This window comes from Dendrobates tinctorius, unplaced genomic scaffold (assembly GCF_039654945.1).
Source record: "Dendrobates tinctorius isolate UK_male_01 unplaced genomic scaffold, ASM3965494v1 ptg000026l, whole genome shotgun sequence".
Lineage (NCBI taxonomy): Eukaryota > Metazoa > Chordata > Amphibia > Anura > Dendrobatidae > Dendrobates > Dendrobates tinctorius.
Window position 1 is genome coordinate 8,379,104 of NW_027361694.1, and position 144,179 is coordinate 8,523,282.

At 43.5% G+C, this 144,179-nt stretch overlaps 1 long non-coding RNA gene across 2 annotated transcripts; it reads right to left on the minus strand.

Annotated features, from left to right (window-relative positions):
• Positions 1–14,453: 14,453 nt before the first annotated feature.
• Positions 14,454–66,226, minus strand: LOC141084655 (uncharacterized). Of its 2 annotated transcripts, none has more exons than XR_012231074.1 (3): positions 66,047–66,226; positions 64,347–64,434; positions 14,454–17,309 (listed from the first exon to the last, which is right to left on the minus strand). It is a non-coding gene; the product is annotated as an uncharacterized lncRNA (long non-coding RNA). The 2 variants fall into 2 exon arrangements; XR_012231073.1 differs by having other exon boundaries at positions 64,347–64,437; positions 66,042–66,224.
• Between the last annotated feature and the right edge of the window lie 77,953 nt (positions 66,227–144,179).

The window sequence follows — 144,179 nt, forward strand, 5'->3', positions numbered from 1 at the left end:
CAGTTTTGGGCCCGCTTTTTTTTAACATATTTATTAATGACTTTGTAGGGGGCATATAGAGAAGAATTTCAATACTTGAAGGTGACAATAAACTTTGCAGGGTAATCAATACAGAGTGTGACGTCCGCCTGCGGGTCTGGGCTGCAGCCAGGCAACACCCCGAGAAACACTGATACCCTTTACCCCTATACAGGGATCTGGATTTATAGCAGAGCCCAGGAGGCGCTGTCTGAATAGGAGCAGTGACCAGAGCAGGACGGTCACCAGAAAGGTGTTCCAATACAGGACACAAACGTGGAGATATGCGAGTCTAAACCAGTCGGGCAGCAATGGTACAAAAACGGTAGACAGAAGCAGAGTCAGATTCAGGCCGAGAGTCATAAACCAGGAGAGTAGCAGAGGTACAGAATCGTTAGGCAGAAGCAGAGTCAGATTCAGGCCGAGAGTCATAAACCAGGAGAGTAGCAGAGGTACAGAATCATTAGGCAGAAGCAGAGTCAGATTCAGGCCGAGAGTCATAAACCAGGAGAGTAGCAGAGGTACAGAATCGTTAGGCAGAAGCAGAGTCAGATTCAGGCCGAAAGTCATAAACCAGGAGAGTAGCAGAGGTACAGAATCGTTAGGCAGAAGCAGAGTCAGATTCAGGCCGAAAGTCATAAACCAGGAGAGTCGCAGAGGTACAGAATCGGTAGGCAGAAGGAGAGTCAGAAGTCCAGGCCAAAGTCAGTCAGAAAGCAATTCACACAGTAACACACAGGGGAACCAAGAATATATCTGGCGGCTTGCAAGACCAGTCCCAAGGTATTTCAGGGATCAGGTCACCCCTCATAGGTTCCTGGACTGATGATGTCATCAGTACCGCCCCCAGGACCAGGCCAGATGGAGATGCAGTAACCTCTTGCTGACTGACAGAGGGGTGGAGCCTGCGTCCACCAGATGCCTGCGCAGGTGCCCTTACTCTGTCAGCACCATAACTCCCGGGCGAGCCATGGCGCCTCCTAGTGACCACGACAGGAGCAGCAGACCCAGAATTTAACGGCGACGTGACAGACCGGCGCCTCCTAGAGGCTAAAGCCGGGACAGTAGGCTCTGAGCCTGACGTGACAGAACCACGGCCCTGTCCAGTGGCCGAGGCAGGAACAGCCGTCCCTGAGTCTGACGATAAAATGGCGGTCCGGCGCCTCCTAGAGGCCGCGACCGGAACAGCAGGCCCTAAGTCTGGCGGAAACGTGACAGTACCCCCCCTCCAAGAGGGGCCTCCGGACCCTCAAAACCCGGTTTATCAGGGTGAAGGAGGTGAAACCTTCTAATCAACCCCTTGGCATGAATGTCACTAGCGGGGACCCAGGACCTCTCCTCTGGGCTATAGCCTTTCCAATGAACTAAATATTGCACAGACTTTCTCACTAAACGGGAATCAAGGATGCCCTGGACTTCGTACTCCAAGGCACCCTTGACCAAAACTGGAGGAGGAGGGGACTGGACGGGATGAATTGGGGAGCGGTACACCTTGAGATGGGATTTGTGGAAAACATTAGGAATTTTAAAAGACTGAGGGAGCCTTAAACGAAAGGCTACCGGGTTAATTACTTCTAATATCTCGTAGGGACCAATAAACCTGGGCCCCAGTTTGGCAGATGGCACCTTAAGCTTAATGTTTCTGGTAGACAGCCAAACTTTGTCCCCAACTCCTAGGTGCGGCCCCGTGGACCTCCGTTTATTTGCGGCCAAAGCCTGCCTGACCTGGGACCCTTTCAAGTTTGTGTTCACCTCCGACCAGATTGTCCTTAAGTGACGTATGGAATTTTCTACTCCCGGAAGCTCCGACATCTTGGCCGAAAATGAACTAAAACGTGGGTGCAAACCATGATTGCAGAAGAACGGGGTGGTTTTGATAGATTCCTGGTACTGGTTATTTAGAGCGAACTCAGCTAATGGGAGATGTTCCGCCCAATCAGACTGATGTTCCGAGACATAGCAGCGAAGATATTGCTCTAGAGCCTGGTTGGTACGCTCCGTTTGACCATTGGTCTCATGGTGGTAAGCGGAGGAGAAGGATAATTCAATACCAATACGTTTGCAGAATGCTCTCCAGAATTTGGAAACAAACTGGGTACCTCGGTCGGACACGATATTCTCTGGAGCGCCATGCAGCCTTATTACATGAACAATAAACAACTTACTCAGAGTTTCTGAATTAGGTAATCCAGAGAGGGGAACAAAATGACATTGCTTACTGAACCTGTCCACCACCACCCAGATACATGTCTTCCCCTCTGAGGGTGGTAGGTCAGTAATGAAGTCCATGGAGATGTGGGTCCATGGACTCTCTGGAGCGGGCAAGGACTGGAGCCAGCCGGCAGGCCGATTGTGAGGGGACTTGGCGCGAGCACAGATTTCACAAGCCAGTACATAATCCTTGCAGTCCTTAACTACCGTTGGCCACCAAAAACTCCTAGTCACAAGTCTGGCGGTATTATTGACCCCAGGATGGCCTGCCAGGACGGAGTCGTGCGACTCCTTCAGAACTTGTAGGCGAAACGGCGCTGGAACAAACAATTTCTGGGGGGGCGTCGAGTCAGGGGCTGGTTCTGGGGACCTACGGATCTCCTCCAGAAGGTCCAGAGACACAGCCGACACAACAATACCATTGGCCAGTATTGGAACTGGCTCCGAGTCCTCAGCCTGTGAGGGGCAGAAACTTCGAGAGAGAGCATCAGCCCTCACATTTTTGGTACCAGGACAAAAGGTTATTAAGAAATCAAACCTAGAGAAGAACAAGGCCCACCTCGCTTGTCTAGGATTTAATCTTTTTGCTGACTCCAGGTAAGTCAGATTCTTGTGATCTGTAATCACAGTGATCTTATGTTTGGCGCCTTCGAGGAAGTGGCGCCATTCCTCGAAGGCCCATTTGATCGCCAATAACTCCCGATTACCTATATCGTAATTCTTCTCAGTGGCAGAGAATTTGCGGGAGAAAAAGGCACATGGGCGAAGCTGAGTGAGTGATGCAGTGCCTTGCGACAGCACTGCTCCCACTCCGACCTCAGAGGCGTCCACCTCTACAATAAACGGGCGGTCCAGATCAGGCTGAACCAAAACTGGGTTGGCTACAAAGCACTCTTTTAACGTAGCAAAAGCCTGAATTGCCTCAGGGTTCCAATTGGTCACGTCTGCCCCTTTTCGGGTCAAATCCGTGAGTGGTTTAGCAATTTCGGAGAAACCCCTGATGAATTTTCGGTAATAATTTGCAAACCCTAAAAATCGCTGCAGCGCTTTTAGCGACTTGGGTTGCACCCAAGTTTTAATAGGTTGGATCTTGGCAGGATCCATACGGAAGCCTGTGCTTGAAACCACATATCCTAAAAATTGTACCTCATCCGCAAAAAAAACACATTTCTCCAGTTTAGCAAACAGGGAGTGTTCTCGCAGTCTCTGCAGTACAGAGCGAACGTGCTGAGCATGTGTCACAGGGTCAGCAGAATAAATCAAAATGTCATCTAAATACACGACGACATACACCCCACAAATGTCCCTGAAAATGTCATTTACAAAGTGCTGGAACACGGCAGGTGCGTTACTGAGTCCGAAGGGCATTACCAGGTACTCAAAGTGGCCAAGAGGGGTATTAAAGGCTGTTTTCCACTCATCCCCGTCTCTTATGCGGACTAGATTGTATGCCCCCCGGAGGTCCAGTTTAGTAAACCAACGGGCTCCCATTAGCTGATTAAAAAGATCAGGGATGAGTGGAAGCGGGTACTGGTTCTTTATAGTGATTGCATTCAATTCCCGGTAGTCAATGCAGGGTCTGAGACCACCATCTTTCTTTTCTACAAAGAAGAAGCCAGCTCCAACTGGTGAAATGGACGGTCTAATAAACCCCTTTTTTAAGCTATCAGCTATGTACTCGTTCATAGCCTGACGCTCTGGACCTGAGAGATTAAATATTCTCCCTTTTGGGAGACGGGCATCTGGAATCAGATCTATAGGGCAATCATACTTTCTGTGAGGGGGTAGCTTTTCAGATTTTGCAATAGAAAAGACATCCTCAAAATCTCTGAAGGCAAACGGTATGTGGAGAGGTTTAACTTTAACTTGGTTTACTGTTAGCGACATGCAGTTTTCCTGACAGTGTGAACTCCAGCGTATAACATCGCCTAGGTGCCAGTCGATGACTGGATTATGCTGGCGTAGCCATGGCATCCCCAAAATGACTGCAGCAGACAAATTATCCATCACAAAAAATGACATAACCTCGGTATGCAATGCTCCCACCGACATAGTGATTTTGTCAGTAACAAATTTAACCCCCTCCTGGACAATAGATGTGCCATTAATAGCCGTAGTTTTTATAGGGGCATTAAGTCTTAATAGGGGTACACCGAGACTTTTAGCAACCAAAGAATCCATAAAATTCCCTTCAGATCCACAATCCACATATGCGTTCACACACTGAGATTTCTGACCAAAAGAAAGGGCAATAGGCAATAAAACTTTAGCCGCATCTGCGGGCAATACCTGTGCCCCTGGGCAACCATAGCCAGAGTTGCCCAGAGGCCGATGTCTCAGTAGTATGGATCTCTGATGCTCAGCTCTCTCTCTGAAGGCTCGACTGCAGCATACTGGTGCAGGAAGATGAAAGTGCTCCTTCAGGCTGTGCACTGAACCAGGTGTTTAGGCCAGAAATCAGCTCAGTCAGAAGAAGGGAGAGAAAAAAAAAGTTCAGGGAGACTGCTTTTGTATATGCTGGATATATACACAAGAAGCAGTTTTTTTTTATATGGCCGGATATAATGTGACGTCCGCCTGCGGGTCTGGGCTGCAGCCAGGCAACACCCCGAGAAACACTGATACCCTTTACCCCTATACAGGGATCTGGATTTATAGCAGAGCCCAGGAGGCGCTGTCTGAATAGGAGCAGTGACCAGAGCAGGACGGTCACCAGAAAGGTGTTCCAATACAGGACACAAACGTGGAGATATGCGAGTCTAAACCAGTCGGGCAGCAATGGTACAAAAACGGTAGACAGAAGCAGAGTCAGATTCAGGCCGAGAGTCATAAACCAGGAGAGTAGCAGAGGTACAGAATCGTTAGGCAGAAGCAGAGTCAGATTCAGGCCGAGAGTCATAAACCAGGAGAGTAGCAGAGGTACAGAATCATTAGGCAGAAGCAGAGTCAGATTCAGGCCGAGAGTCATAAACCAGGAGAGTAGCAGAGGTACAGAATCGTTAGGCAGAAGCAGAGTCAGATTCAGGCCGAAAGTCATAAACCAGGAGAGTCGCAGAGGTACAGAATCGTTAGGCAGAAGGAGAGTCATAGAATCATAGAATCGTAGAGTTGGAAGGGACCTCCTGGGCCATCTGGTCCAACCCCCTGCTCAAAGCAGGATTCGCTAAATCATCCCAGTTAGATGTCTGTCCAGCCTCTGTTTGAAGACTTCCATTGAAGGAGAACTCACCACTTCTCGTGGCAGCCTGTTCCACTCATTGATCACTCTAACTGTCAAAAAGTTTTTTCTAATATCTAATCTGTGTCTCCTCCCATTCAGCTTCATCCCATTGCTTCTAGTCTTTCCTTGTGCAAATGAGAATAAAGTTGATCCTTCTACAATGTGACAGCCCTTTAGATATTTGTAGACAGCTATTAAGTCTCCTCTCAGTCTTCTCTTTTGCAAACTAAACATTCCCAAATCCTGCAACCTTTCCTCATAAGACAGGGTTTGCAGACCGGTCACCATTCTGGTCGCTCTTTTCTGAACTTGCTCCAGTTTGTTGATGTCTTTTTTAAAATGTGGTGCCCAAAATTGGACACAATATTCCAGATGAGGTCTGACCAAAGAGGAGTAGAGGGAAATAATTACTTCACGTGATCTAGACTGTATGCTTCTGTTAATACATCCTAGAATTGCATTTGCCTTTTTTGCTGCTGCATCACACTGTTGACTCATATTCAGTCTGTGATCTATTAGTATACCCAAGTCTTTTTCACATGTGCTGTCACTTAGCCCTATTCCTCCCATTCTATATATGCTTTTTTCATTTTTATTGCCCAGATGTAGTACTTTGCATTTCTCCCTGTTAAAAACCATTCTGTTAGTTGCTGCCCACTTCTCCAGTTTATTTAAATCTTTTTGAATCCTCTCTCTCTCTTCTCTAGTATTAGCTATCCCTCCTAGCTTTGTGTCATCAGCAAATTTAATCAGTTTACCCTCAATTCCTTCATCTAAATCGTTGATAAAGATGTTGAACAATACAGGGCCCAGGACAGAGCCCTGTGGTACCCCACTTGAGACATTCTTCCAACTGGATGTGCAGCCATTTACGACCACTCTTTGGGTCCGATCACTAAGCCAGTTATGAATCCACCTAACAGTTGCCTTGTCCATTCCATACTTAGTCATTTTTTCAATAAGGATTGTATGAGAGACTTTGTCAAATGCTTTGCTGAAGTCAAGATATACTATATCTACAGCATTTCCTTGATCCACCCAATCAGTAATACCATCATAGAAGGAAATTAAATTAGTCTGACATGACTTATTAGTTACAAACCCATGCTGACTCTGTTTAATCACTTCATTCTTATCCAGGTATTGACATACATGTTGTTTAATAATTTGTTCAAAGATCTTTCCTGGTATAGAAGTCAGACTCACCGGCCTATAGTTGCCTGGGTCCACCTTCTTCCCCTTTTTGAAGATAGGAACAACATTTGCTCTTCTCCAGTCTTCTGGCACTTCTCCTGTTCTCCAAGAATTTTCAAAGATTATGGAGAGGGGTTCAAAAATTTCTTCTGCTATCTCCTTCAGTACTCTGGGGTGTAATTCATCTGGACCTGGAGACTTGAATACATTTAGGTTAGCTAAGTGTTTCCTCACTATCTTTCTGTTTATAGATATCCTGGATTCTTCTATTCCCTTAATAGGACAGTGAATAACAGTTGATGTTACATTTCCTTTCTGAGATTAAACAGATGCAAAATAGGAATTTAAAAGTTCAGCCTTCTCAACATCCTGTCTTACCATTTCATCATTTTCATCCTGTAAAAATCCTATAGCATCTTTGACTTTTCTTTTACTTTTGACATATCCCCAAAATCCTTTATTATTGCTTTTGACATCTCTTGCAAGCCTCAATTCATTTTCAGCTTTAGATAATCTGATTTGTGCCTTGCAGGTTCTGCAGACAGCATTATATTCTTCTTTAGATATGCCTCCTTCTTTCCATTTTATAAACATTTTTTGCTTCCTTTTTAGCATGTGCTTAAGTTCTGTGTTCATCCATCCTGGTTTCCTTAAATGCTTCCTATTCTTCCCTCTTTTCGGAATTGTTAACAACTGTGCTTTGAGAATTTCATTTTTCAAGATTTCCCATCCTTCCTGGACATTTTTGTCTTTAAGGATATCCAGCCATTGGATCCCTCCAATTCTCTTTCTGAATCCCTTAAAATCTGCCTTTCTGAAATCTAACCTTGACGTCTGAGTCTTCACAGGTCTTCCGCCTCTAGTTATCCAAAATTCTAAAATAGCATGGTCGCTACCTCCTAGGGTCCCAGCCACTTTTACCTCCTCAACCATTTCCTCCCTGTTTATAAGGATTAGATCCAAGGTAGCAGTTCCCCTTGTTTTCTCCTTTACCTTTTGGAAGATAAAGTTGTCAGCAAGAGAGAATAAGAATTTCCTTGACCTGTTAGTTTTGCCTGAGAGAGATTCCCAACAAATGTCTGGATAGTTGAAATCTCCCATGACAACTATGTCATATTTTTTGGAGAACTTGGCCATTTGATGCATAAAGAGTTCATCCATATCTTCAGCTTGCACAGGCGGCCTGTAGTAAATGCCTACAATGGTGTCCTTCCCATTGTTCTGTCCTTGTATTCTTACCCAAACAGTTTCCACAGAACTCCCAGCCTCTGAAGCTTCAATCTCTGTGCAGATATACGCATTTCTAACATACAATGCGACACCCCCTCCTCGTTTATCAAGTCTGTTTCTTGCAAATAAGTTGTATCCTTCTAGTCTTGTATTCCAATCATGTGTATTGTCCCACCAAGTTTCAGTGATTCCAATGACATCATATTTCTTTTCCTGTGTTAGTAGTTCCAATTCTCCTTGTTTGTTGCCCATGCTTTGTGCATTAGTATAGAAACATTTTAGTTTGTGATTGGTTTCTCTTTCTCCAATATTTTTTTTAATTAGATTCTTTCGTCTTTGTTCTTCCTTTCCACTTCTAATAGCAGAGTTCTCAGTAGCATTTGTCAGGTGTATGGCTTTTTCTGGTCTTTTGCTTCCCTTCCCATGTTGTTCTAGTTTAAAGCTCTCCTTACAAGTGTAGCAAGGCGACTTCCAAATACCTGCTTTCCAGTCTTCGTAAGGTGCACCCCATCTCTAGCAAGTAGTCCATCGTATAAGTAGTTCACTCCGTGATCCAGAAATCCAAATCGTTGCTGACGGCACCATCGATGTAGCCAGTTGTTCACCTGCAGAATCTTATTCCACCTCCTTGTTCCATGGCCATCCACTGGGAGGATGGAAGAGAAGACCACCTGCGCTCCCAGTTCTTTCACTTTCTTGCCTAAGTCTTCAAAGTCTCTGCAGATGGTTTCCAGGTCGTTTCTTGCGGTGTCATTTGTCCCCACATGTAGTAGCAGGAATGGGTAGTCATCTGTAGGTCTGAAGAGTCCTGATATCCTGTCAGACACATCTTTAATTTTTGCACCTGGAAGACAGCACATTTCTCTTGAAGTTATATCCGGTCTGCAGATAGCGGCCTCTGTTCCTCTCAACAGGGAATCCCCCATGACCACCACTCTCCGTTTCTTCTTCACAACATTTTTCTTTCTCCATCCAGGAGGACTCTGAAGGCGTACAAGGTTGCTGTTTGTTGGCAAAGTCTTATCCTGATGTATTTCTTCATCGTTTTCCTGCGTGAGAGCCTGGTACTGGTTTCTGAGCAGTATGGGTGCTGACTGCCTCCTGATCCTCCTGCTTCTCTGGGTCACATGTCTCCAATCCTCTGTTTCTTCAGGTGCACTTCGAATTTCTTCTCTTTCTGTAACATGAAGAGATAATTCTGCTCTGTCCAAGAACTCTTCACCTTCCTTAATGATCTTCAACGTAGCTAACCTCTCTTCGAGATTTTGCAACTTTTCCTCCAACAGGGTCACAAGCTTGCATTTGTGGCATGTGAAGTTTGGCTTTTCCACTGGTAAATCTGTGAACATGTAGCAAGAAATGCAGCTCACCAAATGGCTCCTGGCCTCTTCCATCTTGAGATTTCTTAAAAAGATGAAAGATGAGCCAAAATTCGCGCGCCGACAGGCGCGCGGTTTCTCCGATTTCCTCTTTTCAGCTGCAACGGCCAAAACCCAGTGATCGTTGAGCTCGCGGAGACTCTTCACTTATCCCAGAAGGCACTGGGAATATGCAAATGATCTCCTCAAGACTCTTCCCCTGGTTTCTCCGATTTCCTCTTTTCAGCTGCAACGGCCAAAATCCAGTGATCGTTGAGCTCGCGGAGACTCTTCACTTATCCCAGAAGGCACTGGGAATATGCAAATGATCTCCTCAAGACTCTTCCCCTGGTTTCAGAAGTCAGAAGTCCAGGCCAAAGTCAGTCAGAAAGCAATTCACACAGTAACACACAGGGGAACCAAGAATATATCTGGCGGCTTGCAAGACCAGTCCCAAGGTATTTCAGGGATCAGGTCACCCCTCATAGGTTCCTGGACTGATGATGTCATCAGTACCGCCCCCAGGACCAGGCCAGATGGAGATGCAGTAACCTCTTGCTGACTGACAGAGGGGTGGAGCCTGCGTCCACCAGATGCCTGCGCAGGTGCCCTTACTCTGTCAGCACCATAACTCCCAGGCGAGCCATGGCGCCTCCTAGTGACCGCGACAGGAGCAGCAGACCCAGAATTTAACGGCGACGTGACAGACCGTCGCCTCCTAGAGGCTAAAGCCGGGACAGTAGGCTCTGAGCCTGACGTGACAGAACCACGGCCCTGTCCAGTGGCCGAGGCAGGAACAGCCATCCCTGAGTCTGACGATAAAATGGCGGTCCGGCGCCTCCTAGAGGCCGCGACCGGAACAGCAGGCCCTAAGTCTGGCGGAAACGTGACACAGAGGAGGACAATTTTATATTACAGGAGGATTTATGTAAACTAGAAGCTTGGGCTGATAAATGGCAAATGAGCTTTAATAGGGATAAATGTAAGGTCATGCACTTGGGTAGAACGAATAAGATGTATAATTATGTGCTTAATTGTAAAACACTGGGCAAAACTGTCTCTGAAAAAGACCTGGGTGTATGGGTGGAGGACAAACTCACATTTAGTGGCCAGTGTCAGGCAGCTGCTGCAAAGGCAAATAAAATAATGGGATGCATTAAAAGAGGCATAGATGCTCATGAGGAGAACATAATTTTACCTCTATATAAGTCACTAGTGCGACCACACTTAGAATACTGTGTAAAGTTCTGGTCTCCGGTGTATAAGAAAGACATAGCTGAACTGGAGCGGGTGCAGAGAAGAGCGACCAAGGTTATTAGGGAACTAGGGGGTCTGCAATACCAAGACAGGTTATTACACTTGGGGTTATTTAGTTTGGAAAATCGAAGGCTTAGGGGTGATCTTATTACAATGTATAAATATATGCGGGGACAGTACAAAGACCTTTCTAATGATCTTTTTACTCTTAGACCTGTGATGGGGACAAGGGGGCATCCTCTACGTCTGGAGGAAAGAATGTTTAAGGATACTCACAGACGCGGATTCTTTACTGTAAAAGCAGTGAGACTATGGAACTCTCTGCCATATGATGTTGTAATGAGTGATTCCCTACTAAAATTTAAGAAGGGACTGGATGCCTTTCTTGAAAAGTATAATATTACAGGGTATATACACTAGTTTCCTTAATATTGCGTTGATCCAGGGAGCTAGTCTGATTGCCGTATGTGGAGTCGTGAAGGAATTTTTTTCCCCAATGTGAAGCTTACTGTTTGCCACATGGGTTTTTTTTTGCCTTCCTCTGGATCAACATGTTAGGGCAGGTTAGGACAGGATATGGGTTGAACTAGATGGACTTAAAGTCTCCCTTCAACCTTAATAACTATGTCACTATGTTATTCTTATTATTATACAGTGATACCAGATTTATTGTGTTTTTTTGAGTTTATCTGCTGTCACACACTAAAAAATTATTTTTATTGCAAAACCTTTGCCACATTTAGAGATCTATAATTTTTCCATATTTCAGATGACATAGTCATGTGAGGGCTTATGTTTTGTGGGACAAGTTGACGTTTTTATTGGCATCATTTTTAGGCACATGACATTTTTTGATCGCTTTCCATTTCAATTTTTGGGAGGCAAAATGAACAAAATCCAGCAATTCAGAAATTATTTTTATTTTATTTTTTTCATTTTATTCCGCGTGTGGTAAAATTGATAAAGCCGTTTTATTATTCGATACCAATTACATTTTGTTTTATGTTTTGGCACTTTTACACTATAAAAACTATTTTATAGAATAAAGTATTACTTTTGCATAACTTTAGGCCGGTTTCACACGTCAGTGGCTCCGGTATGTGAGGAAACTGTCACTACACTGACGCTGACACACGTAGACACATTAAAATTAATGTGTCTCTGCACATGTCAGCGTGTTTTCACGGACACACGGTCTGTGTGAACAACACGGAGACATGTCAGTGTTCGTGGGAGCGCATGGTCCGTAAAAGTACTGAACACATGCACACGGAGAGCAGGAGAGAACAATGAATGAAAACCTAAAGTGGGGTCCCCCTCAGTTTGTGAACCAACCAAACGAAACTTACAGCTGGGGGCTGCAGCCCTCAGCTGTTAGCTTCATCAAGGTTGCTTCTCAAGAAATGAGGGGTCCCCACGCTGTTTTTTTAATTATTTAAATAAATAATTTTAAAAAACGGCGTGGGGCCCCCCAATTTTTGACAACCAACCTGACTAAAGCTGACAGCTGAAGGCTGATATTCTCAGGTTGGTAAGGGGCCATTGATCTTGGCCCCCCCAGCTTAAAAAAAGAAGCCCCCAGCTGCCCAGAAAAGGTGCATCTATTGGATGGGCCTATTCTGGAGCTTTGCCCCGTTCTTCTCACTTGCCCTGTAGTGGTGGCAAGTGGGGTAATAAGGGGTTAATGCTCTCTTTCTATTGTAAGGTGACATTAAGCCCGGATTAGTAATGGAGAGTTGTCAATAAGACACCTATCCATTACCAAACCTATAGTAATTAAAGAGTTAAATAAACACACACACACAGTAAGAGCAAAGTATTTTAATGAAAGAATACACCACACACATTGTTTAAATCTTTATTACACTCCTAGTTCCATTACACTCCTAGTTCCTACTCTGGTTTCCTCCCACATTCCAAAAGACGTAAATACAGTTAGGGAATTTAGATTGTGAGCCCCATTGGGGACAGTGATGATAATGTGTGCAAACTGTAAAGCGCTGCAGAATATGTTAGCTATTATATATTATATGTTCATATATAAAGATTATTATTATTATTGTATTAGCCTTTGTCATCAATACTGCTGCAAATAAAGGGGACATGTCTCCTTGTGGTTCACACGGTCTGTGTGAAAACGTGGACATCTGAAGATCACCACAGCTTATAAAAGGTACGTGTGGGAATCATGAAAAAAATGGATGCTACACATCCTGGAAACATGTACATGTAAAGGAGCCCTATGATGACAGTGTTGCTAATAACCTATTAGACGCCTGTGCAGCTGCACAGATTGCACTAATAATTCGCCCACCCCTGATGCTATTTGATATACAATTTTAGCAGAATATGTCTATATTTATACTCATAACCTTCTTTGATACCTTAGAGTGAGACTATAATATTTTACCCTTTAGGCTATGTTCCCACAATGAACTTTTCGTGACTTTTTGACTCTATAGAATTTCTGCATCATTTATTCACCTATTATTTAAATTGGCTTACTTGCGTTTTTTCACTGCGCTTTTTCTTTGCGTTTTTTAAAAATGCATTTTTCTAACGTTTTTGATGTTGCATTTTTGTTTCTTTTTGGTGTGTCATGCTTTAAATAAATCTGCTTTGTTTTTTATACTTCCTGGTGCACAGGGCCAGTGTTAGAAGCAGGCAAGCCAGTCATCTGCCCAGGGCCCCCGCTCCCCTAGGGGCCCCCAGCCAGTGGCATGCTGCTAACCATGCAGCTGCTATTGGGCTTGTGAGTAAGGGGTCCTAGTGCCAGCACCACCTCCAAAGATGGAGGAGAAAGCATCAGATTGTGCTCCCTCCTCCATTATTTCCCTCTACCTCTGACGCAGTGGGTGCGCAATAATGTTACTCTATCGCACACCATGCTGTGCCAGAAAGTGGAGCTGCTGTGATGCTATGCAGAGACCAAAGTAGTGGGGGAATGAGGAAAGGTGAGTATTGTATTTTATTATATCAATGAGTGGTGGCCATAACATTACAGGACTGTAGGGTTGCATTGTATTCTATGGGGTGGCTGCATCATGCTCTATGAGTGGGCTGCATTGTACTCTATGGGGTGGCTAAATCAAACTCTATGGGGGGCTGCATGTGCTGTGCCAGGAAGTGGAGCTGCTGAGACACTCTGCAGATACCAAAGCAGTGGGGGAACAAGGAGAAGAGGTGAGTATTGCATTTTTTTATAAATCAGTGAGCACACAGTGGCTATAATACTACAGTACTCTGGGGTTGCATTATATTCTATGGGGTGGCTACATTATACTCTATTAGGGGGCTGCATTATACTCTATGGGGTGGCTGAATTATACTCTATGGAGTGGATGCATTATACTCTATGGGGGGCTGCATGTGCTGTGCCAGGAAGTGTAGCTGCTGAGACATTTTACAAGGACCAAAGCAGTGGGGGAATGAGGAGGAGAGGTGAGTGTTGTATTTTTATACTCTATGATGGGGCTGTATTGTACTCAATGCGGTGGCTGAATTATACTCTATAGGGTGGCTGCATTATACTCTATTGGGGCTGCATTATAATCTATGGGGGGCTGCATTATACTCTATGAGGATGCTGCATTATACTCAGCGAGAGGGCTGCATTGTACTCTATGAGGGGACTGCATTGTATTTTATGAGGGGCTGCATTGTAGTCTATGGGGTCACTGCATTATACTCTACTGGAGGCTGCATTGTACTCTATGGGGTGGCTAAATTATACTCTATGGGGTGGCTGCATTATACTCTATGAGGGGGCTGCATTGAACTCTATGGGGTGGCTAAATTATAATCTATGGGGTGGCTGAATTATAATCTATGGGGTGGCTGCATTATACTCTATGGGGTGGCTGCATTATACTCTATGGGGGGCTGGATTTGCTGTGCCAGGAAGTGGAGCTGCTGAGACACTCTGCAGAAACCAAAGCAGCGGGGGAATGAGGAGGAGAGGTGAGTACTTATTCAACTTTATTTTTTTGCATTTTTTGCTTACAAACTATTATGCAAACAATATGTTTATGCACTTTTTTTCAAAATATTATATTACAAAATTCTCCAAATAACTCAGTTAGGGGAATGGAATACAGCAAAACACTTAGCATGAAGGGGAACATCACACCGTTTGCAAATTCTGGTTGTTTTTTCTTATATAAAGCACACTGTTGTGAACTCATTTTTGGGTTTGCCTCTGGATTCTGGTGAGGGTTATGGAGCTGGCTGTGCTGACAGAGGAGTAGTGAGCTCTCTATCTGGACTCCCTCTGTTGGTGAAGGGAGGTAATGAAGCTGATCAAAATGGCAGAGACCGGCCACCTGAGGAAGAGGACTGCGATTGGACATCAGGAGTTGCTGATTGGATTTAAGGCAGCCGACTCCCTAGTTTCTTGCTGGTGATTTTTCCTGACTGTGGCTCCTGGTTTCCAGTTTGGTTCCTGCCTTCCTAAAGTTAAGTTTTCTCTGCTATTGTTCATATGAGTTTTTGTCTTGTTTACTTAGTTTTTGTGTTCAGCCAGCCCTGGCTGGGACTGGGCTGAATCCCAATTTTGTCTCTGATCAGTTGATCTCTTTTGCTCTGTCTTCAGAATATACCTGAGTGCTGATATAGTGATTTGAAGTCTAGCGTCTTCAGGGCCTTTTTCTATCAGACGTGTTGGACATTTTTTTGGCAGGGTTTTTTGCGTGATTGCAGACAGCAGCTTTTCTTTCCTGTCCTTTCTAGTTAGTGAGGGCCCCATCGTTTGCCTATCTTTCTATCTGTGTCTGTGTTTTCATCTTGTTTCACCGACAATACATGTCGGGGGCTGTCTATTGCTTTGGGGACTGCTCTGAGGCAGTTTAGATTTTCCCTTTCTTTCTTTAGGCTTATTTAGTTCTCCGGCCTTGGCGAGGCATCTAGGACCACCGTAGGCACGCTCCACGGCTACTGCTAGTTGTTGTGGATAGGATCAGGGGTCTGCAATCCGCTAGTTACCAACCTCTCCAGTTTTCTGGGCTTAGCTTGCTTTTTGTTTTTTCCTCCTCGGTGACTCATTCATAACAGCACACCTTCTTTGTGTAGCAATTAGCTCTATCAAGTGATTGCCAGGATCAAATCTGACGTCATCACTAACTCGGCCACCTAATAGTTTACTTCGTTGAGGTCCACATCGCTTTGGGGTTGATTGTGTTCTTTTCCTTAGATAGGCCAATGCAATCCTCCTCCTTACACTTAGCAGTGGCACACTTTCTTCTGGATTTGCCTTTTGATATGCCCTCCTGGTGTTGACAACGGCAATGTCTATCATTTGAGTGAAAAGGGGCCACCACCACTTTTTGGAACGAATTCTGACACGGTACAGGGAGAGTTGTTTGTCCAATAAATCAACTCCCCCCATGTGGGAATTTATATTCCTGAACCATCAGCGGCATTGAGATTAGGACATGTTTTTTCTGTTTATGAGAGTACCTACGAGCTGTTGACAAAGGCTCTATTGTGCTGAAGTTCGTGCCAAACATGACAACCTTATTATCCTTCCATTTCACCACAAGAATGTTATTTGCTTTATCAAACCGGTAATCACAAAATCCTCTTTCCTTTTGTTTTTCAATCTCCATGCTTGGCATAAGAGGACACTGTTTTGTGCGATTTTCTCTCATAGTGCTAGTAGCTTGGATGTTTTTGTTTTTCAGCATCACCAGAGCATCAATACTTGTAAAGAAATTGTCAAAAAATAACTTGTAACTGAATGACTGGGAATTAGGAATTACATTTGTAAGTTGTGAAATTACTCTCAAGCCTAACGGTCCTTCCTCTTTGTCAGACTTAGCACAGTATGGCACAAATTTGTAGAGGTAGCCATTGGAACTGCAAAGACACCAAATTTTGTAGCCGAATTTTATTGTCTTACCTCGCATGTACATTTTTGTAGGGTGTTTGCCATAGTAGCAGACCATCATTTCATCTAAGGAAAGTTCCTGGTGGATTACACCAAATTTCAGGAATTCTTTCCCCAGTACTTCAAAGAATAAACTAACTTTGTACATCTTGTCAGACTTGTCAATTTTAGAATTGTCATTTAGGTGTATATATTTTTTAATTTCCCTAAAATGGTTCTTTGACATTGCTTTGTACACCAATGGAACTCCCACATCTTGAGCTTGTTCCCAGTACATGTCCTCTTGGGGGAGAGAATGATATCCAGACAGTAATAATATGCCTAAGAAAACTTGTAATTCTTCCTCGCTGATGGAAAAGGAGGGTTTATTTTTTTGGTTTGCATATAGCATGCTTTGGGATAAAATAATATCCATAGCATCATGGAAAAAAACTCTTCAAATATTTCAACTTCATTTTTATTTTCTAAAAGGTCACAAATGTTGCTTATTTCGATCGTATCCTGGTCCGCACTGCTTTCATATGTTGGTTGACATTTTTTCCATTTTGGAGTTGCTGCACATTGTAATATTTCTGTTGCATTTTTTTTTCTTGCTCACAACTGGTTTTGAAGTTTGATTCCTTGGTCGTTTTCTGCTACTGGTACTTGAAGTTCCTGCTGAGGTGGAAGGTAAATTTTCAGTTGATGCCACCTCAGGAGCCGCTTCAATTTCTGTTGAAGTGTACAATACCTCCAAAGTTCCTGCTACATCATTCAATTCATGAGCAAGAAGCTCATTTTCCTGAGAATCTTCCTCATCAGTTGCCTCATCAGAGTGGGCACAATCACTACTTCAACATCAGAAACTTCCTCTTCTTGGTCATCTAATTCCTCAAGATAACCTAGTATTTCATCAACAGTAAGTCCTTTTTTATATCGATATGCCATGTTCTTACTGCTGATACAACAAAAACAAAAATTAGTATAGTAACATTTAGAAAACTATAGATAAAAATATATATTATTATTTTAAATATATATATAAATATATTTCACATTTCACTATCCATTCATAAAACAAGCTAAATAAACAATTGTGATGAATAAAAACATAAAATACCAACTTTATATACTGTGATGTGATCGTAAACAATGTCTGACAAGCCAGCAAGTTACAGGGTCTGTTCTCCTGAGTGTCTCCAGTACAGCTGAGATATCAGGTTTCACAAAGCATAGTCAGAAAGGTACTGGGGAAGGGGGGAGGAGGGGTGAGGGATTTCCAGACTCTCTGGTAAGAAGGAAGAAATGAAACTAAAAGACCTCAGCCTGCCATATCAGTTGTAAATGATATAGGGTTATGTTTAAAAACTCATGAATCAAACAAAAATTTCCATGTAAAAAAAACCATCGAAAATAGTGCATTCTGCCAATGTCCCAAAAATGGGCTATCAATTTCACTTGAAAATAACTCTGGCCTTGGTAAATCTACATCAATGCCATTGCATTATAAACCTACCTTCAAGTATAAACAATAGTACTTATAATATCTGTGTGATCACAGAACTGTGATTTTAAATAATAATTTCAGCTTATGATCCTAATTTTGAAAAAACCTCGAAAATAGGTGCTTTGAAAGCTCTCTGGGTGGAAGAATATTCAATTAAAAATGACAATGACATGATTTCCTGCTTTCAAAACATTCATTTTACAAACACAACACAAAAAATTGGACCTAATTATAAAATCTTAGTTGCTAGAAGCAAAAGATTAGACGTCCCAAAAAAAGGACATTGGTAGATAATGGGTAAACTTGTGGATGAATTGAAGAGAAAAATGCAGCATGTAAGCAGCAGTTAGGCTAGTTTCACACTTGCGCCTTTTTGCGCAGCGTATCGAGCGCACAAGAAACGCATGTCAAAAGCACATGCAAGCGCTTGTAAACGCTGTGTTTTTTGTAGCATTATTGTGCACATAACGACAAAAAATCGCAGTGTTTTTATGCGTTTGTAAGTGTTTTTTATGCGTTTGCATTTTTTTATGCGCAATGGCGTCACTTCACAGGAGAAAAAATCCTTGAAAAATTCTTGCAACACACTCCACCAATGGGACAGCAGTGGGCGTCTCTTATGGAAATTCTTTATATAGACCCTGTTTACAGCTGAATTCTTCACATTTGCTTGCATTTGACTTGAGAAACATGGATCTGCGCTGGAAGAGTTTTTACTTTGACTTGGATCTGGACATGGGGATGGCTCAGGCTTATGCAGTTGCTTGCCATGAACAAAGGGAGAGAGAGAGGCAGCGAAGATGGCAGCAGTGGCGTTTGTGGATACATCCCATTATTGAACTCCGGGAGAGCCGTGGAGCGTACCACACCCTCTACAGCGAGCTACAGGCAAACCCGGAGAAATTTACGGATTATACCCGAATGACCCAAGAAACCTTTCACTATTTGCTTGGTTGGATACAAGAAGTCATCCAGAGACAGTACACACAGATCCGGAGTGCGATTACTCCTGAGGAACGGCTCCTGGTCACATTAAGGTACGTAGTTTAGCAAAACCAATGCCTGCAGAATTTTATTGGTTGTGACATGTACTCTTCCAAATCTGGCAGAATTATAGTTCTGCCATGTAGTTAACAAAAGGCCGCGGTAATTTTTTTATGGCATGTATAGAACAAAAGGTTGCAGATATATAATTTTATTTTTTTTACTTTTACATGTGTACAAAAATCCCTAAACACAAATATTAATTTTTGTTTTTTTCTTTGTGTCACAGATTCCTGGCTACTGGAGAGACCCCCTCTTCACTGCACTTCCAGTACCGGATTGGAATCTCCACGTTGTCTGGAATTGTAGCGGACACCTGCCGGGCTTTGTGGAACATTCTTTGTCCAGAATTCATGCCCCTGCCCACCGCTGAAAAGTGGTTGGAAATCGCCGAAAGATTCTGGACTGTCTGCAATTTCCCTAACTGTTTGGGAGCTGTGGATGGGAAACACATCCGGATTATCAAGCCCAAAAGAACTGGATCAGAGTACTACAAGTATAAAAAGTACTTTTCTACTGTACTCATGGCCATTGTGGATGCAGACTGTATGTTTATTGCTGTGGACATTGGGGCATTTGGCTGTGGGAATGTCTCCCAGGCTTTTAAGAACTTGAACATAAGCAGGAGGTTGTATGGCAACAACTTCAATTTCCCCATGCCACGGCCTCTTCCCCACACCGAAGCTCCGCCACAGCCCTTTGTAATGGTTGGTGATGAAGCATTCCAGATGTGCCAAAACCTGCTCAAGCCCTATTCCAGCCGGGACTTGGACCACAACAAAAGTATTTTCAATTACAGGCTGACCAGGGCCAGGAGAACAGTAGAGTGTGCCTTTGGTATACTTGTATCTAGATGGCACATTCTTGGCACAGCTATTAATCTGAAACTGGAAACAGTGGATGAAGTGGTGAAGGCCTGTGTTGTTCTCCATAATTTTGTAATTGCTCGAGAGCACCCGAGCTTAGATCTTGATGATGTTGCTCCTAATCCATTGCCTGAATTTACACAGCACCCTCTCAGGTCATCCGTTGAAGTTGGCCAAATGAGGGACTAATTTGCGGCCTACTTCAACTAAGATGTAGGACGGGTGGAATGGCAAGAGCAAATGTTGTAAAAAATTGTCTTGATGGTATGTTAATAAAAAAAACTGTTTTGATACCTGTTGTTGGTATGTTAATAGAAATAAAAACTGTTTTGATACCTGTACTGAGTGCTTTCTCTGTTTTTACACTCCCAATACCATTGGCAAGTAGTCAGGTGTATCAGTGAATTTATGATGCTGTGTTTTGTGCATCATGAATTCACTAATACTCCTGAGTAGGTAACTATACATACACACACAAGTTGTATTACCTTTATAATCTCTACAGTTTGTGTTGAATATTAATCAGTTTCTTCAACACATGTAATAAGAGTATGTGGTTAATTACAAGGTATATCTATAGTTCCTTGCGTTTTCGATAATAGTTAAATGAGGACGGTACAAAAAATGCAAGGTAACAATAGATATGCCTTGCACTCAACGCCATCCTCTATGCCAGGGTTTCCAAAATCTATTCCAAACGTCCATCAACAGATCATGTTTTAAGGATGTAATTTTTTTCCCTCAGGTGATACTGTTATCACCAGAGTAATGGAATTACTTAAAACATGTTTTGTTTGTTGGCCTTGAAGAATGGAGTTGGGGAACCCTGCTCAATTCAGTGTGTGCAATACACCAGATATCTCCATTACTGATGTTTCTTGTATGGGTATAGGACAAATTCTGACTTGTCTTTTCCACAGCAGTCTCTACATTCTTGTAATATTGCACAGACTGGATCCAGCAGGGTTCCTCAACTCCAGTCCTCAAGGTCCACCAACAGATCATGTTGTAATGAAATCCATAGCTCCGTTGATAACTGCTTCACAAGAGCCAAAATAAAAAAGGATTCCATACAACATGATCTGTTGGTGTCCCTTGAGGACTGGAGTTGGGGAACCCTGCTGGATCCACTCTGTGCAATATTACAAGAATGTAGAGACTGCTGTGGAAAAGACAAGTCATGTAGATTGGTTTCGCTGACAACACATATCTCCAAGACTAACACAAGAAACATGTCTCAGTAATGGAGATATCTGGTGGCAAAAACGCTAAGTGTACGGCGCAGTGTGTGTACGGCGCAGTGTGTGTATTCGGCGATTGACACAGTAACCAATCAAAATATTTTGAAAGCACAATTGCACATTTATTTTTTCACAAAAACTAAAATAAAAAAAAGTTTTATTAGGAATGACAGTTGGGGGAAGATTAGGATACTTTGGGGGTGTGGAGAGACGAGGAACGACTGGAGGTTGAGGAAGGGGTTCTAGGAGAAGGGGCAACGAAAGTACTGGGGGAAGAGAGCTCTGGAATGGACAAGGAGGTAGGTTGAAACACATTAGGAGGAGAGGGTGGATGGACGAACAAAGTTTTTGTTTTTTTCTTTGGCGCAGGAGTATCCTGCCTGGACCGACTTGCAGCGCGTGACCGCTGTACTTTGCTCGACCGCTTGGTGATGGTGGACCGTGGCATTGCCCTGTAAAAGATGGAATGTGGGTCACCAATTTGCTGCTCTGTGGTGGCGGTGGCGATGCTCCTAGAAGTGGCAGTGGCGGTGCTCCTAGTAGGGGACAAAGTTAGGTCGGTGCTCAAAGAAGTGGCGGTGATCCTTGGAGATGTTTTCATGTCAGTGCTCCTAGAAGGAGGCTGCTTGTCTGGGATCTGAACAGAAGTTCTGGCGGGACTACAAGGATGAGGAGTGCTGGCGGTGCTCCTTTGATGAGGAGTGCTGGCGGTGCTCCTTTGCTGAGGAGTGCTGGCGGTGCTCCTTTGATGAGGAGTGCTGGCGGTGCTCCTTTGATGAGGAGTGCTGGCGGTGCTCTTTTGCTGAGGAAAGCTGGCGGTGCTCTTTTGCGGAGGAGTGCTGGCGGTGCTCTTTTGCTGAGGAGTGCTGGTGGTGCTCTTTTGCTGAGGAGTGCTGGCGGTGCTCTTTTGATGTCTGGTGGTGTCGGTGGCCCAAGCAGGTTCTGTGGTGGTTTGGCTCCAAGCTGGTGATGCTGTGGCAGTGGTGGTGCTCCATACAGGAGCAGCGCTTGACATAGTGGTGGTGGCGGAGGAGTGTCCAGCAGCACACAGACTTGGGGTGGTGTAGTGGTGTCCGGCTTCGCTGGGAATGCAGGTGGCCGTGCTGTGGTATGCAGCAGAAGTCGGTAGGGAGGTGTAGCAAGTCAGCGGTGTAACTGTTGGAAATGACACCACTGACTGCTGCACTTACCGATTCTGCTGCATAGCCTGCAAGTAAGCAGTGTTGCAGGCCTGTAACACACTCAGCTGTTGCTCAGGACTAAGGTGTTCGGCCATGCCCTGTTCAATTTTACTGAAAAAATGGTGCGCTGGTCTGTTGAGGTCGGCCTCCAGACGGTCAAGGCGCTGGTCAACAGAGTGGAAGCGGTGTTCCATATGGTTAAAACCATGTTCCATCAGGGAAAAACCGCTTTCCATTCTGGCGGACAGCGCCTTGAGGCTGGCCTGAAAGGCCTCGCTCAAGTGCATGAACTCAGGCATGACAGGCCTGTCCGAGGTCCTCTGCCGCTGGCGGGTGTTGCCCGCATAACCAGTGACAGAGACCTGAGACAGGGGACCAGCTTCCTGGTCACCAGCTGTCTGTGTTGCTGACCTGCAAGATGCTTCCTGGCTGTCGGATGGCTGGGACGGGTCCGAGGTCGATCGATGAAGAACCGCTCCTGGGACAGGTTGCAGGGTGCTGCTCCAAGTGCTGTGGAAAGAAAGGGAAAACATTAGTATCATGCATCAACAAGAAGCATCAGCTGTGGAATAGAAAAGCACATAGTAATAAAAAAAAACAACTTACGCTCTGCTGGCAAGGACCGGTCTCAGGAAAGCCAACTCGTGATGATAGTGGTACTTTCTTCTGCGCCTTGCCACTGAACCACTGCGAACCTGTCCCTCAGCACAAACATCAGTGTTGAAGCGGTCCTTCATCGAGCGCCAACTTGTGCGGATTTTGTTCACTGTTGGGAAAAAAAAATAAAAAACATTAGACAATGTACTGAAGGGAAGATAATTTTCAGCACACACACCTGATAGAATTTTGCAAAGAGTCAATGCTGCAGCACAAAAAAATTCTATACACAATGCAGTCACTGTTGATCCTGATGACACTGTTATGTTTCCTGCTAGAATATATATAGCAGCGAAAACAACAGTATCATCCGGAGCAAGAGTGAAAACAGGATCAAGACAGCATTTGAAAAAGCAATCACTGTTTTCCACAAGGCATTGGTGTGTTTGATGAAACAATATATCTTGCCACAAACACACCAGCACCATCTGGACCATAAATCAATGCAGCTTCAAGACAGCAGTTCTAAACAAAAATCAATCACTGTTTTCCACAAGGCATTGGTGTGTTTGATGCAACAATATATCTTGCCACAAACACACCAGCACCATCAGGACCATAAATCAATGCAGCTTCAAGACATCAGTTCTAAACAAAAAGCAATCACTGTTTTCCACAAGGCATTGGTGTGTTTGATACAAGAATATATCTTGCCACAAACACACCAGCACCATCAGGACCATAAATCAATTCAGCTTCAAGACAGTAGTTCAATACACAAAGCAATCACTGTTTTCCAGAAGGCATCGGTGTGTTTGATGCAAGAATATATCTTGCCACAAACACACCAGCACCATCTGGACCAAAAATCAATGCAGTATCACAGAGCATCTTTATACTTACTGAACGCCCTTTTTGAAGTTGGAGAGACACTGTCCCAGCCATCCATCATCGCTGCGGCCACCTCATTCCAGAGCTGCCGGGTCACCACTGTGTCTTTGTACTGCTGGTCACGGCTGTCCCAAAACGGGATACGCTCCTCAACAAGGTGGATCAGGTGCTCGTTGTCTATGTACACATCTTCATCATCCCGATGTGAAACCTAGAAAAAAAAAATTAGAATGTTTGTAATTTTGGAGAATGAAAAAGATCGAAAAAGAAACAGAGAAGAAGCAAGATAAAAGATGAAAATAAAGACAGAAAAAAAAGGACAGATTATATACTAACATTGCATCTCCTCGCCACGACTTGACTATGCTGCTCCCGCTCAGAATACTCCCACTCAGACTGCTCCCGCTCAGTCCACTCCCGCTCAGACTGCTCCTGCACTTCACCTTCACTGGCCGTGTCCGATGTCTGTAAAGAAAAAAAGAAATTAAAACACATTTCTAGAGGCAGCTAAACTTACCCAAAGGCAGCAACATCTTCACCTCACGATCAGCTTGGGCCAGTTCTTGCCAAGATGGCGAATAGACCGATCCAGAAGAAGACATGCTGAAATTTAAACAAAAAATACATTAGTACATTATAAAATTGTACAGGACACACAGACATTATGTGGCAGAATACTCACATTTTCGCTTGTGAAGCTTGAATCCACAGTTGGAAGGCTGTCTTGTCTTTTCAAGGCTGTCTGTAGAGTATTGGTCTGGCCCTGAAGACACCTTCTTTTATCTAGACTCCTCTCAAACAATGTTGCTTGTTTAGGGGGAGGTTTAGACAAGTGTCTAGACATTGTTTACTCAAATCGCCTGCGCGCACAAAGTGCTGACGTGCGCGCCTCCAAGCACACGTCAGCAACCCCATTGACTATAATGCTATTTTTGGGCGCACACCGTGCGCGCGCGATTTTTTTAATGATGTAGGCGGAACAAAAAATGCAACATGTAGCATACGGCGCATCTGGGAACACACCTGTAAAATGCGCAGCACACACTAAACGCTGATGAGCGCATACAATCGCAAGACCCTGCGACCACCATGTTACAGATAGGGGAACATTGTGCATGCGCCCGATAGCGCACGATGCGCTGCGCGATAAAACGCTAGTCTGAAACCAGCCTAACAGAGCAGAAACAGCATTAAAGGGAATCTGTCACCCATTTTTAGTGATATCATGTAAAGATATCATTCAATTGTGTGTCACAAAAGGATTCTATTAGGACTTTTGATTCCCCCTGACCCCGCACCTTTGATGCATAAATACCTTTTTTATCTCGGTTGAGATGTATGTAAATCACCGCGGTCCGGTCCGACGGGTGGGGCTTATTCGCCTCCCCCCCTCCCTGTCTTGCTCTACGCATTTCTTCATTCTTCTTCCTGCGATCACATAGTGTTTCCGCGCTTGCACATTGAAAAGGCCTCCAGTGCTTGCGCAGTATGCTTTGCCCAATGGTATTTTTCAGCGCGGTCTATGCCCCGGAAGTCTTCTCATGCAGGACACACTTCCTGGCCGCCGGATGCATTGTAAAGCCCTGCTCAGTGCTGAGGAAGCCATACTGCACAAGCGCCAGAGGCCTTTTCAATGCGCAAGCGTGGAAAACTACGGCATCTGTGATATTCACAGATGAAGTTACGTTCAGCAAGCCAAGGAGGAGGGGAGAAGGTGAATAAGCCCCGCCCATCGGACCAGACTGCGGCGATTTACATACATCTCAACCAAGATAAAAAAGGTATTTATGCATCAAAGGTGTGGGGTCAGGGTATTCTGCCTTCAGGCACGCTGACATGATATGAAATCCAGCAGACAGTATAAACCACAGCTCTGTCTTCCAAAATAAGCAGACTGTTCTCTGTAGTCTAACTTGTTTATTTGTGAAGAGTATAGAATATGCACAGTAAAACTACAAGGAATACAAATAACATGCATAAGTATTGGGCAGATGATCACAGCTAACACAATCACAGAAGTGTACATTGAGATGCAAACATTACATAGGAATACATTAGCTTATGATTACATTTACTGAGAACTGGCAACTAAAGGGTTAATGACATCTCTTGGCTGCCAGACAGTAAATAACACCTCTCTAAATCACTGCATTGCAAGAAAGATTAAGCTTACCAGATATGCTTTAGCCGGGTACTGACTCAAGTTGAGAAGTTGCAGGAAAAACAAAGGTTACACAGGAGGACAAAATAACATGCACATCCTATGAGATCCACAGAAGCAAACTGGCCCTTCTTCATCCCAGAATACATTGCTTCCTTCCCACAAAGCACTGCTTTAATCGCATTGTGCATTGCTTCTGTTAAAGTCACAGGCTTTATAATGCTATTGAAGACACTGCTATAAATTCAGCCACCACTAGATGGTGCTCTAATTAACCCAGCAATAATAAAACATTATTTGCCCTATTAAGAGGGCAGAACACAGGGGGAATCAAAAGTCCTAATGGAATCCTTATGTGACACATAATTGAATGATATCTTTACATGACATCAGCTCCATGGGACTGTAGCCAACCTCCCTGGACATGGCCACAAGAGGAAAATTGATAACAAAGCAAAGAGACAGATAATACGACTGGTAACAAAATAGCCCAGAAAAACTTCTAAACAGATTAAAGATGAACTTCAAGCTCAAGGAACATCAGTGTCAGATCGCACCATCAGTTGTTGCATGAGATAAAGTGGAGTTCATGGGAGACGACCAAGGAGGACACCATTGTTGGAAAAAAAAGTAATAAAAAAGGCAATATTTTGGGATCATGCTTTCCCAGAAACACTGATGCCCGCTGGTACGGCTTCAGACCACAAAGCGACACAGTGGTATGCATCAGTGTTTCTGGGGAAGAATGACCCCAAAATATTGCCTTATACTCCCCTGAAGAATCTTTTTCTGAGAGGAAACGCTTGAGGAGTGGTGTTATCCTATGCACAGTACATCACCTATTGAATTGATAAGTCCCCACAGCTACATACCGGGTGAGACTGTTCCATTCATATGTTAATTAATGTACATGCCTGCAATACATTGTTTAGCATGGGTTTCTATGCTGACCTTTTGGGTGAAGTCACTGATATAAATTAGGTACATTGTTAGACCAATATGATTGGGTCCTCTTACGCTGATTGGGCATCTTCATGCTTTATATGGTTTAACAAATAAGCCTTTATGCATGACTACTGTTTTGGTGCAGTTGTATGTCGTATGTTGTAGTTGTAGTACTATTTGATTATACCTTTGTGGTCGCACTAAAAATCTGGTACTGTTGGTGAATTATTGTTGTATGTATTTTTTTTTTTTTAAGTGTTTTAAAAAAATTGATGATTAAAAGTTACATTTTAATTCCATCTTGATAAGAAATTGAATTTTGTGTGGAGAGTATACCCACTGCTATTGCTAAGATCTGCATAAGAACTGTATCCATTCATGGCACAGACGACCCAAAAGCAGTAAGGAAGCTAGCTCCACTTGCAAAGAGTATTAAAATCAACCAGTGTAGTGAAATGATGAAGTGCACTAGCTATCTTAAAGAGAAAATGTCCAGAAAATCCTTTCCGAAAATAAGCACCACTAGATCTGCACAGCCACTGGATCTGATACATACAGATGTTTGTGGTCAAATGAGTGTTCAAACTCCTAGCAAGAAGAGATATTTTCTCACATTTATTGATGACTACACATTTATTGATATACAGTTGCCTACCTGCTTCACAGTAAGGATGAAGTTCCACAGAAACTTGAGAATATCTTGCTGTAGTGTTTAACAAATTTGGAAAAATGCCAAAAGCCCTGCGTGCAGATAATGGAACTGAATATACAAGTGGCAAAGTGCAAAAACATTTTGAAAAAGGATGGAATCATGTTCCAGACTGCCATTTCATACAACTCAGAACAAAATGGCATTGCAGAGAGAAAGAACTGTACTCTGTGAAAGTGGAAGGAGTATGTTGTGTGATGCGAATCTACCTACAACGTATTGGAGAGAAGCCATCATGACAGCTTGCTGTCTTCAAAGCAGACTGCCAGGTAAAGCCACAAATAAAATGCCATATGAGCTATGAAACTGCAAGAAGCCTAACCTGAAGCACCTCAAGATATTTGGAAGCAAAACTTTTGTGTATGTTCCCAAAGAAAAGCGTTCCAAGTGGGAATCACACACAAAGCAAGGAGTCCTGGTGAGCTATAGCGAAACTCAAAAGGCATACAGAATCCTGCACCCAGAGACACAAATTCCATGAAGTTACACCATTTACTCAGCCTAAGAAGCAAGAACAAGAATCTCAAATCACCAAACCCAGATGCTGAAAAGGAAAACACTGAAGTGTGGATTAGCTCTGAAGCCACCAAGGAAGACACAGAAGAACCAAGTAAACCTCTGGTCAGGAGATCAGAAAGGCCAAACAAAGGTATCCCAACTAGATGCCTTTCTTATATGGTCAGAACACTTCCTGACCCAAAGCCACAGTCATGGAAGAGATGCAAAAACTGCATGTCCACGAGAAACAGAAGTGGATAAATGCTGCTATTGAAGAGATGGAGTTCCTTCACCAACTCCAGACATGGAGCTTACTGTGCTACCACAAGGAAAACGACCTATCAGATGTAAGTGGGTCTTCAAAAACAAATATGACTCAGAAGGTAAAGTTTACCAGTTTAAGGCAAGATTGCTCACAAAAGGGTAATCGCAAAAGTATGGTGAAGATTATGATGCTACATTTTCTCCAGTTGCAAACCACATTAAGAACTTTAATGTCCATAGCTGCAGTTCAAGAGATGACAGTGAGAGTGAGACATTTTGACATCAAAACAGCCTTCCTACATGGTGACATTGAAGAAGAGTTGTACTTGAGTCAACCCAAGGGATATATTAAAAAGGGTGAAGAGCACCTTGTTTGTAAAATGCAAAAATCTCTCTATGGACTTAAGCAGTAGGCAAGAGCTTGGAACTCGAAAATGAACAAAGTTTGGATGGATGAAGGTTTAATGGATCTCAAGCTGAGGAAAATGTAGAGAAGTGGATGTATGTTCTCCTATATATAGACAATGTAATCATGTGTCGTCAAGATGAAAAGAAATTGCAAAGCTAGGTGAAATTCTCAACCAGCATTTTGAGACTAAGGCTGGTTTCACATTTGCGTTTTTTAGCGCTGGAAAAAAACGCTAACCTGCGCATGCGTTTTTTCCCCTATATTTAACATGGGTGCGCATACCTGCGCGCTTGTAAGCGCATGTATGCGATTTTCATGCGCTGCGTTTTTTTGGGGTGTGCGATTGGATTTTCCAGACGCATCATGTTGCATTTTTTGGCCCTGCAAAAAAGCGCATGCGCACATATGCGCACGTTTTGCGCTAAAAATGGCCATTATAGCCTATGGATGCGCATATGTGCGCACTGGCATGCTCATGTAAGCGTTTTTTTGCATATGCGTTGTTTTTTTTAACCATGGAATTTAGGGGTTTGGGTTAGAGTTAGGGTTAGTTAAGGGGGTTTAGGGTTAGGGTTAGGGTCAGGGTTGGGTTTTGGGTCAGGGTTAGGGTTAAGTATGGTTTGGTTAAGGGTTAGGGTCAGGGTTAGGGTCAGGATTAGGGTTAAGTATGGTTTTGTTAAGGGTTAGGGTCAGGGTTAGGGTCAGGGTTAGGGTTAGGGTCAGGGTTAGGGTTAAGTATGGTTTTGTTAAGGGTTAGGGTCAGGGTTAGGGTCAGGATTAGGGTTAAGTATGGTTTTGTTAAGGGTTAGGGTCAGGGTTAGGGTTAGGGTTAGGGTCAGGGTTAGGGTTAGGGTTAGGGTCAGGGTTAGGGTTAGGGTCAGGGTTAGGGTTAAGTATGGTTTTGTTAAGGGTTAGGGTCAGGATTAGGGTTAAGTATGGTTTTGTTAAGGGTTAGGGTCAGGGTTAGGGTTAGGGTCAGGGTTAGGGTTAGGGTTAGGGTCAGGGTTAGGGTCAGGGTTAGGGTTAAGTATGGTTTTGTTAAGGATTAGGGTCAGGGTTAGGGTCAGGATTAGGGTTAAGTATGGTTTTGTTAAGGGTTAGGGTCAGGGTTAGGGTTAGGGTCAGGGTTAGGGTTAGGGTTAGGGTTAGGGTCAGGGTTAGGGTTAGGGTTAGGGTTAGTTAGGGTTTAGGGTTTGGGTTAGGGTTAAGTATGATTTGGTTAAGGGTTAGGGTCAGGGTTAGGGTCAGGGTTAGGGTTAGGGTCAGGGTTAGGGTTAGTAAAGTCATGGTTTGGGTAGTGTGAGGGGCCACCTAAAAATGTTGGAAAAAAACGCAAACGCGGTAAAAACGCGCTAAAAACGCATACAAACGCATAAAAACGCTGCGTTTTTTTCATGCATGCTCATAAAAATGCTTGAAAAAAACGCAGCAGTTGTATGCTTATGTATGCGTTTTTTCAATGCGTTTTTTTGCGGGAAAAACGCGCTGCAAAAAAAAGCAAGTGTGAAACTAGCCTAAGGACCTGGAAATGTGACATATTATTTGGGAATCCAAATTCAGAGAGAGGAAGATGGGAGCTTTCTTCTCAACCAAAGTTCAAAAATCTCCACAATACTAAACCAGTTTGAAATGTCAGAAGCCAACGGTGCATCAATACTTATGGATCCATCTTGCTTAAAGTTGGAAGGAGAAGAAAGTTTGCTACCCAGCAATGAGAGTTACAAACAAGCAGTGGGGGCACTTTTGGACATGCTCTGCCGATGTGTAAGCAAGCCATGCCAAAGAGACTGGAATTCAATTAATAGAATTCTTCAATATTTGAGAGAAGGCTAATTCTTAAGATATCTGTATCAGAAGATCTCACTCTCAGAGATTATGTGGATCCAGATTGGTCTGGAGATTTAAGTGATTGGAAATCAACAAGTAGTTACTTGCTCAAGTTAGGAGAAAATTCAATTTCTTGGTCCAGCAGAAAACAAGTGTCAGTAGCATTAACTTCTACAGAAGCAGAAAATATGTCTGCTGCTTATGCAAATCAAGAAGTAATTTGGTTGAAACAACTTTTGGAAGATTTTGGCAAGCCATTATCTCAACCAACAGTTATCTATGAGGACAACCAAGGATACATTAAACTTGCCAGCAGTGAGAAGATTAGTTTATGGACTTAAGGGGGTTTTACACTAAGCGATATCGCTAGCAATATCGCTAAAACGTCACTGGTTTTGTGACGTTATAGTGATATTGCTAGCGATATCGCTATGTGTGATACTTACCAGCGACCGGCTCCCCCGCTGTCCATCGCTGATCGCGCGAGAATGTCCGGCTCCATTTCTCGTCGGGCGCTTCCTGCTGAGACTTCCTGCTGTGAGACGAGCGACGCGTGGAGGCGGGCGGGAGGACGCCAGGATCGCTGTGTGTGAATGGTAAGTATCGTGCGCTGCGTCGCTGCTGAATCGCTGTGAGGTCTTTCTGTATGAAAGCTCACTAGCGATCATTTAGCGATGCACCAGCGATCCTGACCGGGTCGGATCGCTGGTCGGATCGCTGGTGCATCGCTAAATGTAAAAGGGCCTTTAAGCACATTGATGTAAAATATCAACACTTATGTGACTTAGTGAAGCATGGTGTACTCAAGTTTGTTTATTTCGAGTCTGACAAGATGATAGCTGATGGTATGACAAAGCCATTATCAAGAGTCAAGTTTGTGGACTTCACATCCGCAATGGGACTAAGGGCTCATACCCACATGTGAAAAAAAAAAAAAGGTCCAATTTCCGGACCAAAAAAATCAGACGAGTGCCATGTGATTGTCATGCGAGTGCCATGCGACTGTAATGCAATTTCTGTGCGATTTTTACATGGTACATCCGTGTGACATGCATATGCAATCATTATGCAATGCGATTTTAACATGAGCTTTTACATACAGTAGTTCTCTGTATGTAAAAGCTCATATTAAAATTGCATTGTAATACACAACTGCACACATCGTTTTAAAACCAAATTTTCTTCAAAACACACACACATACAGTGCCTTGCAAAAGTATTCGGCCCACTGGAACTTTTCAACCTTTTCTCACATATTATGCTTCAAACATAAAGATACCAAATGTAAATTTTTGGTGAAGAATCAACAACAAGTGGGACACAATTGTGAAGTTGAACAAAATTTATTGGGTATTTTAAATTTTTGTGGAAATTCAAAAACTGAAAAGTGGAACGTGCAATATTATTCGGCCCCTTTACTTTCAGTGCAGCAAACTCACTCCAGAAGTTCATTGTGGATCTCTGAATGATCCAATGTTGTCCTAAATGACTAATGATGATAAATATAATCCACCTGTGTGTAATCAAGTCTCCATATAAATGCATCTGCTCTGTGATAGTCTCAGGGTTCTGTTTGATGCAAAGAGAGCATCATGAAGACCAAGGAATACAACAGGCAGGTCCGTGATACTGTTGTGGAGAAGTTTAAAGATGTATTTGGATACAAAATGATTTTGAAAACTTTAAACATCCCAAGGAGCACTGTGCAAGCAATCATATTGAAATGGAAGGAGTATCATACCACTGCAAATCTACCAAGACCCGGCTGTCCCTCTAAACTTTCATCTCAAACAAGGAGAAGACTGATCAGAGATGCAGCCAAGAGGCCCATGATCACTCTGGATGAACTGCAGAGATCTACAGCTGAGGTGGGACAGTCTGTCCATAGGACAACAATCAGTTGTACACTGCACAAATCTGGCCTTTATGGAAGAGTGGCAAGAAGCAAGCCATTTCTCAAAGATATCCATAAAAAGTGTTGTTTAAAGTTTGCAACAAGCCACCTGGGAGACACACCAAACATGTGGAAGAAGGTGCTCTGGTCAGATGAAACCAAAATCAAACTTTTTGGCAACGATGACAAATGATATGTTTGGTGTAAAGGCAACACTGCTCATCACCCTGAACACACCATCCCCAGTGTCAAACATAGTGGTGGCAGCATCATGGTTTGGGTCTGCTTTTCTTCAGCAGGGACAGGGAAGATGGTTAAAATTGATGGGAAAATGGTTGGAGCCAAATACAGGACCATTCTTGAAGAAAACCTGTTGGAGTCTGCAAAAGACCTGAGACTGGGATGGAGATTTGCCTTCCAACTAGACAATGATCCCAAACCTAAAGCAAAATCTACAATGGAATGGTTCAGAAATAAACATATCCAGGTGTTAGAATGGCCAAGTCAAAGTCCAGACCTGAATCCAATCGAGAATCTGTGGAAAGAGCTGAAAATTGCTGTTCACAAACGATCTCCATTAAACCTCACTGAGCTCAAGCTGTTTGCCAATTAAGAATGGGCAAGAATTTCAGTCTCTCGATGTACAATACTGATAGAGACATACCCCAAGTGACTTGCAGCTGTAATCGCAGCCGAAGGTGGTGCAACAAAGTATTAAGTTAAAGGGGCCGAATAATATTGCACGCCCCACTTTTCAGTTTTTGATTTTCCACAAAAATTTAGAATAACCAATAAGTTTCGTTCAACTTCACAATTGTGTCCCACTTGTTGTTGATTCTTCACCAAAAATTTACATCTGGTGTCTTTATGTTTGCAGCATAATATGTAGGAAAAGGTTGAAAAGTTCCAGTGGGCCAAATACTTTCGCAAGGCACTGTATATATATATATACTGCTCAAAAAAATAAAGGGAACACTTAAACAACAAAATGTAACTCCAAGTCAGTAATACTTCTGTGAAATCAACACTGATTGTGATTCAATTTCTCCTGCTGTTTTGCCAATGGAATAAACAACAGGTATAAATGATAGGAAGGTCACTAACTTCCATGTGTCTGCTCAGTAAGAGTGTCTAGTCTTCCCTTTATTTTTTGCGCAGTATATATATATACACCTTATATACTCGAGTATAAGCCAACCCGAGTATAAGCCGAGACCCCTAATTTTGCCACAAAAACTGGGAAAACTTATTGACTCGAATATAAGCCAAGGGTGGTGCTGCAGAAGGGTTAAGGGTTAAGACACCTAATCATTACCAATCCTATAGTTGTGAAAGGGTTAAAAAACACACATAGCCAGAATAAAGTCTTTTAATGAAATAAAACAATAAACACAGTTTGCCATCTTTATTGTTCTGCTAATCCATGCGACGCCCTTGTTCTCCTGTAATAAAGAATAATAAACCAACAATATACCATACCTGTCCAGCAATCAATCCCACGCCGTAATTCATATCTGGGGGATATACAGTTTACAACCAGGAGCCGTGCTAAATGCGACCGTCCTGGCTGTAAACCACTGATGAATGAATGAGAAGCTGCCGGCGGCAGCATCAGTGACTAACGGTGATGTCACTGATGCTGCGCTGCCTCACAGTCTGACCCGCTGATGGGAGATGGAAAGAATGCTCAGAGGGAATGTACTACAAATATCAAAAAGTCTGATCAGCACCTCCAAACAGAACAAGACAAGTGTGAACAGGCACAAGCTGAGACGACCAAGTGACCAAGTCAATACAGCTAAGAAAAAACAGCTGCACTCTGTAAAGCTATAATATGCAAATATTGATTATATGAAATTGGAACAGCATTATTGCTTTAGAAAATAAGTTAAAAATTAAGGTACTCAGCGCACAAATAGCAGTACACTCCTTCTGATTGAGCACTGCTCCCATCAGCCTAATGCATTTTTTATTAGAGCTGGATCCTACCTGACCTTAAAATTGTAGGCTTTTAGCCCGTGAGAGGCTTATTAGGTTAGGGTCCCAACAAAGGTGTTCAAGGCGTACCAGGCTGTGCGTCCCTGGTTGTTGTGCTCCCATGAATTGGGCAATTTGTGCGTTAAGTACATTCATTTAGAAAAATCGATAGTAACATTTATTTTGTATGTTACTTCTGTATTTTTTTTTAAATAATTTAGCTTTTCTCAGTAGAAGTGACAAACTCTGTTATATTTACATTTTCTTTTCTAAAGAACAAAATGGTTATTTTACTTATTGGTCTTTGGTTAGTCACATGTTTTTATGTTTTTTTATTAGATATGTGTATTAGATGTGTATTAAATGAAATATTATTTCTTTCAATGATAGCTACTGTATATTATTCATGTCTTCCCAAAAATAAGTTAAACTTATTTTATCTTTCTTTTGTACAATATATTTAAGCCAATAACTTGAGCTGTCATGGCAGCACCCCTCACAGTCCAGGCATAACTACAGGGTGCCATTTTGTAGTACTGGGAGTATTTTATTTCAAGACAGAGGCAGCCAAATAAATCTTTGCCACATGGGGTTTTTTTGCCTTCCTCTGGATCAACATGTTAGGGCAGGTTAGTATAGGATATGGGTTGAACTAGATGGACTTAAAGTCTCCCTTCAACCTTAATTACTATGTTACTATGTTACTATGTTACTATGTTGAGAAAAGCCTAACTACCTATACCATCCTAAGTCTATTTGAGCAACATCATTCTTCTGTTACCGTTAAAGAATCCAGAAGTGGTAAATTACCTTTTTAGCCTTCTATAATGAGAGTTTAGCTGTCACTGTCCACACAGCACTTGACTGGCAGTCCAAACTTCAAAAATGCCTCTTACAAAAATAATAATCAACATTGAAACACTAAACACACTGCATATGCTGATATTGCTTTTGTATCTTTGTCATTGTGGAAGGACTTAAATGTTGTGCTGCGGGTCTACAGTTTCAGTCTATTGGTTCTATCTCTTTCAAGTCTTTATAAAAACAACAATAAATGATTTCAGGTTATATTATTCCAAATAGAATCATAGCAGAAAACAGCACTTAGACAAAGTGACATGGCATACAGCTACACAAAAGGGCCCTGCATTCATAGAATCACAGGCGAATTCTAATTCAGCTAGACAATTGTGATATATGGAGCACTTTCAGAATATGAGGGACGTGAATCACTCAGTGTGAGTCAATGGCTGCTTTCTATGTAAAACAGGCGCCATCTGCTGGGTAATACGGAAATCAATAAAAGCAATGGCTCTGCTGCTGCAGAAATTCATTTTGGCATTCACTTACCATATATCATTACAATGGGTGACTATTAGCTCATACTCATCTGCAAGGAAAACAGAGGCGTGCAATTCAATGAAAATTTCGACTGCACTCTTACCAATTTTAATCTATGAGTCCCTGCTCATCTGCAATTTTTTTTCTCAGCTCAGATCGGGCTGAGAAAAAAATTGCAGCATGCTGTGATTGTCCTTGTATCTCGGTGATTGTCCTTGAAAAAACCAACATTTCAGCAGCCACATACAGTAAAATCACAGCGTTACCTGACAACATGGAATAGAATAGATATATATACACATGTGCTTCTCACAACATTAGAATATCATCAAAAAGTTAATTTATTTTAGTTCTTCAATACAAAAAGAGTAAGGCCGGAGTCACACTAGAGAGAAATACAGAGAGTGAGAGGCGTAAAAACCACGCATTGCACACGGACTAATGATTCTCTATGGGGCAGCTCCCATCAGCCGTATATTTCTCGGCCGTATTTTATGGGCCGAGACAATCGCAGCATGCTGCAATTGTCAGCATATTCCGGCCGAAATACGCCAATGCATGTCTATGGGTGCACAAAAAATGCGCATTACACACGGATCAGATGTGTGACTTGCGAGAAATACACACCCGGTGTCCTTTAACAAAAGCCGGCAATTCAGCACACGATACAGTAAAATCACACTGACATGTTTAATAAAGAAACGAAAGAATAGGTATATACACATAGAAAACATATATATATATATACACATGTCATTGAGACACATATATATATATATATATATATATATATATATATATATATATATATATATATAAGTTTCTGCATTTTTTCCCACGCTCATCAGGTCAGCCAAGGGACTCCACGCAGCCTCAGTGACATCACTGGCTGACCTGAGGTGAACTGATGAGTGTGGGAAAAAATGCAGAAACTTTCCCACGCTCGTTATTTCATCTCCGGGCAGCCAGGGAGGCTGCGCAGAGATGAAATAATTCATTCTGGCAGTGGTTTACATGGGGTTGGTCGCATTAGCACCAGTCCCTGTGTAAGCCCCTTCTGATGGATTGCAGTGGGGGATGTGACTGAGCAGTGGAGAGGTAAGGATAGTGTTGCTTTTTTGCTTTATTTTTGTTACAGGTCAATGGTTTATTTTTGGATTACCAGAGCAATAAATCTTGTCAAAAGCTAGGTGTCTTTATTTAATTAAAATAATTTTTAATAATGCCTGTGTGTGTTTTTTAACGGTTTAATAGTCTAGAGTTAATAATGGATAAGTGTCTAATTGACACCTCTCCATTATTAATCGGCTTAATGTCACCTTCCAATTGCAAGGTGACAGTAATCCATTAATATTAACCCATTAGCCACCACTACAGGGCAATGGGAATAGAGAGGATAAGTGCCAGAAAAGACGCATCTTATAGATGCGCCTTTTCTGGGGTGTCTGGGGGCAGATTTTTATAGCCGGGGGGGGGGGCAAAAACAATGGTCTTTCTCAAGGCTATTAAAATCTGCTCTCACCTGCTTTACCTCTCTGGTTACAATTTTGCCGCAAGAGCCCAAACATTTTTTTCCAACGAATTAACCCCTTAATTTAACACCTAGACGTCCCAAATTTTACCCACAAATCATAATTTAATTATTAGTCAGGGGCATATTTAAAAAAGTACATGAAATGAAATGGTTTACTGTATGTAACCATGTGTCATTTCATGTCGGGTTTGGGAATGATTTTACAGAAGCCGGCAATTGATTTTGTGGCTATTCTGCTATGTAGAACTCTATGAAATGTAAATATATACAGTACAGACCAAAAGTTTGGACACACCTTCTCATTCAAAGAGTTTTCTTTATTTTCATGACTATGAAAATTGTAGCTTCACTCTGAAGGCATCAAAACTATGAATTAACACATGTGGAATTATATATTTAACAAAAAAGTGTGAAACAACTGCAAATATGTCTCATATTCTAGGTTCTTCAAAGTAGCCACCTTTTGCTTTGATTACTGCTTTGCACACTCTTGGCATTCTCTTGATCATCTCCCAGGGGAAGCGGGCAGTGAAACGTGCGTTGAAGTGATGTATGCCGGGGCAGTGGCTGATCCTTTGGCTGGTATGTACTGGTGAATTTCACATGCACATTGCACTTTGTACTCATCATTAATTAATCCTACTGGGTTGGTATGCAAAGCATATGCACTTTACTTTGAGTCAGATAACCTAACAGGTCATTATATGCACTTTTGTATGTTGTTATATATTTTTTTGAATTATAATTACAAATAGTTTTACCACCAATATTTTTTGGTATATAATTGTGCATTTTTTAATGAAATTGTGTAATTTATTCACAGAATATTATTTTCACTTTTTGCAGCATATTTTTTTTATATAGCCCTCACCCTTTCATTAGTGCACATATTTCATTTTATTAGCCATTGTGATTTCACCTCTTGTCCTCTGCACACTGCTGTTTTTTTTTTTAATTAATATATAGGTAATTTATTAAATTATTTTTGTAAAATATTTGTCTCATCATTATATTTTTTGTTGTCATTTATGTCCTTTTTTGTGATACAATAAATTTGATATTTTTATCATGAGTTATTGTGAATGTCTTTTGTAAGGGATATATGCTTGTAAATGTTGCCCTTTGGCCTTGTGAAGACGGAACCTGTCCACAACCTCATGGCATCGGCTTTCCCTCGGTACTCGGTCCCCAGCCACTAATATTTCTCCCAGTGTGCCTTACACAAGCACGTGTCCCATAACATCAGCCGTGCCCTGATGAACGCTGTGACTGGGAAGGTTCACTTAACCACGGATACCTTAACAAGGGCTTGTGGCCTGGGATACTACATTTCCCTGATGGCACACTGTGTGAACATTGTGGAACCCAGGACCCAGTTGGACCCTGGGACGAAACACATGCTACCGACACAGAGGATTGCAGGCTCTAGTTCTATCAGGGTTGCACCAACCTTCTACAGAAGTTCCTGTACTTCCTTATCCTCCTCCTCACCCTCCAACTCACAAATGTCAACATCAGTCACAAGCTGGAAGCACAGCAACACTGCCTCAGCCAAGCGGCAACAAGCTGTGCTGAAGCTAATCTGCTTAGGTGACAAACCACACACTGCCGCAGAGTGGTTAAAAGGTCTAATAGACCAGAGTGATCTGTGGGTATCTCTTCTGAACCTATAACCAGGCATGGTCGTGTGTAGGACAATGGCCATAACCTGGAGGTAGCTCTGAAGCTTGGTATTGTCACGTGCCCCATCCTGTGTGAGACGGCCCGCAGGCTGGTAACTAAAACAACAGGACGCAGCACGTGTAAATTTCCTGTGTGACACGGCCCGCAGGCCGGTACTAATACAACAAGACACAGGGGAAAGTGAAACAGTTAACAACGGTGGGCCCTGCAATAGGGAACAGGGGACGTGGAGACCTCCTGCACTCCCCTGAGTCAGTGTCCCTAACGCACTTAACGTTCCCTATACAGGCTCCTCACCTGTCGCCGATCAGGATACCTGTCACCCTAGCACACCCTACACCTATTCCTAACTAGGGAGTTGGGTGGTGCAGGCACTGGTCCCACCGCTGCACTAACACCAACATGAGGAAAAGGGACAAACAGGGAAACACTTAGCTTTGCTCTGATGCACTTGCTCCTGGCTACAGAGACCAACACCTGAGTGCATCTTCCTCCGACTGCGTCCAACACCTGGGTGCAGCTTTACAGCAACAGCATCCAGGACTGAATGCCGCCTTGGAGCAACAGAGTCCAGCACCTGAATGCAACTGTCCAGTAACCGAGTCCAGCACCTGAGTGCAGCTTTCCAGTAACAAAGTCCAGCAAACTGAGTGCAGTTCTACACTATAGCTGCCACTCCACCAAGCTTTGCAAGAATTCTTCACTGACACCATAGCTGCCACTCCACCATGCTTTACACAAACTCCTCGCTGACACCATAGCTACCAATCCAGTACTCTGAATGAGCCGCCCTGGACTCTCCTCCAGCTCCCTCCTTTCTTCACCCAGCATGGTTGGAAAAGCCCAACAATAATAATATCACCAACGTCAGTGAGCACAACTGACACACCTTTATAGAGCAAACACACATGTTAGTGATTCCCGTGCAATTACACTAACCACCACCGGGGGCAAACTAGAACCAAAAACACCAGTGCAATGACCATACTGGCCACCGGGGGCAAAACTATCTCTAAGCACAAAGCTTAGAGAGAGAGAAAAAAAAAGGTTACCAGTGCTTTTATCTGACATGATCCAACATGGATCATGACAGGCATCTCGCACACATACCATGTTTGGACCATGTTTCCAGCTTAGTGGTTCAGGGGTTTCTCAAGATCTGATTGAGCTACTTGTGAAAGTACACCATGTGTGCCCATTTCTGCAAGTCGTCTACAGCTGCCGCTGCCATGGTGGTGCTGCAGCAGCATCTGCAACTTCCAGCTCACCAAGTGGTGTGCCATGTCACCACACATTGGAACTCAATGTTACATATGTTGGCAAGGCTTTGTGAGCAGCAGAAAGCAGTAGTTGAATACCAGCTACACCATGCATGTCAGTATTTCGGTCAGCCTTCTCACATAAGAGCTGATGAGTGGGCATGGATGTCTGATATCTATGCGGTTCTACAAAACTTTGAGGACTCAACCAAGATGGTGAGCAGTGATAATTCCATAATCAGTGTCACCATCCCGCTTCTCTGTCTACTGAAACGCTCACTGTTCACAATTAAAGAGGAAGCTTTGCAGGCAGAGCAACTTGAGATGGAGCAAAAAACTATACTGGGTGATGTTACACAGCCCAGCCTCATCTCATCTTTTCAAAGCGTATTGGGTGGTAATGGGGTGGAGGAGGAGCAAGAGCTGGTTGCCTGCACCACAGATGGTAGCACCCACATCACCTTCATCCCGTCTGTTCAGCATGTATGGCCTGAAGACGAGGAGAAAAGGGAGGACAGGAGGAGGATGAGAAGGAGAACATGGACTGTCGCCCTCTTGGTGGGGACAGGGATGTCTTGGCTGATGGCAGTCTGGCACACATGGCTGAGTTTATCTTCCGCTGCCTTTCTCATAACCTTCACGTTGTATGAATTTGGCAACACTAATTACTGATTGGTCACCCTTCTAGACCCATGCTACAAGAAGAACTTTACATCTCTCCTTCGAGTCGCAGACAGGTCTAATAAAATGTTCCAATACTAGAATGCCCTAGTTGAAGAATTATTTTAAAAAATTCCATCTGATAACGGTGGGCAGAGGTCACAGTTCTTTTGACAACCAAGATGTAGAGACTAGGGAGAAATACACCAGATGCAGCAAAAGCAAGAGAACACTCTCTAAGGTCTGGGAAAGTTTTCTCAGACCTTCCAAGCATCCAGGACCATGATGCGCTGGGTACTCTGACAAGGAGGGAAAAGTTTTGGAAGATGGTGAAGGAAAGCCTTGTTGACCGTACCAGCATCCTCCTTGATTCCTCTTTGACTTACAATTATTGGGAATCCAAGCTAGACACATGGCAAATAGAGGTAAGCGAACCTTTTCAGGTTCGGTTCGATTCGACGAACCCCATTAAATTGAAAGGGAGGCCAAACCAAACATATACGCACTTAAGGTGTGACAAAAAGTTTACCAAACAGATAAAATTACACCATGAAAAGTGGCATCAATTGACCTACAGTATAAATTTGCAAAAGGTACAGCAACAGTCAGTCATGAGCCATTCATAAGGCATCAGGGTCTAAGCCAACATTTACATCTTGGAATTTCAATGAGGGCCTGGTAGTTAAGGGAGCGGTATAAGCCTTCCTATCTGGGAGCCCTGATACCTCATGCAACAGCTCATTTTTTTCCCCCCAGCCACACTCAGATGGCACAAACATCAGCTTCATACAGTATTATTGGTATAAAAATGTAAGGAATGTAGCACAGGTAGTTGACTGATCAATTGACCCACAGTAAAACCTTTTGTAATGGCAAAGAAGCAGTCAGCCATGGACCATGCATGAGGAATCATGGTCTGGGCCAGCAATTGCAACTTTGAATTGAAGTTTCAATGAGGACCTGGTGGTTAAGGGAGCGATGTAAGCCTTTTTAGCTGGGATCCCTACTACCTCATGCAACACCTCCAATTTTTTTTTCCAGCCATACTCACATGGCACACACATCAGTTTCATACAGTACTATTTGTATGAAAATTTAAGGAAAGTAACACAGATAGTAGAGTGAACGTAAGTACTGTAAATGCCTGCCTGTCTGGGAGCCGAACTTACACAGGCAACCCACCAGCTGCAGACCCATCTTGGAGTCTACAAATTTAAAAAAAATATTGTCACACATCACTAAAGTGGCTTCAATTACCACAAGGTGGAAATAGTATAATAGGCCTCTGACACACCTTCTACTACACCTTCTACAACAGGCAACCCGCCAGATGGAGACCCAACTTCGAGTCTCGACATTTACAATTGTTTATAATATCACCAGCAGTAGCCACAGCAGGCACAGAAGCCACAACAAAGGTGTCAGACTGCAATAACGCAAGATCAATGCATGATACTAAAAATGACACCATCACCTAGTCTGCCCAGTCTGCAGTTGGGGGTGCAAAAGTCATTGAAGATCCATGAATAGTGCATTTTAATGAAAGTTAGGTGGTCTACACATTCAGGGGACAGTCGGATGCGCTTACGTGGTGCCCCTGCGGGTCCAGTCGACACAGAGGTACTGCATCTCAGCCAGAGTTGTGGTATCTCACGACAAGGTAAGATGGGGCACCTCACCACACTCTTAACACTGCATTCAACACACACACTAGCTTGCCAGGGCACCTGGGCATACCCTACAGGAGGAGGGCCTCATCCCAGACTGGTTAGGAAAGGGTGTTGGGAGCTAGTGGGGAAGGTAGGTAATGTGTAGGAGCTTAGAAAGTGGAGTAATGTAGAGTAGCCAATGGGAACAGCAAGTGGGCGGAGCTTAGAGAAAGAGTGGGAGATTTGAAAGACAGTTGAGAGAGGCCCCTCAGGGGAAGTGAGAGAGAAGGATGTGCTTGGAGCAGCTCCTGTCAGGAAGTGCTGCTGGATAGATTGGCTGGGAGGAGAAGCTCCCTGGAGGAAAGAAAGGATTTTCTAGAAACCCATGCTGATTGCTATCAGGTGGGAGATGAAAATAGGTCGCAGAAGGGTCTCAGCCCCTAGCCTAGCAAAGTAAACAACGAACTTAACTAGCAAGCTGACAGCTGTGGTTGCTGTATGAGCCATAGCGAATCCCACAGTTATCGTCCTAGAAAGGCAGCCAGATAGGATCAAGGAACCGCTTGAGTGACGAATTCTGACAGCATCCACGGCAGCTGGCCTGGGACACTGACTGTGAAGGTGCTAGAAAGGAAGGAAGGAGAGTAGAAATCAGCACAAGTGAGATGGCCTAGGAAGGAACATATTGAAAGAGAGTGTTGGAGGGGTAAGCTCAGCTTCCTGGGAGTTTACTGGACCCCTGACCTGGAGAACTCAGCATTGAAGCGGGCGTCTGGTGCACCGGACAGTGAGTAAAGCCCATTGAACTACATGTGACTGTGTCCTTCATTTTACTCCTGCACCACTCCTTCACTCCACTACACATCTACTAACTCTACCAAAAACTACATCTATTCTGCCCTAGGACTACAGCCCTACCTGTGGAGGGCTACAACATCACAGCTGCCCCCAACATCCATCCCAGAGAAGCAACACTGCAGCGCTGATCACCTCTGACCAGATTGCCACAGGTGGCGTCACGTATTCAACTATAGACTTCATTCCCATCTCCTTAAATACCTCCACACCACAAACCATTGCCATTGACCGCCTGGGGCCATGGACCGGGTCCCAGCCGCCGTGACACCGTCCCCCATTGAAGTCGACGGGCCCGGCTCCGAGTACCCCGCGGCCCCCGGGGTGCGTCATTTATCCATCAGGACATCACCAGCAGTGCTGAGGACACGTTCTGAGAGAACACTGGATGCCAGCATGACAAAACCTCCAAGGTTCCAAGACTAAGATCCTCAATAATCTGAACCTCCCTCTTCCATCTCCAAGACTTCTTGTGAGCTGCTCCAATTCACTTGAATGTACTATCCAGGACAATTTGATTAATTCTCAGTACCCAAAGTTTTAAGCGTGCCCTAAACATGCACTTCTTCAGACTGACATATCTCCTCATCTCAATAATGAAACTATCTCCATTTTACCTTTCAAAATTTCCTTCTTTCAAATATGGTCCCTCGTGGCATCTCTTTACACCCCCCTCCATGCACTTAATAGCACTGTGTATCTGTACTTATACAGCAACACCAATATCCTCAATCATAAATATTTAAGCCAAAAAAAGCAAGCATAGAGAAAATACTATAAACACAAGGCTTTTTTAGAAAAGCTAAAATAAATTTTTAGCACAATATTTATAAAAACAATAAGAAGAAAGGCATAAATATAAAAAATAAAAATGGGGGAAACAAAAGCAGGAAAGGAAGGTGGATATACCTGCAAATAACCCCTGAACAAAGCTTTACACAGAGAAATGCTGGTCCATGGCTCTGCTGGTATGTTATGTTAAATATTATTGTTCGTTTAAACAATGCTTGGATACTTTTGCTTATCTTGATGTATGCTCTATTTTGGTCTCCCATTTGGATGCGTTATACCATTCAATAAGTCTACCAGGACTTCTTTTATATTGATATGGAGTAAATCTTGTCTCCCATACCTGATATTTTACAGGTTTTATAATAGACTTAGTAGTATCACAATAGTTCTAATATGTTATGAACACATTACTATGGGTATCAATCTATTATTATTAGAGCTTTAAAAATAATCATGAATGATTGACCAATAATATACTGTATCATTGCAGTGCCTCACATGCTATTTATTTAATAATAATAGTAATAATTTTATTTCTATAGCGCCGACATATTCTGCAGCACTTTACATTGTAGAGGGGACTTGTACATACAATAGATATTACAGCAAAACAAAACACATAGATCAAAACAGATACAAAGAGGAATGAGGGCCCTGCTCGCAAGCTTACAATCTATAAGGAAAAGGGGAGACACGAAAGGTAGATGGTAACAATTGCTTTTGTTGTTCGGACCAGCCAAAGTGTAAGAATCGGGTGTTCATATAATGCTGCATGAACCAGTTATCAGCCTACGTATGTAACAATACAGACACAGAGGGCTAATAAATGCATAAAGCATGTAAGAACATGATACGAGGAACCTTGTTATGGTAAAAAATTTTGATTGGGTAACAAAGGGATAGTTAGGTTAATGCATTGAGAAGGCAGACCAGTCTGAACAAATGCATTTTTAGGGCACGCTTAAAACTGTGGGGATTGGGGATTAATCGTATTAACCTGGGTAGTGCATTCGAAAGAATTGGCCCAGCATGTGAAAAGTCTTGGAGACTGGAGTGGGAGGTTCTGATTATTGAAGATGCTAACATAAATGTAACACCCGTGCCCGTACCTCCGCGGGGTCCCCGTCGGGGTCCCCGATCTCTCACTTTGTTCCCCGCCGCTATGCCTCTGATCCCCGCCGCTCTGCCTCTGATCTCTTCCCTGCTCCTGCTTCCTGGCGCACGCCCAGCAGATCCCCAGGTATGATGCTGAGGTCACACGTGCGCTCCCGGTCTATTAAAGAGACAGCGTGCATTTTTCAAAATATGCTGTTAACCAATGGTATCCTTGTGTGTGCTATTTCTGGCCCCTCTGCCATAGTGAGGGCGCCAGAGCAACAAGTGTTTCCTGTTGCTAGTTTCCGGTTTAGTGTTCTGACATGCCTGTGATCTGTTGTTCTTTTCCAGTGTCCTGCCAGTACCCAACTAATACTGTTTGTCTTCTCAGACTATCAGCAGCTTACTACTCCAGCCCCAGGACGATACCAGTGCTGCCTGTGCAAGTTCCATCATGCTCAACCTTCCTCGACGTCAGTAATGTCAGAGCCAGTTCGGTCCCGTCCAGCTGCTTCCAGCCTATCAAGTTCTATGCTACCTGTTATCCCTGTTTGTGCACCTGTTCCGCTGGGCCAGCTTCCATGTGTCCGAGGTCTTACTGGAGGTAGCACCTGTGTCCCTCGGACATTCCACTATGATCCTGTTTGAGGGGGTCTTACTATGGGTGTCTAGGGTTCACATAGTCAGGCCCCCTTCGGAGCCCCCCCAGACAGTGGTCCCGTGGTTCCACAAAAATAGCAATAAACGAACGTGCACTTCAACATCTGTGCCTCTGCTTCTGTTCATTACACTCAGGTCATTAGCAGTACAGAGGGCACAGGTAGAGTAGTAGACTGAGATGAGGTAGGAGATGTTGGGTGTTGTCGAGCCATGGAGTGCTTTGTGGGTGAGGATAATAAGTTTGTACTGGTTCTGGAGTGGATGCTTAACCAGTGTAATGACTGGCACAAGGTAGAGGTATCGGTGTAATGATTGGTGAGGAATATGATCCTGGCTGCAGCATTCAAGACAGATTGGAGAGGGGAGAGTTTGGTAAGAGGGAGATCAATTAGTAGAAGGTTACAATACTCCAGACGAGAATGAATAAGAGAAACAGTAAGTTTTTGAAGAGTCGAAAGTAAGAAAGGGTCGAATTCTAGAAATGTTTTTGAGGTGTAGATAATAAGAGTGAGCCAGTGATCGGATGTAGGGGGGGTGAATGAATGCTGAGGAGTAGTGATGAGAGAGTGTACTCGTTGCTCGGGTTTTCCCGAGCATGCTCGGGTGGTCTCTGAGTATTTTGGTGTGCTCGGAGATTTAGATTTCGTCGTCTCAGCTGCATGATTTGAGACTTAAATAAACAAAAAACCACAGAAAAAACCACCAATGCTACAATACTTAAAAAGTAAGTAACAGGTAAACTCCCATAGCAATTTCAAACACCAAGAAAAAAGGAGCTATAATACCAAAATAAATAGTATCAAAAACATATATTTTTATTATTCAATCTTAAGAGATAAAAAATCCATCACATAGACAAAGATAAAATTGTTGAAAAATTGCGGACAGTACAAACTGAGGCAACGGAACTCTATATATGGACCTGGTAACAGACACCCACTTATATTAGTATATCTCCCAGCCAAGAAAAATATTGGTTACAGCGGTATATCTATCTATTGAGTCTGGTAACCAGTGCACTTTCTTATATAATATCATACACACTGTACTACTAAGTGATGTAAAAAAATTACAGTCAATCAGTCAACAAGTATAAACCAACATAAAACGCCAAGGAGTAAAAAAGTAAAGGGGGTCATACCACTATAAGTCCACCGTGCCGTCAGGTGATGCACTTATAGTGGTATGGCCCCTTTACTTTTTTACTCCTTGGCGTTTTATGTTGATTTATACTTGTTGACTGATTGACTGTAATTTTTTTACATCACTTAGTAGTACAGTGTGTATGATATTATATAAGAAAGTGCACTGGTTACCAGACGCAATAGATAGATATACCACTGTACAAGTGTATAATTGGGTGTCATCAGTAGTGTTGAGCATTCCGATACCGCAAGTATCGGGTATCGGCCGATACTTGCTGTATCGGAATTCCGATACCGACTTCCGATATTTTTTCAATATCGGAAGTCGGCATCGGAATCGGAAGTTCAAAGTTGATTGACAGCCTGACGTCATCATGATGCGCGGTGTGTGCGCATCATGATGCGCCGTCATTTCGGGCCTTCCGGGGGTCTCTGCCGGCCTGCCGGGGGGCTGTGTGGACTGCCCGGGGTCTGTACCGGCCTGCCGGGGGGCTGTGCCGGCCTGCCGGTGGTCTGTGCACCCTGTGGGGGTCTGTACCGGCCTGCCGGGGGGGCTGTGCCGGCCTGCCGGGGGGCTGTGCTGATGTCCGGGGGTCTGTGCAAGCATCGTCCGATGGGACTACAAGTCCCATCTGGCGATGCCTGCTACCATGACAGTGATTGACACATTAGCCAATGATGGGACAGTAGTAGTCCCATCATCCGGCTAATGTGTTAAATGTTAAAAAAAAAAAAATACTACATACATACTACATACATACTACATGCATGCTACATACATACTACATGCTACATACATACTACATAACACATATATACTAAATACATACTACATACATACTACATACATACTACATGCATGCTACATACATACTACATACATACTACATGCATGCTACATACATACTACATGCTACATACATACTACATATATACTACATACATACTACATACATACTACATACATACTACATATATACTACATGCATGCTACATACATACTACATGCTACATACATACTACATATATACTACATACATACTACATACATGCTACATACATGCTACATACATACTGCATGCTACATACATACTACATATATACTACATACATACTACATACATGCTACATACATGCTACATACATACTGCATGCTACATACATACTACATATATACTACATACATACTACATACATGCTACATACATACTGCATGCTACATACATACTACATACATACTACATACATACCACATACATACTACATGCATGCTACATACATACCACATACATACTACATACATACTACATGCATGCTACATACATACTACATGCTACATACATACTACATACATACTACATACATACTACATACATGCTACATACATACCACATACATACTACATACATACTACATGCTACATACATACTACATATATACTACATGCATGCTACATACATACTGCATGCTACATGCATGCTACATACATACTACATACATACTACATGCTACATACATACCACATATATACTACATACATACTACATACAATACATTCATACAATACATACATAGACATACAGTACATATAACATAGAGTAACATACTTACCAATACTTGTCACATTGTTCCCCGAAGCCATTGTCTTTTACGGAATAAATATTAACATAACAAACCACAAAAAAACTCCCCCTCGATCCGAAGCAGTCCACGAGTGTGTCCCACGACGATCTTGGGTAGAGAACTGCAGCATCAGCTGTTGCTGCCGTTCTCTACGGGCTGCAGGAATCCAATGACGGAAGGTAGGTATCCTTCCGCACTGTATTCCTCCGCCACTTAAAAAAAAAAAGTCCCTAGTCTCACTTTATGCCATTGCTGCGTGGGAATTTCCCACACAGCAATGGCATAAAGTGATAAAGTGAGACTAGGGACTTTTTTTTTTTTAAGTGGCGGAGGAATACAGTGCGGAAGGATACCTACCTTCCGTCATTGGATTCCTGCAGCCCGTAGAGAACGGCAGCAACAGCTGATGCTGCAGTTCTCTACCCAAGATCGTCGTGGGACACACTCGTGGACTGCTTCGGATCGTGGGTGAGTATTTTTGTGGTTTGTTATGTTAATATTTATTCCGTAAAAGACAATGGCTTCGGGGAACAATGTGACAAGTATTGGTAAGTATGTTACTCTGTTATATGTACTGTATGTCTATGTATGTATTGTATGAATGTATTGTATGTAGTATGTATGTAGTATATATGTGGTATGTATGTAGCATGTAGTATGTATGTAGTATGTATGTAGCATGCATGTAGCATGCAGTATGTATGTAGCATGCATGTAGTATATATGTAGTATGTATGTAGTATGTATGTAGTATGTATGTGGTATGTATGTAGCATGTAGCATGCATGTAGTATGTAGTATATATGTGGTATGTATGTAGCATGCAGTATGTATGTAGCATGCATGTAGTATATATGTAGTATGTATGTAGCATATATGTAGTATGTATGTAGCATATAGTATATATGTAGTATGCATGTTGCATGCATGTAGTATATATGTAGTATGTATGTTGCATGTAGTATATATGTAGTATGTATGTTGCATGTAGTATATATGTAGTATGAATGTAGCATGTATGTAGTATGTAGTATGAATGTAGCATGTATGTAGTATGCATGTTGTATGTATGTAGCATGTAATTTTTTTTTTTTTTTTTTACATTCAACACATTAGCCGGATGATGGGACTACTACTGTCCCATCATTGGCTAATGTGTCAATCACTGTCATGGTAGCAGGCATCGCCTGATGGGACTTGTAGTCCCATCGGACGATGCCTGCACAGACCCCCGAAGCCTGCACAGCCCCCCGGCAGGCCGGCACAGCCCCCCGGCAGGCCGGCACAGACCACCGGAGCCTGCACAGCCCCTCGGCAGGCCGGCACAGACCACCGGAGCCTGCACAGCCCCCCGGCAGGCCGGCACAGCCCCCCGGCAGGCCGGCACAGCCCACCGGAGCCTGCACAGCCCCCCGGCAGGCCGGCACAGACCACCGGAGCCTGCACAGACCCCCTGGCAGGCCGGCACAGCCCCCCGAAAGGCCCGTACAGACCCCAGAGAGGCTGTACAAGGGGAAAACAGGATTTTTCTTATTCCGATACCGGAAGTCCCATAGACTTGAATGGGACTTCCGGTATCGGAATCGGCGATACCGATACTTTTTTTTAAGATCGGCCGATCCATTCCGATCCGATACTTTGAAGTATCGGACGGTATCGCTCAACTCTAGTCATCAGCATAGAAATGGTACTGGAAACCAAATCTACTGATTGTTTGACCAATAGGGGCAGTATACAAAGAGAGGAGACGGAGGCCTAGAACTAATCCTTGAGGAACCCCAACAGTAAGGGGAAGATGAGAGGAGGAGCCAGCAAAAGATACAGTGAAGGAGCGGTCAGAGAGATAGGAGGAGAACCAGGAGAGAACGGTGTCCTTGAGGCCGATGGAGAGGAGCATAGTGAGGAGGAGCTGATGATCCACAGTGTTGAATGCTGCAGAGAGATCCAAGAGAATTAGCATGGAGTAGTGACCATTCGATTTAGCTGTTAGTAGATCATTAGAGACTTTAGTAAGGGCAGTTTCAGTAGAGTGTAAAGAGTGGAAATCGGATTGTAGAGAGTCGAGAAGAAAGTTATCTGAGAGATAGCAGATAAGACGGGAGTGGACCAGGCATTCCAGGAGTTTAGAGATGAAGGGAAGATTAGAGACAGGTCTATAGTTAGTGGCACAGTTTTGATCGAGGGATAGTCTTTTAAGTAACGGATGTTATGAATCCTGGAGTGGACCCACTGGATCGCGTTACCAACCGATCCCGAGTGAGTTGGCGAGGTGGAACCGACCCCTATACAGGGACCATTAGGGACAGGCCTAGGAGGAAGGTATACTACAATAACTAGTGCCAGAGGGGCGGCTCGAAGATAACGAAAATTGGGGTACTAACCAAGAACCAGACTGAGCAGAGAATTCACAGAGAGTCACGGGGTCCGCGACAAGGCAGAGTTGACACCAAAGGCACGAGATCCTGTGCAGCGCACACTGGAAGCATACAGGGACAGATCAGAGCAGAGCATGCACTGGAAGCATACAGGGACAGAGCAGAGCATGCACTGGAAGTGTACAGGGACAGAGCAGAGCACACACTGGAAGTGTAGAGGGACAGAGCAGAGCCTGAACTGGAAGCGTACAGGGACAGGGCAGAGCAGAGCACATACTAGAAGCATAAAGGGACAGAGCAGAGCAGGGCACGCACTGGAGGCATACAGGGACCTGGGAGAGCACCAGCACAGGGCGACTGCAGGAAATAATAATCAGGCACTGAGGAACAGCCGAAGCCGCCTGATATACCTGACCCCAGGCGCCATGCAAGATCACTTCCGGGTCAAGACTCCTGCAGAAGCTAAGGACCCCCGGAAAGCGCACGGCCGAGGCCTAAGGGTGCACATGCACAAACAACGGGGGACCTGAACAGACTGCAAGGCTGGCGGTACAGTGACAGCGTGGCGCGCCCCGGTCCCAGCAGCCTGTCGAGAGACTGGAGCATGGGGAGCATGGGCGGATATGGTGGTAATAAGTGATGTATGATGGCATGATGCTTAAATGAGGGAAAGATACCGGAAGAGAGAGAGAGGTTGAATGTTTTTGTTAGGTGAGTGGTGACAGCAGATATACCCACCTTCCTTTACTGTATTTGTTTTCCCCATTTTTATTTTTATATTTATATACCTTTCTTCTTATTGTTTTTATAAATATTGTAATGAAAATTTATTTTACCCTTTCTAAAAAGCCTTGTGTTTTAGTGTTTTCTGTACAAAAACAGCGGCGTTATTTGAATACTATGAAGATCTGAGGTTGTGGGTGGTAATAATCACCTAGGCAGGCTAACAATACAACTATTTTTTATTCCATAAGTCCATGGCATTATCACAAATCCAGGTAGATGGTCAAAATACAATGCTCTCAGGCCACAAGATCTCCTCCCTGGGGCCGATAATCCCCGTACCAGGTGATACTCACTGTCTCCCAACTTTGGGATGACCCACAGATTTCGGATCCCCCGCCAGTAGAGTCTATTGTCACAGTCCAAGTCCAGGCTTTTCCAAATGACAAATATTACTACCAATGTACATGTATCCAGGACCAACAAGAAAATTTGTTAAATCCAGACAACAGATCCCTCAACCGTAGCAGGGGGATCCAGCACAACCGACAACCGATCTCCAAAACTCTGAAGGCCATCCTTTCATCCACCGCAGCCTGAATCCTCCCCCCTTGAAGTCACTCTCTCCACTCCCTAAATAGACAAGTGGCTTCTCTCTCCCCTCCCTGGGATCAGCCCCATGAATGGCAGAAGTGTACACAGGATCCTCCTTAAACGCTTGCTTTTAATTCTTAAAAAAAGGAGAATATTCCAGCAGCCCATCACCTGGGATTGCATGTGAGACTCCCTGTGGTGATGGCTCCCCTGGGTCTACAATTCTCATCCACACAGCGGGACTAGTGACTATAAGAGCAATGGAATGATAGAGTTCCTTGATTACTACTCTTGGGTTTGACCTTATGCATACATAAGATTTAGCCTGCTCGTCTTTCTCTACTTACTGTCTCTGAATGGAAACATTAATTCCTAAGGATGAACTAACGAACAAGCAAATCATTAAAAAACACAGCAAGCAAATATCTAATAAAATACAACAATATTGATGCAACCTGTGCTCTTTTGTGTGAATTAGGTAGGTGGATTGTTGCTGCTGTTCTTTTCTTACATTGTTGCTGTTCATTTCTTTCTTACATTTTCATATTTACGTGAAACATAGCACATATTCCTTTTATTCTTGCTCCACCCTTAGAAATAAGAACCACCAACTACAGAATGAAAAATAAAAGGACAATTACTCACAATAAACAGTAAATTCAATGAATACACAAAGATGTAAACATCCCCTGTAAATTTTGTAAGTCACCGAGCCGCAGACATTGTGCGACGTATTCATATTTCAAAAATATTGATGTTTTGATACTTTTAATGAAATCCATTAAATTGTCTTTTTTTAAAAAATAAATAAAAATGAAACCTTTTGCAAATGATTTAATAATGGTTATAATGGCACATTACTGTGCTAAGCAAGCTACATGGTTTCCCTTAGTGAAAAGCAGAGAGAACTATCTCATAATGTACTATTGTTTCCTTTAATTACAATCCAGCAGGATTTAATAGATGCTGTAGAGAGAGCAGTGTAGCATTTAATACAGCTGGAAAGGACAATGAACTTGGCATTTATATTTAGGGAGAATTTGCTTAGTTAGCGGTAGAAGCAAATGATGGACCACTTTGCCCGTTCTGGTATCTGATTCACTGCAGCTTTTCCTGTTAAATGTGTACATTATGATGATAACACTGGTTAAGGCATTCTCAGAATACTTCTTTATGGCTTCAAAATAATTTCTGTGCATTATGTTTTATTTTCTAGTTTTACGTGGTGCCTGGTCTGTTATGCACATTTGCTTCCTAATTTGTACAAGTGCACCACAGGGTTTAATGCCGCCCATGGTGCCAAGCATCCTGTTGGGAACAGTTAACACCTGTCAAAAAATATTTGTTTATTGAAATAGATTGCAAAATAGAATCATAGAATCATAGAATCGTAGAGTTGGAAGGGACCTCCTGGGCCATCTGGTCCAACCCCCTGCTCAAAGCAGGATTCGCTAAATCATCCCAGTTAGATGTCTGTCCAGCCTCTGCTTGAAGACATCCATTGAAGGAGAATTCACCACTTCTCGTGGCAGCTTGTTCCACTCATTGATCACTCTAACTGTTAAAAAGTTTTTCCTAATATCTAATCTGTGTCTCCTCCCATTCAGTTTCATCCCATTGCTTCTAGTCTTTCCTTGTGCAAATGAGAATAAAGTTGATCCTTCTACAATGTGACAGCCCTTTAGATATTTGTAGACAGCTATTAAGTCTCCTCTCAGTCTTCTCTTTTGCAAACTAAACATTCCCAAATCCTGCAACCTTTCCTCATAAGACAGGATTTGCAGACCGGTCACCATTCTGGTCGCTCTTTTCTGAACTTGCTCCAGTTTGTTGATGTCTTTTTTAAAATGTGGTACCCAAAACTGGACACAATATTCCAGATGAGGTCTGACCAAAGAGGAGTAGAGGGAAATAATGACTTCACGTGATCTAGACTGTATGCTTCTGTTAATACATCCTAGAATTGCATTTCCCTTTTTTGCTGCTGCATCACACTGTTGACTCATATTCAGTCTGTGATCTATTAGTATACCCAAGTCTTTTTCACATGTGCTGTTGCTTAGCCCTATTCCTCCCATTCTGTATATGCTTTTTTCATTTTTATTGCCCAGATGTAGTACTTTGCATTTTTCCCTGTTAAAAACCATTCTGTTAGTTGCTGCCCACTTCTCCAGTTTATTTATATCTTTTTGAATCCTCTCTCTCTCTTCTCTAGTATTAGCTATCCCTCCTAGCTTTGTGTCATCAGCAAATTTAATCAGTTTACCCTCAATTCCTTCATCTAAATCGTTGATAAAGATGTTGAACAATACAGGGCCCAGGACAGAGCCCTGTGGTACCCCAAATAATAACTTTCAATTAAGGGCGACTTACCCTTTGCCAATTAAACAACTTCCATTGTTTTCTTAAACTCTGATTTAGATAATGCGCCTACTCTTTTATGGAATTCTGCAATACTAGGAGGGGGTCCTGTATTGATGACTCTCATATTTTGCTTAGAGTGGAGAACAACTACTAAGAATGTCTTTAATCCCTTAGTGACAGAGCCAATTTGGTACTTAATGACCAGGCCAATTTTTACAATTCTGACTATTGTCACTTCATGAGGTTATAGCTCTGGAACGCTTCAACGGATCTCACTGATTCTGAGAATGTTTTTTCATGACATATTGTACTTCATGATAGTGGTAAAATTTCTTCGATTGACTTGCGTTTATTTATGAAAAAAACAGAAATTTTGCAAAAAAATTTGAAAATGTTGCAATTTTCAAACTTTTCATTTTTGTGCCCTTAAATCAGAGAGTCATATCGCACAAAATAGTTAATAAATAACATTTCCCACATGTCCACTTTACATCAGCACAATTTTGGAAACATAATTTTTTGTTAGGACGTTATAAAGGTTAAAAGTTGACCAGCGACTTCTCATTTTTTCAACAAAATTTACAAAGCCATTTCTTAGGGACCACCTCACATTTGAAGTGAGTTTGGGGGGTCAATATAATAGAAAATACCCAAAAGTGATACCATTCTAAAAACTTCACCCCTCAAGGTGCGGAAAACCACATTCAAAAGTTTATTAACCCTTCAGGTGCTCCACGAGAACTTAAGCAATGTGAAGGAAAAAATGAACATTTTACTTTTTTCACAAAAAAATTAATTTGGAACCAAACTTTTTTATTTTCACAAGGGTTTCAGAAGAAAATGGACCACAAAATTTGTAGTACAATTTCTCCTGAGTACGCCGATTCCTCATATGTGGGGGATAGCCACTGTTGAGGCGCATGGCAAGGCTCAGAAGGGAGGGAGCACAGTTTGACTTTTTGAACGCAAAAATGGCTGGAATCTATGGCGGACGCCATGTCGCTTTGGGAGACTCCCTGATGTACCTAAATAGGGGAAACCCCCAATTCTAAATACAACCCTAGTACACAGCCCTAGCCAAAACCCTAACTCCAAAACACCCCTAACCCTAATCCCAACCCTAACCATAACCCTAACCACAACTCTAACCCCAACACCACAACCCTAACCACAAAACAACCCTAACCGCAACACAACCCCAACCCTAGCCCCAACCCTAACCCTAGCCAAACCCTAACCTCAGCTCTCACCCTAGTCCCAACCATAACACTAGCCCAACCCTAAACCCTAGCTCTAACCTCAACCCTAACTCTAGGTTTTTGCAAATTTCACCTTGCAACCATGAGTTGTGTATTTCATTAATTTCATTAATTTAATTGCCTCACATCTCCTATATTAAATGCTAGAGCTAATGATTTTTGCTGGTCATAGAAATGTAAATAACCTAATCTAAATGCTTTTACAAAGAATTCATGAAAATATGTTGAACAATGTCCCCTCGATTTTTTTGTATCTGTTGGATTTTCTCCTCTGGTCCTATGATAGGCCTCACACTCCCATATACAAGGCAACTTACATCCTCCCATTGTGACTGTGAGGGGCAATGTAAGTTGTTGAAATCAATTACATGTATCACCCCCCCACCATCATAGCTACATGAAGCCAATCACAGGTCTCTGCACTGGAAGGGAGCACATCTGGAATATCAGTGGTGACAGACCTGTAGCTGCGAACGTGTTAACACTGATGAGGGATGGGCCTAGGACAAGGGAGCATATAATGTTAATTATTTTTTTAACACCTTACTTTCCCTTTTTTAACATGCTTTATGCTTGGGAAAGACCTCTGAGGATAAAAATTATCTTTTTGGGACACTTACAATTCTTATCAATTTTATTCACATCAAGAAAATCTGCTCAAAACTCATTTATATATGGATTTAATTAATTGTTTAAAACTTAAGTGTCCCTTATAGTGGTACTGCAAGGGAACTAAAGGCATGCTGCCAGTTTTATTCATGGATCAATGTTTCTTAAGCTGTGGAGTAAGGCACACCCCCCCCCAGTTGTTGGTAAGGTGTATCTAAGGCTGGTTTCACATTTGCGTTTTTTTTCGCGGTATTTTAGCGCTAAATAGCGCATGCGTTTTTTTTTCCTATACTTTGCATGGGATGCGCTTATGTGCGCATACACATGCGTTTGTACGCGTTTTTCCGCGCATGCGTTTTTTTGCGGTATGCGCTCGGGCGCACAAAATGCAACCTGTTGCATTTTTTGGGCGTCCGACTTGCCTCAAAAAAACGCATGCGCGCGCAATGCGTTTTTTTACAGCAAGACACCCATTATAAGTCTATGGTGAGCATATGTGCGCATTGGCATGCTTATGTATGCGTTTTTTTGCACATGCGTTTTTTTTTTAACATTAGTTTAGACAATGGAATTTAGGGGTTTGGGTTAGAGTTAGGGTTAGTTAAGGGGGGTTAGAGTTAGGGTTAGGGTCAGGGTCAGGGTTAGGATCAGGGTATGGTTTGGTTAAGGGTTAGGGTTAGGGTCAGGGTCAGGGTTAGGGTTAGGATCAGGGTATGGTTTGGTTAAGGGTTAGGGTTAGGGTTAGGGTCAGGGTTAGGGTCAGGGTTAGGGTTAGGGTATGGTTTGGTTAAGGGTTAGGGTTAGGGTCAGGGTCAAGGTTAGGGTTAGGATCAGGGTATGGTTTGGTTAAGGGTTAGGGTTAGGGTATGGTTTGGTTAAGGGTTAGGGTTAGGGTCAGGGTCAAGGTTAGGGTTAGGATCAGGGTATGGTTTGGTTAAGGGTTAGGGTTAGGGTCAGGGTTAGGGTTAGGGTCAGGGTTAGGGTATGGTTTGGTTAAGAGTTAGGGTTAGGGTCAGGGTCAAGGTTAGGGTTAGGATCAGGGTATGGTTTGGTTAAGGGTTAGGGTTAGGGTTAGGGTATGGTTTGGTTAAGGGTCAGGGTTAGGGTTAGGGTTAGGGTTAGGGTCAGGGTTAGGGTATGGTTTGGTTAAGGGTTAGGGTTAGGGTCAGGGTTAGGGTTAGGGTCAGGGTTAGGGTATGGTTTGGTTAAGAGTTAGGGTTAGGGTCAGGGTTAGGGTTAGGGTTAGGGTCAGGGTTAGGGTTAGGGTTAGTAAAGTCATGGTTTGGGTTAGTGTGAGGGGCCACCTAATGTTTGGAAAAAACGCAAACGCGGTAAAAACGCACTAAAAACGCATACAAACGCATAAAAACGCTGCGTTTTTTTCATGCATGCTCATAAAAATGCTTGAAAAAAACGCAGCAGTTGTATGCTTTTGTATGCGTTTTTTCAATGCTTTTTTTGCAGGAAAAACGCGCTGTGTGAAACTAGCCTAAGAAAAAAGTTTTGTCAACAGTTATCAAAGACATTTTTTTCTTGATACATCAGTCTCTAGTTAAATTTTAACTTTAATTTATGTTCTACAGGATTTAGATGGCACATGAAAGGTTTATTGAGGATTATTGCATTTTGGAAAAAACTTTCACAACTGGTGGTGAAGGCTGGTCTAGCTTGTGAGGCTCCAGTAGCAAGAGATTGGGAAGTCATGCCATAGGTTATAGGTGATTGCTGAGAGAGTGGTTAGACATCCTATGGACAATATATTATTTGAAGATCCTACTAAAAAACAAAGCATTTTCTGTCAGTTTCAAACTGGATCTAAAGAATAGAAAATCCTTCCTACAATTTAATTATTATATAAAAGGAATTCTATACAGGAATTAAAGGGAATTTGTCAGTAGGATCAGCACTTCTAAGCCATCTATATGAAATATAAATGGCTGAGGAAAAAAATAATGCAAAATAGGGTCTTATCCGATTGTAATTACTAAAAAATGGTATCAATATGTGCTGGCCTGGTCCAAGGTCGTATGGCTGCTGCAGATCCACAGGTGATTTCACCAGAGGAATATGTAACAAATGGAAAGTTTGTGGTCTGTATCCGCACTACCATGTAATGAAGAAACATCAAATGCCAGAGATAATGAAAAAAAGGTTTTTTTATTTTTCTACTCGTTTGAAGTGTAGCCCACTTCTTCTTCAAGAAACAAATACCATATTATTGATATGGTCCGGCATTTGATGTTTCGTCATCACCTGGTAGCGCAGATACAGACCACAAACCTTCCATTTGTTACATAAGTGGAATAAAATGATATTTTGAGTATCTGTGATCCGATGTCTAAAGGGCCTTTTACACATAGCGATACTGCTAGCGATATCGCTGAAGCGTCACCGATTTTGTGACGTAGCAGCGATATCGCTACATGTGACACTCACCTCCGACCCGGCTCCCCGCTGGATATCGCTGATCATGCGAGATCGGCCTTGTTCATTTCTCGTCACCGGCTTCCTGCTGTCGCCAATGAGAGAGCCATGGATGCGGGCGAAAGACGTCACCCTCGCCGCGTCTGACAGGTGAGTAACGACCGCCGAGCATCGCTGCGTCGCTGGTGAGATCTGCCTGTTTGGCAGCTCACTAGCGACCATTTAGCAATGCACCAGCGATCCTGACCAGGTCATATCATGGTCAGGATCGCTGGTACATCACTAAATGTAACGGGACCTTTATTCTAGAGAAATCCATGTTTTTCTTATAATGTAAATGAGCTATTAAGATCTATGGGTCAGATACTGATCTCCCTGAGAATCTGCTCCAGAGATTATTTTAAATGAAAGGAGTGTTTACCAGTGTCCGACATGTAGATCAGTACAGCAGACTGTCAGTCATTACAGGTCTCACACTGGTAGCGCCCCCTTTCATTTAAAATAAGCTCTGGAAGCAGCTTCTCAGGGTGATCTATGTCCGGCCCATAGATCTTAATAGATCAGTTACATAAGAAAAACTTGGAATTCTCTGAAATAAAAAATCAGATCACAGATAACAAGGTATCATTTCATTCCACTTTCTATTACCTGCATGCCCATATAGATGGCTTAGGAGGGTTTATCCTTCTGACAGGTTATTTTTAGCTATTTAAAGCCCTGTTTACAATGGTCAACTCTTGACATTATTTCATTGGCCAGTGTGAATGGTTGAAAAGATAAGTGACACAATTACTTAAAGGGAAGGTGCCATCCCAAAAAAAAATTTTCAGCAATTGAAAAAATGTAAAGAATTAATGTTTACATTTTCTTAAAAAATATGATCATTTGTTTTTAATTTTGTAAAATATGAAAAATAATTTTAAAAAGTTTGGCATTTCCACTTGTTAACACTAGGGGGAGCAGATACTGAAATTTGGCACAAAAACCTAGTGTACAAATAGCTCACATTACTGTCCTGCAGTAATTATGGGTGTACAGTGTCCATGATGTTTGATTTTGATATATGATCAGGCCCTAAAATGGACACTGTATGGGCGGAATCTGCTGACATGGGTGTGGTGTCACTCCTCTCCTCCCCTACTGGGTGCTTGCTAAGGGAAAAGAGATGATGACATTTAGGAACACAGTGAGCAGCCATTTTGATGGGGCCTGCAAAGTTACTGACTGTCTTTGCATGTAAAGTCTGGATCAGAACAGGCCATCAATCAGCAGAAATGTTTCCTGGATTTCTGTGGAGCAGACAAGAAGACGGTCCATCCATGTGTATAAAACACAGCGCTCTATGTACAATCCCTGGCACCGAACAGGGTGCCCCCCACAGACCAGCACACTGCTCTCCTGAAATACTCTGCTGCTGTCACCCTGCTCCTTCCTCCATATATCAGGCCCCTGTCACCTCGCTTTCACACATCGCCAGGACAGGATCTGAGGAGAGGAATGGGGTCTTCGGTCACTAAGGATGGCAGGCAGCAAGGATTCTGGGAGCAGGGAGACAGCAGCACAGAGCATTTCAGGAGAGCAGTGTGCTGGTCTATGGGGGGCACAGAGGGAGATATATGGTGGAGGGAGCAGGGTGACAGCAGCACAGAGTATTTCAGGAGAGCAGTGTGCTGGTCTATGGGGGGCACACAGAGAGATATATGGTAGAGGGAGCAGAGTGACAGCAGCACACAGTATTTCAGGAAAGCAGTGTGCTGGTCTATGGGGGGCACAGAGGGAGATATATGGGGGAGGAGCAGGGAGACAGCAGCACAGAAATCCAGGAAACATTTCTGCTGATTGATGGCCTGTTCTGATCCAGACATTGCATGCAGAGACCCCATTCCCCTCCTCAAATCCTGTCCTGGCGATGTGTGAAAGCGAGGCGACAGGCGCAGTCCGGGGTGACGCTGGGAAGCAGGCTGGGGGGGAATAGAGCCATACAGTAACGATAAAAATGAGACCCCTCTCTTCAGCTGCCTCACCAGCCCTCCCCTGACTGCACCTGACTATTACCCCCCCTGACCCGTGTGCATGTGCTCAGTCAGTACCACCCTAGAATGGGTCCCCTTTTAGCAGATCACAAATAATACCGCCATATACTTCACACACAATGCCGCCATATAGATCATACACAATACCACCATGTAGATCACACATAAAACCAGCAGGGTGACAGCAGCACAGAGTATTTCAGGAGAGCAGTATCACACGGCAGAGAATTAGATACACGGCTCAGCAGACAGTATCACACAGGAGGATTAGATACACGGCTCAGCAGACAGTATCACACAGGATAGGAATAGATACACGGCTCAGCAGTCAGTATCACACAGGAGAGGATTAGATACACGGCTCAGCAGTCAGTATCACACAGAATAGGATTAGATACATGGCTCAGCAGTCAGTATCACACAGGAGAGGATTAGATACACGGCTCAGCAGTCAGTATCACACAGAATAGGATTAGATACACGGCTCAGCAGACAGTATCACACAGGAGAGGATTAGATACACGGTTCAGCAGTCAGTATCACACAGGAGAGGATTAGATACACGGCTCAGCAGTCAGTATCACACAGGAGAGGATTAGATACACGGTTCAGCAGTCAGTATCACACAAGAGAGGATTAGATACACCGCTCAGCAGTCAGTATCACACAGGAGAGGATTAGATACAGTCAGTATCACACAAGAGAGGATTAGATACACGGTTCAGCAGTCAGTGTCACACAGGAGAGGATTAGATACATGGCTCAGCAGACTGTATCACACAGGATAGGAATAGATACATGGTTCAGCAGTCAGTATCGCACAGGAGAGTGTTGTGAGTTCATTTTCCCCTCCGTCACTGAGGCCTGGTGAACTCCCTATTCTAGTGAAGGAAGGTAGTGAGCCTGATTATCAGACACCTGGGACTAATGAAGACGATTGGCTGAGTGGAGTCACTGACTGGATTTAAGGCAGCCTACGCCATTTCTGCCCTGCGGGTGATTTCTCTGTGGACTCTTGGACACCAGTCTGATTCCTGCTCTCCTAAAGCTAAGTTTTCTGTTTTGCCTTTTGAATTTGAGATTTGTTTTTGTTTTTCTTGCTTATTGGATTCTGCCACTCCCTGCTGGAGTGTGCAGTGTTCCTTGGGCTCTGTCTTCTGAAGGTACCTGAGCTTTGATTTGGTTTTTGAAGCTTAGTTGCTTTGGGGCCATTTTTATATCAGCTTGATGGCTTTTGTCTCTGATGGGGTTTTGGCATATTGTAGACAGCAGCCTTCCTGTCCGTTCCTATCTAGGTAGTTTTTGGGCCCCGTCTTTGCTCAGCCTGTCTTTCTGTCTGTGTGGGTGTTTTCATCTTGCTTCACCGTCATTGTATGTGGGGGGCTGCCTATTGCTTTGGGGTCTGCTCTGGGCAGTTAGATTTCCCCTTTCCTTCTTTAGGCCTATGTATCTCTCCGGCTGTGATCGAGGGGTCTAGGTCATCGTGGGAGCCCCCCACGGCTACTGTTAGTTGTGTTGATAGGTTCAGGGGTCTGCAATCTGATAGTTGCCAACTTCTCTGGTTTTCAAGACTTAGCTAGCATTTCTGTTTTTGCCTCCTACGGTGACTCAATCATAACAGGAGAGGATTAGATACAGGGTTCAGCAGTCAGTATCACACAAGAGAGGATTAGATACACGGTTCAGCAGTCAGTATCACACAGTTGAGGATTAGATACACGGCTCAGCAGTCAGTATCACACAGGAGAGGATTAGACACACGGCTCAGCAGACAGTATCACACAGGATAGGATTAGATACACGGTTAAGCAGTCAGCATCACACAGGATAGGATTAGATACACAGCTCAGCAGACAGTATCATACAGGATAGGATTAGATACACGGCTCAGCAGACAGTATCACACAGGATAGGATTAGATACACGTCTCAGCAGACAGTATCACACAGGATAGGATTAGATACACAGCTCAGCAGACAGTATCATATAGGAGAGGATTAGATACACGGTTCAGCAGTCAGTATCACACAGGGGAGGATTAGACACACGGCTCAGCAGTCAGTATCACACAGGAGAGGATTAGATACACGGCTCAGCAGTCAGTATCACACAGGAGAGGATTAGATACACGGCTCAGCAGGCAGTATCACACAGGGGAGGATTAGATACTGCCTGCTGAGCGGTGTATCACACAGGGGAGGATTAGATACACGGTTCAGCAGTCAGTATCACACAGGAGAGGATTAGATACACGGCTCAGCAGGCAGTATCACAGGAGACAGTATTACAGATATGCCCACACTGGTGAAACTTCCAGCCCCCCCAATTATACACTAGACTATGGGCTGTATATGTCACTGTCCTCCTCAGACAGCCATAAAATCTCTCATAAAAGCAAAGGTGTCAGATTACCGGAGATCACTGGGGCTGTGTGTGAGTGAGGAGGCGGAGACAGAGCAGGAGGACAGTGGAGCTGGAGCAGGAAGCACGGTGCAGAAATTGGAGCTCAGCAGATAGCACTGGGCTACAGTAAAATGGCGCCCAACCACACCTACAGCAGTGAATGGTGCAGCCCACAGGGGCGTGCCCAGTTCTCTGCTAATGAGGCTGCATGGTGGGGTCGGGAGCCGACCGCAGTCTCCTATGTGCAGGGACGGCCATATTTGCAGACTGTATGAGTCCTCCACAGATCTGCAAATCAAGATGGCAGCGCCCAGTGGCTACATTAAAACATTATTACAAACAAACCATAAATCCTGGTTAGTACATTTGCTTTAACAACATGTTTTGTTACTTACTCTTTTTTTGCAAATTATATAAAATTGCGGCACCTTTCCTTTAACTCATAAATTGACCAAAGAATCAAAGAAAGGTCACTTTACTGTGCTTGATGGGCTCACATGAATTGGCCAATTTATGCACTAAGTACCTTTATTTTTATAAGTATACTCTATATAGCAGTAATGCAGGTCCAATTTCATATATTCAATGTTTGCATATGTGGCACCCATGCCTGTAGCTCCACAAAATGTCTGCTTCTGTAACATAATTTATCTGTATTGCCAGCAGAGGCGTAGCTAGGGTTTCGGCTCAGGGGGAGCGAAACTTCTGAGTGGGCCCCTAACTAGGTAACTGTGATTACAACTCGGTGACGCACCCTATTAGTGGATGTAGGAGATGACTGCGCTGTTACTGAAAATAATCCCTATATAAAGACTAACATGGATATTATCGCAATATGGTCAGTGGTAAATACCAGTCCTACAAAACACATGTGATTATTGCACAGGTATAGTTGGTGTCTTACCGCTGACATTCTTTCTGATGGAATCGATCACTTTTCACGTCTTTTCCATCTGGCCCAGACCGACATGACAACTCCTCAAACCACGACTCTGCTACAGAGAATACGACATGTTTCACTTCTCATATTCCAGCTCCATCACTATCTATCCACAACCTGCACAAACCCCTCATCCTGCTGATACCCCAATACTGAGCCGCTGCTGCTGTATGTGTCCCTATTACTGCACCTGAAACCCCAATGCGGAGCCTCTGCTGCTGTATGTGTCCCTATTACTGCACATGATACCCCAATACTGAGCCACTGCTGCCGTATGTGTCCCAATTACTGCACCTGATACCCCAATACTGAGCCGCTGCTGCCATATGTGTCCCTATTACTGCAATTGATACCCCAATGCTGAGCCACTGATGCCGAATGTGTCCCTATTACTGCACTTGATACCCCAATACTGAGCCGCTGCTACCATATGTGTCGCTATTACTGTACTTGATACCCCAATACTGAGCCGCTGCTACCATATGTGTCACTATTACTGTACTTGATACCCCAATACTGAGCCGCTGCTACCGTATGTGTCCCTATTACTGCACCTGATGCACCAATACTGAGCCACTGCTGCCATATGTGTCTTATTACTACACCTGATACCCCAATACTGAGCCACTGCTGCCATATGTGCCCCTATTACTGCCCCTAATACCCCAATACTGAGCCGCTGCTGCTGTATGTGACCCTATTACTGCACCTGATACCCCAAAACTGAGCCTCTGCTGCCGTATGTGTCCCTATTACTGCACCTGATACGCCCTATACAAACACAGCTCTGCTCCACACCCCCTATACACACAGGGCTCTGTTCCGTACACCTTGTACACATGCGGCTCTGTTCCGTACACCTTGTACACATGCGGCTCTGTTCCGTACACCTTGTACACATGCGGCTCTGTTCCGTACACCTTGTACACATGCGGCTCTGTTCCGTACACCTTGTACACATGCGACTCTGTTCCGTACACCTTGTACACACGCACTTCTGCTACGTACACGCTGTACACATGCGCCTCTGCTACATACACGCTGTACACACGTGCCTCTGCTCCCTACATCCCGTACACACGCGGCTCTGCTCCGTACACGCTGTTCACATGCATTTCCGCTCCGTACACCTTATACACACACGGCTCTGCTCCGCACACCCCGTACACACGCGGCTCCGCACCATACACCTCGTACACACACGGCTCCAATCTGTACACATTGCACACACAGCTCTACGCCCTACACACACACGGCTCTGCTCCACACCCCCTACACACACACGGCTCTGCTCCACACCCCCTACACACACACGGCTCTGCTCCACACCCCCTACACAAACACGGCTCTACTCCGTACACCCCACACACACACGGCTCTACTCCGTACACCCCACACACACGGCTCTGCTCTGTACACCCCGTATACACACGGCTCTGCTCTGTACACCCCGACCCATACACACTTGGCTCCACTCCGTACACAAACGGCTCCGCTCACCCCATACACACGCGGCTCCGCTCCTTTGTACACCTCATACATGCATATCTCTGCTCCGTACACCTTCTACACACACGGCTCCGCTCTGCACACCTCATACACACACAGCTCTGCTACATCCACCCTGTAAACCCCTCCTGAGCCCACACAGAAACTTACTTCACCTCATCCAGCACCATGACAACCAGCACAGCCGAGCCCTGCAGCCGCTGAAGCCCCTGATCATGTGACCCCCTGACTCCGCCCCTCCCGTGACCTCATCACAGGTCCTGTGCGCACAGAATAGCCCAGGACGACGTTGCTGGCTGTGAGGTGAGGGGCGCACTGCTGGCACCGGGGCCCCCCACCGCCTTCTCAGGGGCCCATAGCGGCTGGGCGGCAGAGTAGGGAGATCGATTCTCCCTGCTCTGCCGCAGAATGTAACTGTATGGGCATGCTGTGCATGCCCATACAGTTACAGTAGCATAGCTCCGGTGGGCCCCCTCAGAGCTCGGGGCCCGGGGTGACCGCCCCCTCTGCCCCCCCCCCCCGGTAGCTACGCTACTGATTGCCAGCTATGGTGAGGGATGCATTCACACATTTTACCTGATCCCTTACTGGAAGATTGTGCACTTTTGCCTGAAACAGGAAGCATGCATGATCCTTCAGGGGGGAGGAATGGCCTCTGGTAGGTTTCATTGTGCAGAGCAGTGAACTTGTTGTTTTGAGGAAGAAGAAGCTTCATGGATGTCGTGGATACAGAGAAAAGCAGCATGTTCTATGCTAGTCCAAGCTGCAGTAGGCAGGGAACCAGTCCCTGGAGCACAGAGACTTCTAGAGTTTGTGCTAAACTGAGAGACTGCTCAGTCTTTATATAAGTAGCAGAAGAATGTTTTTGCCCAGGAGCTCAGCAACTCCATGGAATCAGGGACACTGTTGTAAGAGGAAGTGTTCTGACAGGATTCACGCTGCCTGCTTGATGAAAGAGATAATGGACACAGTAACTGCTTACCTTGGACCCCTGAGGATCCAAAGAATCGTTTACCAGAGGTAAAATTAGCAGCAGGAAGGCTACACAACCTCTCAGCAGAGGAAATGAACCCTCACTGTGCAGGTCTGACCAAAACCCTGTATGTGAATCATATGGAAGCTTGTGGAACTGTTTGCAGAACTTCAATAACAGGTGCCAACTGATCATTACTCTATCTAAAGCTGATTATTCTCTGCTGCACCATTCCTGCTCCAACTCCCTTGGGAGCCTATTTGGGAAGGGGTCAATCATCCAGCACTGTCCATCACCATCTAACTCCCATGGACCTTCATCAGAGCTCAGTCATACCAGGCCGAACGTCCCAACTGGCATCATGAACCTTTTAATTATTTTTATTATTACCCCCACAATTGTCAAAGGCTAACATGCGCCCCCCCGGTTGGACTCGACTAGCATTTGGACCACCGTGACCCAGTACCGTTACCACAGTGGCCCGGCCGGGATGGCACACATACATCTCAGTGCTTACATAGGGCTGCTGTATTTTCTTGTTTTTATATTATGCAGTCATGGCAGCTTGCATCTGTTCGGAGATGCTGGTCATTTTTTTGTTTTACTTGATTTATAACAGATGACTAGTTGTGCACTTCCTGCATCAGTCAGGCATCCATAGCAAAGTGTTGCACATAGATATGAGCAGATTACTTTGCACAAGCCCAGTCCAGTGTCCAGGTCAGTGCTTTCTGGCCATGGACAAATACTGCGCTGATATCCAGAGCTGGTCTGGTGTCATGTGTGGCGCACTGGTGATGTCTTGCCAGCCTGACAAACATAAGCCAAGCTTGGTATCCCAGAGGGTAAGGAAATTCACACAGCTCATATTCACCGCCTGAGAACACTGACCTGGATCTTGGACCAGGGTTGCACAAAGGGATTTACTGATCTCCAATTGCATGCAGTATTTTTGATTTGACTCTGGAACTAATCCAGCCCAATTGATGCAATGGGATGACTGGGAATGATCTCATACAGGTTTAGATGGACTTACCCCTTTCTTGAAATTTTGCTGTACTAAATTTGATTTGATCTTTAACAAAATGATTGTTTCTGAGAATTTGATTATTTATTCATCACTCCTTATTTAAAACATAAAAATGCCTTCTGGTTATGGTAGACCTTTAGCAAAGTCTCCTATTACAATCATAAAGTAAACATATATGAAGATATCAAACAACTAGGTATCAAGTTAGCAATAAGTATGCATATGAAAGAGATGACACTGTCCCATGGTGACACTTATGAAAATGGAAAAGTGTTCTATTCCCAGGGTCCCTAATCTTTTAAAACTAAGTTGCAGTCAGAGTTCCAAAGCAGCTACCTAATTAATACTGTGTATGATAATTATGGATAATAAAATGCTCAGCGGTGCAGCTTTCATTTTTTAGCAAGGAGATTGAAAAGACAGAGAGCTGTAATCCCTCCAGCGGCAGTAAAAATGACGAATACAGAACTTCTTAATTCAGCCATATGCTGCTGACAGAATAAAATATTAAAGCAAGAATGAGCTCTAAAAAGAAGATATTCCATGCAATTATTTTAGTTAAAAGGTCTTCATTGTCAAGTTGTCAAAAGGTTTTTATGTGCCCTTTCCAGCTGGTGAAAGAGTGTTATGTTTTAGAGTGTGTCCATTGATCAAAATGAATCTGCAGAATAGTGCGGAACTTAAAAAAAAAAAAAACACATTGTACTTTGATTTCCATTAAAGAGCTAAACAAGGTCTCTTTTTAATAAGCAAAAACAACATGTGTCTTTTTTGTTACTGGAGCATCTCAATGGGACAGATTTTTTTTTTTTTTTTTTTTTAAACTGCAGAAGTCATAGGAAATATGACAAAACTAATACCCTTGTGAAAAGACTTCTAGAAGAAAAGAACAAGGAAAGAGAAAATGAACACCAGCCATGTATTACACACAATATGTATTTATCGAAATTGTAGCAACATATGTTTCAAAGATAGGGTGGTATTTCGCCCAAAGTCATGCTGAGCCGTAATAAAGGAAATCAAAGCCAACTAAAAGCTCAAGTCTTCTGCTAAGAGATTTCAGAAAAATTGAAAAATTCTGTTACTTGAGGGGCTAAATACTGGGTGGTCTTGGTCTGATCTGTTTTAGATATCCAATAATAACCGCATTCTTTTTAGAATTATAGACTTTTCCAGTAAAAGAAATATGAAGCATTTTCTATGGCAAGAAAAATGACTTTTAAATACAGCCACCTTGTAGCAATAAATTCCAAAATACCGCATGTTAGTGTACAGCTATTGAAAGTAAAAATGTTCAAAAAATACAGTATTCAAAAGGAAAAACAAATTCTTTCTAAATAATTTGTGATGGCAGAAAACGATTGTAGTGAAATCTCCACCAGATAAAAATCTACTGTGCTGTTTGTTGTTCTGAGGCTACAATGGATTTTAAAAGCTTTTAATACATTGTATTCTGTTAAATAATCAGAAAGGACAGTAGTTAACTCATTAACCCCTTCCTGACATCAGACGTACTATCCTGTCCATGGGACCCGGGCCCCTATGCCCATGGACGGGATAGTACATCTAGCGTGATCAGCGGCGCCCAAGTGGTGAGCGCCGCTGATTGCGGCCGGGTGTCAGCTGATTATCACAGCTGACACCCGGCACAATGTGTCGCTGATCTGTCACAGGACAGTGATGTCCCACCTGGGACTATGTAATAAAGTAAAAAAAAAGTGTTAAAAGAATTTTTAAAAAATCGCCAAATAAATTAAAAAAAAAAAAATATTCCCGCAATAAATCCATTTTTTGGAAATAAAAAAAAGAACAATAAAAGTACACATATTAGGTATCGCCGCGTCCGTAATGACCTGCCCTATAAAACTGTCCCATTAGTTAACCCCTTTAGCGAACCCCTTCAAAAATAAAAATAAAAAACGAAGCAAAAAATAACGATTTATTATCATACCGCCAAACAAAAAGTGCAATAACGCGCGATCAAAAAGACGCATATAAATATCCATGGTACCGCTGAAAACATCATCTTGTCCAGCAAAAACCAGCTGCCATACAGCATCATCAGCGAAAAAATAAAAAAGTTATAGCTCGCAGAATAAAGCGATGCAAAAATTATTATTTTTTATATAAAATAGTTTTCATTGCATAAAACCGACAAAACATAAAGACCTAAATGAGGTACCGCTGTAACCGTACTGACCCAAAGAATAAAAGCGCTTTATCAATTTTACCGCACGCGGAACGTTGTAAACGCACCCCCTCAAAAGAAATTCATGAAACGCTGTTTTTTGTTCATTCTGCGGCCCAAAAATCGGAATAAAAAGCGATCAAAAAATCTCACGTGCCCGAACATGGTACCAATAAAAATGTCAACTCGTCCCGCAAAAAATAAGACCTCACATGACTCGATGGGTCAAAATACGGAAAAATTATAGCTCTCAATATGTGGTGATGCAAAAACTATTTTTACAATAAAAAGCGTCTTTTAGCGTATGACAGCTGCCAAACATAAAAACCCGCTATAAATAGTAAATCAAATCCCCCGTTATCACCCCCTTAGTTAGGCAAAAATAATAAAATTAAAAAAAAATGTATTTATTTCCATTTTCCCATTAGGGTTAGGGCTAGGGCTGAGATTAGGGTTAGGTGTGTTGGGGTTAGGGTTGGAGTTAGAATTGGGGGTTTCCACTGTTTGGGCACATCAGGTGCTCTCCAAATGCAACATGGCGTCTGATCTCAATTCCAGCCAATTCTGAGTTGAAAAAGTCAAATGGTGCTCCTTCCCTTCCAAGCTCTGCCATGCGCCCAGTGTTTTACCACCACATGTAGGGTATCAGCCTACTAAGGACAAATTGCAAAACAACTTTGGGGTCCAATTTCTCCTGTTACCCTTAGGAAAATAAAAAATTGGGGGCAAAAATATTATTTTTGTAGAAAAAAATGATTTTTTTATTTTCACGTCCGAGCGTTATAAACTTCTGTGAAGCACTTGGGGGTTCAAAGTGCTCACCACACATCTAGATAAGTTCCGTGGGGGGTCTAGTGTCCAAAATGGGGACACTTGTGGGGAGTTTCAATAGTTTAGGTACATCAGGGGCTCTCCAAACGCACATGACACCCGCAGACCATTCCATCAAAGTCTGCATTCCAAAACGTCACTACTTCCCTTCCGAGCCCCGACGTATGCCCATAGAATAGTTTTCTCCCACATATGTGGTATCAGTGTACTCAGGACAAATTGGACAACAACTTTTGGGGTCCAATTTCTCCTGGTACCCTTGGGAAAATAAAAAAAATTGGTGAGAAAAAGATCATGTTTGTGGAAAAAATACGAATTTTTTATTTTCACGCCCGGGTGTTATAAACTTCTGTGAAGCACTGGGGGATTCAAAGTGCTCACCACACATCTAGATAAGTTCCTTGGGGGGTCTAGTTTCCAAAATGGTGTCATTTGTGGGGGGTTTCCACTGTTTTGGTACATCAGGGGGTTTCCAATCGCGACATGGTGTTCGATCTCAATTCCAGCCAAAAACGTCAAATGGCTCCCTTCCGAGCTCTGCCATCAGCCCAAATAGTGGTTTACCCCCACATGTGGGGTATCAGCATACTCAGGACAAATTGCACAATAACTTTTAGGGTCCTGTTACCCTTGGAAAAATAAGAATTGAGGGTGAAAAGATCAATTTTGTGGAAAAAATATGATTTTTTAATTGTACGGCTGTATGTTATAAACTTCTGTGAAGCCCTTGGGGGTTAGTTCTCACCACACATCTAGATAAGTTCCTTGGGAGGTCTAGTTTCCAAAATGGTGTCATTTGTGGGGGGTTTCCACTGTTTTGGTACATCAGGGGTCTTCCAAACGCGACATGGTGTCGGATCTCAATTCCAGCCAAAAACGTCAAATGGCGCTGCTTCCCTTCCGAGCTCTGCCATGCGCCCAAATAGTGGTTTACCCCCACATGTGGGGTATCAGCGTACTCAGGACAAATTGCACAATAACTTTTAGGGTCCTGTTACCCTTGGGAAAATAAAAATTGGGGGTGAAAAGATCATTTTTGTGGAAAAAATATGATTTTTTTAATTGTACCGCTGTGCGTTATAAACTTCTGTGAAGCCCTTGTGGGTTCAAAGTTCTCACCACATATCTAGACCCTTGGGGGGTCTAGTTTCCAAAATGAGGTCACTGGTGGGGGGTTTCCACTGTTTAGGTACATCAGGGGCTCTCCAAACGTGACATGGCGTCCGATCTGAATTCCAGCCAATTTTGCATTGAAAAAGTCAAACGGCGCTCCTTCCTTTCTGAGCTCTGCCATGCGCCGAAACAGTGGTTCCCCCCACATATCAGGTATCAGCATACTCAGGACAAACTGCACAATAACTTTTGCAGTCCAATTTCTCCTGTTACCCTTGGTAAAATAAAAAAAATTGAACCTGAAGTATTTTTTTTGTGAAAAAAGTTAGATGTTCATTTTTTTTAAATATTCAAAAAATTCCTGTGACGCACCTAAAGGGTTAAGAAACTTCTTGAATGTGGTTTTGAGCACCTTAAGGGGTGCAGCTTTTAGAGTGGTGTCACTTTTGGGTATTTTCTATCATATAGACCCCTCAAAGTGGCTTCAAATGTGATGTGGTCCGTAAAAATAAAATGGTGTTGCAAAAATGAGAAATCGCTGTTCAATTTTTAACCCTTATAACTTCCTAACAAAAAAAATTTTGGATCCAAAATTGTGCTGATGTAAAGTAAACATGTGGAAAATGTTACTTATCAAGTTTTTTGTGTGCCATATCGCTGTGACTTAAGGACATAAAAATTCAAAGTTGGAAAATTGCAAAATTTTTAAAATTTTCGCCAAATTTCCATTTTTTTTCACAAATAAACGCAAGTTATTTGAATGAATTTTTACCACGATATCGCTATGTGTAAAAGGCCCTATAGAATGTCTAAAGTTAACACTTTAAAGGAAACCTGTCAGCATGAAAATGATACCTAATGTATTGGCATCTTTTTAATAAAGCAGAGGAAGCTGAACCAGGGGAAGAGTCTTGAAGAGATCATTTGCATATTCCCAGTGCCTTCTGGGATAAGTGAAGAGTCTCCGCGAGCTCAACGATCACTGGGTTTTGGCCGTTGCAGCTGAAAAGAGGAAATTGGAAAACCAGGGGAAGAGTCTTGAGGAGATCATTTGCATATTCCCAGTGCCTTCTGGGATAAGTGAAGAGTCTCCGCGAGCTCAACGATCACTGGGTTTTGGCCGTTGCAGCTGAAAAGAGGAAATCGGAAAAACCGCACGCCGAATTTTGGCTCATCTTTCATCGTTTTTAAGAAATCTCAAGATGGAAGAGGCCAGGAGCCATTTGGTGAGCTGCATTTCTTGCTACATGTTCACAGATTTACCAGTGGAAAAGCCAAACTTCACATGCCACAAATGCAAGCTTGTGTCCCTGTTGGAGGAAAAGTTGCAAAATCTCGAAGAGAGGATAGCTACGTTGAAGATCATTAAGGAAGGTGACGAGTTCTTAGACAGAGCAGAATTATCTCTTCATGTTACAGAAAGAGAAGAAATTCGAAGTGCACCTGAAGAAACAGAGGAATGAAGACATGTGACCCAGAGAAGCAGGAGGATCAGGAGGCAGTCAGCACCCATACTGCTCAGAAACCAGTACCAGGCTCTCACGCAGGAAAACGATGAAGAAATACATCAGGATAAGACTTTGCCAACAAACAGCAACCTTGTACGCCTTCAGAGTCCTCCTGGATGGAGAAAGAAAAATGTTGTGAAGAAGAAACGGAGAGTGGTGGTCATGGGGGATTCCCTGTTGAGAGGAACAGAGGCCGCTATCTGCAGACCGGATATAACTTCAAGAGAAATGTGCTGTCTTCCAGGTGAAAAAATTAAAGATGTGTCTGACAGGATATCAGGACTCTTCAGACCTACAGATGACTACCCATTCCTGCTACTACATGTGGGGACAAATGACACCGCAAGAAACGACCTGGAAACCATCTGCAGAGACTTTGAAGACTTAGGCAAGAAAGTGAAAGAACTGGGAGCGCAGGTGGTCTTCTCTTCCATCCTACCAGTGGATGGCCATGGAACAAGGAGGTGGAATAAGATTCTGCAGGTGAACAACTGGCTACGTCGATGATGCCGTCAGCAACGATTTGGATTTCTGGATCACGGAGTGAACTACTTATACGATGGACTACTTGCTAGAGATGGGGTGCACCTTACGAAGACTGGAAAGCATGTATTTGGAAGTCGCCTTGCTACACTTGTAAGGAGAGCTTTAAACTAGAACAACATGGGAAGGGAAGCAAAAGACCAGAAAAAGCCATACACCTGACAAATGCTATTGAGAACTCTGCTATTAGAATTGGAAAGGAAGAAAAAAGACGAAAGAATCTAATTAATAAAAATATTGGAGAAAGAGAAACCAATCACAAACTAAAATGTTTCTATACTAATGCACAAAGCATGGGCAACAAACAAGGAGAATTAGAACTACTAACACAGGAAAAGAAATATGTCATTGGAATCACTGAAACTTGGTGGGACAATACACATGATTGGAATACAAGGCTAGAAGGATACAACTTATTTGCAAGAAACAGACTTGATAAACGAGGAGGGGGTGTCGCATTGTATGTTAGAAACGCGTATATCTGCACAGAGATTGAAGCTTCAGAGACAGGGAGTTCTGTGGAAACTGTTTGGGTAAGAATACAAGGACAGAACAATGGAAAGGACACCATTGTAGGCATTTACTACAGGCCGCCTGTGCAAGCTGAAGATATGGATGAACTCTTTAGGCATCAAATGGCCAAGTTCTCCAAAAAATATGACATAGTTGTCATGGGAGATTTCAACTATCCAGACATTTGTTGGGAATCTCTCTCAGGCAAAACTAAAAGGTCAAGGAAATTCTTATCCTCTCTTGCTGACAACTTTATCTTCCAAAAGGTAAGGGAGAAAACAAGGGGAACTGCTACCTTGGATCTAATCCTTATAAACAGGGAGGAAATGGTTGAGGAGGTAAAAGTGGCTGGGACCCTAGGAGGTAGCGACCATGCTATTTTAGAATTTTGGATAACTAGAGGCGGAAGACCTGTGAAGACTCAGACGTCAAGGTTAGATTTCAGAAAGGCAGATTTTAAGGGATTCAGAAAGAGAATTGGAGGGATCCAATGGCTGGATATCCTTAAAGACAAAAATGTCCAGGAAGGATGGGAAATCTTGAAAAATGAAATTCTCAAAGCACAGTTGTTAACAATTCCGAAAAGAGGGAAGAACAGGAAGCATTTAAGGAAACCAGGATGGATGAACACAGAACTTAAGCACATGCTAAAAAGGAAGAAAAAAATGTTTATAAAATGGAAAGAGGGAGGCATATCTAAAGAAGAATATAATGCTGTCTGCAGAACCTGCAGGGCACAAATCAGATTATCTAAAGCTGAAAATGAATTGAGGCTTGCAAGAGATGTCAAAAGAAATAATAAAGGATTTTGGGGATATGTCAAAAGTAAAAGAAAAGTCAAAGATGCTATAGGATTTTTACAGGATGAAAATGATGAAATGGTAAAACAGGATGTTGAGAAGGCTGAACTTTTAAATTCCTATTTTGCATCTGTTTTCTCTCAGAAAGGAATGTAACATCAACTGTTATTCACTGTCCTATTAAGGGAATAGAAGAATCCAGGATATCTATAAACAGAAAGATAGTGAGGAAACACTTAGCTAACCTAAATTAATTCAAGTCTCCAGGTCCAGATGAATTACACCCCAGAGTACTGAAGGAGATTAGCAGAAGAAATTTTTGAACCCCTCTCTATAATCTTTGAAAATTCTTGGAGAACAGGAGAAGTGCCAGAAGACTGGAGAACAGCAAATGTTGTTCCTATCTTCAAAAAGGGGAAGATGGTGAACCCAGGCAACTATAGGCCGGTGAGTCTGACTTCTATACCAGGAAAGATCTTTGAACAAATTATTAAACAACATGTATGTCAATACCTGGATAAGAATGAAGTGATTAAACAGTCAGCATGGGTTTGTAACTAATAAGTCATGTCAGACTAACTTAATTTCCTTCTATGACGGTATCACTGATTGGGTGGATCAAGGAAATGCTGTAGATATAGTATATCTTGACTTCAGCAAAGCATTTGACAAAGTCTCTCATACAATCCTTATTGAAAAAATGACTAAGTATGGAATGGACAAGGCAACTGTTAGGTGGATTCTTAACTGGCTTAGTGATCGGACCCAAAGAGTGGTTGTAAATGGCTGCACATCCAGTTGGAAGAATGTCTCAAGTGGGGTACCACAGGGCTCTGTCCTGGGCCCTGTATTGTTCAACATCTTTATCAACGATTTAGATGAAGGAATTGAGGGTAAACTGATTAAATTTGCTGATGACACAAAGCTAGGAGGGATAGCTAATACTAGAGAAGAGAGAGAGAGGATTCAAAAAGATTTAAATAAACTGGAGAAGTGGGCAGCAACTAACAGAATGGTTTTTAACAGGGAGAAATGCAAAGTACTACATCTGGGCAATAAAAATGAAAAAAGCAAATATAGAATGGGAGGAATAGGGCTAAGTGGCAGCACATGTGAAAAAGACTTGGGTATACTAATAGATCACAGACTGAATATGAGTCAACAGTGTGATGCAGCAGCAAAAAAGGCAAATGCAATTCTAGGATGTATTAACAGAAGCATACAGTCTAGATCATGTGAAGTCATTATTTCCCTCTACTCCTCTTTGGTCAGACCTCATCTGGAATATTGTGTCCAGTTTTGGGCACCACATTTTAAAAAAGACATCAACAAACTGGAGCAAGTTCAGAAAAGAGCGACCAGAATGTTGACCGGTCTGCAAACCCTGTCTTATGAGGAAAGGTTGCAGGATTTGGGAATGTTTAGTTTGCAAAAGAGAAGACTGAGAGGAGACTTAATAGCTGTCTACAAATATCTAAAGGGCTGTCACATTGTAGAAGGATCAACTTTATTCTCATTTGCACAAGGAAAGACTAGAAGCAATGGGATGAAACTGAATGGGAGGAGACACAGATTAGATATTAGAAAAAACTTTTTGACAGAGTGATCAATGAGTGGAACAGGCTGCCACGAGAAGTGGTGAGTTCTCCTTCAATGGAAGTCTTCAAACAGAGGCTGGACAGACATCTGACTGGGATGATTTAGCGAATCCTGCTTTGAGCAGGGGGTTGGACCAGATGGCCCAGGAGGTCCCTTCCAACTCTACGATTCTATGAGCAGATTGATAAATTGATAAAGGTTGCATTTTATTTAATCTGATTCGTATTTATTGACATTCCTGTTAAATCTGGGTGAAAATATATCACATTTTTTATTTTATTAATAATTGCTAATGATTTGATTTTGTTTATTTCTTACAGTACAAAAGAAACCTCTGCTATATATTTTTTATTACTTTTTTTCTCAGAAGATAGCGGTTGACATTTTTATTTGCTGAGGTGTAAGTGTCAGATCATGATACACACAGGAAATGAGACTGATACCCGCATGGGCAGCCTAGTTCACTGCTGTAGGTGCAGCCCAACACCATTTTATTGTAGCCCAGTGCTATGCTGCATAACAAACATAAGCCAAGCTTGCTATCCTAGAGGGTAAGGAATCTTGGACCAGGGTTACACAAAGTGATTTCCTCATCTGTAATTGCATGCAATATTTCTGATTTGGCTCTGGAACTAATCAACTCAATTAATTTGTGTATATTAGTAACAGGTTTGTGAACAAGCCAAAACATAAAAAAATCTTAAGTTTTTTAAGGTTTTTTCTATGTTTTGGTTCTGGAACTAATCCAGCATGACAATTGATGCAATGTGATGACTGGAAATTATCTCATACAGGTATAAGATGAACTTACCCCATTTTTTGGAATTTTACTGTACTAAATTTGATGTGAATTTATCTTTAACAAAAGGATTGTTTTATGGGTGTTTGATCATTTATTCATCACTCCTTATTTAAAACATAAAAATGCCTTTAAGAAAGTCTCCTATCACAATCAATATTTTGTATTACTTTTTTACTCAGAAGCTAATGGTTGCTATTTTTATTTGCTGATGTGTACGTTTCAGACCATGACACACACAGGAAATGAGACCCGAATGGCCTGCCTAGTTCACAGCTGTAGGTGTAGCCCAACGCCATTTTATTGCAGCCCAGTGCTAGGCTATATCACTAGTACAGCGCTCTAATCCCAGAAATTACTAGTAACCAAAGAGCACATGTCCAGGCCCAGGGCTGTGGTGCTGACATCATCAAGTGGTGAGAAAAAGTCTCAGGATTAAGTTATTGCCCCAGCGATGGTGCCGAGACCTGTGGTCACTGCTTACCACTAAAAAGCAAGTGGCAAGCTTTTCCAGATAAAAATAGGTTCTTCAACTGCTGTTAGTTGTAGCTATTCTTGGGAGAGCATGCCACCCTGCTTTCCCAGAAAAGATAGTGTTTTCAACTGCATTGCTCCTGGGACAGCTAATTTTTTAAGGTAAGTAATATTGAGGTGTTTATGCCAGATTTCTGGTGTAAGAACCTTAATGAATTGCCACAATGGAATCTTGTTTTAGTAGGACATGTTGTAGATTCTACATTTAACATTTTGGGGTAGAACTTTTACTCATTTATTATGGAAAGAGTAAAAAATTATTTATCGCTAATGACATTTTTATGCATTTTTATAGTACTTGTTAAAAAGCAAAAAAAAAACTGACTATGCACCTTCTATCAAAATGAAAAAAATATACAGGTGCAGCCACCGTAATACCACACAACCAAGTGTAGCAGCAGTCTTAGCATAGGAATATGAACATTGAATATCAAATTCTGAACTGCATTATTGCTCTATAGATTGCTCTATAGATTATACTTTGGAATGTAATAATGTAACATTCAAGTTGGTTAATTTATGTGTGCACATCTGACACAACAAGATTTTACCATATTGTTTTGTAAGTCCTAATTGTATTTTTTACAAGAGACAGTCCTAGTAAACTTTATCATATTGTATGGGTTGCCAATTAGGTCTTTTAGGGACCCCTTTATTATACAGTGCCATAATTAGGCTGAATTGCATCAATGAGAGGGGTTTTTAGAATCCTGGCAATTGTGGCACAATTGCAGTTGTGTGTTATAGCCATCCTGCTATCCAGGAGATCACATCATGTTGAGTCAACTGCCTAGGCTCTACTAAACCAGGGTATAGGAGGGGTTCAATGAGATTAAACCTTAAGGCTAACTAGTCTTTATCTGTGTTTCCCATTGTCTTCAAGGCCTTATGCACAATACCATACTATAATTCCATATTATGTTTTGCAAAGCCTTAGGGCCCCGTCACACATAGCGATCTCGCTAGCGAGATCGCTGCTGAGTCACAAGTTTTGTGACGTAACAGCGATCTCACCAGTGAGATCGCTGTGTGTGACAGCGATCAGCGACCGGCCCCCCTGCCGGTATCGCTGATCGCTGTAGGAAAGCCCTGGACATTTTTTTGGTCGCTGGTCTCCCGCTGGCCAGCACGCATCGCTGCATGTGACAGGCAGGAGACCAGCGATCAGCACGTCCCTTAGAAACCCGATGTGTACCTTAGTTACCAGCTCCCTGCCTCAGCGCGCTGGTAACCAACATACACAGTGACGCCGCACGCTCGGCGTCGCTGGTCCTGATCGCTGGTGAAGCTGTCTGTTTGACAGCTCACCAGCAATCATGTAGCGACTCACCAGCGATCCTGACACATTAATATCGTTGTCGGGATCGCTGGTGAGTCGCTATGTGTGACGGGGCCCTTAATAAAGCACCCAGACAGTTCTACTGAGCTGTATTATAGTTCAGTAGGATTGTAAGTTCATAAATAGTAATCCCATGCATGGTATAGCAAATATGGGAAAACATGTACTATACATTGTATATGTCTATTTTATAGTAAATTAAAGGGATTATGCTTTAATATAAAGTACAGTAGGGCTGTAGTGTCGGTGGTGGGGTGCTGAGCTGGGGGGGTGGTCCTACTTTTATACCGCGCAGAGATGACAACAGAGACACGATGGAGGCAGATTCTGGGTGCAACAGGTCCAAGTTTATTTCTTCACTTGCCGTCCGACTGACGGCACACCTCGCGGCCCTCCGTTTCCAGAGCCGCTTCTCACACCGTACACTGGAGACGTGTCTGCACACACCGTCCCCTCCTTTACTGTCGACGCTCCTGACAGTTCCGTCACTGTGGCCGCCTTAGGCCCATTAACCAACAGCGCTTCTACTGCTCAGTCGTCGTGTCACATACGGTGTCTTACACCCAGTACCTCGTCTCAACTGCGGTCCTTTCCTGTCAGGACCACCCCCCTGACGTCCTCTCTCCTCAGTCCCCCTGGTCTGGATTCTCCTCAGAGTGCACAGACTGTCATAGTCCTCCTGTCACTTGAGCTCCCCCTGGGGACTGGAACTTTCTGGAACCCTCCCTCAGTATTTATCACTCCCCCGGTTCCTTGAAACTGTCACTCTAACTGTCACCACGCCCCCATGACCAACGGTTTCTAAAGCCCTAAGCTGCTGTAAAGTCCTTTGCTCACACTCCACCCTGCCATCTAATGGTCATCCCAAGGTACTGCACGTCCACTACACTTTCCTAGTTGTTTCCCCACTGTAATCACTGACTCCTACCTACACTGTGCAAACCTATCTTTCTTCACTCTGACTAGTCCGTCCGTCCATCAGGTCACCTTCCCTACACTCTCCCTTCCTTTGTCCATTGTCGTCCTCGACAATCGTCATCCCTGCCTTCGTCGTTCTGAATCTACACCTACATTCTGTTGTCGGACCAGAAGTTGAGCCAAACCCACTATCTGCGGGGGCCGAACCATACTGGGAGCACTATGCTCTGAGAAGCCTACTGCTACTCACCAGCGCGCACGCCACATGACAACGTCTTTCAAATTGGGCAAGGTACACCCGTATTCTCTCTACGGCGTGTATCTTTCCCCTACTCTCCCCTACTGTTACCTTTCACTATCCGGTACGCCATGATCGAGGCCACTCACCTACCAGATCATTGCCGGCGCCCGCCTTTCCTTCTTCAGGGGTGTCCGTGGTGTTGGGGACCTGACCTAGGACGGCTGTCTTTCTCACGTTTTCCAACTCATTTTCCTTCTTTCAATTACATGTCATGGTCGGCGTCCCGGTCTCCCAGACCTCCTCAACTCTTAGATCCCTACCGGATCTCACACTTTCCTTTGGTCCCGCAGACCTTCCCTTACCCGGACCTGTTGCATTTTACTTTGGCATATTATACATTAAACAACTTTATAATAGCACAAGTACCCATTTTTATAATTTTTTTTTTTTCTTGCTTTTAAAACCAAAATATAACATAACATTGCATGTCTCCTTTCCTCCTCCCTTCCTTGGACATGGACACTCCCTCTCTTCTAAGTATCCCGCGCTCTGTCAGTCTAAAAAGTAAACACAATCTATCCTGTAAGAGGAACATAGAAAAACAGACATAAAAATCACAGATAAACATTTCTTTTTTTTTAAAAGCTGACCGCGAACTGTCCTTTTGACCTGCACAACGGTGCAACGAACTCCTGACAGTTCAATCCTCCTTTCGGTGGTCAGTAGTATGGGACCCCACAACCGTGGAGCTCCCAGGATGCAAGAAGTGTCCCTTTCTGCAAGATAGTATAAACGAGCTGTCCCGGGGGTCGTGCAGCCGCCATGCCAGCCTCTCCCCTCTCATGGAGCAGGTTCCAGACTTCCTGCCCCCTGGCCCTCTTCTCTATAACTCCTGCGACCCAAACAGAGGGTCCGGCATGAGCCCTGGAGTCCGGTGGGCGGGACTTAACCAAGGAAGGACGTGGATCAGAGGCGGCCGATGATTTTTGCGGCTCAACAGCTGCTGGGGCCAGGTGGCAAATGGGGACAACCGGGTCCTTGGAGGCTGGAATCACAAGGCCCACTAAGTCGGCCGCAGTCGACTTCAGCAGCGGCATAACCGCGGCCTCAGGACAGGCCGCATCCACTACTTCCAATGGAGCCAGAGTAACGGCCGGTTCCAACGACGCAGCTGCTATCAGCAGGGGGAACGCAGCAGCGTCTTCTTTGGATGACTTCCGCACTGGCGGCTCCAGGCGGGGTACCTCAGGGACTTGAGCAGGGGCCTCGCACAACTCTGCATACACCACTGGGCCCGATGTACCCAGGCCTTCCGGTGCGCAGGGGGCAGCGTGCTGCGGCGGCATGATGAGGGCCGCTGGCGGAGGCACTGGTGGTGCCGGGGGTACTCTCACCTTCCCCGGCGCTGCGGCCTCCATCACATCAATACGTGGCTTCACCCGCAGCCTCCGTCCCTCGCTCCACTGTCCCGCGGGTTTTTCCCCTAAACTCGGGGGCTCCGCTGAGAAGTCCTCTGCTGGTATTGGTGGCGGCCGTTTTCGCTGACTCCGCTCAGGCTCCGCTCCCCAGCTCAGCATCCCGCTGCTCTCCTGTGGCTCTGAGGGCGACTTCTGGCACAGCTCCATCCCCTGCCGCCACTGCCACTCTAGGCGGCCGATGCCCCGACACCTGCAGAGTCTCATACCGTCCGTTGGGCAGCACTCGAATGGCATCAGACAGCCGCAGCCAAGTTTTTCTTCTGTGCCACTCCCTCTGTGAGGTGAGGTGTCGGCAGGCCTCTCCACCATCCTGTCAGGGTCCAATATATGGAAGCGTCGATTTCCAGGCACATACTGCTTCCTTTTGGGGTACGTTGGAGGGGGTCCCAGTCCATTCAACACGACTGCAAACACCCGGACCTCTCCTCTGCGCTGAAGCAACACCGCCATACTGCACAGTACCTGGTACCGCCCCGGATCCTCTGCTGGCCACACAGATCCGCCACAGCGCTTCCCATTTGTATTCCACAGGTAGGTCATTTGTAATCCACAGGTAATTGTAATCCAAACAGAGTAGTCCAAGTCCTTTTCCATTCTTTGAGGCAGGTCTGCCGCAGAAGATGGGGTATTAGCGGCGGCGATCCTGCCGACTATGCCAAATGTAGTGTCGGTGGTGGGGTGCCGAGCTGGGGGGGTGGTCCTACTTTTATACCGCGCAGAGATGACAACAGAGACACGATGGAGGCAGATTCTGGGTGCAACAGGTCCAAGTTTATTTCTTCACTTGCCGTCCGACTGACGGCACACCTCGCGGCCCTCCGTTTCCAGAGCCGCTTCTCACACCGTACACTGGAGACATGTCTGCACACACCGTCCCCTCCTTTACTGTCGACGCTCCTGACAGTTCCGTCACTGTGGCCGCCTTAGGCCCATTAACCAACAGCGCTTCTACTGCTCAGTCGTGTCACATACGGTGTCTTACACCCAGTACCTCGTCTCAACTGCGGTCCTTTCCTGTCAGGACCACCCCCCTGACGTCCTCTCTCCTCAGTCCCCCTGGTCTGGATTCTCCTCAGAGTGCACAGACTGTCGTAGTCCTCCTGTCACTTGAGCTCCCCCTGGGGACTGGAACTTTCTGGAACCCTCCCTCAGTATTTATCACTCCCCCGGTTCCTTGAAACTGTCACTCTAACTGTCACCATGCCCCCCATGACCAACGGTTTCTAAAGCCCTAAGCTGCTGTAAAGTCCTTTGCTCACACTCCACCCTGCCATCTAATGGTCATCCCAAGGTACTGCACGTCCACTACACTTTCCTAGTTGTTTCCCCACTGTAATCACTGACTCCTACCTACACTGTGCAAACCTATCTTTCTTCACTCTGACTAGTCCGTCCGTCCATCAGGTCACCTTCCCTACAGGGCTAAGCACTACTGGCAAACAAGTGCTCATATTTTGTAGAGCAGGGGTCCCCAACCTGTGACTCATGTGCCACATATGGCTTGCAGGCCCATGATGTGTGACTCTTTGCTGACTGCTACCCTGTTGTATTAGCTCCAGGTCTACCAATAGCTATGAAGTGCAGGACTCCATATGGTGACTTTGTGAGTACCCCACACAAAAGATCAAATCTGGATGCGCATACACTGGCATGGGGAAGAGCAATCATGACAAGCTGGAGATTGGATGATATTACGAGCTAAAGCAGTGCATGAACCTGGATGCCATAGTGTGGTAAGTGTGCTTGATGTCAGAACACTGAATGGCAGAAACCCTGGAGGTAAGAGTTTTACCTATAAGAGAATGGGGCACAAGGCCTTGGTGTGCTTTCAGTGGGGAAGCTTTGGGTGTCTTTTTACAAACAATGGGGAGGTCTAGTTGTCACTAATTTGGATGGTGGGGTGTGGCTGAATGTAGCTCTCAAGGTAAACAGAGATTGAGGATTACTGCTGTACAGTATACTTTTTGTAATATTTCTGCTACTGATGGCAGTGGCAACAGAGGAGCAAGAAGTGAAAGGGAAGCAAAGAGTATTTAGTGTAGCATGCTACCAATTTCAGCTATCAGATACTGCAAAAATAATCAAGGTGGCTAGTATAATAGTAGTAGTGTTTAGCAGATTTTTCTGAAACACATGAAATGGGGTAAGATATGATGTCTTTCATGCTCCCCTTCCCTCTGATTGTCTTCCAGTTCTAAATGTTTACAGATGTGTTTTACGATAATTGCCTGTGGTACTACTACATGTATAACTATAGAAAACAAAAAGCAAAAAACACAAATATCCTGAACTAAAAGTAAAAAATATACTGCAAATAATGCATAAAGGTAATAATAATAATAATAAGGGTATTTAGTAAACATAATTTTGATCAAAATAATGTACAAGCCATCCCGCCACGTCACGGCAACCCTTGTGGGACAGTCCCTACTCTAGTATTTAAAACCTTATCACTTGCCAAGTGGCGTGAATGTGAATAAGGGTCGAGCGGCTGAACCACTTGTAACAGCTTAGGCCAGACTGGATGGCTTTCCCAGCTCAGAAAGAGGGCGGTCACACCCATATATGCACTGAATGCACAATGAAATGAAAAAAAAACAAATCTGAACTGAGAAAAGTAAGTTAATGTGTATGCACAATTTAAGTGCATATTAACACATGACCATTAACCAGAGAAAACAAAAAGCAAAAAACACAAATATCCTGAACTAAAAGTAAAAAATATACTGCAAATAATGCATAAAGGTAATAATAATAATAATAAGGGTATTTAGTAAACATAATTTTGATCAAAATAATGTACAAGCCATCCCGCCACGTCACGGCAACCCTTGTGGGACAGTCCCTACTCTAGTATTTAAAACCTTATCACTTGCCAAGTGGCGTGAATGTGAATAAGGGTCGAGCGGCTGAACCACTTGTAACAGCTTAGGCCAGACTGGATGGCTTTCCCAGCTCAGAAAGAGGGCGGTCACACCCATATATGCACTGAATGCACAATGAAATGAATAAAAAACAAATCTGAACTGAGAAAAGTAAGTTAATGTGTATGCACAATTTAAGTGCATATTAACACATGACCATTAACCAGGGAAAACAAAAAGCAAAAAACACAAATATCCTGAACTAAAAGTAAAAAATATACTGCAAATAATGCATAAAGGTAATAATAATAATAATAAGGGTATTTAGTAAACATAATTTTGAGTAGGGACTGTCCCACAAGGGTTGCCGTGACGTGGCGGGATGGCTTGTACATTATTTTGATCAAAATTATGTTTACTAAATACCATTATTATTATTATTATTATTATTATTATTATTATTATTACCTTTATGCATTATTTGCAGTATATTTTTTACTTTTAGTTCAGGATATTTGTGTTTTTTGCTTTTTGTTTTCTCTGGTTAATGGTCATGTGTTAATATGCACTTAAATTGTGCATACACATTAACTTACTTTTCTCAGTTCAGATTTGTTTTTTATTCATTTCATTGTGCATTCAGTGCATATATGGGTGTGACCGCCCTCTTTCTGAGCTGGGAAAGCCATCCAGTCTGGCCTAAGCTGTTACAAGTGGTTCAGCCGCTCGACCCTTATTCACATTCACGCCACTTGGCAAGTGATAAGGTTTTAAATACTAGAGTAGGGACTGTCCCACAAGGGTTGCCGTGACGTGGCGGGATGGCTTGTACATTATTTTGATCAAAATTATGTTTACTAAATACCCTTATTATTATTATTATTACCTTTATGCATTATTTGCAGTATATTTTTTACTTTTAGTTCAGGATATTTGTGTTTTTTGCTTTTTGTTTTCTCTGGTTAATGGTCATGTGTTAATATGCACTTAAATTGTGCATACACATTAACTTACTTTTCTCAGTTCAGATTTGTTTTTTATTCATTTCATTGTGCATTCAGTGCATATATGGGTGTGACCGCCCTCTTTCTGAGCTGGGAAAGCCATCCAGTCTGGCCTAAGCTGTTACAAGTGGTTCAGCCGCTCGACCCTTATTCACATTCACGCCACTTGGCAAGTGATAAGGTTTTAAATACTAGAGTAGGGACTGTCCCACAAGGGTTGCCGTGACGTGGCGGGATGGCTTGTACATTATTTTGATCAAAATTATGTTTACTAAATACCCTTATTATTACCTTTATGCATTATTTGCAGTATATTTTTTACTTTTAGTTCAGGATATTTGTGTTTTTTGCTTTTTGTTTTCTGTGGTTAATGGTCATGTGTTAATATGCACTTAAATTGTGCATACACATTAACTTACTTTTCCCTTCACCCATGACAGCACCACCTGAGGGATCCGCCCCGCCAGGACAGGAACCTACTGAGACATAAGGGGCGGCACCTCTCCCCCGCTTCAGTTGGGTTCCTGTCCTGGAAGGAATCCCACTGTGGCGGTGCCTGTCATGGGCGAAGAGAAAGATAAAGACCCAGGCCCGTCCCGGCACGGGAAGAACAGGTAGCTTACCTGTAGCGCCGGCCGTCGGGTCCTGGAAGCGCAGTCCCCGGGGTCCCTGGGGCTCCGGGTTCGTGCGGGCGTGGATGGGATCCCGGTGGCTCCGGGAAGCCCCCACCGCGCCGCCCTCCCCTCGCGCACGCCGCATCTCGATCCCCGTGGTAGGGGAGAGACGCTGGCGTCTTTCGGCCGCTGACGTCAGCGGCGCTTGGAATGCTGGGTGCGCCGGCTGACGTCAGCAGAAGGCGACGGTGTAATGGCGCCGGGTGCGACGCCGGCCGGCTTTCTGAAGCGCTGGGCTGGCGGTCGCAGGGGGGAGGGGAGGAAGACGCTCACCAGGCGGAGGCATGCAATTTAAAAGGAGAAAGACAGCTGTAGATCGGCGGTGCAAGATGGAGTCCGAGCAGGAACGTTCAGCGTCCCTGCCTCCCTCACAGCCCTCTGGCAGAAAGCATGGAAGCCATTCAAGCAGCAGTCGCCCCAGCCGCAGGTCGGGGCACTCCTCAAGGTCCAAAGAGCGCGGGTCAGGTGCTCCGACGCAGCCTCCAAATCCGGTACCCTTGATTACGGGTGGTGAGTGATCTTTGTGAATGTCAGCAGTATATTAATAGGGGGTTTTTCTATTGTATGCTTCACCCTGTAGGAAAGGCCCAGAAAAGCAGGAAGCAAGAAGAACAATAGGGATTGTGCTATATGTAAATCTCCCCTAGCAAGAGACTGGCAAAAAGATCTCTGTGCTTCGTGCATTCAGCGGACTATGGCGGAGGAAGCGCCTAGTTTCGCAGCCAATCTAATATCTGCCCTCAGGTCAGAAATGGAAGGCTCAATTAAGTCCTTATTGAAAAAAGGGAAAAAAAGCAGGAAGGATTTCCCTAGTTCCCCCTCAGATTCCGCATCAGTATCATCTCAGGTGGAAAAATCATCCTCCTCAGACTCCTCAGATAGTGACACAGGGGGTAAGCCATGTTTCCCTGTAGAAGATACAGATGCCCTCCTAAAGGCCACTAGAACCACAATGGGCCTACAGGAAGAAAGGGCGGCTAAAACCCTAGAGGACGTCATGTTTGGGGGGCTTCAGGAGAGGAAAAAACGAACCTTTCCAGTAAACGCGAAAATCCAGGCGCTTATTGAGAAGGAGTGGAAAAAGCCTGAAAAATCGGGGGCCCTTCCATCCGCCTCTAAGAGACGATACCCCTTTGAATACAAGGATACGGAAATATGGGACAAAGTCCCAAAAATAGATGCAGCGGTGTCCAGGTCTTCCAAAAGGTCGGCCCTGCCCTTGGAAGACGCAGGGGTTCTTAGAGACCCGCTAGACAAAAAAGCGGACTCATATTTGAGGCACGCATGGGAAGCGACAGCAGGAGGTCTTAAGCCGGCGATAGCGGGCACCTGCACGGCACGCTCCCTCATGATCTGGCTGCAGCAGTTAGAAGAGAAGCTGGCGTCAAGGGTCCCAAGAGAGAAGATCTTATCAGACATGTATCTCTTGCACGGGGCAGCGGCTTTTCTGGCAGATACCTCGGCGGACTCTATGCGATTGACAGCCAGAGCAGCGTCACTATCAAATGCTGCTAGACGCGCGTTATGGCTTAAGGGCTGTCCGGGTGACCTTCAGTCCAAGGCCAAATTGTGCTCTCTCCCCTGCGATGGCCGATTCCTGTTCGGCAAGAACTTGGACGATATTCTGGAGAAAGCAGGCGATAAGAAAAAAGGCTTCCCCAGATTCCCTATGGATCAGAGGAGACAGCCCTTTCGGAGGGGGAGATTCAATAGAGGGCGTCCTCCCGCTGACAGAAGAAGATGGGAGGATAAAAAGAAGAAAGAATCAGGGTTTATGTTTGGTGGAGGCACCTCCACCTCCAAAAAGTCACCACAGTGACGCCAGTATTCCAGTAGGAGCGAGATTGGCACTCTTTTTCCAGGCCTGGGAAAAGATCTCCTCCAACACCTGGATTCTGAGCATCCTAAAAGAAGGCCTGAAAATCCCCTTTATTCGTCAGCCAAAATCCGTGGTCGTGATCACACCTATCAGGAAGATGACCGAAGAACAACTGGCCTTAGAAACAGAAATCCTGAGCCTGATAGACAAGCGGGTACTGTCCGAGGTGCCACGCTTACAGGAAGGAAAGGGGTTTTATTCACCCCTTTTCCTAATAAAAAAACCGGATCAGTCGTTCAGGACAATCATAAATCTCAGACGCCTCAATCTATGGATAAAGAACCCGACCTTCAAGATGGAATCAGTAACTACGGCAGTGAAGCTGCTACATCAAGATTGCTTCATGGCCGTAGTCGATTTAAAGGATGCGTATTACCAGAAATACCTGAGGGTAGCGCTTTATATTCAGGGCACACTAAGGCACTTTCAGTTCAGGGCTCTTCCGTTTGGCATATCCATAGCCCCGAGGGTCTTCACCAAGGTCATAGCGGAAGTGACAGCCTTTCTCCGGATTCACGATACGGTCATAATACCATACCTGGACGATTTTCTTATAGTGGGCAGTTCAGAGGACCACTGTACAGCACAGCTGACTCAGGTGATCAACACCTTGCAAGAGTTAGGGTGGATAGTCAATTTCAAAAAATCAAAATTACAACCCCTAAAGAAACAGACCTTCCTAGGATTTATACTGGACTCAGAAAGGCAAGAGTGTCTGCTCCCAGAGTCCAAGATAGAGAAGGTGCAAAATCTGGCCTTGGCGGGCCGAAACCAACCATGTATGACATTAAGAAAAGCAATGTCCCTGCTAGGTACCCTAACATCCTGTATTCCGGCGGTCAGGTGGGCTCAGTTTCACACCCGGCAACTCCAGGGGGAGATACTAAGAGCACAAAGATCGCTAAGAGGGCGTTTGGAAGGAAAGCTGGAGCTTTCCTTAAAAACCAGAGACTCTCTCAACTGGTGGTTGAACGAGACAAATCTGACCTTAGGAATACCATGGGACAGACAGGCGACAGATATAATTTTAACAGATGCAAGCTCCTCGGGGTGGGGGGCACACCTAAGGGGCCTCATAGGTCAGGGTTCCTGGACACCTCAAGAAAGGAAGGCATCCTCCAACCTGAGAGAACTGTGGGCAGTGGGCAAGGCCCTAAACCACTTCATTCCGCTACTCCAGGGTCGAGATGTACGCATCATGTCAGACAACAAGGTAGCAGTGGCATACATCAACCACCAAGGAGGGACAAGATCACACTCCTTAATGGAAGCAGCAACAGACATTCTGAGCAGTGCAGAGGATCACCTACACTCCGTGACAGCCCTACACATAAAAGGGGCAGAAAACATAGAGGCAGATTTCCTGAGTCGCAATACCCTGAGGCAAGGAGAATGGGCGCTAAACCGATCCTTTTTTCAAAAGTTAATTCAGCTTTGGGGGGAACCGGTGATAGACCTCTTTGCAAACAAGCACAACAGGCAAACAGAAAGGTTCTGCTCTCTAAACCCAAGGGAAAACCCATGGGCAGTGGACTCATTGCACATCCAGTGGAACTTCAGACTGGCTTACGCGTTCCCCCCAGTAGCTCTGATCCCGACTGTGGTAAGAAAAATCAGAAACGATCAAGCCAGGGTGATTCTAATAGCTCCATTTTGGCCAAAAAGGCCCTGGTTCGCTCTGCTACGGAAGATGTCCCTCTCCAATCCTTGGGTTCTGCCAGAAATCCCGGACCTACTAGTTCAGGGTCCAATATTGCACGCTCAGGTCAAAGGATTCCATCTGACGGCGTGGAATTTGAAAGGTCGCTTTTAATAGATAGGGGGTTCTCCCCTGGGCTGGTGGCCACTCTGCTAAAAAGCAGGAAATCGGTGACTACTAACATCTACGGCAGAACATGGGATAAGTTCCTACAGTTCTTGGGTAAGCCGTTAGGGAAAGAACCCCCGATTAGTGACATCCTAGAGTTCTTACAATCTGGGTTGCAGATGGGGTTAGCAGTAAACACACTTAAGGTTCAGGTGTCGGCACTAGGGGCGCTCTACAATTGCAAACTGGCATCAGATAGGTGGATAGCCAGATTTATTAAATCCTGCCATAGAGCTAGGCCTATTCCAATACCTAGAATAGCCCCCTGGGATTTAAACCTGGTGTTAGAAGCCCTTACAAAAGAACCGTATGAGCCATTACATCAGCTACCCCTAAAGTTTTTGACCCTAAAAACGATCCTGTTAGTAGCCCTCACATCAGCCCGCAGGATAAGCGACTTACAGGCTCTCTCAGTAAATCCTCCTTATACGCAAGTCTTTCAGGACAGGGTAGTGTTAAGAACAGACCCCAGTTATCTGCCCAAGGTAGTGTCAGATTTCCATCGGGGTCAGGAAATTGTTCTTCCATCCTTTTGCGAAAATCCAAAAAATCTGGGGGAGGAAAAATTCCATAGTCTGGATGTTAAAAGAGCTCTCGTAGAATATATATCTGCCACTAGCCAGTGGAGGAGGTCACAGTCCCTATTCGTAGCTTTTCAGGGTGCCAGGAAAGGCTATGGGGTTTCAAAAGGGACTATTGCTAGATGGATCAGGGAAGCCATTAGTGTAGCCTATTCAGCTAGTGGTATCCCGATTCCTGACGGCATCAAGGCTCATTCCACCAGAGCCGTGGCGACCTCCTGGGCTGAAAAGGCAGAGGTATCAATCGAACAAATTTGTAAGGCCGCTACCTGGGCCTCACCTTCAACCTTCTTTAAGCACTATAGATTAAATCTATCCTCCTCTGCTGACTTAACCTTTGGTAGAAGGGTGCTGCAAGCGGTGGTCCCTCCCTAAGGTGTTTCGAAGTCTCCAAAAATCTCTCAGGTGGTGCTGTCATGGGTGAAGGGAAAACCACCATGGTTACTTACCGGTAGCCGGTTTTTCCGGAACCCATGACAGCACCCGTACATTCCCCCCCCTTTTTCACTGTATGGTGTGCACAATTAGTAGGGTGTTTTGAGTGTTGTGGTGTTGGATTAAACATGTAACTAACCGGGAAGTCCTCTCAATGCTCTGTAACCCAACTGAAGCGGGGGAGAGGTGCCACCCCTTATGTCTCAGTAGGTTCCTGTCCTGGCGGGGCGGATCCCTCAGGTGGTGCTGTCATGGGTTCCGGAAAAACCGGCTGCCGGTAAGTAACCATGGTGGTTTTCTCAGTTCAGATTTGTTTTTTATTCATTTCATTGTGCATTCAGTGCATATATGGGTGTGACCGCCCTCTTTCTGAGCTGGGAAAGCCATCCAGTCTGGCCTAAGCTGTTACAAGTGGTTCAGCCGCTCGACCCTTATTCACATTCACGCCACTTGGCAAGTGATAAGGTTTTAAATACTAGAGTAGGGACTGTCCCACAAGGGTTGCCGTGACGTGGCGGGATGGCTTGTACATTATTTTGATCAAAATTATGTTTACTAAATACCCTTATTATTATTATTATTATTATTACCTTTATGCATTATTTGCAGTATATTTTTTACTTTTAGTTCAGGATATTTGTGTTTTTTGCTTTTTGTTTTCTCTGGTTAATGGTCATGTGTTAATATGCACTTAAATTGTGCATACACATTAACTTACTTTTCTCAGTTCAGATTTGTTTTTTATACATGTATAACTATGTATTACCGCTCATTGCTTATGGTATTGCCACTTGAATGTGTTACCAATGTAGAAAAAAACTGTATATATTGCCTTGTATTCCTGTTTAATAATATTGCCTAGATATTATGTGTTCTTTGTATATGTGCAGTCAGGGAAAGGTAGTGTATCCTCCTTGGGACATTAGAAGAGGGCACTCTTAGTATATAGTTTCCCCTATTTACCGGGTAGTTGTAATTATGTTGTGGGCCACTAGATGGGGGTATACTAGTGGAGCCTGATAGGAGTTTCTTACAGGGTTATTTGTAGAAGGGGCTGCTGAGAGTTAAGGATAGTGATGAAGAGTGGTTTAGTCAGACGGGGCGAGGGCGCCCAAGTGTCCACATGGGCTAAAGGCCCGGACAGCTCAGCAGTCACGTAACATTAAGTCGTTATTGCCCACGTTATCCACGGCCACTGCATGCCTTAGCAGTGGGTCAGAACAGGAAAAGGAAGATGTGGCATCTTACCACCAGTGCCAATGCTTTTAGGGCATAAGTTGGCTGGACTAAAGAGATGAAAGGAGTTGAAGCTTCGACGCGATTGGTACAGACGGGCCGGATGCTTCACCAGGGGTCACCAAACGTAGTGATTGATGAATTCATGTCTGGGGTGAAACGGGCTGATGGAAATGTCATTATAGTGAGGCCAGGCTTGGAAGGAACTGTGAAGCAGTCTAGTACGGTCCGGTCTGTGCTTGTACTGCACAGAAGTGACAACAAGCAAGGGAAAGATCAGGAAGCAAGCATATGTTATAATGTGCCAACTGTGGATGTAACGTGCGAAATCCTAAGTAAAGAAAGTGTTAAAGTTATCTCGGACTGTCTCCATTAATGGGGGTCACCTAGAAGAGGGACCTTTATGGTCTGGGAAGTTCTCAAGTGAAGATGAATCTGGAGATGCAGGTATGCCGAGGAGCATAGTATTGTTTCATGTAGGGGAAGGACTGGACACAGCTGCCACCGGAATACAGGTCACGACTACAGTCCTGTCCCTCCCTTGCACAGACACAGACAGATGTTGAATCTGCATATAGAGACAGTTTTCCTCAGACTAAGGCTGGTTTCACATTTGCGTTTTTTTGCACTGGAAAAAAACGCATACCTGCGCATGCGTTTTTTCCCCTATATTTAACATGGGGGCGCATACCTGCGCGCTGGTAAGCGCACGTATGCGATTTTCATGCGCTGCGTTTTTTGGGGTGTGCGTTTGTATTTTCCAGACGCAGCATGTTGCATTTTTTGGCCCTGCAAAAAAGCGCATGCGCACTTATGCGCACGTTTTGCGCTAAAATTGGCCATTATAGCCTATGGATGCGCATATGTGCACACTGGCATGCTCATGTATGCGTTTTTTTGCACATGCGTTTTTTTTTTAACCATTAGTTTAGACAATGGAATTTAGGGGCTTGGGTAAAGTTAGGGTTAGTTAAGGGGGTTTAGGGTCAGGGTTAGGGTCAGGGTTAGGGTTAAGTATGGTTTGGTTAAGGGTTAGGGTCAGGGTTAGGGTCAGGGTTAGGGTTAAGTATGGTCAGGGTTAGGGTTAGGGTTAGGGTCAGGGTTAGGGTTAGGGTCAGGGTTAGGGTCAGGGTTAGGGTTAAGTATGGTTTGGTTAAGGGTTAGGGTCAGGGTTAGGGTTAAGTATGGTTTGGTTAAGGGTTAGGGTCAGGGTTAGTTAGGGTTTGGGTTAGGGTTAAGTATGGTTTGGTTAAGGGTTAGGGTCAGGGTCAGGGTTAGGGTTAGGGTTAAGGGTTAGGGTCAGGGTTAGGGTTAGTAAAGTCATGGTTTGGGTTAGTGTGAGGGGCCACCTAATGTTGGAAAAAAACGCAAATGCGGTAAAAACGCACTAAAAACGCATACAAACGCTTAAAAACGCTGCGTTTTTTTCATGCATGCTCATAAAAATGCTTGAAAAAAACGCAGCAGTTGTATGCTTTTGTATGCGTTTTTTCAATGCGTTTTTTTGCGGGAAAAACGCGCTGCAAAAAAAAGCAAGTGTGAAACTAGCCTTAGTGATAAGTGAATCAACTCATACAGTTGTGGCCAAAAGTATTGAAACCCCTGCAATTCTGTCAGATAATACTCAGTTTCTTCCTGAAAATGATTGCAAACACAAATTCTTTGGTATTATTGTTTTCATTTAATTTGTCTTACATGAAAAAACACAAAAAGAATTGTCCTAAAGCCAAATTGGATATAATTCCACACCAAACATAAAATAGAGGGTGGACAAAAGAAAAATCATGTGATGCTTCTCTAATTTGTGTAATTAACAGCACCTGTAACTTACCTGTGGCACCTAACAGTTGTTGGCAATAACTAAATCACACTTGCAGTCAGTTGACATGGATTAAAGTTGACTCAACCTCTGTCCTGTGTCCTTGTGTGTACCACATTGAGCATGGAGAAAAGAAAGAAGACCAAAGAACTGTCTGAGGACTTGAGAATTGTGAGGAAGCATGAGCAATCTCAAGGCTACAAGTCCATCTCCAAAGACCTGATTGTTCCTATGCCTACCGTGCGCAGTGTCATCAAAAAGTTTAAAGCCCATGGCACTGTGGCTAACCTCCCTAGATGTGGACGGAAAAGAAAAATTGACAAGAGATTTCAACGCAAGATTGTGCGGATGTTGGATAAAGAACCTCGACTAACATCCAAACAAGTTCAAGCTGCCCTGCAGTCCGAGGGTACAACAGTGTCAACCCGTAGTATCCGTCAGCGTCTGAATGAAAAGGGACTGTATGGTAGGAGAACCAGGAAGACCCCACTTCTTACCCCGAGATATAAAAAAGCCAGGCTGGAGTTTGCCAAAACTTACCTGAAAAAGCCTAAAACGTTTTGGAAGAATGTTCTCTGGTCAGATGAGACAAAAGTAGAGCTTTTTGGGCAAAGGCATCAACATAGAGTTTACAGGAGAAAAAAAGAGGCATTCAAAGAAAAGAACACGGTCCCTACAGTCAAACATGGCGGAGGTTCCCTGATGTTTTGGGGTTGCTTTGCTGCCTCTGGCCTGCTTGACCGTGTGCATGGCATTATGAAGTCTGAAGACTACCAACAAATTTTGCAGCATAATGTAGGGCCCAGTGTGAGCTGGGTCTCCCTCAGAGGTCATGGGTCTTCCAGCAGGACAATGACCCAAAACACACTCCAAAAAGCACTAGAAAATGGTTTGAGAGAAAGCACTGGAGACTTCTAAGGTGGCCAGCAATGAGTCCAGACCTGAATCCCATAGAACACCTGTGGAGAGATCTAAAAATGGCAGTTTGGAGAAGGCACCCTTCAAATATCAGGGACCTGGAGCAGTTTGCCAAAGAAGAATGGTCTAAAATTCCAGCAGAGCATTGTAAGAAACTCATTGATGGTTACCGGAAGCGGTTGGTCGCAGTTATTTTGGCTAAAGGTTGTGCAACCAAGTATTAGGCTGAGGGTGCCAATAATTTTGTCTGGCCCATTTTTGGAGTTTTGTGTGAAATGATCAATGTTTTGCTTTTTGCTTCTTTCTCTTTTGTGTTTTTTCATTTAAGACAAATTAAATGAAGATAATAATACCAAAGAATTTGTGGTTGCAATCATTTTCAGGAAGAAACTGAATATTATCTGACAGAATTGCAGGGGTATCAATACTTTTGGCCACAACTGTAATGACCAGAATTTTTTTCAGATTACCTGAAAAATCCAAATTTGCCTGAAAATAATTTCCGGATATTTACGCATCTTCAATGATTCTAAAGGATAGCTATGTAGCCTACATTTTCTTCATTTTTTCATCATTCTATACAAAAGCAGCTGTACACACCACCATTGTGCTGATTAGACAATGCTTCTTCTACACTACATTGCAGCAGAGATTCAGTAAGTTATTAGTTGACTGGACATCCTTGATTTTACGAAAGGCAAAATAATACTTTTACATGTGAGCATGAAGGGCTATAAAACTCTCTTTATTGGCTCATTCACAAGACTGTATTTTTGGTGTGAGTACTGTCCATGAAAAAGGGGGCAACACTCAGACCAATGATGTTTATCACTGACCAAATCTGTGTTTGAAAAAAAATCGCAGCATTCACTAGTTTCTTCCATACATCAGATGAGACTCACCCATTCAAGTCTATGGATGTGTGAAAAAAATTGGGTGCACACAGTGTAGCATCCGAATTTTATGGATAAATTGCAATTCTGTAACAAAGAAAACTGTAAATGGTCTTGTAAATCAATAATAGCTGCTGTAAAAAAAATGGATTGCATACGGACTGCACATGGATTGATGTTATGAATGAGTCACCGAGGAGGAAAAAACAAAAAGCAAGCTAATCCCAGAAAACCGGAGAGGTTGGTAACTAGCGGATTGCAGACCCCTGATCCTATCCACAACAACTAGCAGTAGCCGTGGAGCGTGCCTACGGTGGTCCTAGACGCCTCATAACGGCCGGAGAACTAAATAAGCCTAAAGAAAGGGAAAATCTAAACTGCCCCAGAGCAGACCCCAAAGCAATAGACAGCCCCCAACATGTATTGTCGGTGAAACAAGATGAAAACACAGACACAGGTAGAAAGATAGGCTGAGCAAACGATGGGGCCCTCGCTAACTAGAAAGGACAGGAAAGAAAAGCTGCTGTCTGCAATCACGCAAAAAACCCTGCCAAAAAGAATTTCCAACACGTCTGATAGAAAAAGGCCCTGAAGTCGCTAGACTTCAAATCACTATATCAGCACTCAGGTATATTCTGAAGACAGAGAAAAAGAGATCAACTGATCAGAGACAAAATGGGGATTCAGCCCAGTCCCAGCCAGGGCTGGCTGAACACAAAGACTAAGTAAACCAGACAAAAACTCATATGAATAATAGCAGAGAAAACTTAGCTTTAGGAAGGCAGGAACTAAACTGGAAACCAGGAGCCACAGTCAGGAAAAATCACCAGCAAGAAACTAGGGAGTTGGCTGCCTTAAATCCAATCAGAAACTCCTGATGTCCAATCACAGTCCTCTTCCTCAGGTGACCCATTTCTGCCATTTAGATCAGCTTCATTACCTCCCTTCACCAACAGAGGGAGTCCAGATAGAGAACTCACTACTCCTCTGTCAGCACAGCCAGCTCCATAACCCTCACCAGAAGCCAGAGGCAAACCCGAAAATGAGCTCACAACAGATTGCTTATGGATGACAAGTGAGAAAAAAATCATCCAACTTTTCTGAATGAAACTCTGCCCAATTTTTTACACACTCATATGAACCTACCCTTAATAGAAGAACAAAGTTGCAACAATTTTTAGCTTTTTTGAGGTTCACCTAGTTACCCTACTAAATATAACAATTTAACCAATGCAGTTTTTAAAATAGAACACATACAGTAGGTGCAAAACCCCAGGACAATTGGTTTAAAGAGGTAGTCAGCCCCAGAAAACTTGTTAAAAATAACAAGATAAAAGATACTAATTTTTCAGCTACATATGGACATATGACCACTGCAGCTAATCACTGGCCATAGAAATCCGTTGCAGCAGTCATGTGCCCATTCTAGGTTGAAGAGGAAACACAGAATCTAATTGTGAACCAGATCAGCGATGATCAGTGTGGAGACCATGTTCTCTCTGCTGGGCTATAAAATACAGGAATCGACAGCCACCAAAAATGTTGCAGAGCACTGCCTATCCATCACTTAAGACCTTTGTTTAGGCAAGATTCCACCCTGATAGACTTAGGTATGCCGATAAATATAGAAGGGCCTTCATCTGAATAGTCTGCATATAATCCAAAATTTTCTTTGCCACACATCATCAATTTCTCATGATATCACGCATAGTATTCCAGTTTCTCATACTTTCTTGATAACTCAACCTGTTCTTGTGATCGCCTCTCAGGACATCCATGTAATGTTGTAATGTATACAGTGGTCTAAGGGGGAACCTTTCTCCTAGTGTAGAGTACAACAGGTTCTCAGGATGTAGTGACGAGACACGAGACAGAGTGTGGTTTTTGTAATCACCGTTTATGAATTGGAGCCGCTGGGGCTATGCTGAACAAACAAAAAGGGATAACACCAATCTGTCCATGCAGGGACTCAACATCAATAACAACACTTTTCTTACCGAGAACGAGACTAATCCGGCTAGACCGGGTGTTATGGGCCACGTACGGCCAACTATGGGTCCTTATTTCCTACAGTCAACTTATCCTTCCGGGCGTCCTTCAGGGTCACAGGTGTGGCTGCTATGAGGTCGCTGATGCGGCTGTTCTGGCACCCAGATATCCAGGGGTAGCTGGGGCTCGACAGGCCCTGAAGGATCTTGGCCGTTGGGGCACAACAGGCCCTGAAGTAGCCCTGAAGCTAGGGCACAATAGGCCCAGAAGGATCTGTGCTGTTGGGGCGCAACAGGCCCTGTAGGATCTGTGCTGTTGGGGCGCAACAGGCCCTGTAGGATCTGTGCTGTTGGGGCGCAACAGGCCCTGAAGATTCTGTGCCGTTGGGGCGCAACAGGCCCTGAAGTAATCCTAAAGCTGGGGGCACAGCAGGCCCAGGAGGATCTGTGCCGATGGGGCACAACAGGCCCTGGAGTAATCTTTGTTGTAGGCGACCCCCTGAAAACAAAGCTGGGTAGGCCTCTCAGTACGTCTTAGCCGGCTCCCGTCTCAAAGCGCAGTTAAGTCGCAGTTTGTAAAATGACGGTTGACTGACCTCTTCGCAGGGTCCCCCTGGAGATGGGACGTAGGCCTCTACTGCCGCCTATGGCGAGATGACGTCCACTGAGGTCGATGATGGCAGGGCCGCAGCTGTGGGCGAAGGCAGGGAGGAAGCGTCCAGGCCACTGCAGCGGGTTGGTGTGAGGTGCCAGCTGTGGCTAGGGGTAGCGGACCAGCCGCAACAGAGCGAGGAACAGCGGGCACGGCTGTGGCCGACCGTGGGCGGAGAACGGCCTCCGGTAGGGGTATATCACGCGTCACTTCTCGGTGACTAAGTCGCTTACCCCTCACAGGACCCTAACGGTCTCTCCACACCACAACGCCCATTACACCGTCTCTCTCTATACCACATGGTTTCTTGTCTCCTGTCAGCCTCTCTGCCAACTGACAACTCAGCGCGCTCCCTGCTCCTGTTATCCTCACCCCGCCCCCTGCTGCCCTGTCACCTTCAGATGTCTGCTTCCCTTTGTTGCCCTCCCAGTGTTGTTCCTTCGGGAACCATGATGGCGGTCCCCTTGGTTCCGGCCCAGTCACTCTATGGGGGTCCTCCACTCTATGGGAGTCCTCCTCCTCACATTAGCAGATAGTATCAAGCAAGTGTGAAGAGACTTATAGGCCATGCAATGCTTCTCTGTGAATTAAAATATGAAAATAGCCTCTACAGAAGGAAGAGGACTTTATCTCTGGTGCCACTGTTTGGATGTAGGAATCCTAAAAGTCAATATCAATCCTTTAATGAGCCTTGACACATGGCTTAGGACAAGAAGCAACACCAGGAACATCATTGACAGACATGTGTTTCGAGGTGCTGCCCCTCCTCTCTGCAAAGCAAGAGACCTGATTTGGCTAACTAAGGAGCCTTTAACTGGGTGTATAAAGGGGAACATTTCTCCTTGTGGAGAATTCCAAACCTGGGAAAGGAGACTTCTGGGCCATGCAATGCTTTTCGTCTCCTTTGCATATTTAAAATTCCAACAACAGCTTCTTACAGGCACTGGACACATTAGGATTCAAAACAGACCAAGTGCACCATGACAATTTATATAGTAAACTCTGGAACATTTGTTGTTCTGATTCTAATTAAAAAGAATAGTTGTTTCATATGAGCCAACAAGGAATTGTTACTCTTTTCGCTTACAATATACTTTTCTGCTCTGCTTCACATTTCTTTTAAGTAATAGAAAATGCTGATCACTTTAATTTTTAGAATGATCAGTACCTGAATTAATGTGACATACTTAAAACAGACATTTATGACATTAGGAAGACTTGCTCAGCACATCTACACCAAACATGCATGAGTGAATTCCTGATGAACAATTTTATATTATTGCAAGACTTTACTACCTGAATTGATGAGAGATGCATGAATAATCAAAGAAAAATTCTGTTGTAAGATTTGGGTATATTAAACACTTTATTATCGCTAGTGTTTTATATTATTTTAATTACATACTATGGACAATTTAATTTTAATGGATTTTGTAAAATACACTGTAGGTTTTCACCATATGCTAAAATAATTCACTTTGAAATAAGGTTGTCGAATGCTTATTTTTTCTTGTTTTAACCTTGCTTTAACATTCAAGCTATTTTCTAAGTTTTAAGATAATTTTAGCCTTCATTTTATTATACCTGTGATAGCTACTTGTAGAGCAACACGAATGTAAAACCTTTTTGTCTGAGTGTTCTCATCATGAAAGCTTATCGTATTGTGATCAAACCTTTACAACAATTTCTCTCACCGATGGCTAGTTCTATCTATCAGAGAAATTGTTGTGAAAGGAATGACAACACCGAGCTATACCTTGATCCCCTGATGAGTCTATTCTGATGAAACATACATGGAGGGCAATTTGGTGAAGAAGTGGTCTTTTGATGAGCCGTCTTTGTCAGAACGATAGCTTACAACATGAGAAAAAGAAACTTAATGCTCATCACTTAACATGAACTGGTGAATGTTATGAAATGAATATGTAGATTACAGAGCTAATTACAATTTAGCTACAATTTAGTGAAAAAACAAATTACTTATTTGACTCTGTAAATAACTTTATATTTTATAATATGAAAATGTAGATAAATCATCATGAATTATTTTAAGGTGAGGCAGCGGCATACATAGAAACAGGGACCCAAAACACCGGTCAAACCAGGAACCCGGGTTAATGTTCCCAAGTTTGTACATGGGACAGCAGGTCTTGCAATTTTAATCTCTTTGCATTCTTTTTTCAAGACCATTTAGGCAAGCAACATTCTTTTTTAACAGTGCAATTCCTTTGGAAAGGGTGGTTCAGAAGTTCTTGCTTCCTAACAACAGACCAACCAGGATTGGGTCCCCTTTTTCAATTGGCTTTTCTATTGGCCTTCATGTGGCTATTATGAGGCCAATACAAGTGCTAATGCAAATGGTGCGTGAAAGTTTTTAAATCCTTTCAAATTTTCCATTTTTCTACATAAATCTCAGCTAAAACTGCTTCAGATTTTCACACAATTCTAAAAATCAAGTAAAGAAAACCTAATAACAGAATGAGTAAAAAATATTAGATTTATCTTTTTTTAAAATATGTAAAGTAAATCTAATATTACAAGTGGATTATCACATAATTTGAAAGTGAAATTAGATTCTGGTATTTTCAATCAACAGAATGTTAATCAGATGTGAGCAGGAGACCAGTTTAGTTAAATAACATTGATCTATTAAACTCTCATCTTCACAACATATTTTGTGGAAGTGCATCATGGCATGAAGAAAGGAGACTTCTGAAAACCTCAGTTGTCCATTCTTATTCTGAAAAAGATACAAAATTATCTCTAAATAGTTTGGACTCCTCTTATCTATGCTCATACATATTGTGTACAAATATAGACAATTTAAAACCTTAATTACCTTTTCCAAAAGTGGTCAACCAGCAAAAATCACTCCAAGCACAAAGTGTATAATAGCCCAGGAGGTCGCAGAGAAACCCAAAATAACCTCTAAACAACTAAAGGCCTCTCACATCTATAATAATAAATGCCCTAAGCAGCTTCCGGTTGTAACAACTTCCGTCCAGTTGTAACCGGTGACGTCACCGCACACCTCTTTCCATGTTAACCCTCAACACACCACTCCTCCTTCAACACACACACTCCTTAACACACACTCCTCTCTCACCTTTCACCATCTTCACTCACGCCCACTCACTCTTTCACTCCACATACGACCCTTTCTCTCACTCCGTCTCTCACACTCACGCCGTCATCGCCGCTGATCCACGATCCCCGACATCTTCTTCCGCCGGCGCCATCCTGGATCCAGACGTCCTCCACGCCGGCGACATGCTCTTGCGGCGACGCCATCTTGAGTATCGCGGGATTTCGCCGATCCAAAATAGCGTCGCCGCAAGAACATGTCGCCGGCGTGGAGGACGTCGGGATCCAAAATGGCGTCGGCGAAATCTCGCGAGATTTCGCCGACGCCATTTTGGATCCCGACGGCATCCACGCCGGCGACATGTTCCTGCGGCGATGCTATTTTGGATCGGCGAAATCCCACGATACTCAAGATGGCATCGACGCAAGAACATGTCGCCGGCGAGGACGACGTCAGGATCCAAAATGGCGAAAACTCGCGAGATTTCGCCGACGCCATTTTGGATCCCGACGTCGTCCACGCTGGCGACATGTTCTTCCGGCGACGCCATCTTGAGTATCGCGGGATTTCACGATACTCAAGATGGCGTCGCCGCAAGAACATGTCGCTGGCGTGGACAACGTCTGGATCCAGGATGGCGCCGGCGGAAGAAGATGTCGGGGATCGTGGAGCAGCGGCAATGACGGCGTGAGTATGAGAGACGGAGTGAGAGAAGGGGTCGTATGTGGAGTGAAAGAGTGAGTGGACGTGAGTGGAGATGGTGAAAGGTGAGAGGAGTGTGTGTGTTGAGGGTTAACATGGCAAGAGGTGTGAAGCTATCGCATCCTCCCGATGCGATAGCATCGGGCCATAATCTAGTTAGTTAATATTTAACTAATTTAATATTTATGAGTCAATTATCATGAGGACACTGAACATCAATGTTATGCATGGATGGTTTGAAAGGAAAAAAATGTTTTTTTGTATGGATATATCTACAATAGGGATTTTGATTTAAATGAGAAGTATTATTTTGGATTAAGAAAAGCATTGCATTTCATCATAAAAACATCATGCTATCTGTGAAACGTTGTGGTGGTTGTATAATGGTTTGGGCCTATTTTGCTGCATTTGTGCCAGGACAGCTTGCCATGATTGATAGAACATTGAGTTCTTAATTTTATCAGTAAATTCTAAATGAAAATGCTAAAACATCTGTGCATGAGGTGAATCAAAAGAAGGTGGGCCATGCAGCTAGCTATTACCCAAAACACAAAAGTAATTCTATAAAAGACTGGTTAAAGAAGAATACATTTTGCCCCTCAATGCCAGCTGATACTCATAAAAACGGTACCTGCTAAGGGGCCTTATTCCCTTATAGCTGTTTTAAAATGGTGATAGGGAATATAGCGCCGCCCAAAGTTCAAAAATCTTCGGGGTAGGAGAGACCCTGAAGAACACAATCAGGGCCTGATTTTCCATTCCCCGTCTCACGTGATGGAAAAAAAGTGTCCACTATAAAAATAATTTCTCTCTCTGACATGATATATATGTCAGAGGAGAGAGAAATGATGTTCCCAAGTTCTCCTGGTACCTCCACCATCCCCTGTCCCTCCTTCTCTGTCACCCAGCCATAAGCCACATCTTCCTGAAAAAAAATGGCACTTCGCACTTGTCCATCGAGATCTTCTGGCAGACACCCGGCAACAACAGGTGTTTTTCCCATTGATTCTTTTTGATCGCTGTAATAGACTTTATCACAGTGATCAAAAGTCAATAGTTAGTAAATCATCTTCCCCTGTATCATCCCCTTATTCAGATAAAAAAAAATATTTTATCATTTTTTATTTTTTTTATTCTTTGACAATAGGGTAAACGTTAGTTTTGGGGTTGTGGTAACGGTTAGGCTAAGAGTTAGGGCTGGGCTAAGGTTAGGCTAAGGGGTGGGGTTTATTCTAAAGTTAGAAAAAAAATGATGACGATATGACGACTAGAGTTGAGCACAAGCCATGTTATATGGCTGTCTAATAGCTACAAAAAAATTCAGGTTAGGGATTCAAGCATGTATCTCGAGCACCCACGATACTCAGTGCATACCTGATGCAAACTCTAATAGAGAGCACTTGTGCTCAACACTAATCACAAAATATTCAATATGATGACCTAATGTTTTCAAATTCTGTTTATTACCTGAGGGCTCAAAATCCTCAATATACCCATGGATAAAATCCTTGAGAGGTGTAGTTTCCAAAATGGGGTCACTTGTGAGGGGTCTCCACTGTTTAGGCACATCAGGGACTCTCTAAACGCAACATGGCATCAGCTCTTGATTACAGCCATTTTTGCATTAAAAAAAACAAATGGTGCTTCTTCCCTTCCGAGCCCTGCCGTGTGCCCAAACAGTAGTTTTTCCCCACATATGGGGTATCGGCGTACTCAGGAGAAATTGCACAACAAATCTTTACTTTCTCCAGTTATCCTTGTAAAAGTTTAAAAAATTGGGCTAAAGAAAAATTTTTTGTGAAAAAAAGGAAAATGTTCCCCAAAAAAGAACAGATTTACTGTTTTTTATGGTAAAACAATGAAAGGTGGCCTACATTAATTCTTCAAAAAATAAACCTTCATATAAATATACACTACTCAAAAAAATAAAGGGAACACTTAAACAACAGAATATAATCCAAGTAAATCAAACTTCTGTGAAATCAAACTGTCCACTTAGGAAGCAACACTGATTGACAATGAATTTCACATGCTGATGTGCAAATGTAATAGACTACAGATGGAAATTATTGGCAATTATCAAGACACACTCAATAAAGGAGTGGTTCTGCAGGTGGGGACCACAGACCACATCTCAGTACTAATGCTTTCTGGCTGATGTTTTGGTCACTTTTGAATGTTGGTTGTGCTTTCACACTCATGGTAGCATGAGACGGACTCTACAACCCACACAAGTGTATCAGGTAGTGCAGCTCCTCCAGGATGGCACATCAATGTGAGCTGTGGGAAGAAGGTTTGCTGTGTGTCAGCGTAGTGTCCAAAGGCTGGAGGCGCTACCAGGAGACAGGCTAGTACACTAGGAGATGTGGACGGGGGTCGTAGGAGGGCAACAACCCAGCAGCAGGACCGCTACCTCCGCCTTTGTGCAAGGAGGAACAGGAGGAGCACTGCCAGAGCCCTGCAAAATGACCTCCAGCAGACCCCAAATGTGCATGTGTCTGCACAAACAGTTAGAAGCTGACTCCATGAGGATGGTCTGAGGGCCTGACGTCCACAGAAGGGGGTTGTGCTCACAGCCCAACACCATGTAGAATGCTTGGCATTTGCCATAGAACACCAGGATTGGCAAATTCGTCACTGGTGCCTTGTGCTCTTCACAGATGAAAGCAGGTTCACACTGAGCACATGTGACAGACATGACAGAGTCTGGAGATGCCATAGAGAGTGATCTACTGCCTGCAACATCCTTCAGCATGACCGGTTTGGCAGTGTGTCAGTAATGGTGTGGAGTGGCATTTCTTTGGAAGGCCACACAGCCCTCCATGTGCTCACCAGAGGTAGCCTGACTGCCATTAGTTACTGAGATGAGATCCTCAGACCATATGCTGATGCAGTTGGCCCTGGGTTCCTCCTAATGCAGAACAATGCCAGACCTCATGTGGCTAGAGTGTGTCAGCAGTTCCTGCAAGATGAAGGCATTGAAGCTATGGACTGGCCCGCCCATTCCCCAGACCTGAATCCGATTGAGCACATCTGGGACATCATGTCTCGCTCCATCCACCAATGTCACGCTGCAACACCGAATGTCCAGGAGTTGGCAGATGCTTCAGTTCAGGTCTGGGAGGAGATCCCTCAGGAGACCCTCCGCCACCTCCTCAGGAGCATGCCCAGGCGTTGTACAGTAGGGAGGCCATACAGCCATGTGGAGGCCACACACAATACTGAGCCTCATTTTGACTTGTTTTAAGGACATTACATTCCACTTCAATTTTGTGTGTGACTCCAAATCCAGGCCTCCATTGGCTAATAAATTTGATTTCCATTGAAGATTTTTGTGTGATTTTGTTGTCAGCACATTCATCTTTGTACAGAAGAAAGTATTCAATGAGAATATTTCATTCATTCAGATCTAGGATGTGTTGTTTGAGTGTTCTCTTTATTTTTTTGAGCAGTGTAGTTTTGTCTACAGAAAGCAAAGAAAAATATCGTTCTTGGAAAATGGGTAGAAGAAAAATCAAAAGCGCAAGAACTAAAGACTATACTCTCTTTTCATTATATGATGTATATCAGTGGTTACAATGTTAGCTCTCATCACACTGGAGAAATCCTAAAATTTCAATACATTTAAATCTGTAACGTAAGGGTGCTTTCACATTGTGTTTTATTTATACGCTCGGTGACCCCATATGTCCGAACCTCCCCATAAAACTGGATTCAGAAAAATGTACTGACGGGTCATAGACTACAATGGTACTCTCAGAGTGAAAGTACGTTGTGTCGTGCATCATTTTCAGGCCTATACGTCTACTGGAGGCGGACACCCAGACGCAGTCGACTATATACATTCACTTTGCCGACATCAATAAAATCTATACACCACATTCCGTTTTGAGAAGGAGGTTTTGACATATGCCCCGACGGGGTCACCAACCGTGTAACAAAATGCAATGATTTTTTTTGCAAGTACAAGAAAAAAGTAAATTAAAATCATAAATATAATTAACATTGTATTATAAGATTTTGAATGGAGGGAGAAAAAAAAGATCCTGAGCTTTGAGGAAGATGAAATGTATATCTGTAGAAATGGTGCGCTCTGCTCGAAGCAGTTATTCTGCAAATCCAGCAGAATCCACATTCACAGCTCTCCATGGTCTAACTGAAGTAAGTGTTTATATTCTGCAGCTTTCAAGCTTAATCCACTAATTTTACCGTCGGCAGAAATTTTGTATGAATTTTCCACAACAAATACATGCATATACCCTCTGGGAAATTAAAACCGTCTTGCTTTTCATTTCATATTTTGATCTATTGATTTTTTTTTATTTTTAAGGTATATAAAATGGCAAAACATATTTTTCAATCTGAAATATTATGTAATATGATATTTTAAAATGAACTCAAGCAAAGCTGTTATACTTCTTTCATTGTATTAAAACATTTTAAATGTACAGTAATATATTTTTACTATACGTGCATGGTCCATCTCCTGAGCTTTAAAGGAGACTACCATCTAATGTTTGTCAGCTCCCCTAGCGATCAGCTGCTTGTTGAGTTAGGATTCAGTAGAGTTTCTAGAATCTTATGTATATCTCCTCTCACAGCAGCCATGTAACTGGGCATGTAGGCCCTCAATCAAGAGATATATGCAGGTCCTGTAAGTAGCATCTGTGTATATCAGAAATTTATGGCATATCCTGCAGATATGGTATAAATATCTAAGATAGGAATAACTTAATAATTTATAGGGATCCCGTCAGTTCAGATAATACTATAAAGATCCAAGGGACTTTAACCCCTTAATGACAGCCAATACGTCTTTTTACTGACCTGAGATATAAGAGAATATCATCCCCATAAAGGTGACAATCCAGCAGCTGTCGGCTGTCCACTATAGCTGACAACTTGCTGCATAACAAACGATCAGTGTTGACACGATCCATATCTGTTTAACCCCTTAGTTGCTGCTGTCAAAAGTGACTATAACAAATAAATAGTTAATAGATTGTGGGAGCTTCTGCTTTAATCTAATTGACACACCGAGATCATGATTGTGTGGTCCTGATGTTTGCCATAGCAGTTCATGGCCAAATAGTGGACTAATGGGCCCGTTACACATAGCGATATCGCTAGCAATATCGCTGTAACGTCACTGGTTTTGTGATGTAGCAGTGATATTGCTAGCGATATCACTACATGTGATACTTACCTCCGACTGGCTCCCCCGCTGATTATCGCTGATCGCGCGAGAACGTCCTGGACCATTTCTCGTCGGGCGCTTCCTGCTGGGCTTCCTGTGGCGCCGACGAGCGACGCGTGGACGCGGGCGGGAGGACGTCAGGATCGTCGCGTCTGACAGGTAAGTAGCAACCCCCGACCGTTGCTACGTCGCTGGTGAGATCTGCCTGTTTGGCAGCTCACTAGCGACCACTTAGCGATGCACCAGTGATCCATATCTTTGTCGGGATTGCTGGTGCATCGCTAAGTGTAACGGTACCCTTAGAGTCTCCCTGCTATAGCAGTCAGTTCAGAAGTTAGCGACATTTATGTGGTTAAAAAAAACACTTTTTTATTCCGGCTATACCACTTTGCATTAATTCCTGAAAATCACCTGAAGGGTTAATAAACTATCTGACAGAAGTTTTCAATATGTCAGGGGGCATTGTTTTTAAATTGGTATCATGTTTGGGGTTTTCCAATATATAGCACCCCCAAAGTCACTTCAAACCTGGATAGGTCCCTCAAAAGAATAAATTTTGTAAATTTCCTTGAAAAAATGAAAAATTACTGCTACATTTTTAAATCTCCTAAAAGGCTAACAAAATAAAATAGCATTTTAAAAATGGTGTTGATGTAAGGGAGACATGTGGGAAATGTTATTTATTATTGTTTTTGTAAGGTATGACTATCTGGATTAAAGGGATAATCATTCAGAGTTTGAAAATTGCAAATTTTTTTACATTTTTGTCAAATATCTGATATTTTTTATAAATAAACACAAAACATATCAACCTAAATTTACCATGATCATAAATTATAATGTGCCACGATAAAACAATCTCAAAATCAATGGGGTTTGTTGAAACGATCCAGAGTTCTCACCACATAAAGTGTCTTTGGTCAGAATTTTAAAAATTGGCCCTGTCCTAAGGGGTTAAAACATTGTACTTACTATATATACTCATGTATAAGTGGAGTTTTTCAGCGTATTTTTTGTGCTGAAAACGCTCCTCTTGGCTTATACAGGAGTCAGTTGTCCTAGAAAGATGGCGGGGGAGGGAAGCCGCAGAGCAGCAGGTCACAGAGGCAGGAGCTGGTGACTGCGGCTGTCACTGTGCCCACTGCTAAAGAGAAATGAATATTCATTTCTCTGTAATAGCCAGCAGCGCTTCCTGCCAAGCAACCATGTTCATTAAGGTAATGAATATTCATGTCTCTCCACTCCCATAAGTGTAGAGTGAATATTCATTACCTTAATGAGCGGGGCCACGTGATCGTCCTGCATACCAGGATAGAGATGAAGGGACAATGTATAACCGGCTTATACTTGCGTCAATAATTTTACACAGTTTTTCCTGGCAAACTTAGGTTCCTCGGCTTATACTCGGGTTGACTTATACTCGTGTATATACGGTACATTGTATATCAGCTTATATATTATAATTTTCCATACTATATTGTACAATACCTATATTTTGTTGTGCATAAATGTGATATGTAGGCAGTGTGAAGAATATACAGTGGGGGAAATAAGTAGCGATAAGAAGCGATAGCCTCATGATGATCTGCAAAGAGGAGTGGACCAAAATTCCTCCTGACATGTGCGCAAACCTCATCATCAACTGCAAAAAATGTCTGACTAACAAGGGTTTTGTCACCAAGTATTAAGTCTTGTTTGCCAGTGGGATCAAATACTTATTTCTCACTGCAAAATACAAATAAATTTATATAATTTATACAATGTGATTTTCTGAATTTTATTTTTGATATTCTATCTCTCAATGTTAAAATTAACCTACCCTTAAAATTACAGACTGTGCATGTCTTTGTAAGTGGGCAAACTAACAAAATCAGTAAGGAATCAAATACTAATTTCCCCTACTGTATATAACAAATGTGCTTTATTGCCTTTTATGTATAACATGCATGTATTGTATATTTGGAATTGCTATTTTCTTTACTATCACACCATACAAAGTATGTTTCCATCCCATGTACTATCTAAATCCTGCACTAGTGCACTTTCTTACATTCATTAATCAATATATGTCATATTTGCGATGTATGCGCATGCGCGCCTCCTCCTGGGGTTGTCGTGTGCATCCTCCTATGACCGGAGTCACACTAGAGAGGAATACGAACGAGTGCTATGCAAGAAAAAAATTGCATAGCACTCGGACCGCTGTTAATCTATGGGGCAGCTCCCATCACCTTTTTTTTTCTCGGCCGTATTATACGTGTGAGTGAAATTGCAGCCTGCTGCAATTTGCACCATATGTCAGCCAAGACTTGCCAATGCAAGTCTATGGGTGTGAGAAAAAGACAGATAACACACGGACCATGTGTGTGACTTGCGAGAAATACGCAGGCATTCTCCAGGTGACAGGAAATTGAATCAGGCACTCCACGGAGTGTATCATCATGGCCACACACATTATCGTGGAGATGCTCATAGTTCTGGTGCAAGAGAGGCCAGAACTATGGGATCAATGGGATGCACACTCTGTAGACCGGGCAAGTAAGGAGGTAGCATGGAGGAGAATCTGCAGGCAGATGTTCCCCAACTATGATGAAAGACCTCGTGAGGCCCAGCAGCAAATTAGTAAGTACAATCATTAAAAAGATTTTTTATAAAAGGAACACGTTGTCAGGAACACCACACTGCACTTGCTCACTGAGCCAGTGCACGTGTCCTGAGTACAAAAACAGTGCTCAAAGATAAACTGTGTAGCGGGACAGCAGCGGTGACGATGCATGCTTCAGACTATCAGGACCTGAAGCACGTGACTGCTGGTGGCGTGACCTAAGCTCCACAGAGCTAGGAGCTGCAGGGAAACTCCTAGAAAGGTAACTACGGGACAAGTTACCAAGGGGCATAGACAGAGATAGAAACCAGATCAAGCCGGGGTCAAAGCACGAGATAGCAGGACAGTACCAAAGGGTTAGACAGAGCGAAAAGTCAGAACGTAGCAATAGATCAGAAAACCAGAATAGGCAATGGACGGTACAATAGGGACAAACTGTAACGGAGTAACAATAGCCAAGCCAGGAGGTCAGAACCAGAGAAGACAATAGTACCAAAACGGGAGATGAAGTTCAGAGTGAGGGGACAGACCGGGTCATACACGGGAATCAAACAAGCAATGCAGTATCCACGCACACCAGGGGGGTCAGACACACAGCCAGAATAACAGTATAGCTGACAGGGAATCCTAGTCTGGAGTGAGTATAAATACCCCTCCCTGATCCAAAGAGAGGCGAGCAAACGTTAACCCTGTGAGAACAGGACATTAACCATGTCCTAACCATGACAGTACCCCCCTCTTAATGGGGGGCCACTGGACCCCCAGGTTTCTCAGGGTATCTGGCATGAAAAGCCCGCACCAGTCGATCAGCGTGCACCGAACTGGCCGGAACCCATGACCGATCCTCAACGGAATATCCCTTCCAATGAATAAGGTACTGAAGTCTCCGGCGCACCCACCGTGAATCAACGATGCGCCCTACCTCGTACTCCAGTTGACCCTCTACCAACACTGGTGGAGCCACGGATGAGGGATCTTCTCTAACTGTCCCCACAGGTTTTAATAGGGACCTGTGGAAGACAAAGATTTTGAAGGAGGTGGGCAACTGTAATCTGTATGCCACCGGGTTGATCACCTCTACAATCTTGTAAGGGCCAATAAATTTGGTGCCCAACTTCATAGAGGGTATTTTAAGTTTAATGTTACGGGTGGACAACCAGACTTTTTCCCCCACTGTCAACGCAGGAACCACCCCCCTCCTCCTGTCCGCAAAATGTTTGAACTTCTTCTGGGCTTTGGAGATGTTCCCCTGCACCTCCTTCCAGAGGGTTTTTAACTGTTGTACCATCCCCTCGACACCAGGGCAATCCGAATCCATACGGGAAAATTCCCCAAACTGCGGAACAAACCCATAATTGACCTGAAAGGGAGACTTTCCGGTAGACTGATTAATCCGACAGTTGAATGCAAATTCTGCCATGGGTAATACCTCACACCAGTCTTCCTGTCTGGAGGAGGCCAGGCATCTCAGAATCTGCTCCAATGACTGGTTGGTGCGTTCAGTTTGTCCATTGGATTCCGGGTGATAGGCAGAGGAAAATGACAACGTGACCCCCAACTTCATACAAAACGCTCTCCAAAACCTGGCCACAAATTGCACACCCCTGTCCGACACCACGTTCACAGGCACTCCATGCAGCCGAACAATGTGCTATATAAACAAGCGTGCAAGGTTTCAGCAGATGGTAATGCAGGTAATGGCACAAATTGGGCTTGTTAGAAAATCTATCAACCACTACCCATACCACTGAGTTGCCCTTGGAAGATGGAAGATTAGTGATAAAGTCCATGGACAGGTGTGTCCATAGTTTATCCTGAATTGGCAAAGGCACCAATTCCCCGGCCGGACGGACCTGAGAGCTTTTAGAGCGAGTGAACACCCCACAAGTTTTCACAAACCTTTTTATATCAGTACCCTTACAGGGCCACCAAAAACCCCTAGCTACTGCCCCCCGGGTAGCTGCAATACCAGAGTGTGCACTTAACACAGAATCATGAAATTCTTGAAGGAGTGTGAGATGGAATTGTTCGGGTACAAACAATTTACCTGGGGGTTTATTCCTGGGAGCTTGTGCTTGTGCTTCCAGAATCTCTCTCTGTAACTCAGAGGAGATTTCGGCTACAACCACTCCCGGTTGAAGAATGGAGGAAGGAGGTTCTGGAGGGGACACAGAATCAAAACTTTGGGATAAGGCATCCGCCTTTACATTTTTAGACCCTGGTCGGAACGTGATGGTAAAATGAAATCGAGAAAAAAAAAAAGTGCCCACCGAGCCTGTCTGGGGGTCAATCTCTTAGCAGACTCAATATAGGCCAGGTTTTTTTGATCAGTGATGACCGTAATGGGATGAGCGGTCCCCTCGAAAAAATGCCTCCATTCTTCGAAGGCCAATTTAACTGCTAACAATTCCCTGTTGCCGACATCATAGTTTCTCTCGGCCGAAGAGAACTTCTTAGAGAAAAAGGCACAGGGTTTGAAGTTAGTCAGGGTAGGGGGGCCCTGTGACAATACTGCCCCACCCCCACCTCCGAAGCGTCGACCTCAACGATAAAAGGTCTTGACGAATCGGGTTGTACCAACACAGGGGCTGTAGTAAAACACTTCTTTAATGTAAGGAAGGAATTTTTTGCGGCCACGGACCAATTTTTTACATCTGCCCCTTTAAGAGTGAGGTCCGTCAAGGGTTTCACCACCTGCGAGAACCCTTTAATGAACTTCCTATAATAATTAGCGAAGCCCAGAAATCGCTGCAACCCCTTCAGGTCATGAGGCTGCAGCCAATTTGTAATGACCTGAACCTTGCCTGGATCCATGCGGAATCCCTCCCTGGATACAATTACACCCAGAAAAGATAGTTCTTGCATAAAAAATGAGCACTTCTCCAGCTTAGCATACAAATAGTTCTCCTGGAGTCTCATAAGAACCGTACGTAGATGGTGTAAGTGTGACCGACTGTCTTCAGAGTAAATCAAGATGTCATCCAGGTAAATGACTACATAACGTCCAATCAAGTCAGAAAAAACAGCATTAATAAAGTTCTGAAAAACAGCAGGAGCGTTAGTGAGGCCGAAGGGCATAACGAGGTTTTTAAACAGCCCCTCAGTTGTCAGGAACGCTGTTTTCCATTCGCCCCCCTCCCGGATCCTTATAGGGTTATAAGCCCCTCGTAGATTGAGCTTAGAAAACCATTTGGCCCCCGTGAGTTGGCTGCATAGATCAGGAATCAATGGGAGAGGGTACGTGTTCTTAACAGTAATTTTGTTCAGTTCCCGAAAGTCGAGGCACGGTCGCAACCCACCATCTTTTTTCTTTACAAAGAAAAACCCCGCTGCCACGGGTGAGACCGAGGGCCGGATATGCCCCTTGCAAAGGCTTTCTTTGATGTACTCTTTCAAAGCTTGGCGCTCAGGCCCGGACAAATTAAACAAACGAGCCTTGGGTAATTTGGCTCCAGGTACTAAATCGATAGCACAATCATATGGTCTATGTGGTGGGAGCGCCTCAGCCTCGCTTTTGTAAAACACATCTTCAAAGTCTCTCAGGTACTCCGGAATACCCTCCAGACCGACAGATGACACAGATACAGATTTTATCGGATTGACAAAAGGAACGGGGTTACAACACAGACCATTATCATTACATCCCCATCGGGTGATCTCCCCCTTCACCCAATCAATAAGAGGATTGTGGTGTTGCAACCAGGGCATTCCCAATATCAGTCCTGCAGGCAGATTGTTCATAATTAAACAACTTAAATTTTCCACATGAGTGGAACCCAGTTTCATAGAAAAAACTTCAGACATTAAACAAATTCCATCCCGGGTAAGAAGGGATGAATCCACAGCCACAATTTTAACAGGGTCTTTTAACCTGACTGTCCCTATCTTATTAAGAGTCACAAATCGGGCATCAATCAGATTAATGGAGGAACCACAGTCAACAAAGGCGGTGGTCATAACAGGACCGCCAGCAAGTTCCAATTCAACTTGGAGCACCATTTTTGTAAGTGAGAAAAAATGTACCTGGGAGCCGGACAACCTCCTCGATTGTTGCCGTGACTCATTTCTCTGAAGAAGGGCAGGAGGGGCAATTCCTTTTCCAATGTGCAGAGGCTCCACAGTAAAAGCATAGTAGATTGTCTCTATGGTGCCTTCTCTCTTTCTCCTTAACCGAGACTGACCCAACCTCCATGGACTCAGATACAGGTGCAGTGTCACACAATTTGGGGTACAAGGGAGACTCTTGTTGCATCATTCCTCTAGCGCGGAGTCTCCGGTCCATACGGACCGCCTGCATCATGGTGTCCTCCAGGGTATCAGGAGGAGGATGTAATGTCAGAGCATCCTGCAGACGGTCAGACAGGCCCCTGCGGAACAACCCCCTCAGGGCAGCGGCATTCCATGACACTTCGGATGTCCAACGTCTAAACTCTGAGCAGAACCATTCAGCAGAGTGCCTCCCCTGTGTCACACTCATCACCATATCCTCTGCCAGACGCACTCTATCAGGCTCATCATAAATGTGCCCCAGAGCCTCAAAGAACAAACTCACAGACATACGTTCAGGAGCAGAGGAAGAGAGAGAGAAAGCCCAAGCCTGTGGAGCCCCCCGAAGTAGGGAAATGACGACCCCCACCCTCTGGAACTCATCCCCGGAGGAGCGGAGCCTCAGAGGAAAAAAAAGCTTGCATCCTTCTCTGGACGACCTGAACTCCCCTTTAACCCCTGAGAAAGGGTCTGGCAATTTGACCGGAGATTCGGGGGATGCCAATGACACGTCTCTATCCCCAGCACTAGGAGCCCCTGCAGCAACAGCCCCCTGCACAGTATCCACCAACTGTTACTGGGTATGGGCCATCGCGCGCTGTTCCACATTAAGTTTGTGGAACATTTGGGTCAGGTGCTTGACCTGATCAGCCAAAGCTTGTATGGGATCCATGAGGATAGCACACTTTTTTTTTTCCTTCAGAGGAAAAAAAACTGAAAGGGTCAGCTATAATGTCAGGAACACCGCACTGCACTTGCTCACTGAGCCAATGCGCGTGTCCTGAGTATAAAAACAGTGCTCAAAGATACCTATTTAGCGGGACAGCAGCGGTGACGATGCGTGCTTCAGACTATCAGGACCTGAAGCACGTGACTGCTGAGGGCGTGACCTAAGCTCCACAGAGCTAGGAGCTGCAGGGAAACTCCTAGAAAGGTAACTACGGGACAAGTTACCAAGGGGCATAGACAGAGACAGAAACCAGATCAAGCCGGGGTCAAAACATGAGATAGCAGGACAGTACCAAAGGGTTAGACAGAGCGAATAGTCAGGACGTAGCAATAGATCAGAAAACCAGAAATTGTAATGGACGGTGCAATAGGGGCAAACTGTTACTGAGAAACAATAGCCAAGCCAGGAGGTCAGAACTGGAGAAGACAATAGTACCAAAACGAGAGACGGAGTTCAGAGTGAGGGGACAGACCGGGTCATACACGGGAATCAAACAAGCAATGCAGTATCCACGCACACCAGGGGGGTCAGACACACAGCCAGAATAACAGTATAGCTCACAGGGAATCCTAGTCTGGAGTTAGTATAAATACCCCTCCCAGATCCAAAGAGAGGCCAGCAAAAGTTAACCCTGTGAGAACAGGACATTAACCATGTCCTAACCATGACACACGTGTTACCAAACTAAAACAAAATCATCATATGTGGTTTTATGTGTATAATAAGTGGCCTACTTTACTCTTAACACTTGCCAAGTAGCAGGCCACATTACAATGTAAAATAAATTTTGCAATAGAAACACGTTGTTTACTTGTTAAAACTTGTTTTGTGTTACGTTGCAGGGACTGATGTTACAAGATGGTGGTGCAGCTGTAGGGACCAGTACAGGCAGGAGAGACAGCAGCAGGCCAGGACTGGGAATGCAGCACCCACAAAAAGAAAATACATTTACTTTGACCGGCTGCATTTTCTTTCTCCGGTTCTGGATCTGAGACTGTAAGTGTGTAAGGGGGTGAAGAGGAAGAAGAGCCCAAAAGGGGTTACCTCTACAGTTCCATTGTGCTGTTTTACTGTTTCATACTGTCACATTTATCCCCCTACTGCTCCTCCCTGCGAGGAGGGAAAATCCCTGTAAATAAACCTTTAACTCTTGGTGTGTCTCGGATCTGTGGTGACATCCTCAGTACTTGCAGTTTATTACAAGTGCATGCATGACACCACATTTTATACATGCTGTTAGGGTCAAATCTTAATAGGTTTTGTTTTTCTAAAAAAACAGCACGTAGTCAAACCTTATGGAGACGGAAACAGCATCCGACTCCGAGGTCCCTATTGATCCAGTGGGGGAAGGTGAAGAAGTGGCTGGTCCATCTTCTGCACCTTCAAGCTGCACCCAACCACCACCACCAGCATCTGCACCACAAGACACAAATCCAGAGGAGGACCATGGCAACAGTAGCAGCCCAACCTTGCCTCTGGATACCTCTCCCCAGGCTATAGCCATCACATGCCGTGGCCGGCGCAGGAGAGCGCTACCAACTACAGGAACCAGGAGGCACGTGGACAGTGGGGTGTTGGACTATTTGGCCAGGACTGCAAATGATTATTGGGAGGAAGCTTTTGCCCACAGTCTGGCATGGTACCTCCATCCAATTCCTCGTGAAGTCAGGCTACGTGCCAGAGGGGCAATTCAGATCCTGATTGAAGCCTGCACACCACCCAATAACCAAACCCCGGTATTTGCTTTTTTGGAAAGGTGGCAGTTATCTAGCAATAAACAACTGCAAACGCATGGACTACCAGAATTTGTACACTGGTTCAAATTCTGGAGCATACTGCACCTGACCAATATGGCCACTTGATCAGACCCATCCAGGTATGGTCAAAATGGCCAGATTGGGGGGTATGAAACAATTGGGCACGCCTCTACTCAGGAGTACCCACCTCCTTACCAATCTTACCACTGCTATTATCTCCAACAGGAGCCTGCCATGGTTCAATATCCTGCCTCTGCATCTGGCATCACACAGGCTGAAATTGAGGTTGCCAAAAAGCAAGGCAAACTACACAAGCAAGCATCCTGCCATCACCACCCCCAGCCTACCATTACTTGTAGGTTTTTTTGGGGGGGTTGTGTTTTTGTGTTGTTTACATTTAATATAGGCCAACTTTGATATGACCCATATGGCAAAAATATGGCATTTTTAAAAAAAAAAATATTTTTTGAGTTAAAAAAGTTACTTCAGTATGAGTCTTTGGTCATGTTATAAAGTGCTAGGTGATGTTTTGCTTTACCTATTTCATACATTATTATGCAAACCCAACACACACTGCAAACATTAACGTTACTTTATTTTTAACAAAAAAAAAAAAAACCACAACATAGAAACTGCATTGTCTTGCCATGGAGTAGATCCCTCTGGTGAAACAAAATAATTTGTAAACACATCCCACACTTTAAGTCCAGAGGGCTGACGACATGGATGAATTACATGTAAATTAGGCCTGACCATATTTTCCAACGCAACTTCATCACCATCATATGAGGAACAGTCATTGATTCAGGGGAAGTTGTGAAGTATCACACATGCTTTAATCACCTCATTCACATTTCCTTCACTAAGTTGAATGCCTGATGACAGGACCCGCCATTTGGCACAAAGATTGCCAAAGGCACACTCCACCAGTCGTCGTGCACAGGATAGGCGGAAATTAAATATTCTGTGCTGGTGGACCAGGGTTCTTCGTGGATAGGGCCTCATGAGGTTGCATATTAGTTGAAAGGCCTCATCTGCAACCATCACATAAGTCACTGCTTCCATAGTGGACCCTGGTAGCTGACGTGGGGGTGGGATGTCCAAATTATTATTACGCAACTGCAAACCCATAATGCAAGAATTGAAGACTCTGGAGTCTCCAGTTCTTCCATAGGCCCCAATATCTACAATTATAAACCTGTAGGCACTGTTGACAAGGGCCAAAAGCACTACAGAAAAAAACTGTTTATGATTAAAATATTGGGACCCTGAGTTTGGCGACTTAAGCACACAGATGTGCTTTCCATCCAGTGCGTCAATACAGTTGGGAAATTGGCACATTTCCTCAAACCCACAGGCTATACGCAGCCAGACTTCCACTTCTGGCTCAGGCACGACTGATTGATGTAGTCGGGACCATATTTGCGAGCACGTAGAACGGACAATGCCTCAGATTGTGGATTTACCAATTAAGAATTCAAGATGCAGTGCCGCACAGGAAAGGCCAGTGGAAAGGAATCTGTAAGGGAAGGTACAACATTAAACAAAATTAATATCCATGCTGCTATAAACCAGTTTAGTCCTTCCTAAAATTTTTGGGCAATTGCTAAGAAGCCCTGCCTTGAAAAAAGTAAACTACATGCACTGCCTTTGCTCATATTAAAAGCAGCATATAATGTCAAAGGACAAATGTTGGAGTAAAAATAATGAAACAACATGGACCAAAAAAATGGAAGGGATGAGTGCATTAATTTAAACAAAAAGGAGAATGCATCATCAACATAGAGAATGAATGCATACTGTAATGTAGATAAAAGGCGCTCCTCTGCGAAAATACACTTGCGCATCTTGGTGTCCTTAAAGGTGATCCCAGGGCGCATAATCTCCATGAGAATGTCATGCTCATCCGACAATACTGGTAGAACTTGTCAGGAATGCTACGTAGAGAAGCATACAGATGGTGAAAATGTCCATTAGTCGGCCGTCACCTCAAAAGTGAATGTACCCACATTGGTCTCCTCCTCTTCGGATCCACAATCACTGGGTATGGCTCCCCAAAATGTCGGGACAAAACCCAGTGGAAAAGAACCCACTCAGTTGTGTTGAAAGTAATCCTGTCTGACATGTTTAACACAAAACCGTAATACCACAACACAAACACGGAATCTAATGCAAAGCTTGGAGGCTGTCACCTGTTGTTGAGCCAATAAATAGGGTTACTGATTCTGATTTTAATTAATTTCAGGCCAGTAAACTTTATATGTCCATTTTGCAAGGCTGCGATAAAATCACGCCATATGGAAGCCACACAAATACTTAGATGCAAGGAAATCGCTACTTTGCATTGCAAACGGATTACATATGGATCACTGTTCAGGGAACATTTGTGTGATTCTCGGACGTCAAAATCGGACCAATTTTTTATACGTTAAGTGTGACCAGCCTATCTCTCACATCTGGTGTGTGGTTATGGCCAGGCACCAGCCTCTCTACATGATCGCACCAGACTGACGGGTGGATACACGCTTGCAGAACCTTTCAGGTGCTGATACGCATTTGCTGTGCCATGCATCGTGAATGGTTCCTGCCGATCAACTGTTCGGAGGAACCAGACATATATAGAGGAACATCTGAAATGTTAATCCACACCCCCTGAGTAAGCAACTGAAAGCGAAACATACATTGGGGATAGTGAGCCGGGGTGCCACCCCAACCACACTAATGGGTAATGGCCACTGCACTTGATATGTGCTTTCATTTTATTATCATCCTTTACTCAAGCCTTTAACTTATATGACTATATGTCATGGATGGTACTGTGCATATTAATATGTTTGACTTTCAGTGCGGGGGTTAAGATGGATGTGTTGTTATACTTGACTAATATATAGATTAATACATATCCACAGTCCATATAATGCTGCACTGAGTATCTTATGATATATATGTACCCATTTGTTTTATGTATTGCCACCCTGACTCTCAATAGGATGGCTATTGTATACACCTTTTTTTGACTACTTCATTGGCATTTACCCTTGGTTTACTTTATATACTGTAGGGATTTGTACTCACTTGGCTGCAGCTGAGGCAGGCACAGGAAGTGGTATTATTGGAAGCATTATTATTACTGTCCAAGCAAGTTTATTAAACTGCACAAACCACTCTGGATAGAAAAACAAATGAACAGCCTTTTACAGCACAACGTGAAAGCAAACAGAAAGTAAACAGTCCATATGGCAAAGCGGGTACGCCCGCTCAGGTCATGGTCTTCAGCAACACACACATGGAGGTCTCCACACCTCCAGCCACAGACACTGAATAAGGCAATTGACGTCCATTTTATTAGCCAAACCACACCCCTGGGGTGGGGATATGTGAGCTGTCATTCCCACCCATCTCTTATGACCGCTCGTAAAATCCAGCCCTGTAGCGGCCCAAACAACTCTCTCAGCACTGTACATGCTGGAGCATACTTCCGAGCTCACATCACTGCAGCTAATAGACGTGATGACAAATATCTCCCTTCAAGGACTTGTCCGGCAGCCATCTTACAATACATAACACCCCTTGCTCCGTTTACTCTGGTTCTATTGTCACTGGATCACTTCTAATTTTGTCCATTTTCTTTACATGTTTATATGTTTAAACTCTTATATGAATTTTTTCAATAAAATGTATGTTTTTATCGAATAGCATGGACTCGCATTCCTCTTTGTATGAATCATCTGAAGATATAAAGTTAATTTTTGCAGGTTAATAGCAAAAAAACTGAAGGCCCTGAGGTAATTGCAGTGCTTGAAGGGAACTAGACAAAATGGATTATTTCAATAATTTAACCAATAATCATACTTACAGAATTATACGCTTTATTAATTTTAAAACATCAGCTGCCATTTATCATCTCACCTGTCAGTGTGGCCTAATTTATATAGGCCTTACCTCCAGGCAATTCTGGATCACGTCCTTGATATTAAAGCAGCTCGACCTATCCCTGCTTGTGAAGGATTTAACATTTCCAAACTCAAGACTCTTCCCACGCATTGCCATGATTTTCATCCTTTGGACCCATTACACTACAAGTGAGGGGCTTTGACTGTGTCCATTTTGGCATCCGTGGAGGCAGCCTCATGAATAGACTCAGCGTGAATGTCGCTGGATCAATAAACTGGGAACCATGAAACCCCTCGGCATTAACGACCAGTGGTGTTTCTCCAGTAACATAGCCTTTTTTTAACTTTATTATATTTGTCCATCTCTTATTTATTTACTTATAAATTATATTTTTAATTTTATTTAATTAATTTTTTTCTCCTTAGTTTGAATATGTTGTTTGTTTATTGTCTTACCTGGTTCAGGTTACTTTGGGAGAACTTCTTGTGAGAAGGTGGATCATTTTCCTCCCTGTAGATTTGTGCGTCCAAGAAGAAAATGAAAAGCAGCACTCACCAAATATGCAATTCAAAACGTTCTTTATTTCCAATTCGTTGGAACAGAGACTAGCAGAGCAGATGCCAGGGAGTGTGCAGGGGAGGAACAGAGATCAGAAATGCATGATTTGAAATTTTAATGTGAGTACCACCTACTGTATAAATGTGATATATGCCATATTGCTCTGTGTGGACTCTTCATGTTATTTACACTGCCATATGCTGGGACTGGTACCTGATCAGTTTCTCTGGATGTTTCTCTTTCTCCCTGAAGACATGAATGAGCTTAATGTAAATTTGCAAAATATGTTTTTTGTGGTAACAAGTGTTATTTTCCTTGTGGGATGCAGGACTAAACAACTGTCACAAGATGTAACTGTCTTCTTCTTTGCTTATGTACAGAACTGGGTGAAAGTTAAAGTCTGCCCAGCAATAGACAGCAGGGACATTGTGAGAGTTAACTGTCAGGCCGACCCATAATCCAACACTCATGACACTTGCCTATGGCTACCATCTCAGGCACCGTTACATTTTCCTTTTTAATATCAGTGACTAATTGTATTCCCTTTTATCCAGATCATTGACTTTACAGTTGTCAGGAACTGGGGGTGTGTGGTTGCCCCCAGTTGTCAAGTATTTATTATATCTGACTTTCCAGTTCCGGTTAGCAACTTGCAGCTCTCTGGCACCCCCCTTAACCTCCGGTTAGTCAGGGAATTACACCTAGGATAAGTAGTTGTCAGAAAGGCTGCCTGGCCATGTACTTGTTATTGGGCACTCTGCAGTGAGGGCAGTATGTATAGCCCCAGTCACAGGCAGGAAATACACACATATGTTCCATCACTGCCAGGGTCTCCCAAATACCCCAGAACACTTTGCTGCCACCAGCTCCTTGTTCTATATTAAAACCAATATCGGGTCAGGGGCCCACCCAAAAGGTAGCATAATTAGCGCGGAGGTCATGGCAGTACGTTTTTAGAGCAAGGAAAAATGAAACTAGTAAATTTATTGATTTACTCCAGAAAATATAGGCAGTGTTTACAAAAATATAAAAGAAGTTACAAAAGAGACAAGATACAGATAGTTACAAAAAAAGTAATTTAAATTAGTTTTGAGTGAATATTCTCGTTGCTCGGGTTTTTCCGAGCATGCTTGGATGATCTCCAAGTATTTTGGCGTGCTCGGAGATTTAGTGTTTGTTGACGCAGCTGCATGATTTGCGGCTGCTAGACAGCCTAAATACATGTGTGGAATTTCTAACAAACAGGCAACCCCCATTCAGGGTCATCTGCACGCAGCGGGACCATAACAAACACACAAAAAAACACTGAAAAATTGTATGGGTCGGTGATAATGTTATGACGCCAATGGGTTCACTGGCACAGCCTAGGGTCACTATCAGGGGGCACGTGAACGAGCGCAAGGAGTGGAGGAATAAGGCATGCAGTGCACAAGGACCTGAGACTAAGCAGTAAGCACATGTTCTGGAACTAAGCAGTCACATGACCAGCAGGTGGAGTCACCGCGTGTGAGTACAGGGATGGTAACTGAGCGCGCGGAGTGCAGGGCAAGAAAGTAACCATAGTCAAAGGAGAGCCAAGGGTCAAAAGCCAGACGAGAGCATAGTACCTAGACAGAGAGTAAATGGAGACAAGCCAAGGGGTCAGATAACCAGGACGGACAGGGCAGTACAAAGCAGGATACAGAGGCAAAAGTCAGGGAATGAACTGGGTCATACACAGCAAAGCACACAAGCACAGACGCACAACGTTTACAGACGAATAACCTGGGTGAGCAACCACAAACCGAGTATACGGAAGTAGTACCGACAACAAAACCAGGAACTGCCAACATTAAATAACCGCCCCAGAACCAAAGAGAGGCGAACTAAAATTAACCCTGACCTGACCATGATGGAGGTGCAACCATCCTGTCCAGAGTCATGACAGCGGGTAGTCAGAACACGGTACAAAGGTCAGTAGCAGATCAGAACTTACAGTACAGGGATCAGGGGAACACACACTAGAGAGCACAAGCTTAGAATAAGCATTTAACTGGCATTTATCTGGGCCAGACAGCTCACCTAAATAGCACGGCAATTACCAAGAACAAAGAGCACCTGTGGAAATCTCTGCACCTCCCAGTCTCAGATAAGTCAACTGAGCTATCAATAAAAGCAGTGACAGCTCAGCACAACCCACCACAGGATAGGATGACAGAGTTGTCCATCACTGAGTCCCAGACACTCTGAGCAAAGAAAGTGTGACAGCGAGACCCTAAGTGCTAGAAAAGCAGAATCCCCTCTCAAGTGACCCCATTTTGGAAATGACACCTCATTGGGAATTTATCTACAGGTGTATTGATGATTTCCACACCATTGGTATTTTCCAGAAACAGACAGCAGTAGGTGTTGCTGAGTGAAAATTGCAAACTGCCTTGGAAGTGACCAGCATGTTGTAGTGATCAGTACGTTGTAGTGACCAACTCATGCTTCTGGAGACTCGCACTCATAAATTAGGTGGGCTTCATTGCTACAGAAATGCCAAACATGTGGACGATAAATGTGGTTTATACACACTGGGGCTCAGACCAGCTGTGGGTATTTGGATTTGGGAGTGCAGAATTTGCTAAATTGCCTTTGGGGGGCAAGGGGACATTTTGCTTTTCAAGAGCCTCTGTACTTCTAGTAACGTGGAAGGGCTCTATATTTCCGATTTCAGATGACGGACCTGAGTGGGGACTTGCTTTTTTTGTGGATTGATTTTAAGGTTTTATTGGGAACATTTTGCATAACATTTAGGAACATATTTATGCAGCACTCTACACTGAGCAATTGCTTTTGGGTTTTCATCTAAATTGCCAAGTGACATGATTCAGATGAAACCCCCAAGGAAGCCATTCACAATAATAAGGCCGCAGAGTTACTCTAGACTCCGTCTGGCCTCTGTTCAGTGATATCCTTTTCAGAAGTGCACAAAACTGTGGTCGACCACACTTTTATACACACTTAAAAAGATGGGCATCCACAGTGCATCTATCTGCCTCTTTATAGGGAAGCTTTCGATGGTTTTTCCATCTGAATCATGTATTTCAGAGATTTACACGCAAATTCCAGTGTAAGTGCTCACCGCAGAACACAGGGTAAATGTGAGCCAAGTCTTACTTTGGAAGGCAGAATGAACAAATCAAAAGCAGGTGAAGAATTGATTTTATTTAGTTTTCATGCCATTCATTGTGCGTTATAAGTGATTAGACAACTTTATTCTCATAGTCGCTCAAATTACAGTGATACCAGATTTATATCGGGTTTTTATGTTTGGCTGCTGTCACACACTAAAAGACATCTTTTATTACAAAAACTAGTTTATGGCATCCCCATCATTTTGACAGCTAAAATTTTTCCATATTTTGGCCGACAGAGTCTTGTGCCATCTTCTTTTTTGTGGACGAGTCGCTTTCTATTCAGATTTTTGGGAGGCAAAATGGACTAAACCAAACTATTCAGGAATTGCTTTTTGCTTTTTTTATGCCAATCCTCGTGTGGTAAAATTGATAAGGCAGCTTTAACCTTCAATTCAGTAGGATTGCAGCGATACTACATTTATATAATTTTTTTTATTGTTTGACGCTTTTACACAATAAATGCTATTTTAGAGAAAAAAATATTATTTTTGCATTGCTTTATTCTGAGAGCTATATAGTAGAGATGAGCGACTTTGCCTTTTTTAGGGTCGAGTCGAGTTTCATGAAACCTGACTTTCTCAAAAGTCCAGTCGAACGAAATCGGCCGACTATAGGAAAAAGTCGGGAAAAGTCGGGAAACACGAAGCCCAAAGCAAGCCAATGGGGAGAAAAGTCGGCAGTGAGTGGAGGACTGTAAACACACCTGGCATGAATTTTAACCCTAGAGGCAGCGAAATCTCTCTTCTCCCTCTCTCTCCCTCTCTCCCTCTCTCTCTCTCTCTCTCTCTCTCCCACTCCCACTCCCACTCCCACTCCTGCTCCAGCTACGCTACGCTTCTCTCATTAGCTGAAAAAAGTCACGTGCAAGCATTCGGCGAAACCCAACTTTGGCACTTGGGTCGCCGACCGCATGGCCAACTTCACACTGTGGTCGGGTTTCGTTTCAAGAAACCCGACTTTGGCAAAAGTCGGCGACTTTTGAATCTGACTGACCTGTTTCGCCCAACTCTACTATATAGTTTATATTTCTCTGCAAATAGAGTTGTGTGGCAGCTTTTTTTGCAGAGCAATATGTTGTTTTCAGCAGTACCAATATTTATTTACATTCGTCTTTTTGATCGTGTTTTATAGCACTTTTTGTTCTGCAGTATGATGATAAAGCATAGTTTTTTTGCCTCCTTTTTATTATTTTTTTTACTGTGTTTACTGAAGTGGTTAACTAGTGGGACGGTTTTATATTTCAGGTCATTCAGGATGTGGCGATACCCAATATGTGTATATATATATATATATATATATATATATATATATATATATAGATAGATATATGTATATATATAAATATATACATATATATATATATAGTGCTGTGCAAATTAATTGGGACAAAGCATTTTGTTAAGTAAAATCGTAAGTTGGTTACCAGTCAGTGATTAAAAACCAGTTTTAACTGCTTTAAACAGGTGTGAGTGTACAACCTTGAGTATCAAAATGTGGTTTGACTGGTTTTAGTCAGAAAATAACAACTAGCTGCCCCCTCAGCTTCAGTTGAGAGCTTGTTTCTGTGAGGAGTGGTTTAGTGCTCTTTTTTTCTCAGTGTGATTCGTGCCTGTAAAAATGGGTGTTACTCCATGGAAGAGGTCTAGAATTATTACTCTTAATGAACATACAAGTCTGACTGTAAGAGAAATCGCTTCCACCGTCGGTATTGGAAAATCTACCGTTTCAATTCGCAGACACAATGAAACTGGATCGTTTTCTCCAAAACGAAAAGGGAAATGTGGAAGAAAAAGGAAAACGACACCAAGAACTGATAAAACACTTATCAGAAATAGTAAAATTAATGCAAGAAAAACAAGTAAAGCCCTCCAAGAGACTTGTTCGCTGCACGTATTGATATTAGCGATTCGACTGTACGGCGCAGGCTTCTGGAAGTTGGTCGGAGGGCAACAAAGCCAGTAAAGGAACAACTTCTGACATCTCCAATGAAGGCAAAACGACTCGCATGGGCAAAAAATATAAATCTTGGACAACTAGCCTGTGGAAAAGGTAATTTTCAGTGATGAAACCCATCTTTTTGTTCAAGTGTTGTTAGAAGAAGCAAAAATGAACCATTGCGAGCTGATCATATTCAACAAACTGTAAAACACCCTCAAAAATAGATGTTTTGGGGCTTTTTTACAGCTGATGGTACAGGGAGCTTATTTCCTGTCGTTGGTATGATGAATTTATCCAAATACATAGTTGTTTTAAAACGTTTTATTGTGCCATTCATGCGTAAATTTGAAGGGACATTCCAACAAGATTTTGGCTCCATGCCACAATTCCAAGTGTGTGAAGAAATTCCTGGAAGAAAATAAAAGTAAAAGTGCTGGACTGACCTGGCAATTCACCAGACTTAAATCCTATAGAAAATTTGTGGAGCATTGTGAAGAGACGTCTTGGCAAAATGTACTGTACAACCAAAGAACGCATGATAAACACTGCCATACAAGTGTGGTTCCATGATGAAGAATAGAAGAATTTATGCCAAAATGCATTGAAAATCTCATATCTGCTAAAGGAGGACATATTTCTTACTAAAATTAGTATGTAACAGTGCATCACAACATTTTATTATTAAATATTCAAAAATATGTGTTTTTTTGCTTTGTCCCAATTAATTTGTAGTTTTGCACAAAACTGTATATACTAGAAATAGGCCTGATGCAATTGCATGAGTAGTGCAGTGAAATGAACTTCCGCCGGCGGGCGGCTCAGCCAATGAGCGTTGCCGGGTGGCTTTGGCGGGGGATTTGAATCAATGAGCGGTCAGTCAATGAGCAATGCCATGCGGGATTTGAATCCCCTGCCAAATCCACCCCTGGTGCTCAGCCAATGAGCGGCATGGGATTCAAATCCCCTGCCCCTCTGTCTGAGCCAATGAGCGGTGCCACGTGGGATTTGAATGCATGCATGGCCCTCTCACCCCCCTATCCTGGTATGCATGGTCCTCTCACCCCCCTATCCTGGTATGCATGGTCCTCTCACCCCCCTATCCTGCTATGCATTGCATCCTCACCTCCCCTTTCCTGGTATGCATGGCCCTCTCACCCCCCCTATCCTGGTATGCATGGCCCTCTCACCCCCCCTATCCTGGTATGCATGGCCCTCTCACCCCCCCATCCTGGTATGCATGTTACTCTCACCCCCCTATCCTGGTATGCATGGCCCTCTCACTCCCCTATCTTGATATGCATGGTCCCCTCACCCCCCTTTCCTGGTATGCATGGCCCTCTCACCCCCCTATCCTGGCATGTATGCTACCTCTCACCTCCCTATCCTGATATGTATGGTCCGCTCACCCCTATTAATCTGCACACATACAAAAAAAATGTATACTCACCTTTCTTTCCTATGCTCCAGCGCTGTCCCGTTCTGCCGGAGGCTGGGGGAGGAGCACCGGAGTACGCGCATGCCCATACCGTGCTGTCCGGTGCCATATTGCTATGCGCATGCACGATTCCGAAACCGCATTCCTGCCCTGGTCTCTGGTGAGAAGAGAAGCGCCATGGCAACGCTCCTCCCGATCAGGTAAGTATATAAGTAAGTAATCCCCCGCCCCGCCGGCTGAGCCAATGAGCGGTGCCGTGTGGGATTTGAATCCCCCGCCAAGCCTCAGCCAGCAGGCAGCTCAGCCAATGAGTGGAGCCGTGCGGCTTTGGTGGGGGATTTGAATCCTGCACCACTCATTGGCTGAAACCAGGGGCGCTGCATGGTGAGGGATTCAAATCCCGCGCGGCAACGCTTATTGGCTCAGCCGGCGGGGCGGAGGATATGAATCCCAGCCACCATATCGGAATACCCATAACTTGGGTGTTCCAATATGGTGGTCGGCGTAGTTCCGATGTGATCAGCTGGGAGGTGAGCGTCTGGCCCTGCCGCTGACCTCCCTGCGGCGGGAGATGAGCCGCAGCTACCGTCGGGAGATCAGCGGCTAGCGCCGCTGATCTCCCGACGGAGTAGCGGTGCTGTTTTTGTCACAGATTCCAGCCATGGTGGATTGTGGGATAGCGACACAATCGCCGGAAGCGGTGACAGAGCCAATTGGCAATTATATATTAGATATATTGGAATATTTTTTCTTTTTTTGTTCTTTATTTGGGCATTTTTTTTACAATTTTTAAAAACTTAATGACTTTCTTTTAACTTTTTTACATTGTCCCAGGATGGGACATCACTGTTTAGTGACATATCGCTGATCTGATACTCTGCAATGCTTCTGCACGGTAGGGCATCAGAGCAACGTCTGACAGGAGAGGAGGCATGTCAGCTCCTGCTCTGAGCAGGTGTCACTGGCCAGTTTCCCTGAAGGACTCTGGAGCCATCTTGTGGCCACGGGTCACCATGGAGACCACCAGCACAATGCGTGTCACCATTGACAGTGGCATCAGAGGGGTTAAACATCTGCGATCATGGGCGTTGCTGCAGGGTGTTAGCTCTCATATAGAGCTGACACCCGCACTCAATTGCAGCGGCGCTAAGCGTGACCCCGCACAATAAAGAAGAAGTATATGTACAGAGGTTTGCAGAAACACACCTCCCGCAGAACGATACATATATGGTGCATGTCGGAAAGGGGTTATTATGACAACTTTTATATTGTGTCCTGGACCACAGAAATGTTTAGCCACAGGTATCAAGCATCAATTATAAAGGTAAAACCAGGTTCTTGTACTTTAGTAAGAAGAAATAAAGCAGATTATTCAGCTGATGTTTAATAGAACGGCTGGTCCTAGATACAGCAGTTGTTGGTCTGCAGGGTGCTGTAGCAGTCAGTCAATGTGAAGGAACTTTTGCTGTTTTTTTTCCATGCATTCCTAATTTCTAAACAGATCTGGCATTCTGTAGTGCTGCCCCGCTGAGAAGGGGGCAGATGGCATTAAAACACTCAACATGATTCAGGCTGGTTATGAAAATCAATTGCATTTTATGTGGCTCCATCTTCTCCATTTCCGTGAACAACCTGCTGTTTAGATGTCCTATTTTATCTTATTAATTGAGTTAATTCCCCTAAAACTTCCTGTGGGAAGCAATTAAGAAGTTTTGTATCACTCACCCAGAATGAGACTATTGATCTGTCTCACAAGAACAGATTTAGATATGTCAATTTAAGTCAAGCTTTAACCAGCTAGTTGATAAATAATTCAAAAGTGAAATATCATAAGACCTCAGTATCTGTGTCCTCAAAAGAGCTCTCTGCTTCAGGTCTGAGAAGCATAATGCCCATCATAATCATATAGTTACAATCCAGTCAAATAATTTAGATAAAATGGCAAAAGCCATCATGAAGAATACCTACCAGGAGCTGAGAAAAGAAATTTAGGTCAAAGCGTAAATGTAGATGACTTTACAATGCAAAGACTACATCTGTAAACTTTTATGTCTTGAAGGTACCAGACACTAATGCAAGCGTAGCTTAAGAAGTAGTTCTAAACTCTTTATGATTAATGCTCCCCAAAAGCAGTGGAGTTTATAGTGAACTAGCGCCACCTGCGGCTACCCTGTATGTGCAGTCATTGTCACCCAGAAAGTAAAACAATGGCGCACACATTAGAATGATGTGTTATACTGTTCCTTTGTCATTCCTCCTGGAAATGTATGAATAAATTACATGGGTTGACCTCCCAGCTTTCTGCTTGCTTGGGGCCGATACGTTCCTGCTGGAATGAAAGTTCAGACCAATGGCATTGTTGTGGTGAATTTGCCCCTGCAGAGCCATAAGTGAAAAGTGGCAGTGAAGCTAACCAGGATCAGGAGCGAACAGTGAGTTACGGCGATACCAGACAGCTTTAGTTCAATGCTGAATGGAAAATAGCTTGTACTTGGCTTGTCGAAGGTACCCCTGATCACGGACCACTATGTTTTCCATAAGCATTAATAGGCCATATGAACAGGAGTTGCCTTTAAGGCTGAGCTCACACGTAGCGTTTTTTTCGCGTTTTCGAAGCGGTTTTAAACGTGCGATTTTGGCTCGAAAACGCAAAAAATAAGCATCCCATGCAATCCTATGGGAATCTGCAATGCTGTGCTAATGCTGCCGTTTTTTCCTCGGTGGAATCGCTTCGCGGTAAAAAACGCAGCATGCTCATTAATTTAGCGGAATCGCGGCAATCCCGCACCCATAGAAATGCATTGTTCTGATTACTTTCCGCATGTGGCTGTGCGCACCATGTGTAAAGTAAGCAGAAAATTTGCGGATGGTACCCACGGTCCGGAGGAGAGGAGACTGTCCTCCGGGCTCAGGGCACCATATGCCTGTAAAAATTAGAATTTAAAATAAAAAATATTGTTATTCTTACCTTCCGACGTCCCGCGCAGCCTTCCCGCCTCTCTCCACGCTCCCGGTCCCAGTAATCCTTTGTGAGAATGACCGCGATGGTGTCCGTTCTCACGGGCTCGCGACATCTCGCGGTCATTCGCAATGATGTCAGAGCGCGACGTCATCGCAAATGACCGTGAGACGTCACGATCCTGCAAGAACGGACGCCTTCGCGGTCACTCTCGCAAAGGATTACTGGGACCAGGAGCGTCGAGAGAGGCGGGAAGGCTGCGCAGGACATCGGAAGGTAAGAATAACAAAATTTTTTTATTTTTTTATTATTTTTTACATCCTATCTTTTACTACTGATGCTGCATAGGCAGCATCAGTAGTAAAAAGTTGCTCACACTCGTCAAACACTATGTTTGACAAGTCTGACCAACCTGTCAATCAGTTCTCCAAGCGATGCTCCAGATCACTTGGAAAACGCTAGCATTCTGCAAGCTAGTTACGCTTGCAAAACGCTAGTTTTTCCGTGGGAAAATCGAGGGAATTTAAAATGTGATTTTCCCGCGGAATGGAATCCGGAATTCTCGCTGTAATTTCCGCGAGAGTTCCGCTACGTGTGAACGTAGCCTAAGAGTCAATCTGTATAAACCAGTATCATAAGCCAAGTCCACCTTCTCGATTGCCACATCTTTAATTCAGGAGATGCAAAACAAATACTGAAATGATTGTATCTGTTGCTTTTAATTAACGTCTTTATACAGTAACTTTTACATTATTCCAAACCATTACCATCATTTTATCTCAATTTCTTCTTCTTAGGAGCGCCTTTCATTTCATTGGCTTGTGTAGGAAAATTTACTTTGTAAAATTGATCTTTTGTAGACTTTGATTTCATATAATACATATATAAGTTTATAAAGTAGAGACTGAAAGACATCAAGAACACAGCAATGTACTTCTTATATATGATAGGTGAAGTGCTTGGCATCTTTTTTATTTCATTTTTCATTTTAGACTGCAATAAGCAGTCATGTTTGATCAACTCTAAGTACCTGGATAATTGTGAGCGTTCTTTACCATTAAACATTGTTAAAACTAATTACCTAGCAAGCACAGTATGTTTCTTTGTAAACGTCCGAAAAGAATTAACTGTTCTCTAAAACTCTTTCAGCTGTGTTTATGAGAACATATTATTGATGTTCATTTTCTTTATCTCGCTTTCTTATTCAATGTGGCAATTTTATTACATTATTTCTGAAAGATAACTTTAATGGATTGTTTATTCTTATGTAGATTTAACCCCTTTCTGTCATGTGACGTACTATCCCATCCATGTGCCCTGGGACTTAATTCCCAGGGACAGGATAGTACGTTACAGCTATCAGCGGGGACCTTCGGGGGCCTGCAGGGAGCAGGCTTCCTCAGTGCTTGCAAAGCGCAGACAAGGAGGAAACCTGCACACTGCCTGTGACAGATTGCTGATCTGTCACAGTGATCTGTGATGTGACAGATCAGTGATCTGTCACAGGACAGAGATGTCCCACCTGGGACAATGTAATAAAATTAAAAAAAAGGTGTAAAAATAATTTAAAAAAAAATAAATTAAAAAATAAAAAATATTCCCTAATAAATTCATTTTTTGGAAATAAAAAAAAAACAATGAAAGTAAACATATTTGGTATCACCGGATCTGTAACGACCCGCCCTATAAAACTGTCCCATTAGTTAACCCCTTTAGCGAACCCCTTAAAAAATAAACATAAAAAATGAAGCAAAAAATAATTATTTTTTATCATACCGCCGAACAAAAAGTGCAATAACGCGCGATCAAAAAGACGCATATAAATATGCATGGTACCGCTGAAAACATCATCTTGTCCCGCAAAAAACGAGCCACCACACAGCATTATCAGTGAAAAAATAAAAAAGTTATAGCTCGCAGAATAAAGCGATGCAAAAAGAATTATTTTTTATATAAAATTGTTTTCATTGCATAAAAGCGCCAAAGCATAAAAAAAGACCTAAATGATGTATCGCTGTAACCGTACTGACCCAAAGAATAAAAAGGCTTTATCAATTTTACCGCACGTGGAACGGTGTAAACGCACCCCCCCAAAAGAAATTCATGAAACGCTGGTTTTTGTTCATTCTGCGTCCCAAAAATTGGAATAAAAAGCGATCAAAAGATGTCACGTGCCCGAACATGATACCAATAGAAGCGTCAACTCGTCCCGCAAAAAATAAGACAACATGACTCAGTGGGTCAAAATATGGAAAAATTATAGCTCTCAATATGTGGTGATGCAAAAACTATTTTTTACAATAAAAAGCGTCTTTTAGCGTGTGACAGCTGCCAAACATAAAAACGGCCATAAATAGTAAATCAAACCCCCCGTTACCACCCCCTTAGTTAGGGAAAAATAATCAAATTAAAAAAATGTATTTATTTCCATTTTCCCATTAGGGTTAGGGTTAGGGCTAGGGCTAGGGTTAGGACTAGGGCTAGGGCTAGGGTTATGGCTAGAGTTAGCGCTAGGGTTAGGGCTAGGGTTAGGGCTAGGGCTGAGATTAGGGTTAGGGGTGTGTTGGGGTTAGGGTTGGAGTTAGAATTTGGGGGTTTCCACTGTTTGGGCACATCAGGTGCTCTCCAAATGCAATATGGCGTCTGATCTCAATTCCAGCCAACTCTGCGTTGAAAAAGTCAAATGGTGCTCCTTCCTTTCCAAGCTCTGCCATGCGCCCAAACAGTGTTTTACCCCCACATATAGGGTATCGGCGTACTAAGGACAAATTGCAAAACAACTTTTGGGGTCCAATTTCTCCTGTTACCCTTAGGAAAATAAAAAATTGGGGCAAAAATATCATTTTTGTGGAAAAAAAATGTTTTTTTTATTTTCATGCCCGGGCGTTATAAACTTCTGTGAAGCACTTGGGGGTTCAAAGTGCTCACCACACATCTAGATATGTTCTGTGGGGGTCTAGTTTCCAAAATGGGGTCACTTGTGGGTAGTTTCAATAGTTTAGGTACATCAGGGGCTCTCCAAATGCACATGACACCCGCAGATCATTCCATCAAAGTCTGCATTCCAAAACATCACTACTTCCCTTCTGAGCCCCGACATGTGCCCATAGAGTAGTTTTCTCCCACATATGAGGTATCAGTGTACTCAGGACAAATTGGACAACAATTTTTGGGGTCCAATTTCTCCTGGTACCCTTGGGAAAATAAAAAAATTGGTGACTAAATGATCATGTTTGAAGAAAAAATATGATTTTTTTATTTTCATGCCCGGGCATTATAAACTTCTGCGAAGCCCTTGGGGGTTCAAAGTGCTCACCACACATCTAGATAAGATCCTTAGGGGGTCTAGTTTCCAAAGTGGTGTCACTTATGGGGGGTTTCCACTGTTTAGGTACATTCGGGGCTCTCCAAAGGCAACATGACACTCGCAGAGCATTCCATCAAAGTCTGCATTCCAAAACGTCACTACTTCCCTTCCGAGCCCCGACGTGTGCCCATACAGTAGTTTTCTCCAACATTTGGGGTATCAGCATACTCAGGACAAATTGGACAACAACTTTTGGGGTCCAATTTCTCCTGGCACCCTTGGGAAAATGAAAAAATTGGGGACTAAAAGATAATGTTTGTTGAAAAAATACGATTTTTTTATTTTCACGCCCGGTCGTTATAAACTTCTGTGAAGCACTTGGGGGTTCAAAGTGCTCACCACACATCTAGATAAGTTCCTTGGGGGGTCTAGTTTCCAAAATGGTGTCATTTGTGGGGGGCTTTCACTGTTTTGGTACATCAGGGGCTTTCCAAACGCAACATGGTGTCCAATCTCAATTCCAGCCAAAAATGTCAAATGGTGCTGCTTCCCTTCCAAGCTCTGCCATGCGCCCAAATAGTGGTTTACCCCCACAAGTGGGGTATCAGCGTACTCAAGACAAATTGCACAATAACTTTTAGGGTCCTGTTACCCTTGGAAAAATAAGAATTGGGGGTGAAAAGATCATTCTTGTGGAAAAAATATGATTTTTTAATTGTACCTTGTCACTTGTGGGGTGGTTTCCACTGTTTAGGTACATCAGGGGCTCTCCAAATGTGATATGGCGTCAGATCTGAATTCTAGCCAATTTTGCATTGAAAAAGTCAAACGGCGCTCCTTCCCTTCTGAGCTCTGCCAAGCGCCGAAACAGTGTTTCCCCCCCACATATCAGGTATCAGCGTACTTAGGACAAACTGCACAATAACTTTTGCAGCCCAACTTCTCCTGTTACCCTTGGTAAAATAAAAAAAATTGAACCTGAAGTATTTTTTTTGTGAAAAAAAGTTAAATGTTCATTTTTTTAAATATTCAAAAAATTCCTGTGAAGCACCTGAAGGGTTAATAAACTTCTTGAATATGGTTTTGAGCACAATAAGGGGTGCAGTTTTTAGAATGGTGTCACTTTTGGGTATTTTCTATCATATAGTCCCCTCAAAGTGACTTCAAATGTGATGTGGTCCGTAAAAATAAAATGGTGTTGCAAAAATGAGAAATCACTGGTCAACTTTTAACCCTTATAACTTCCTAAGAAAAAAAAATTTGGGTTCCAAAATTGTGCTGATGTAAAGTAAACATGTGGGAAATGTTACTTATTAAGTTTTTTGTGTGCCGTATCTCTGTGATTTAAAGGCATAAAAATTCAAAGTTGGAAAATTGTGAAATTGTCAAAATTTTCGCCAAATTTCCGTTTTTTTCACAAATAAACGCAAGTTATATGAATGAAATTTTACCACTAACATGAAGTACAATATGTCACGAGAAAACAATGTCAGAATCACCAGGATCCATGGAAGCGTTCCAGAGTTATTACCTCATAAAGGGAGAGTGGTCAGTATTGTAAAAATTGGCCCGGTCATGAACGTGTAAACCACCCTTGGGGGTTAAGGGGTTAAAGTCAATTGTCTCTCCATTTAAGGACATACTTCTATTGCATTTTGTCACAGGTTAGTGGCTCCATCGGGGCTTCCACCTTAAGACCTGAAAAATTTAAAGATTTAGGTGCATCAACAAAGGGGCCATTTACTTTATTGAGACAGATGTATGAGACTATGTGCTCTGTCTGGCATCCGTTGTTGCAGTTGCGGCAGGCACAAAAGTGTAGTTGCCTGCTCTTTTGTGCCCACCTCAAAAAGTAAACATTGCAAAAATGGACGCCAGACAGAGCACAAAGTGACTACATCTGCCGCATTAAAGTCAATAGCCCTTTCAGATACTGCTCCTGAATCCCATTTTCCACAGCTTCAGATGGAGGACCCTATAGAGCCAAAAAGTTGTGGGAAAAAAACGCAATGTAAACCTGGCCTAATTTCTGGACACTTATGGAAATATGGCTTTCTATAGTAGTGGTTCTAAACACTTTATTTTAACAAGTCCTCCAAGCCAAAAAATGATATTTAAATAGGCTACTTCAGTTTACTAGCTGAGAATTTTTTAATACAGCAGTGGTGTAGTATACTGTTAATATAGTAATGTGAAGTATATTATGCATAGTGTGTGTACAGTATAAGGAGAGGATATAAGATAAGGACAAAAGGCTTATTACATACTGTTATAGTATAGTAACTGTAGTTAGCTGAAGGGATAGGATAACATACAGTTAATGTTTGGAATGAGCCCACAGTGGGAGGTGACTACTGCTAGTGAAAAGCAGGCACTTCTTGGTAGTGACTCAGGTAGGGAAGTACAGTAACGCGGTCAAGTTCAACTACAGTGAGCTGCTGCGGCCATCAAGTATCTATTGTTCGAGGCAGGGGGAGGCCTTACTAGAATCTGATACCTGGCACTCCAGCCGATTAGCTGCTGTTGATTTGAATGCAGTACCTAAGGATAGGTCATCGATGTAAAAGTAGCGGAAAACCTCTTTAAGTCATCAAGATTCTCTGGCAAGTAACTGTGCAGATAATCATAGCCCAACTAAAATGTTTTTTTCTTGGTGTCTTTGTTTTTTAGGCCTGTTCTGAGGTTATTTGATGCTGAAAATTGCATTGTAATAGATCGCATCAGCTTTAAAGTCATAGAAAAGGTTGGAATTATAAAATAGTAGTCCTCGCTTTTTAATATCTCATCTGAAAAATCCTGGATGTTGTAACAAACTTTTTTATTTGAATGGAAAATGTATGTACAGTGCTGTGCCACTTAATTGGGACAAAGCATTTTTTTAAGTAAAATCGTAAGTTGGTTACCAGTCAGTGATTCAAACCAGTTTTAACTGCTTTGAACAGCTGTGAGTGCCTGTTCAAAGCAGTTAAAACTGGTTTGAACCACTGACTGATAACCAACTTACGATTTTACTTAAAAAAATGCCTTTCCCAATTAATTTGCACAGCACTGTATTTAAATCACCCATATTTTGTTGTGTATAATACCTTTGTTTCACAACTATTTATCTACCTCCTAAACAATAATTATTTGTTTCACAACTACCACATTTATTTTTTTCCTTTCCTAGAAATATAATAAAAGGAAAGAAAGAAAGGAAAATTGGGCATCATTTCACACAAAACCCCAAAAATGGGCAGGACAAAATTGTTGGCACCATCAACTTAATATTGGGTTGCACACCCTTTGGAATAAATAACTGCACACTTCCTATAACCGTCAACAAGATTCTTATACCTTTCAACTGGCATTTTGATTACTGTATATACTTGAGTATAAGCCGACCCGAGTATAAACCAAGGCACCTAATTTTGCCAGGGAAAACTGGTTAAGCTTATTGACTCGAGTATAAGCCGGGTATGCATTGCCCCCTCATCCCTGTCCTGGAATGCGTGGCTCCTCCTGTCGGTGTCCTGGTATGCATGGCTCCCCATGTCGCTGTCCTGGCATGCATTACTCCCCCCCTTCACTGTCCTGGTATGAGTGGCTCCCCCGTCACTGTCCGGGTATGCGTGGCTCCCACCGTAGCTGTCCTGGTATGCATGTTTCCTATTACAAAAACAAACATCCTACTCACCCTCCAGCATGCACTCTCAGCATCTCGTTGGTGCAGGCTTCCTGCTGCTCTTCCTGTGCTGAGCGATCACGTGGCACATTAAGGTAATGAATATGCACACGTCTCCACTCCCATAGGCTTGGAGCGCATATTCATTTTCTTAATGAACGGTGCACGTGATCGTTCAGCACAGAAATAGCTGAAGGAAGCCAGCACCAATGAGATTCTGCGAGGGCGCTGGTACCAACAAGATGCTATGAGGGCACGCTAGAGAGTGAGTAGGATCGGATGTCTTCTGGAAGCCGGCGTCTGTGGCTGAATCTGTCACTGCGCGTGCTATAAGAGAAATGAATATTAATTTCTCTTTAGCAGCAGCACAGGCTTTAGCCATAGCTGCTGGCTCCTTCCTCTGTGACCCACTGCTCCACCGCCCCCCCTCCTCTGCCGGATTTCTTGGACAATAATTCGTGTGTTAGCCGAGGGGAGCGTTTTCAGCACAAAAAATGTGCTGAAAAACTCAGCTTATATACGAGCATATTTGAAGGGTGCCCTCTCTTCACAGGTTTTCAATGGGATTTAGATTCACACTCATTCCTGGTTAGTTCAGAATTCTCCAGTGCTTTGTTTCCATTTATTTCTGTGTGCTTCTTGAAGTATATGTGGGCTCATTATCCTGTTGGAAGACCCATGGGCCTACAATGCAAAATCCATTTCTAATCTTCAGATTTATGATACCACACAGTCAAGGTACTCAGTGCCAGAGGCAGATAAACAACCCCAAACAAAACATTCTTTGAACCGCCACCATATTTGACTGTATGTGCTGTGTTCTTTTCTTTGTAGGCCTCATTCCATTTTCAGCAAACAGTAGAATGATGTGCTTTACAAATAAGCTCTATATTGGTGTCATCTCTCCACAAGAGGCTTTCCTAAGATTTTGGCTTACTAATTTACATTTTGGCAAACAGCAGTCTAGCTTTTTTATATCCCTGTGTTAGCAGTGAGGTCCTCCTGGATTTCCTGCCATAGCATTTAATTTCATTCAATTGTCCACAGATAGTTTGCGCTGACACTGAAGCACCTTGAGCCTATAGGACAGCTTGGATTTCTTTAGAACTAGATATGTGCTTCTCATCCACCATCCGGACAACAACCTTTTCTCAATTTTTCTCTCCTGCCCACATCCAGAGAGATTAGCTACAGTGCCATGGATTGTAAACTTCCTGATTATGTTGAGCACCATGGACAAAGGATCATCAAGATCTCTGGAAATGGACTTGTAACCTTGAGATTGTTGATGTTTTTCAATGCTTCTTCATGCTTAGTGTGGCGCACAAAAACACACAATGCAAAGATTGAGTCAACTGCTCCCCTTTTTATCTTTTTTCAGCAGTGATTTTCATATTGCCCACAACTGTTACTTGCTACAGGTGAGTTTGAATGATAATTACATGCTTGAAACAAAGTTGCTTACCCACAGTTTTGGAATGGTGCAACCAATTTTGTCTGATCCATGTTTGTGTGAAATAATGTCCAATTTGACTTTTTTCTCTGTTTGTTTTGTGTTGTTCCAATACATACAAAGGAAATAAACATGTGTATAACAAATCATATGTAATTGCAGTAATTTTATAGGAGAAATATTTAATTTTCTTAAACAATTTCAAGGGTGCCAATACTTTTCAGCATGATTGAAAATGTCCAATTCAAATAAAAAAAGCTTTCTGCCATACTACTGTATATTTTATTACTACTGTATATTTTATTTTATTGCTGCCATGTCTGGAAAAGGTCCAGTTCTTTGGAAAATATGTTGCCATTGTTAGGGCTGGCGGAACGCATCAAATAATAAAATGATAGTAAGGTGTGTTCGCAGCCCGGGGTCCAACGTGCAAAGGTGGTAAATTGCTGCTTAGTAATGATGCAATATGGCGGTATACAAGACCACACGCAGGTTAATAGTCACCCGATGTGTACAAGAGCGGACTCTGTTACATCACAGAGCCGCACTACCGCAGAACATAAATGCCAGAGTCTGTTAGAACTCACAGAGCTCGGCAAGGGAGCACACAGAATGCGGTCACAGAACCCTGCCCCAAGGACACGGGGTCAGAGTCCCTCTAGACCTTCTGAGCGCGCGGCGTCGCACCTGCGGACGCCACTATAGACGCTGACTATGGTGGAGTTTCAAGTTAGTGCACTGTGGCATGTAGAGCCAGCTGTGGACACTGATGCCAGTCTTTGACTCTTCCTCTACCTACACCTAAGCCTGGGTGCTTAACTGGCTAGGTTGCACAACACATGCGTACCAAGGGTAAGGGTTTCTTAATGAGTCATTCACCAGAGACATTTATTCATGCATACAACACTCACTCCACATGGTCTAATCTTTTTCTATATTACCGCAAGGTCGGGCGGCCATGGAAAGCTTTTATAGTTGCAGGCTTCCGGGACCTTCCTGGTGGTCCAATCGGAGCAGCAACAGGACCTGAGCATGTGACCTCCGACTTCCAATGAGAGGTCATCCAACGGGCATGCTCAGTAGGAGAAAAGCAGGACTTAGTCCCAGGAGCGTCTGCTTTCCGCTGACTCATGCATAGTAGAATAGCAGAGCCTGGAGGAGCAACCAGATGCCTAGCATTAGCCTGGGCAAGACGCTGGGACCGACATCTCTGCTGAGCAGGAACCTGTCACGTGGGGCTTAGTCCCACTAAGGCTGTAATACCCGGGGGCCCTGTGATGTCCCTATAACTAGGGGAAACCCTGTCTGACCCTCAACCCAGGGTTTTTGCTGATGGTGCAAATGCCTGAGCCTCCACCCTTTCCTTATCTCCTGCTCAGCCCTGCACTTAACCCTCTACCCTCCACCCAGTGAGGAGACACACCACCAAAGCCCCCACACAAATAAAGACAGACAGGGAGAACTTAAACTGCACTGCGCCGCACGCACACAGGAATATACAGTAATGTGAACAGGGCACAACTAAACACAAATATGGGAAGGAGAAAGGATAACAACGGATCATACGACACCAGATACGAATCTCTCTCTCTCTGCAACACCTCCACTCCAGACCGGAACCACTTGGTATGGAACACAAGCTATAATCGGCGACGCCCATAGGCCAGCATGACTATTTAAAGACCGTGGGCGTGACTAACCATCCAACCTGGTCTCCAGCAGGATTAACCCCCGAGAGCCTGAAGATCAGGCCGGCGCCACTGAGGCTATAGTGGCTGGAGGTGGAACTACCTCTGCCTGCCGGACGCTGTGGTGTGAACAGCGTCCGACATGACAGAACCTCTGTGGTTGCAGAAGAGTGGGAGACCGCAGAGGACATGGCTCGAGACTCTCCCTGTGCAGTGGGAGAAACTCAACGCTTAACAGCCATGAGCCCTGAAATAAGTTTACTGTAACTTATACAAGCAAAAAAGATTGGTTATAGCCCACTGATTTGATATTGTCGACATGTGCCAGTGATATGTCTCCAATGACTTTGAGACAAGCACATACATGTTGCTCCATTCGTCTCATGTGATGGTCAACGTGTGACTGGACACACTGCCTCCAGCAGGGCGAATTTCTATGGCACACCTGACCCTGGATACACCGCCTCCAGCAAGGCGAATTTAAATAATATAATGTGCAGCCGGATACACCGCCTCCAGCAGGCGAATTTCAGAATTACACATATATCTGGATACACCGCCTCCAGCAGGGCGAATTTAAATAATAAAGTAAACACCAGGGAAACTGATACAATGGAGGGCCCTGCGATAGGGAACGGGGACGTGGAGACCTCCTGCACTCCCCTGAGTCAGTGTCTCTACACTCCTAACGATCAGTATGCCGGTTCCGCACCGGGCGCCGATCAGGAACCTAAAAACCCTAGCTCTCCCTGCACCTAGCCCTTTTTAGTGAAATGGACGGTGCAGAAACTAATCCCACCAATTACTGTCAAAAGCCTGTTCTGACATCGGGCCATCATCAATTTTGTTCCTTCATGCCTTTTGCAACTGCCACTGATATGGCATGAACTACATATATAAAAGGTGTAAATGGAAGCACTTGCACATCAAGAAACTAATGTAACATCTTCTCATGGTCTTGGTAAGACTATTACCTCTGTACACCCTATAATTATACCGGCATAAACGACACGACAGACAACTACAGTAGGCGGCCTCTGATATGGATTTTCAGCTCAAATCTGAGACGACACTTACAATGTTTACAACAGTAAATGCAATCTGTTTGTCCACATCTGCCAATTTAATCACAATTTTATAGAAATAGATGTGTGTGGAAAGCCTTAAGGTTAATTAAGTGAAGACAGAAAATTGCCAGCAGACAGTAAAATACATTTCTGCTTTCTTAGCAATATTTGAATTATTTGTTTTAATTTCAACACTTTTATAGAAGAATACAAATATTCTATTCAAAGATACCAAAAAGCTTTCCAAAATATGTAATTAGATCATTAGCACCTGGCAACACAAAGCTTTCACCATTCCAAAATGTTACGATATCTTACGATATCTTACAACACATCATTATCTCTCCCTAATATAAAACTTGATGCAGAAAATGACCTTAAAAGTTAATGACCTATTCACAATGATGTTTATTTTAGTGAATAAACATACAGAGTTCAGTAAAAAAGTATCTTCTGTTGCAAGATGTCTCTTGTCATTGCATTGTTCATACTAAATATACATATATTTTTTAAATGTCATATAATACAAAGGAAACCAGCGTAAATAGTGTTTTTAAGTATTACATTATTTAAAAAACACCTAAAATGGTAATTTCACCATCATGTACAGTGGGGCAAAAAAGTATTTAGTCAGTCAGCAATAGTGCAAGTTCCACCACTTAAAACGATGAGAGGCGTCTGTAATTTACATCATAGGTAGACCTCAACTATGGGAGACAAACTGAGAAAAAAAAATCCAGAAAATCACATTGTCTGTTTTTTTTTCATTTTATTTGCATATTATGGTGGAAAATAAGTATTTGGTCAGAAACAAAATTTCATCTCAATACTTTGTGATATATCCTTTGTTGGCAATGACAGAGGTCAAACGTTTTCTGTAAGTCTTCACAAGGTTGCCACACACTGTTGTTGGTATGTTGGCCCATTCCTCCATGCAGATCTCCTCTAGAGCAGTGATGTTTTTGGCTTTTCGCTTGGCAACACGGACTTTCAACTCCCTCCAAAGGTTTTCTATAGGGTTGAGATCTGGAGACTGGCTAGGCCACTCCAGGACCTTGAAATGCTTCTTACGAAGCCACTCCTTCGTTGCCCTGGCGGTGTGCTTTGGATCATTGTCATGTTGAAAGACCCAGCCACGTTTCATCTTCAATGCCCTTGCTGATGGAAGGAGGTTTGCACTCAAAATCTCACGATACATGGCCCCATTCATTCTTTCATGTACCCGGATCAGTCGTCCTGGCCCCTTTGCAGAGAAACAGCCCCAAAGCATGATGTTTCCACCACCATGCTTTACAGTAGGTATGGTGTTTGATGGATGCAACTCAGTATTCTTTTTCCTCCAAACACGACAAGTTGTGTTTCTACCAAACAGTTCCAGTTTGGTTTCATCAGACCATAGGACATTCTCCCAAAACTCCTCTGGATCATCCAAATGCTCTCTAGCAAACTTCAGACGGGCCCGGACATGTACAGGCTTAAGCAGTGGGACACGTCTGGCACTGCAGGATCTGAGTCCATGGTGGCGTAGTGTGTTACTTATGGTAGGCCTTGTTACATTGGTCCCAGCTCTCTGCAGTTCATTCACTAGGTCCCCCCGCGTGGTTC